The following is a 117,433-nucleotide window of genomic DNA, read 5'->3' as shown; positions in this document are numbered from 1 at the left end:
TGAGCACGCACCCCTTCACCTAGCTGGGAAGGCCGGCCTCTCCTGCTCAGGTGCTAGGGTGGGTGTCCAACCAGCGCCACCTGAGCCTCCAAGCATCACGCAGAGATCCCAGGCCCCAAAACAGGGAGTGGTGATGAGACCGACTCCGCCCACCCTTTTAAGCTAGGGCGGGGCTGGCACAAGTGAAACTGCCCAGGCTGGGAGTTTGGCTTTCGGACTCCTCCACCCTCCCCTTTCTACCCACCTCTGCGCTTCCCACCTCACCCCTCCGGCAGTCCCCTGCCCTCCGCCTCGTCGAGGTTCCTTCCACAGAAATTCACCACGTACATTTGGTCCTCATCTGCTCCTTTTCCACTAGTTTGCTTATAACTAGATTCCCCTCCCGCATCCCCCGCCCTCTGGCTGACCAGGGATGGAACCCGTTCCCCCTGCAGTGAAGGGCGGAGTCCTAACCACTGGAGCACCAGGGAATTCCCACCCCTCATCTGCTCCTAAAACCCTATTCCAGAAGCAACCTGTTGGTGGTGAAGGTCATTTTCTCCTCACTTCTCCAAGGGCTGTCCATGGACTTAGACCCCTCACTCTGGAATTCTCCGTTTTTAAGTTCCCAGTTACCCTGTTGGTAAAATAAAACGTATTCCTTCTGGAAGAGGGAAACGGAGCAAGAAAGCGACACAGCGAGGGAACTTGCCTTAGCATTTCCTCGAATTCTTAGGGGAAACCAATATTAATTGAGTACCATGCTCATTTCAGATGAAGGAGCGAGTTCAGAAAGTTTGATTTGCCCAAGTTTGTCCAACTAGCAAATAGTGGAGGTGGAATTTGAAACTAGGCTGACTTCAAATGCCAACCAGGTGGCATTTGAAGTCAGGCAGTCTGACTTGCAAGTTCAGTGCTTAGGCCTTAGCAATCACCCTCGTTAAGGAGATGAGACAAGGGCTTATGTCAAATGACGTTTCCAAGCCCAACACATGAGGAAATTCAGCCAGGCAACAAGTATATCAGCCTATAGGTTGTTGCTGTATTCACTTCTCCCTTCCTCCAAACGGCTTTGTTCCCTTTATCGGTAGTATTGAATATGCTGTTTACTAAAGACCATTTAACAGTTCTTCATAGACAGAGTATAAGTTATAAATAAAAAGGAGGGCTTCCCTGGTGGCGCAGTGGTTGAGAGTCCGCCTGCTGATGCAGGGGACACGGGTTCGTGCCCCGGTCTGGGAGGATCCCACATGCCACGGAACGGCTGGGCCCGTGAGCCATGGCCACTGAGCCTGCGCATCCGGAGCCTGTGCTGCGCAACGGGAGAGGCCACAACGGTGAAAGGCCCGTGTACCGCAATAAATAAATAAATACATAAATAAATAATAAATAAAAAGGAGTAGCAGGTCCTGGACTAAATTTCAGGGTTTCTTAATTCAAATCTGAGACTTTTTCAGTTAGGACACATGGGCTTCTACTAACACCTGCATAAATATGAACAAAACTGTAAATGAAACCTGTATCCCACTGGTATAATGGCAGTCCTGATACAATGTTGTAACTTGATGTGAGCCACCCCAGTGCAGTCAGCATCCTCTAAGAAAACGTCTTTAGCCTCTGTCCTTCATTTTATGTGGAACGGCACCTATTAGGAACCAAATGAGAATAATAGCCAATACTTATGTTTTAGAAACATTTAGTGTGTGCTAAATGACTTGTCTGCATTAAATCTCATTTAACCCTTACTGCAATATAATGGACACGGTTATTCTGCAATTTACAAGCAATAATCCTGCTACACTATCCTCACTAGCAACTGACTTTAAAATAAAATATGATTATGACGGTCCTGGTGTGGACCAAGGAAACCTCGGGTTATACGTGAGGCACCACTTCCTGGAGTATCGATATTACTTGATGGTAATTTAAAACTTTTCCCCAAAGTTCTTAACAGAAATTTATTATGAATGCAAAACTCACATGGATTTTGTCTTTTAAGCTAAAATCTCTTAAGCTTTAAGAGATTAAAAAAAAGAGGGCTGCCTGGAAGTGGAGTGGAAGGCATCCTGGGGCCATGTTCTTCCGTCTCGGTGAATCCCTTTCGGTAGGAAAGTTTGAGGAGCAAACCAACAAGCGCACAAAATACTGTGGGGAGAAAACAAGTATTTAACGTCTCCTTTTTAAAGTTAATTAATTAATTAAATTTTGGCTGCGTTGTGTCTTCGTTGCTGCTCACGGGCTTTCTCTACGTGTGGCGAGCGGGGGCTGCTCTTTGATGGGGTGCGCGGGCTTCTCACTGTGGTGGCTTCTCTTGTTGTGGAGCACGGGCTCTAGGTGCACGGGCTTCAGTAGTTGTGGCACGCGGGCTCAGTAGCTGTGGCTCGCAGCCTCTAGAGCTCAGGCTCCGTAGTTGTGGTGCACGGGCTTAGTTGCTCCGCGGCATGTGGGATCTTCCCGGACCAAGGGCTCGAACCCGCGTCCCCTGCCTTGGCAGGCGGATTCTTAACCACTGCGCCACCAGGGAAGTCCTAATGTCTCCTTTTACTTGTTTATTTTTAAAAAGCCCTATTGTCCCTCATACACCGTATATATGATCTGTATTTAAGCCAATTAGAATGGCAATTTTGCCCTCAGAAATAATATATTTTTGAATGTGAAATATTAAAACTCTCTTGTAGAAGATGGGTTGAGATAGATTCTGGGGAACATCTTGCTCATTCCTTCCTTTGTATGTTGCTGTGTCCTATACACCACATATTCACATATGTCATTTAAAATTTTCTACCCCACAAGAAAAGTAAACATAGGTGAAATTAATTCTAATTTATTTTATTTGACCCAATACATGCAGAATATTATTCCAACAAGTAATCACTATCAAACAATTACAAAGTTACTTTATATATATATATAATTTTCATACTAAGTCTTCAAAATCCGGTGTGTATTTGACACTCTCAGTCCAGACTAGCACCACTGCAAAAACTTAACCGTCACATGTGGCCCGTGTATACCACGTGGAAAGTGCAGCTCAAGAACGATCACAGGCTTCATCTCCCCAATGTCATCGTTTCACAGATGAGGAAACTGAGGCCCAGAAAGATGAAGTGAGCGTCACAAGTTAATAACAGGCCAGATTTCCAGTCTAAGGCTCTTTAGGAGTCTTTTTGTGTGTGGTTGATATTCTTTGCTTCAAGTATGTGTCTAATTTTAAAGTAAAACGAACAACTCCTGATTAAATGAATTACAACTTCGAGGAAATGTTATTGAGGAGCTCTTTCTTCAGGAGCTCTTGCAAAGGATTAAACATCAACCACCAAACATGCACCTGCTGTCATAAGGATCCATTCATTTAATCCTTTAAGGAGAAGGTAAAGACATGAACTTGACTAGTCTTATGCCTCCTGTGCAATCAATAGTCCACGGGCCATTCCTGCAGCTCGCAGGACATTAATGATAAGAACTTAGGCAAATATCTCCCTCCAGAGGAGCAAAAATTATTGCAGGACAAGGAACAGAATTCCCATCGTTAAATTCAAATGGCACATGGTAAAGAAAATAAAATTGCCTTATGAGACTATGATACAGGTAAAAAGCAAACCTGGCCTGTGGGATATAACTGGCACCTTAAACCCACTTATTGTATTTTAATAAACAAACTGTTTTAAGAGATGTAATTCTAACCTGGTCCTTTGGCCTCTGAAGGGCCTTTTCTAAATCATTGATATGCTACTTTTTTTTTCACTCTGTCAGTTGCTTTATTAATTTTATATAAAGCCAGAAATCATAATCAGAAATAGATAACACACAATGTGCAGAATCCATGAGAAAAACTTCTTTGAGCACGAAATTTGAGGCCTTTGGGCATCCTGATAAAACCACAGCACTTTGTTTAGCAATACCCAGGACTCCGGTAAAACACAATTTTTCTTTTTTTTTTTTTAACAATAAATAGCTGTTATTTATTTGCCCTCACACGTGCTTTCTTTATTTTTCATCCTGTATTCCTCTTCAAGCCTTCATCTGAGACCCCTTTCCTTCTCTCTGAAAGTTTTTTTTTGTTTTTTCATGCCATGCCTCGCAGCTTACGGGCTGTTAGCTCCCCGACCAGGGATTAAACCCGGGCCCTGGCAGAGAAAGCGCTGAGTCCCAACCACTGGATGGCCAGGGAAGTCCCAAAAATACCTATTGGCAACTCCTTTCAATAAGAGTCATCTGTGCTACACGGTTTTTTTTTTTATTTTTTATACTTATTTTTGGCTGCATTGAGTCTTCGTTGCTGCGCGTGGGCTTTTCTCTAGTTGTGGTGAACGGGGGCTACTTTTTGTTGCGGTGCGCGGGCTTCTCATTGCAGTGGCTTCTCCCATTGCGGAGCATGGGCTCCAGGCACGCGGGCTTCAGTAGTTGTGGTATACAGGCTCAGTAGTTGTGGCTCGTGGGCTCCAGAGCACAGGCTCAGCAGTTGGGCACACGGGCTTAGTTGCTCTGCGGCATGTGGGATCCTCCTGGACCAGGGCTCGAACCCGTGTCTCCTGCATTGGCAGGCGGATTCTTAACCACTGAGCCACCAGGGAAGTCCATGCTACGCGTTTTAAAATAATAGAATTGTAAAGGAGAAATTTGATGGCTATCTGGTCCAATTCCCGCAATCCACAGACGAGAAATCTTCCCCCAATGGCAGGTGCCTTATCCATTCCTGCAACTTGCCCTGGCTAGCCTTGACCACGCTCATGTGCCCGGCAGCAGGAGGGAGGCTCCCAACATCACCGCCAATATTGGTATCATTTACTGAAAAACCACGTTGGGCCAGACCAAGCACCTACTGACAATCCTGCCCACCCCTGGGGCTGGGGTCCTGTTTTATGCCCTGTTGATTGTGCTTCACTGTGGGAGTTGGTCAGCTTCTCAAGGAAGCAGAGGCCTAGTTCAAACTCAGAACCATCCCTTGAGGAGGAGGTCAAGATCGTGGAGTAGGAAGTGGAGCCCACCTCCCCCCACAAATACATCAAAAATACATCTGTTGGGGCTTCCCTGGTGGCGCAGTGGTTGAGAGTCCGCCTGCCGATGCAGGGGACACGGGTTCGTGCCCCGGTCCAGGAAGATCCCACATGCCGCGGAGCGGCTGGGCCCGTGAGCCATGGCCGCTGAGCCTGCGCGTCTGGAGCCTGTGCTCCGCAACGGGAGAGGCCACGACAGTGAGAGGCCCGCGTACCGCAAAAAAAAAAAAAAAAAAAAAAAAATCTGTATCTGGAACAGTTCTCACAGACCACCACCAGAACCATCTCTTAAGATCAACTTGTTTTCAGAACTTTCAGTCCGTATTTGGGAAGAGTTGGGAAAATGCGTGACTATAAGGCTAGGCTCCTATCAGGTCTCCCATTCTCCTACGTTATGGTGATTTGGGATTGAAGAACTCATCAGTCAATGCACTGTTGCCCAAGCACTTTGGATGACAGTCAAATGGTCTCACGTGGTCAAAGTCAAGACAACAATCCAGTTTAAAATGCACCCGTTCCACTGGCTGGAGAGCTGCGCTGATGCCGAGGGTCTGAGGACAGAAGGCTGTGCAGAGGCAGCGCTGTAGCGCCCAGGCGTAGATTGGTCACCTTACAGTGGGCGCCCCTGGTCACTGAAGGGAGGGCTAGAGGGCACAAGTCAATGCACATCAACCCCTAGTCTTCATTTTTATCATCATGGGGTGGTGGTGGTGTGTGTATCCAATTGATGTCACAGCTCCACCTTTAAGAAACACAACGTATTATTCCCTTAAATATTTATTGAGCATTTACGGTATTTTAGACACAATTCTAGGTGCTGGGATACAAGACTGAACAAAGATAAAAATCCCTGCCCCTGTGGAGCTTACATTCTAGGAAGAGGTTGGGAGGTGAGGGAAGACACACAATACGTATGAGAAAACTCAGCATGTAAGTACAGGCAGAGCTGGGACATACCGTGGGCTTGGCTACAGACCACCAAATAAAGCGAGTAGCGCAATAAAGCAAGTCACATGGATTTTTTGTTTCCCAGTGCATAAAAAAGTGATGTTTACACTAGACTGTAGTCTATAAGTGTGCAATAGCATTGTGTCTAAAAAAAGTGATTAAACAATCCTTTATTGCTAAAAGAAGTTAACCATCATCTGAGTTGTCAGCGAGATGTAATCTTTTTGCTGGTGGAGGGTTTCAGAGATTTTGAGAACTATCAAAATATGTAACACAGAGTCATAAAGTGAGCAAAGGCTGTTGGAAAAATGGCCCAGACAGACGTGATCAACAGAGGGTTGCCACAGACCTTCAATTTGTAAAAACCGCAATTACCTGTGAAGCGCAATAAAACGAGGTCTACCTGTAAGTTAGTTAGAGGAGCTTTAGAAAAACTATGCAAAGCAAAGGTAGTAAGGTGTGTAGGGGCCTTAGATAAGGGGGCAGACTGCAAATCCAGACAGAGTGGTTAGGACAGGTCACTGAGAAGGTGACATATGTTAAAACAAGGGTCAGGCTTGGCAGCACTAAAACTTCTGTCAGCATTTGTTCAATATACAAGTTCTCAAACTGCCTTCACATTCAAGTGACATTTCAAGTGACATTGCCGAGCTGGGCCAGTACCAGAAGCCATCACAGTTCTACCTAGACCTACTTCTTTGGCCCAGATGATTAAACCTTGATGCCTGGGCAAAAAAAGTTACTTAAGAATAATGGGCTTCCCTGGTGGCGCAGTGGTTGAGAGTCCGCCTGCCGATGCAGGGGGCGTGGGTTCGTGCCCCGGTCCGGGAGGATCCCACGTGCCGCGGAGCGGCTGGGCCCGTGAGCCATGGCCGCTGAGCCTGCACGTCCGGAGCCTGTGCTCCGCAACGGGAGAGGCCGCAGGAGTGAGAGGCCCGCGTACCGCAAAAAAAAAAAAAAAGTTTAAAAGAATAACGAGTAAAATAAAAATATAGATACTTGTGTAATACAGAACTACTATGTGACAAGCCCTGTTTTAAGTACTTAATATATTTACTTTGACTCAGTAAAAAAAAAAAAACACCTTCTTTTCTTACAGAAATTGTTACAGAGAGAGCAGTATAATAAATCCCTACACAGCCATTCCTCTGCTTTAGCAACTACTGACCTCCTGCTCGTTCTGCTTCATCTACCACTTTCCTTTAGGAGTCGGTCAAGGATGGAGAATTTTGAAACAGTCGCAGGCTTTCTACCCATCTCACCCATAAAGGCTTCAGTCCATACTCTGAGAGAACCACTTGTAAATACAACACCGCTATCACATCCAGTAAAATGAACAATCCCTTACTACCATCTAACACCTCCTCCATTTTTAGTTTTCCCTATCTGTCTAAAAAGAAAGCCCCAAACAGTCCATCTTTTTACAGTGGGTTTGATCTAATCAGGGTCCAAGTGAAATCCGCAGCATTGGGAAATATGTCTCTTAGATCTCTTTACCATAGCTCTCCCTCTTTTTTTTGCCCCTTATTCTGAATTCGGTTGACTATATTCTCCCAGCATCATTTATCCTGTTCCTGTGAGCTGTATACTTTGTAAACTGCTGATTACAGCTGGCGGCCACATGGGTTGAGGTTCAACGTTTCTGTTTCTGGGGGGAGGCAAGATACTTTCTAGGTTCTGTGAACCTCTTTTCACATCACTGCAGGAACACCGAGGGGTCGGACTGTTCCATCTTGAATGACGGAGTCCAGGTTCACCAGCCTGATCCAGCCCTTGCCAAGCTCCCCGTAGCTCTCCTGTGTCCTTCACAGTAACTCCACGAGGCAGGCACTACTCTTTATCTCCACGTGCTTGTGGCATCTGCCTACTTAACGGGGTCAGGTCCTCAGACCCAGAAGCATCCAACCCCACAACGGGGCTTTTCCTACTCTTCTCCATCCTGAAACACTCCCCCCAGTGCCGTCTGGAACCCACGTGGGGTCAGACACCAGCAAGAAGCCTCGCATCCTCAACGTCTTCTCTGAGGGTTCCCCTCTCCTTGCCCCATTTAAACCCTGGCTCTCCGGAGGGCACTGACGTCGTCCGACACCACTCACCTCCCCACTACATTACAGGCGTCCGCGTCACCTCTCTCCCAGCCCACTGAAGATTCAGGCATGTCACTCACTGACACTCTAAAACTAGGCCCTGTCCTAACACAGATGGTCCTTCCAAAACCCTGGCCTCAGTTCCTTGACCTAAACCTCTGATGCTCCCCTATGCAGCCACTCACGCCCACGGCTGTAGCGCAGATGCTACCCTCAAGGGCAACGCACATGCGTACTTTAAACAGCCCATCCTCTGCCTGCCCGCCTCTCCAGCTGCTGCGCTGGGACCCCAAGGACCCACCACTTTTTCACTGACAAGCTTAGGACTCCAAGGCAGCTATGCAGAAAATGTGTAAAGGTTAAAATTTCACCCCGAGATGATTAAGTTGCTCGGCCTTAAAATTATTAAGGTGCGTTGATAAGAGGGGTAGAAAGCTCTCAGAGAGCTAGAAATAGCTGTGCTCACACACGGATGATGCCCTTGCCATTCTGGGAAAAAAGGAGAGAGAAAGGATTTTGTGGGTGTGTGGCTATTCCAGGCGGTACGAGGGCCACCTCCTCACGACCGCGGCCTGCCAGCAGTCAAAGCAGGATGTGGAGTGACACAGAAAATGAAGGAAAGCCAAAAAGCAAAAATTCCGCGAGTTCAAGTCTTCATTCTCTAAGTTCAAGCCCAGAGGTTCCCACAGCACCACCAACCGTGACTAAGATCTCTGGAGAACACAGACCCAAGAAAGATACCTTTTCCTTCGGAAACTAGCTTAAATGATTTCAGACACAACACTATGATTTCCCCTGGAGCACTAATAAAAGCCCTGATGTCCAAGGTAACACAAACCCAAAGAATATGGAAGTTAAAAACCCCAACCAAGGGCTTCCCTGGGGGCGCAGTGGTTGAGAGTCCACCTGCCGATGCAAGGGACACGGGTTCGTGCCCCGGTCCGGGAGGATCCCACATGCCGCAGAGCGGCTGGGCCCGTGAGCCATGGCCGCTGAGCCTGCGCGTCCGGAGCCTGTGCTCCGCAACGGGAGAGGCCGCAACAGTGAGAGGCCCGTGTACTGCAAAACAAACAAACAAAACAAAACAGAACTCCAACCAAAATGGATTAGGAATGTAATAACCTAATCCAATTCAAGAGACAGAACATGGAGAGCTCTTGTTTTATGATCACCAAAGGTTGAAAATCTTAGCCATTTGATGTGGTCACAGGAAATCTTCACAGGAGACCATACATACCTTGACCATACCAGCAGACCATACCTGCTGATTCATGCGACCCTTTCATCATCAAAAAGTAAACCCCAGAAGTCAAAGTCAAGCTCTGAATGAATGTTCCTGGTCTTTACTTATATGTGTATAAACAACTAAGAATTAGAAAATCTGTCAAGCTCTTGAAAACCAAAAGGATTTTTAGAAATGTCAACATTCAGAGCCCATGGCATTTGAGATGTCCTTCAAGGGAATTTTTACCAGCTTCTAGAAGAACATCTTCATCTCTTCATTTTGAGCGAAAAGGTGAATGACATCATAGCCACAAAACAGGATAGGCCTGCAACCAAGAAACAAGCTGCTTGCACAGAATTCAGCAGAAACCCATGAAAAGGAGAGCTCTTCTCCAACAAGTCTTAGTACCAAACTACAAAGTTCTTCAACCGATTGAGTCCATCTTCATCAAGGAGTAGAGAAAGCTAAAGAAAAAGTGATGTCAGCCCCAAATGTGGATTCGCATTTGATCAGACTTGGCAGCCAGCTGCCACTGTGCCCACCTCTTCACTCCGAGGCCAGGCTCAAATGCTGGAGCTCCTGGGCCAGGGAAAGTTCTGTTCCTAAACTGCTTCATCAAAGGAAGAATAAGTAGAGCCGCAGACGAAATAGCTGTGATTTTGTGCTTCAACGAAATCAACCAGATTCCTCACAGTAAACTTTCAGAAACACCTGCATTTTTGAAGGGATTAGAAAATCAACGAAATAGGACAGAAAACCAGATACATCAACAACCGACAAAATGATGTCCCAGCCTTTGGATCAAGAGACCCCAAAGCTCATCTCTCCAAATGGAAAGTCACTGCACAACCAATAATCCAGGGACACTAAAACCTGTCAAGTGCTCAAAATTCTATTGCAGTTAAAGCCAGAAAGTAGCCCTGTTAAGTTTGCCTACAAAGAGGCTCCTTCCTCCAGACCTCCTGGCAAGAAACAAACAAGGGAAACGGTTTCAGACCAGTTTGGCAAGAATGCTACCAGTGGTTCCCACTCAGCCACAGCTACAGCCCAGAATCCAGACGGGGAAACAGCCACATGAGCAAGCTGCCAGAAAAAGGCTCCTCAAATCAGAATCCCCCCCAGTCCCAAATCCCGGCACGTCACAAGCCACTTCCTCCCGGCAGCAGGTAATGAGTGTCCGTCCTACCGACACCACTTTTGCCCAGAGAAACTGAATCCAAGCCTAGTGATTGCATTCGATTCACCAAAGATGGCACTGCGGAGCCCGACCACCTGATTCAAACACGCCTGGCTGGAGGTAAGACCCAACCCATGAGAGAACCGGGGGGTCCTGAAGATGAATCCCCCAGGGTGTACTGGATTGCTCAGCCTCCTTTTTCGTTTTCTCTTTGGTTGTGGTAACTGTAGAATATTTTACAGGACATACAATTGTGTTTCACTGAAATTATACTTCATATTTTGAACTTGTTTCAAGTCAGGAAGAGAGGCTATTATGAACGTAATAAATTTGACTTAAAACTTTAAAAGCTCAATTGACCCTGCCACCTCTTCAATAACCCACAGATTCTCAAACAAGCAGGTGCAAGCTTCAGTTTAAGGGAAACTAGGTTTATCTATGGAAATTGCCTTTGAGTCAAGGACTAAAATCAGCATTTCTCACAGCACATCCAATTCACCATGCCTGCTTTACCTAGAATCCAACCGCTTCTCTCCATGTCTACTGCTACCATCCTGGACCGAGCCTCCGTCACCTGTCGCGTGGGTACCACAGTACATACCCAGCCACCTGCCCATCCCCACCCATCTCCTAGTCCATTTTCCCTGGAAGCCACAGGGATCGCGACCCTTTCAAAACAGAAGTCAGATTACACCATTCCTCTGCTCAAAACCTTCCAGGCGCATACCACCACCTGATCTAAGCTGCTACTTCCCCCCCATGGTTATGATGCTCTAGCTCCCTGTTTCTGGAACATTTCAGACACACTTCCGCCTCGGGGCCTTTGCACTTGCTGTTTGCTTTGCCTGGAATGCTCTTCTCTCCCGATATGCACATGACTCACATCCTTCAAGTATTTGCCCAAATATGGCCTCTCAGCGTGGCCTGTTTTAAACCTGCACTCTCCCACCGCCCCAGGCATTCTCTTCTCTACATTATTTCTTCCCCTCCCCCGGAATATATTACCTGCTGATAGACTATTTTTTACTTATTTTGTTTAATGCCTCGTCTTCCTATTAAAACGCAAACCAGCTGAAGGTAGTAACTTTTGTCTGCTTTATCCAGTAGGCCCGCCCCTCCCTCAATAACCCACTGACTCTCAAACAAGCAGGTGCAAGCTTCGGTTTAAGGGAAACTAGGTTTATCTATGGAAATTGCTTTTGATTTACTGCTGTATCCCTCGCACCTAAAATACTCAAATATTTGATGAATGAATGAACAGACCTCATAGTTGAATGTGAAATAGCTTATAAACTAGGAGGTCCTAGCTCAAAAAAGAATATGAAAGATGAAGAGTAACTTATTGTAAATAATCATCAATACACATAGAACAAAGTTGTGATGAACGATTATATCAACAACTGAATTCTCTAAATCAGTGAAACCCCCTTTTATAGAAACCGTGGCCTTGTAATCAAATGATTTCAGATGGGTCTTTGGCACGTTACAAACAAAGCAAAAACAATTTGCCCAAGTTTGTCCAAAGTGCCTTTACGTAACTGCTCAATACATTTAAACAGTTACGATGCTTCAAAAACCAAACTGCAGGAGAAAATATATACAAAAGTAAAATTGTATAAAGTTCTTCATTAAAATAGTAGCTTCAACAGTCCTCTATCAATACCATAAAGAGCTAGGGACTAGACCTAGACACTAGAGCTTAGAGCTTTTTACATAATTACATGAAAACATGTGAATCCGTCCACGAGGACACTGCAGTAATAACCATTCAGTTAAAATCAATAACCCATCCTCCAGATGCAGCTCAGAGAGCAGGTGATGGGAAATCACTGTATATCATACAGTTCTGGTTCTATTTGCCCCTTTTCGTCTTGGCTGTCTTCTCCTTTCTTTTTTTCACATGTTTAGGAACTTTGTTTTTTCTTTTCTCTCTCTGGGCTTCCTTGACCATCTTTTTTCTTTCCTGTAAAAACAAAAACAAAAAGTAAAAATATTTGCAAATTTAATTCATTCTGAGTATTCATGTTATTACAACTAAATTTTTTTAACAAATTAATTAATTAATTTATTTATTTTTGGCTGTGTTGGGTCTTTGTTGCTGCGTGCGGGCTTTCTCCAGTTGTGGTGAGCGGGGGCTACTCTTCATTGCGGTGTGCGGGCTTCTCACTGCAGTGGCTTCTCTTGTTGCAGAGCACGGGCTCTAGGTGCGTGGGCTCCAGGAGCTGTGGCACGTGGACTCTAGAGCACAGGCTCAGTAGTTGTGGCGCACGGGCTTAGCTGCTCTGCAGCATGTGGGATCTTCGCGGACCAGGGCTCGAACCCGTGTCCCCTGCATTGGCGCAGGCGGATTCTTAACCACTGTGCCACCAGGGAAGCCCCAGAACTAAATTTTAAAATACATGTAAAAAGATAAAAAGTGAGCATCACAGAAAAAAAATTGAAAATGATAATGGTTTCGTGGTAGAATTTGGGATGAAAATTATCTTTAAGATTTCTTAATAGAAATTTGAAGATAGCCAAAGAGAACGTGTGCTAGGGAGTTGGGTATGTCTCTCAGAAGTCTTGGAACCCTCACTCTATATAAGGTTTAAAGGATCAGGCTAAGACTAAAGAGTAAGTTAGCCATCACGGATTGTTTCATCAGTAGCATCTCTTATGTCCGCGGCCAGGAGTGGAAGAAACAGAGATTCTGGAAACAGGGAGCTGGGCTGTAACGCCCCTGAAATGGTTTTTTGGTATTTCACCATGGGGCAACTCCAGCATCATTTGTTCTTCAAGTGCATGACAATCACTTTTCATCAATGCACTGAAACTAGTGTGCCCTCTCTCTAGGCAGTGCCCAAGGAGCTCTTAGTAGAAGCCCAATCTCTAGCTGATGTTACCACCAAAAGCAAAGTTCATGCTTGGGAACTAAAACGTCAGGTGGAGGGACTTACTGACCAATGTGTTCAGCAACTATGATCCAGATATCTGAGCAGAGAGCCTTGAGGGGCTGTGCTGTCGTACCAACAAACAAGGGAATCTAAGTTTGTGGCTAACCTTTTTATCAACTTCAAGGTCAGCGGTGGGCTTTCTGGAGCAGGCGTTGTCTCCCTGGTCTTCAGAGTCTGTGTCAGAACACTGAGAGCTTCTGGCATCTTCTGAATCAGAACACGTCTTTTCCTTAACTTGACTTTCCTTAATTTGATTTTCTAGGAGTGCAGGGACCTTGAAGATATCAGAGGACCATGTTATTCTAAACCAGTCAGTTATCTATTGGTATTAAATGTGTTAAGGCCAAAAATCAGATTTCAGCCTTACAGACAGACTTTGAAAAATAACATCCTGTATTGAAACATCAAAACAATGGAATCAACGTCAGGGAGGACGCCTCAAGGAGCCGTTCCCGGACGGCTCAAGGACGTACCCAAACACAGGGACTGGGGCTTCACTGGGTGACCTAGATCAACAACAGGACCGCTCCACTTCCTGCAGGAAATCAGGAGGGTCGAGCCGGGATTTGGAAAGAGGCGAAAATACACATAGAAGTGAAAAGTGAAGTTACTTGGATAACTTCACAGTGGATTTCCTACCAATTAAATTTCATTTAACACTTGTTAATCCAATCAAGAGGGAACACAATATTTAAACAAGAGAAACATTCATTTTTCCCCTGAAATTTAGCAATTTTTTAAATAATTAATTAATTAAATTTTTGGCCACGTTGGGTCTTTGTCGCGGTGCACGGACTTCTTATTGCACTGGCTTCTCTTGTTGTACAGCACAGGCTCTAGGCGCAGAGGCTTCAGTAGTTGTGGCGTGTGGGCTCAGTAGTTGTGGCTCGCGGGCTCTAGAGCGCAGGCTCAGTAGTTGTGGTGCACGGGCTTAGCTGCTCCGTGGCATGTGGGATCTTCGCGGACCAGGGCTCGAACCCATGTCCCCTGAATTGGCAGGCGGATTCTTAACCACTGCGCCACCGGAGAAGTCCAAATTGAGCAGTTTTTAAAGCAGGAGGAAGCATTTTTAAAACCACGAGGTTTTCTTTTCATAATGAAAAAAACAGATCTTTAAAAGGCGATTGTGCAGAAAGGCTTTCCAGCCAGTTATAGCACAATCTTCCTGCTCTAGAATTCAAAGCACACCTACCCCATCACACCTGCTGCATAAAACCCAGAATTCTCCCAGTCCAATTCTTCCCACAGAAAAAACACACTCAATTTTCAGAATGTAAACCGTGATCCTTCATATTCAAGCCTTTCATTAAGAATATTAAAAGAAGTGGGACTTCCCTGGTGGCCCAGTGATTAAGAATCCGCCTTCCAATGCAGGGGACGTGGGTTCAATCCCTGGTCGGGGAACTAAGATCACACATGCCGCGGAGCAACTAAGCCCGCGCGCCACAACTGCTGAGTTCACGTGCCTCAACTAGAGAGCCCACATGCTGCAAACTACAGAGCCCACACTCCCTGGAGCCCACGCCACAACAAAAGACCCCACATGCTGCAACTAAGACCTGACGCGGCCAAATCAATCAATCAATCGACTATTTTTTTTAAAAAAAAGAATATTAAAAGAAGTACGAACTACCTTTATTATTGCTTAAATAAGAATCAATTCCTGCCGTTTGAAAATGTAAGACAAAACAAAGTGAGTTTAAGAAAAAAACACTACAGGAATCTGTACTGTGAGACAGCATGACTAGCCCTTCAACAGCCTGTGTGCTGGGATGAGACCAGATCTCACTGTTGCTTTAAGCTGGTTGTGGAAACATCAACAAGCACATGGTTATTCGTTAATAACTTCACAAATGAAGAACAGGATACAAAAAGAATCGATGCCTCAGCTACAATAACAGAGCAATTCAGGGGCAGAATGAAGAATAAACCACGCATTTCCACATTTCAGTTTCATGGTTAAGAAGAATGAACATAAAAAGGGCATTGCTGAAAATGCCCATGGACTTTGAAAGCATCTGTACTAGTAACATTACGCCACTGTTAATTCAATAACACCTGACATGAAATTTTATATCCTTTGAAAGAGTTTTCAAGTAAATGAACAGTAACACATGTTCTGCATACCTTCTGAACTCCTGACAAATCCTTCTTCAGTCCCGTGACAGTTTGGTATAGAATCTTGAAACCAAAAAGAAAAAAACAAGAATCAACATAAAACTGGACACGGAAGTACACTGCAATACTAAGAAAGAACACTGTGGCCTAAATGATACCTTGTGTGATTGTAAAAAGGTGCCTAACATTTATCTCATGGGACACAGAGAGTGTGTAGCATGGGTGTGGTTCTCACCCACAGGCACAGCAGGCGTCAGCAGACTCTGGCCCACAGGCCAAATCTGACCTGCGGCCTGGTGGTTTTTAAGGATAAACAGTTGCAATCAATTTGATGATAGAAAGCCCTAACTCTGAATCTCAGCTAAATGTAATGTTTTCTCCTCTCCCCCAAATAACTCTATTCTTCTCTCATTAGTAGACCTGTATCATGAAAAGTTGTGTGTTTTCAATTATTATTAAAGTATTTTTAATTTCATCAAAACTTTGGGGGACGTTTTTTCTCTCTTGTTATATAACAACCCACATAATAGCCTCAGTCTCGCTTCTTGGCCTGCGAAGCCTTAAATATTTACTATCTGGCCCTTAAGCAGAAAAAAATTTTCCAGACTCTGAAACACATATGTTAGTGGAGCTAGTATAATAACCATTTATAGCCTAGACTTCTACACAAATCTTCCTTTTCTTGCAATTATAGTCTGTTGGACTCATTCAAGTGTGTCCTTTCCTTTCACAAAGACCAGGGGATTGATCCCCTTTACAAGCAGTGTGCGCAGAGGGTTTGCTAATGTGAAGGGAGTGAGCCGTCGCACAGGCGTAGAGGCCGACACTCAAGACGGCGGGTCTGGGCCGGCAGCTTCCGCGGCGAGCTGACTTGCTGAAGACAAACCAGCGACTCACGTTGTCCTGCTGGGCGTTCATGGCCATGTCCTCTTCCTTCAGTTTCATCATTATATCCACATCCCTCTCATAGTTCTTCACTTCATTCAAGGTTCTAGGGATGTAAGCTCGCTTAAACACCTAACGGACGCAGAGGGAAAGTACAATGGAGACTCATTCACGTGCTTCTCCCGCGCACTCAGCGTCCTCACCCCATCAGGTCCCAGAGGAACTCATCACCATCGTCACCCTCAGCTCTGATATACGGTAACCCTTAGAATAACCCTTCTCTCCCCTCGTCTGTATTCCATGGAGCCTTTCTGATGGGAGAGAAAGGAGCTGCCGTGAGCAAGCGCCCCCTGGCTATGCCTAACAGAGGAAGGGGCTCTTTCATGCGAGCATCGTCTACCCTGCGCCACAGCTGACGTGTACGGGGTATCTTATACTCACCCATCACACCACACACGACAGCGGTGAGAATTATTGTTATTTTGTAAAAGCCTACTATGGATCACCTTCACAAAAAAATATACTGACTCCCAAGATTTTAAAAAAGTCTTCCTTTTTACCAAACACGAGTCTTTAAAATCTACAGTGTTACTGAAAGCAACATTTAAATCACTTCAAAATTCCCATTAGCGGGCTTCCCTGGTGGCGCAGTGGTTGAGAGTCCGCCTGCCGATGCAGGGGACGCGGGTTCGTGCCCCGGTCAGGGAAGATCCCACATGCCGCGGAGCGGCTGGGCCCGTGGGCCATGGCCGCTGAGCCTGCGCGTCCGGAGCCTGTGCTCCACAGCGGGAGAGGCCACAGCAGTGAGAGGCCCGCGTACCGGGAAAAAAAAAAAAAAAAAAAATTCACATTAGCAAACTAAAACAGGCTCTTCCTTCTTGAATCACGTCCTCCAAGGGGTTCTGTAAAAATGTTCTCCATGCAGAACGAGGGGCTAACAGGTCACTGAGTGGAAGGATGTAATGGGATGTAAGTTACACAAGCTCGTGCAGCTGAATCGTGTAACGTGTTATGTCTCAATGAAATATCATCATTTAAAAAAACTGCTTATCTATTAAAATTAAGATCATGCCCCAGCAATATAAAAAAAAAGACCTCAAGACACAAGTGTTTCCTAAGTCAGTAAACAGATGATACATCTTACCTCTTCATCCACATGATCTTGGCTGGACCTTTCCTCCTTGGTCCTTTGAGATGCTATTTCCATGGCCTTGGAAAGAAAACAAAAATCACTTTCCTTTACATTCAACCCACATCCATTCCCCAATTTTAGTGGAAAGCTGTTCTAGCCTCTCTGGGTACAGCCCTTCACCCTGCGTATCCTCCAGTAGTACAGGTTAGCTCTCCATGGTAGAACTCACCAAAAAGGCTGTCATCGAACCCAGAGGTTAACAGTATAAATCAAACTCGTCTAGCCTCAGGGCATCCCTAGACTCTTCCTCAAGAGTAATACTGTTTTGACTAATTTTTAAACGATTAACAAAAATATTTATTAAAGGAAAACTGACACCGAAAGAAAGAACCCTTCCTCAATTCTTGAGCTGTCCATGAAGGGGATCACAGAGGAGCGGGAGGGTCCGCTCACCTTCAGTCCACGGCTCTAACGCCGCCGCACGACAGAGCCCCAAAGAAAGCTCTTTGAGCAAACGATGACTGACACTAAGAAGGTGACAAAGATTCTATAGATTCTTTTGGCTTGTAAAACTTAAGATTTGTTCTCTAACCTATTTAGAATACACAGAGGAAAGCAAACAACAGTGGTACTAGAGTTTTTTAAGTTCACACATTAAAATTAGTGCTAAAGAGTTTAAGAAGGGGGCTTCCCTGGTGGCGCAGTGGTTGAGAATCTGCCTGCCAATGCAGGGGACACGGGTTCGAGCCCTGGTCTGGGAAGATCCCACATGCCGTGGAGCAACTAGGCCTGTGAGCCACAACTACTGAGCCTGCGCGTCTGGAGCCTATGCTCGAGGCCGCGGTGGTGAGAGGCCTGCGCATCGCGATGAAGAGTGGCCCTCGCTTGCCGCAACTAGAGAAAGCCCTCGCACAGAAACGAAGACCCAACACAGTCAAAAATACAATAGTAAATAAATAATAAATAAATTTTTAAAAATTATATAAAAAGAAAGTTATGTTTAAAAAAAAAGAGTTTAAGAATAAAAGTGATGTGATATTTACTTATTCAATTAACGTGATTATTTCCTCTGTGCCAGGTACTGAGTAGCTACCAGTGATACAGAGTAAAATCTTGTCCCTTAGGAGTTCACAGCCTAGCAGAGGGTGACAAAATTAAAAAGAACTTCATGTGATAAGAAGGATACAGTGTGACTACGTCCGTTACAGAGTTAGATAATATAGAAAATATACCTATGGAAACAATGAGCTCTGCCTGATTTCTCCTCGAGAGCTTTCTGAATTGAGCTTTGAAGTTCCCTAGGCAGAGCAAGACGAGCAAAGGTAGAAATGGGAAGGCGTTCCAGGGAAAGGGGAGAGTGTGAAAAGGTGGGAAGAACCTGAACACCTGTTCAGGGGCCATGTGTTCAGTATTCTACGATTGAGAGGCAACAAAAGCAAAAACAGATAAGCTGGACGTCAAAACTAAAAACCTCTGTGCATCCAAGGGTGTGGTCAACAGAGTGAAAAGGCAGCCCATGAAACGGCAAAAAACATCTGCAAATCATATATCAGACAAGGGGTTAATAATCTCCTAAATATATAAAGAACTTCTATAATTCAACAACAAAAAAACCAATCTAATTAAAAAATGGGCAGACCTGAATAGACATTTCTCCAAAGACATACAAATGGCCAACAAGCACATGAAAAGATGCTCAACATCACTAATCATTAGGAAAATGTCAATCAAAATTGCAAGACCCCACCTCCCACCCATCAGCTACTCAAAAAACAAAACAAAAAATAAAACCAGAAAATAACGAGTGTTGGTGAGGATGTAAGAACGTGGAGAAACTGGAACCCAGGCAGCCTGCTGGTGACAGTGTAAAATGGTGCAGCCACTAGGGAAAACGGTGTGGCGGTTCCTCAAAAACTAAAAGTAGAACGACCATATTACCCAGCAATCCCCCTTGCAGGTATACACCCAAAAGAACTGAAAGCAGGGTCTTGAAGAGGTATTTGCACACCCATGTTCACAGCAGCGTTATTCACAACAGCCAAAATGTGGACGCAACCCAAGTACACATCAAGGGATGAACAGATAAACAAAATGTGGTCTATACACACAATGGAAGATTATTCAACCTTCGAAAGGAAGGAAATGCGGCGTCATGCTACACCACGGATGAACCTTCAGGGCATTACGCTCAGTGAAATAAGTCAGCCAAAAAAAGACAAATACCGTATGATTCCACTTATACGAGGTACCTAGAGTAGGTGTCGTACACATAAAGCAGAAGGGGCTTGGGAAGGGGAGGGACTGCGAGTCAGTGTTTAACGGGGACAGAATTTGTTTTACAAGATGCAAAAAGTTCCATGGATGGATGGTGGTAATGGACACACAACAGTGTACTTAATGCCACTGAACCACACACTTAAAAATGGTTAAAATGGTAAATTTTACGCTGTGTATATTTTACCACAATTTTAAAAGTTCTGTGATGCAAAAAGGCCTCTGAGAAACAAGGGAAAGGAATTAATGACCCAAAGCTAACAGGTTTCTTACTATACATTCACAAAGTTGACAGCCTGTGTATCTTGCTGATGGTTAAAGTCAAGAAACCTGGCTTTACCATCGGCTTTTTACTACAGCTTGATTCCCCATCTGTGAAATCAGGAGACAGTCTCTGGAAGCTGTCATGATGAATAAAAGTCATGCCTAATAGCCCTGAGTCCCTCAGAAGTGCAATCACTACCGCTTTTGTCTGTTCCTCCCATCCTGGCCCCACCTCACCTTTGCCAGATACGCGTCCACGTTCTCGTTTGTAACTGATGGATCCGTGACGAATTCAAAGAGCTCTCGCACAGTCATCACGGCGACCCCGTGCTTCAGAAAGAAACCTGTCACGGGAAGACATTCGTGAGAGCTTTGCGAGGGAAGAGGTTGTTAATCCAACCCCTTCATAGAAAAACAAAGAGATAAAAATACCCCATGACCCACACTGGTGTCAGTATCACTGCAGCAAACGATTTAGTGCCAAGATTCTCTATCAACGGTTTACCAGAGTGAAAAGCACCGGCGCAAACAAGTTGGGAGACAATCCCAGTGTCCTCACCGTTGACGTTGGCGCAGTCCTTCCTCAAGAACTCCAAGGCGTGCGGGTGGTCATGCTCCACGGACTGAGAAACGTCAATGATGCACACGCCTCCACCCTGGTACCTGCGGGCCAGGTGCGCCGGGGGTGAGCTGCACGCTGCCTCCAGGCTGGCATGAGGGCCGGGCACGCGGGGCTAGGGCGCACCACGGCTCGCCCACACTCTCGTTTAAACATTTCTACTTTAGTAGCAATGGAAATAACTAATAAAATGAATGAGGTGGGTAAGAAGAGCCACTTTGACTAACAAGAGATGAAAACTGAGAAAATTTCCCAAGTCCTTTAGCTCTGCTAACGATCAGAGTGGTCAATTCTGTGACTAAGGCCACCAAAGGCAGGGAACACATCCTATCCTGTGACCCTGTGGAAGCCAACTCTACAACTGGGGAATTTAGCAGGACTCCTTGGACGGGGATTTAGTTCATTTCCCCAAAGGACACGAGGTGACTGCTGGGAGGTGCGCGTGGGCCACACACTCACAGCATGTTGAATTCACTGAGATCCGCGTGCACGAGCCTGGCGTCCTGGTACATTCTCCTCATGTACTCGATCACCTGCACATACAACTCCCGAGCCTTGGATTCTGATAACTGGACGTTTTTCAAGAGCGGCGCTGGCCTTGAACAAAAATAAAGTGAACTCAGATAAACGGACCCAGAACAAGATTTCCTGCTTCCTAACATTGTTACCCGTTCTTTTCTTCTACCAATCATCACTGAACAATGTGCTTCGCTCCAGAGATACGGTTCTATCAATAAAAAGCTGTCCACAAACAGATGCTTTTCCAGCTGACTGTATGAGACATTCCCCAAAAAACAAGGTGAGCTTTGTTATTCTGAAGCATTTTGGGACTTAAAAACAGTAGAACAAATTAGTGACTCTATGCACTAATAGAGTGGGAAAGATTCATTAAAAATATTACAAGACGCAAGGAGCTATTTAAATGGGAAATATTCACATGTTGGATAATTCAAAGCACTTAAAAATACAGTTCTGGGCGTGTAATTATTAGGCCTGCTACACACTCACATGTCGTCTTTGCCAATGAAACTCATGACGAGAACATGACTTCGCAGCAGGATAGGTTCTGGGCACGGGATCTCTGCTGTGTTTAGCCTGTGATATGAAAACAGATAAACGAAAAGCTGAAACAAGTCATCTAAAGCACCTAATCTAAAACAACTTACAACAGCTGCAGTGCACAAGACTAGCAGTGCCGTGAGGAAACAGCACCCAGGCCTCCCGTGATTTTAAGCGGCACCGTTACGCGTCACCAAGGATGGCAAAACACCAGCAATTCAACTAGGACATCCCATAGCCTCCATGGCATAGTTCGATGCCAGAGATGTCAAACTGTGAAGAAACGGGCGCCCCAGAACCGACGAAATACAGCAGATACGTCTGCAATTATCTTTTGAGTTGATCAGTGTCAACAATGATGAATAAAAATAGTGAACTCATAGCCAGTCGCAAACTGAGCATAAGGAGATTTCAGAAGGACTTCCAAAACAAGTGACCTTTGCTGAATACTGCTACAATATCCAGCGTATGGCACCTATGTATAGCATATATAAAAGGTAAAAGATATTTGAAAGGGAGAAAAAAACCTTCCAATTTAAAACTTCAATTGAGGAAACTTGATCTCAGTTGCCTTTACTTGATACAAAGGTGCCAATGCAAACAAAGAATACAGAAATGTGTCCAAAATGGGACTGAAGAAGAGGAAACTACGATAAAGAGCTTAGGGCCTAACAAAATTGCCTAAAACTCCAACACCTATAAAAAAAAAATGACACGTTATTCTCACCACCTGATTGTGTCACTTCCCTGCTTCAAATCCTGTAACGGCTCTTTATCATCCTCAGTATAAATTCTAAACCTTTTCACACGGCTCCCAAGGCTTTTCACGTGACCCAGCCTTGCAGAATAAATGTAAGTCGGGGCACAATTCTCCTGTAATGGGTTCGTAAAACAGGAGAGAGAAGGTAGCTCCTATTCGCTTGGAAATGCGTTTCCTCTGCTCACCTCTGCAGATCTAACGGAGCTCTGCGAGACCCTATCTTTGGACAGAACCACACCAGGACCTGCTGGGAGGAAAGCTCTGAGGCTGACATGCAGACACAGCACAGACACACACACCCCGGACAGTCACCTGATTAAGTTCCTCATTTCCTTTTCTGCCCACGTTTTCACCATTTTTCTGGGGTTGCCTTTACAGTAGCCATGACGAAACCTTGAATGAGAAAGATATTTGCTATTTCAATCATTCCATTATTCTAGTTTTTATTTTTAGGATACAGAAATCAAGTCACCTGGGGAAGAAAAAAAAGAACCCTGCGCTCACCTGAATTCCCCACTGACATACTTATCCCGGTCTTTGAACACCAAAATAGAAGTTTTATAAATTTTGATTGCTCTGCTCTCTCCGTTTGCTGTGCGAGCGTGATATACATTAGCCTATTTTGAGTCAAAAACAAAGAAACTTAAGTTTGTGTTAAATAACTATACGTAGTATTTTACTTTTGCAATCTATCTGAGTCTATCCTCAAAGGTTAAAAAAAAAAAAAGTCAAGTGAACTGAAATTCTGTGCATAAGGAACACCATCCTCTTTTGAATATGTGAATTAAAATATAAAACATCACACCAAAAGGTACAGTAAGTATACCTCCAACTTACATGTATAGTAAAGGCCAATTTAAACACACGTGAGACAGACACAGAAAACAAACTTACGGTTACCAAAGGGGAAAGGTGGGGAAGAGGGGGATAAATTAGGAATTTGGGATTAACAGATACACACTACTATATATAAAACAGATAACCAACAAGGACCTACTGTAGAGCACAGGGAACTCTACTCGATATTTTTAATACCCTATATGGGAAAAGAAACTGAAAAAGTATAAATATAAAAATATATATAAATATATGTGTGTGTATGTGTATATATATAACTGAATCACTCTGCTGTACACCTGAAACTAGGACAACACTGAAAATCAACTATACTTCAATAAAAAATAAATTAATTGAAAAAATAGGTCTTCAAATTAAATAAATAAATATACACATACATACATACATACACGTGAGAAGTGGTTTCAAACATTTTTGTATTTCAAGTACGTGGAAAATATCTGAAGACATTCTTACATCTCATGATTTATAAAGTGAATTTTACTGAGAACTGCTTCCCACAGAATGAGTTGCTAATAGAAAAGCAGCATGCCATATATAAAGAAAACAATGAGAAGGACATTTCTTGGCTAACAGAAACTAGACCATGACCCCCTGTCCCAGCAGTAACCGTCTGACCATCTGAACTCACTGCTGGGCACACCTGGATGGACTCCATGACGCAGGACCAAAGTCCTTACATGCACAACTTCCTACCCGGCCATAAACATTAATAAAGCCATTTAAAAAAATTTTTTATTGGAATATAGTTGATTTACAATGTTGTGTTAGTTTCTACTGTACAGCAAATTGATTCAGTTATACATATATCCACTCTTTTTTAGATTCTTTTCCCATATAGGCCATTACAGAGTATTGAGTAGAGTTCCCTGTGCTGTACAGCAGGTCCTTATTAGTCATCTATTTTATAGAGCACGTAATAAAGCCGTTTCTAAGAAATGGCGCTAATTAAACTATCCTGGCTTGTATATGGGGTTTTTGTTTTTTCTTTTCTTTTTAAAGGCACGATTTATTTACTAAGTGCCCTAGTTTCACCTGGTATCTGAAATCAGAAAACTAACATGGACGCATCAGGCATCCCAAGAATGGCTCACCTCTTTCCCTGTGCTAATGCAGCCGTTGATCTCCGATATGATTCCTCTCATCAGCATCTTGAACAATATCATTCGTGTTCTGGGATCCAACACCTAAAAAGAAACGCAAGAAATACAAAGGTCAGAGAGTACCAAATATTTCTCACTGAAGCGCTAGACAAGAGACTGAAGAGCAAAGGCACTATGCAATCCTGCTCGACTAAAGAAGAGTCACTATTGCGGTGCTTTTGTTCACTCTCGTTTTTAGTGAATGAAATGTGAGGTGAGACCAAAGGAACCAGAGACAAGAAGCCAGCAAGTTCATTCAGTCATGCAATCAAAGGCTACCAAGTCCAAGAGAAGCTGAAACTGACTCTAGACCAATGCTAGCTAACAGAAATACAATCAAACCAGAGGAAATTGTCTTTTCCAGTCGTCGGGAAACAGGTTAAATTAATCTGAATAGATTTTTATCTAACTCAATACATCTGAAACATTATCATTTCAATATGTCATCAATATAACAAGTTATTAGGAAGAGAGTTAACACTCTGTTTTTTACACAAACCCTTCAAAACCTGGTGTGCGTGTGCATCTCTAGCACATTGCAAGTCATGCTAGCCGCACCACACAAGCTCCATGGCGGCTGCACTGGATAAGAAGCTTTAAAGCGGCAACCAGCATCCTACAGTTCACAAGTCAAATCAGCCACAGCCTGTTTTTCTATAGCCTGAAAGCTGAAAATGGTTTTTAATTTTAAAAATATTTATTAAAGGGACTTCCCTGGTGACACAGTGGTTAAGAATCTGCTTACCAATGCAGGGGACACAGTTCAAGTCCTGGTCTGGGAAGATCCCACATCTAAACCCGGGAGCCACAACTACTGAGCCCGCGTGCCACAGCTACTGAAGCCCTGGCGCCTGGAGCCTGTGCTCCACAACAAAGAGAAGCCCCTGCAATGAAAAGTGGTCCCTGCGCACCGCAACTAGAGAAAGCCCACGCGCAGCAACGAAGACCCAACGCAGCCAAAAATAAATAAGTAAAAAAATATATATATTATTAAAAAAATTGTAGTCCACAATGCCTAAAGTATTTATTATTTAGCCCTTTAAAGAAAGAGTTCGCAGACCCCTGCTAGAGATGAGTAGATCAGGGAAAGGCTCTCCTTCAAAGTCAGAGCAGTCAATCTTGAGTACAAAGGACCCTCAAATTCTCTTTAACAAATGGAAGGCAACGAATTTAAAGCCTGAAGCTGTTCACACAGGAAACTAAGGCAGCTGCACATTTACATGCAATTCCCAGGGTGCAGACAGCCCTCCAGCTCCAGGCAGGGGACAGTGAAAGTGGCCCGAACTAACTATAGTTCAGGGCCTACCCTTCAACGAGGTGGCTGTGGACGCACAAGAAACCTAAGGTTAACAGAAACAAAACAACCTTGTAAGACTGGAGGACTAACAGCAAACTACAACCACGGCAACTGGAGCAGAATGAAAGGAAAGTGCGTAAAGAGGCAGTAACTGCCGCTGCTCCTCTGCGCGCGGGTAGACAGAGGGCAAGTAAGCTGGGTGAGCGGGAAATCTGTGCAGAGACCTGGGCTTCTGCAAGATCGCGGGGGAGCCAGGCGAGAGGCCCAAATAGCTAAAAACAAAATAGGGGAAGAGACACAGGAGAGGCAAGTCAACTTACAAATATAGATTTTTAAAAGACAGTTTAAGACTCAAGATATACGCTCTTGTTCAAAATTAATTTCCCAAGAGAAAAAGGATTTCAGGGTCTTTGAAAATGAAAGCTGCCTCCTCTCTCTGAGTTGGACCACACTTCGTTCTCAGTCACAAAATACACAAAATAACTAAATCAGAGGAAAACAAAGACACAGATCCCAGACCTGACCTGCTCCTGCCAGACTGAGGGTGGAATTCCTCATTTGCACAAATGGGTTGGAGCTCAGGTTGGGTGTGACTCCCTTGGGATGGAGGTGGAGAGAATGCGTGCTTGTGTCTTAAACCAAGAACCTGTAGGGCGAAGAGGCTACTATTCGAAACGTGTTTGTGCATATATGTACGGGTCGGGGAGCGTGGTAGGCAGCAGAAGCAACGTTCTGACCTCTTTTATCACTCTCTTCACAACCAAAATCTGGGCCAATCCTAATACCCAATTACAACCCTCTACATGTGGGAAAATCAGGGGCTGATTTTTCCCCATTCGTGAATAAAGAATAAAACAAGCGTAACTTCTAAACCAAGTAAGGGATTCTAATTGAAAATGTGAAGGCATTATCTGTCTACCCCCCTCTCTCTCACATACACACGCTTTGTGGGTGATACCTGACTCACCACCTGGAAAGGCTCACAAAATCCCTGCAGACCTTGTTTAAGACAAAAGAAAAGATTTCTGGTCTTATAGTCAATTCTGCTTCCCCCCAGAAGATGAAAGCATGCGTGGTGGCTTCATAGGACCACAGAAGGGGGGCATGATTCTAATTTATCTATGAATAGTCCTATTAGAAATAAAGCAAAATGTAGCTCTCTAATCTCAAACAAGGAGCAATTTTACATAGAAGCAGTTCTAGGTGACATTAGCATTAAGCAAGAAGGATGAAAGCAAATTACAACTCAAAGACAGAAGAAATGCTACTTTAAAATAAGAGCTTGCAACACTTTCAACTGTACCTGTTCTACAGTTGCTCTGTCCGACTTATCTTTGATGCGATACCTAAGGCAGAACCAAAAAAACAGAAGTGACATTCAAAATTCAGAGAAGCCAAAACCAAAAGTTTCTAAATGTACATCGTTCCATGAAATTCCTAAGCAGGTAGTTCCTTCAATAACACGCTTCACGACCTCATCATAGTTTCATCACTTTGTGAAACTTCATTTCCCCTTAATAAGCAATTCCGTTCCCTAGGGCAAAAGGAGCGTATCTGCAATAAGAAAAAAAAAACGCCATCCATGTTTCAGAAGCATTAAATAAGTAGAGCAGTGGGATAAAGCGAACCATGTCGGAAAAAAGAAAACATCAAGTCTGTAACTACTGTCCTTAGACCTTTAATGATTCTATTAGTATAGAATTAAAGTCATATACAAGGCTTTCTCTTCAGAGTCCTTTTCTACAAAGACACAAGTTTTTATCATTTCAGGACAGTTACTGCATTAAAACGCAGGCTCTGATGGCTTCGGCTCACACCAAGTGACTCAATTCACAGACTAACCTAAACTATTAACAAAGATTCAAACAGACACTTGAATGAAATAGGAAATGCTGTTTCTCAAAAAGCTGGTATCCCTTGGGCATAACAATAAACTAGAAGAAAACTGGTTTTTAAGTTCAGTTCTAACACTGTCATTTATATGATCTTAGTGTCACTTTCTATAATATATTGTTAACGCCTTACAGCCATGAGCAATAGGAGGTTAGCCAGATCTTAAACATTTGGCTTTGGGAACAGAGTTGTAAATGAAAACCGTTCTCTGTTGTATCACTATTTAGTTTTAAATCTGCCCTTACGTTTTAAAAAATATTCCATGGAAGGGAACAATTCTTAATTAGTTCTAAAAAGGGAACATTTTTATACTCTAACATTCTAGTTCAAACTGTAACGTACAAATACTGTTCCCCTCCTGAGAGCACATTTGTGAATTTCACAAGATTATAGTTTTAGCACAGATTTCTTAAGAAAACTCATTTAATATTTTCAACCTACAAAGGCATAGGATACCCTCATTTAAACTTAAAAAAATAAAAAAAAAGAATTGGTTCAGGTACACAAAGGAACATCCTTTGCAAAAGAATTATGACAAAGATGCTACTACTTTGTCTAGAATTAGTTCCTACCAGCCAGGTTTTGTTTCATTTATTTATTTATTTTATATACTTGAAATATTACTTACATATCTGCTTCCTTTTGTCTAAACTTTCCCGTGACTTTGTTTATGACAGAATCAGTAACGTTTAGTTTTTCTAAAAAAAACAAAAAAAACCCACAACATAAACAACATGTAAGACAAAAGTTTCTGACTAGCATACTTTCCGCCTTCTCCATTTTCTAAATATTTTATTATACATAGTATCTATTGTAGTAATGAAAAAAGTGTTTAATGTTTTTAAGGGCAAGCGCTAAGCTGTGCTTCCTTACTATCAAGAGCTGTCACTTTCATCACCACAGCCGTCATTTCTGAGCCATAAAAATCTAGATCCAGAAATCTCTCAAAACTACTTTACCTGCGTACGTTGAATTTCAGACATTTTTTAATGTTTTGTACGACTAACATAGATAATATAACTGCCTGTATTCCAAGTTAATTCTAAAAATGTCAGTTTCATTTCAAATTACGGGCCTATGATAGGCAAGATGAGATATGAGAGATGCTGTACCAGGTCTGTAATAGTCAGCGTCTACGAGAGAAAGATGACCCTGCATTTCCCAAGTGGCTTCAAATCCACATTCTGATTCCTTGCTTTCAATAGCTCTCACTAAATGATTAACGCCACACAAAAAGTTTCAAGTAAAACAAAACGTAATTATACCTAGTGTTTTCAACATCCTACTACGAGATAATCTTACTACAAAATCTAATACAAAACAGACAATAACTTGAATGGGTATCTGTAACTTCGTATTTCTACAACAGGAGAGAAAACACAACTAAAAATGTATAAGTTAGTCTTTCCTTGAAGCCATGTTTTTAAATGACTAAGTTTTTAATTTTCTCTAAGCATTGGTATTTAGTCAGTAACACAGAATATATCCATTGCCTAATCTAATAAAATTTTATAACACTTTGTGGTTTTTGAAGAATTTTCTCATAGCCCAGTGAGGAAATGTATCTTAAAAACTCACCTAGATTAATTTTATTCTCAAATTTCCGTAAGATCTTGTCTGATGGAGTAGACATTTTGGCTGAATTGTAACTGGGAGTCTGTCGATTTGCCTGGAAGAAATGAGTTCCAGAGACTAAAGCTCTAATTATAAGTACAAGCCTAAGGTTCATAACGTTTTCTCCCTTAGTATTAATTAGTTAATTAATTTATGGCTGCGTTGGGTCTTTGTTGCTGCATGGCGGCTTTCTCTAGTTGCGGCGAGCAGGGCTACTCTTCGTTGCAGTGCGTGGACTCATTGTGGTGGCTTCTCTTGTTGCGGAGCACAGGCTCTAGGCACGCAGGCTTCAGTAGTTGTGGCACGTGAGCTCAGTAGTTGTGGGTTCTAGAGCACAGGCTCAGTAGTTGTGGCGCATGGGCATGTGGGATCTTCCCTGACCAGGGATCAAACCCAGATCCCCTGAATTGGCAGATGGATTCTTAACCACTGCACCACCAAGGAAGTCCCATAGTTAACTATTAAAGTATCAATACTTAGGGGAGTACCATAAGGGAAGGGAAGGATCAATCAAATTTGCCCAAGAAGTTTTTTAAAAAGGCATTTGAGGGTTTCCCTGGTGGCACAGTGGTTAAGAATCCACCTGCCAACGCAGGAGAGACAAGGGTTCGAGCCCTGGTCCAGGAAGATCCCACATGCCGCGGAGCAACTCAGCCTGTGCGCCACAACTACTGAGCCTGCGCTCTAGAGCCTACGAGCCACAACCACTGAAGTCCGTGCGCCTAGAGCCCATGCTCTGCAATGAGAAGCCACAGAAATAAGCCCGCACACCACAACGAAGAGTAGCCCCCGCTCGCCGCAACTAGAGAAAAGACCGCGTGTAGCAACGAAGACCCAATGCAGCCAAAAATAAATAAAGTAAATAAAAAAAATTATTTTTTTAAAAAAGCCATTTGAAATAGGACAAAGTCACTGGCTAAAATAAAGTCTATATAATCTGCATTTTTGCTTTTGTTTCTAACCTCTCTACAACATATTTTTCATTATTATAAATAACAAATTAAAATTAAACGCATTTTTCTAATTTGACTGGTTTCTAGATTTAAAATGTGAGAATGTTCATTTACCCCCAAGTGTATAATAAAGAGCTAAGACCAACGTTAAACTGGTTCCAGGAATTTCATTTTGGGCTTAGTGTCTCAAGAGAGGGAAAGATTAAGTACAAGGCTTAGCACTTAGACTGGTGCAATGCACAAACTGAAGTAATGGGAAAAAAAGGGAAGAGAGGGGAGACAATATCCAGAACCTGTAAATAAGAGAACAGAGGTTAAAAGGGCCTGTCATTGGGCTTCCCTGGTGGCGCAGTGGTTGAGAGTCCGCCTGCCGATGCAGGGGATACGGGTTCGTGCCCCGGTCCGGGAAGATCCCACATGCCGCGGAGCGGCTGGGCCCGTGAGCCATGGCCGCTGAACCTGCGCGTCCGGAGCCTGTGCTCCGCAACGGGAGAGGCCACAACAGTGAGAGGCCCGTGTACCACAAAAAAAAAAAAAGGGGCCTGTCACAAGGACTGATTCAATCCTGGTATCTAAGCGTGAACTTGGAGGCTGAGTAGTTTCTTATTTACAGGGAACTTAAAAATTGTTTTCTATTAAATATAACTTAAAATAATACATGTTCACAGTAGAAACCACAGGTAAATTTTTAATTACCTATAAGCCCAGTGCCCAAAGATTAACAGTTAACATTTAAGCATATATATTTTTCCCCCTAGCTTTATTAAAAGAAATTCCACTCTATGTTGAAATTGCTCAGTCTCACCAATGAATCAGTGAAGGAGTTGCCAAAGCAATACCGCATGTAAGTGTGAAATTTCTTTGGTTATTCAAGAACGTATGCATTCTAGGCCACGATATAGCTGTTTTAATTTTCAAAGAAATAGTTCTGCTTCCCCCCACTCCCTATCTTCATGCTCCAGGAACCTTTATGTTCCAGGAAGATGCACCGTCTGGACCCTCTGGTTCTGCACACTCCCAACACTTAGTCCTTGCAGTTTGAGGGGCAGGCTCTATGCGGCTTGGTAACCTGCATTCTGCACTTGGTAGAAGATGGCAGATCGGGAACATTTCTCCATGTCATTAAGACAGTTTTCCATGGCAACAGACTTTATGGCTACATAATATCTCGCTGCGTGAACCAGTCCCACTGGAAACGACGAATCAAGGTCGTTTCCAACATTCCTCTGCCAGAAACAACAATCCAGGATCATTCTTGTAACTAAGTCTTGGGACCCTCCTAGAAGAACTGCTGAGTCAAAGCACTTACTCTATTAAGCTTTTATCACGCACCAATTTATCCTCCAAATAACTGTACCCATTTATTTGACCATCAATTACATATTTTGTGTCTCTGTCAGTTCATAAGTGAAAGAAAAAAATCTCTACATACTCTCTGCTTTTCTTTAATTACTAATTAAGCTGAACTTTTTCTCTGTTTCCTAACCATTTGTAGTAATCTGCCTTTTTGTGTCTTTTCCCAGGCAGATTTTTAGGTTCATTATCTTATGACAATTTAAATAACTTTTTAAATTTACTGATTATAGAACAAATGTACATCATTATCAGAAATATGGAAAGGATGAAGAATGAAAACCAGTAAAGGCTAGGGCTATGGTGCAATATAACCTGGTGAAAACCTTTCAGTTACTCAATTCTAGAACCACAAAAAGGCCTTTTAAAAAAGAAGACATAGGGCTTCCCTGGTGGCGCAGTGGTTGAGAGTCCGCCTGCTGATGCAGGGAGCACGGGTTCGTGCCCCAGTCCGGGAAGATCCCACGTGCCGCGGAGCGGCTGGGCCCGTGAGCCATGGCCGCTGAGCCTGCGCGTCCGGAGCCCGTGCTCCACAACGGGAGAGGCCACAACAGGGAGAGGCCCGTGTACCGCAAAAAAAAAAAAAGAGAAGACATAAGCAAACAATGCAAAGATGTACAGGATGGTTCATCAGATACCTGCAGGTTACTCCCTCCACCTGAGGCTGAGCACCTGACCAGTTTTCCAAATCCATCATCGTAGTCCCAGTCATCATCGTCGTCATAATCCTCCTCTTCCTCCCTTTCCATCTCACCTTCACCCATCTTCTCATCCACGTTATTCTGAAGGTCTTCAAACAGAATATCACCTTCCTCTTTGACAGTCTTCAAGTCAATGTTTTCACTGGAAATAACAATGTTTTGGCATGTTTACACATACTCTAATTGGACTTGCATATGTATTTATTTATGATATAGTAGGCTACACCTATACCAATAAATCTAAAAGGTTCCCTTACAACATCTCCCAATAAACTCAAACGTAACACCAAGTTCTCCTGTTTCTCAGGTTTCTGTTCCAGCTGTTCACTTATTCTCCAGGTCCTACCACGGAAGAAGTACATAAGGTGGTTAAATCCACCCCTGCCTTAATGAAGTTAGAATTTATATTATTATCTTCTCTGCTGAATGAACTAACTCTGATGTGTACACCTGACCTGAACTTCAGGAAAAACCATTCACAGAGCTGCTTTAAGAGGGGGTGGGGGTAACTTTCTGACCAAACTTGGGAATAAGTCGAAAGCCTTATTTCAAGCCTTACCTTGAACTCAATTATCATTCTGCAACAAAAGGAGCCGTATCAAGACTTGTGTTACACAAAGAACTTCAAATCACCCTTGCTCATGAAGGGAAGGACGGTGAAGAGAAGCAGCACAAATGAGAGAAGAAAGCTGGGTATAATTAAAGAGGAGAAGCGGAGACTGACAAACCCAGAGAACTGGCCCAGAGTAAAGGGAGCACAACTAACAGGGTCTTTTTATGCCACGTGAGAATTCAGACGAGTGTTACTGTATCTTCTTAGTTTTTCAAGAGAAGCCAGATCTCTGGGTTTTTGGGTAAAATCTCCCACTTACCTGGTATATTCAATTTGAACAAACCACTGTGCACACCAAACACAACATGTCTGCAGGTCAGACTCCAGAGGCAGTAGTACCAGTTTTGAGCCCTCAGGTGGAGAACGAGTACAGAAACCACATAAAACACATGATGATATGCCCTACCAGATTAAACACAGGCAGACAGTGGTTTAAGTAAATTCAGATGATTGATCCTGACTCATTAACTAGCCATGGCTTAGAGGGCTCCAAATCTCCACGGATATGGGTGGGAAGAGAACAAATAATCAGTAAACCCCTGTTGTTGACTAGGATTTCATAAACACAATCCAGAAGTCGATCCTTCAATTGCCAATAACCTAGAGCAGCATGATAAAGCTATACCTTCATTTGTACCACGGCTTCCCCCCCTCGGCTGGACAATCCCTTGTTGAGGGCGGTTGTCCTGTGCCTCAAGGATGTTCAGCAGCATCTCTGGTCCCTGCCTTCCAGACGCCACCAGCGCACCCCCCCCCCCCCCCGCCCCGCCAGCTATGACAAACGAAAATGTCTCCAGAGTCCCAGGAGTGGGCAAAATCCGCCGGTTTCTACCTTCACAGTGTCTAGTGTACACTCATGACCGTTAACTACTCACCAGCCACACTGGCTGTGTTTCTTCTGCCCACTTAACTTAGTTCCTAAGGTCTTCTGTACGCTCATCTGAAAACGTAGTTCTGGATGCCCTTCTCATTTCTTTGGCTAAATCCTACGTATCCTTCCAGTATTGACCTGCTATCTTTGCTCAGGAAAGTCTGCCCTGTTCTTTACCCACTTCTCCTTTGTACTACTTACCTAAATCTAATACAAATAATTTGTCTAATTATTCGATATGCTTCCCCTGGTAGAGTGCAAGTTCTGTGTCATTCAGGGGAGTATTTACCAAGGTATCACGATCCACTAACAAGAGATCTGACAGGGCTTCCCTGGTGGCGCAGTGGTTGAGAATCTGCCTGCTAATGCAGGGGACACGGGTTCGAGCCCTGGTCTGGGAGGCTCCCACATGCCGCGGAGCAACTAGGACCGTGAGCCACAAGTACTGAGCCTGCGCGTCTGGAGCCTGTGCTCCCCAGCAAGAGAGGCCACGATAGTGAGAGGCCCACGCACCACGATGAAGAGTAGCCCCCACTTGCCACAATTAGAGAAAGCCCTCGCACAGAAACGAAGACCCAACCTTGCAAAAATAAATTAATTAATAACAATAATAAAAAAGAATAAGGTCTTTGAATGCAGAGAATGTGCTTTAAAAAAAAAGATCTGACGCACAGAAAGTGATCAATCTATATTTACTGAAATTAATAAAATCTATGTGTAGTGAATCCTTACTATAAAGTAAAAACCATTTTCTTGGAATTCCAAGATGAACTCTATGTTTCATTTTGCTTTCAAGTAGGAGTTATCCTTAATTCCTTTTGCCTCTCACTTCACATCTAACCTACCGTTACACCCTGTCCCTTCGCCCTCCAAAACATCCCTAGCTTGATCCCATCATCTTTGAACTCAATTACCTGAGTACTTTTGAACTGTGTCCACCTTTGCCCTCCAAAACCATCTCCTCCAGAGCGGAATGATTCCTTTAAATCATACATCAGGTGATGTCACTGCCCTGCTAAAAGCCCTCCTGTGGCTTTCTGTAAGACCTAGAATAATATCTCAAAACCTTACCATCACTTGTAACGCTCTTCATGCTCTGGCCCCTTCTCACTTCTGTATCATTACCAACCAATCTCAACTACATGCACTGTGCTCTAGGCACAATGGCTTCTAGATCTTCCTTTCACAGCCAAAAGGGATCCCACCGTAGGGCCTCTGCACCTGCTGTCCCCTGTCCTGAATTGCTGTTCCTGCTGCTCTTCCTGAGTCCGTTAGATCTGGACTATTTATTTATTCATTCACTCATTTTGGCTGCACCGGGTCTCGGTTGCTGCACGAGGGATCTTTGTTGCTGCGCGCAGGATCGTTAGTTGCAGCATGCAGGATCTAGTTCCCTGACCAGGGATCCAACCCAGGTCCCCTGCATTGGGAGCTCGGAGTCTTAACCGCTGGACCACCAAGTAAGTCCCCAGATTTGGACTTAACCCTTCCCTTACAACAAAGCCACTACTTAGGTCTATCAACTGATTTTAATTGTTTGCATAGTAAATATGTCATCTGGGTTTTTTTAAAAAAAAAAAATCTCTATGTACCTAATGGTGTGCCCTCCCTCCCAAGTAGAAGGCAGAACTCAATAGCAGCAGGGCTTTGGTTTGTCTTGTTCATCGCTATCTTTAGCGCCGAAGACAGAAATAGGCACACGATAGGTGCTCCAATATTTTTTGAACGCTAAATGTAGTTAAAGCTCAAACACCTGTTACCCAATCGCTCTCTCCAACTCTGCCTCTCAGCGATGCTAACAATCTGGGAACCCTGGACTCTCCGGACAGACAAGCGGCTTTCATTAACTCTGCCGGCACCTGAACAGAAAGACCTGGCTGGGATGGAGAAAGCAGCAAAAAGCTGTGAAAAGAGCCCCGAGTGATGAATTACCAGTCTCCCTCCAAACCACAAACAAGCGTCAACTCCCCAAAGGGACCGCGGCGGCGGAAGAGCGAGCACCGTGCGCACAGCGTCGGTGTACTCACGGCTGCCTACCTGTCCGAGGAGTCGGCGTCGTCAAACTGCCCCGGAACCACCCGACTCATCAGCAGCCGCCGGTAGTCCATGACGGAAGCGCGCCGAGCCTCAGCGCCACCAGCAGCCGCTCGCCCTGCGTCGGGGCAGGAACGGCACAGGGACGGTTTTATCCGCCGATCCAACGGCCTCTGCGCGTGACGTCCGCCTAGCAAACCGCTCAGAAGCCCCCGCGCCCAAAGCGCGCGCCACGTGCGGGAGATGGAATTCCAAGCCTAGCAACCGAGCCACCCGGACAGGAAGCCCCGCCCCGAACGGAATTCGTCTTCCCACCAGAAGCCCCGCCCCCGCGCCGGGCTGAGCGCCGGAAGTTCACGTCCCGCAGGACGCGAGAGGGACCCGAGGTGTGTGGGCAGTTCGTGTTCCCGTCGTTCCCCGCCGAGGCTGGGCTGACTGTTCCTTCCGGAGCTTTTCGAGTCTGCTCCCCGCTTTGTGTCCTCCCTTGGAAGGAGTCGTCAGCTAGCCCGGGGCTGCTGGACGTGGGGGTCTCACACCGAGTAACCTCGCAGCTCTGCGCATGGAAACTTCGAGAGGGTCAGAGGGCGCGGGAGCCGGGCGGGCGCCGTTGCGGCCGCGAGGGGAGGGAGCGGCCGGGCCGACGTCACACTGGGACGTTCCAGCGCTGCCGCATCCCCGCTGCGAAGTGTGAAAAGCCGTGCGTGGGCAAGATTGAAAGCGTTCTTCCCCCTCCTTCGTTACCCAGTACGGAGGGAGGCCGCCCGAAATCCTTACTGTGCAGCCGAGCAACTATGGTCCCTGGAAGTGAGCACACTTGTGCGACCTGAAAAGTTTGTTGCGTTGTTGTGAGGTGAAAATAAGACAGTTGCTTTTCAGAAGTTTAAAATTTGACATACGACTGAAAATTTAAGGCAAAAAAAAAAAACATTTGAGAATTTTTGCCAGTACCCCCAGTGACACCTCTTTTAACACCCATTCTAAAACAGCTTAGGAGTGTCTCTGGAATATCTGTCCAAACATTGGAACAAGTTTTTCGTTGTTGTTGTTTTTCAGTCTGGCATAAATCGGGTCAGGACAGAATGAAAGATGAAAAAAGGAAGCCTAACTTAAAAAAAAAAAAAGAAATTGGTAGATTATGCCGTATGAACAAGGTTGTAAGAGTGTTATCATTGGGAGTTCTAGGTTTGCAAACAAAAAATTTTGAAGGAATAAGGCCCTGGCGGTTTTTTTGTATTTGGAAAACAAAAGAAGGATGTTTCAGACCCCCTTCACCACAGCCCAGGCAGTATTTATGTATTTGGAAGACAGAGGAAAAGGCAAGCATCAAGTCTGGCCTCTCACCAATCCTGCCCAGCCGGCTTGGCTCCCTGACTTTTTTTATATTGATCCTTAAGCAAATGATGACAGGTTTGAAAAAGTTAAACCTCGGTGAATTACTTACTAATTTGGTAATTCAATAAAATACCCCAGGGGAGTGGTTAAGTGGCTGCAGATTGAAAAGTTTTAATAGAAATAAATCATTTAAGTGCAGGATTTATTCGATATATTCTCTGAACAACACTGGTTGGTTTGCTGTAGGGGATATTGAAAGACCGTAAATGGGCTCCTCCTGAGGTCTATATAGTATGTGAGTGCAGGCACTAACACCCTTGAAAGAATGGTGAAGACTAAAACAGTCAACAAATAGGTGCTGACTTGTGAGATGGAAGTTTAGACTAAAGACGTTGTAGGAATTTAAAAACTGGGTGAATGGGTAGATAGGAAAGTTTTAGGAGGGAGAAGCACTTACCAGGGCAGACTACTGAGATGGTAAGGAGCGTGATCTATTTGCAGGGAAGGAAGCCTGATCTGACTTGAGCAGAGGAGGACTGGAGAGGTAATGTGGGTTCAGGCTATGGAAGACCTAGGAAGTCAAGCAGAAGAATCTGGACTCTGTGTTTGGACCTGTTTTCTACTCCCATCCCCTGACGGACCTGAGGAGGTCATGAGAATATGGACCAGTATGATGCCGTAGGGAGGGAAAGAAAGCATGGGTTATGAAGAACGTTTTTTAAAGGAGAATTGGACAGGACTTGGTAACTGAGTAGCCCATGGGTGATGAGGTAGAAGGATGCCAAAGATGTCTCCTGGTTTTCAAACCCAAGTGCCTGAGAGAATAAGTGTGGCATAGGGAAGGGAGGGAAAACTGATGTTCAGTGTTGGATTTGACTTGATAATGAGGTATTAGAATAGAAAGTATCAGGTAAGTAGAAATACAGTGTTTTGTGGACCCTGATAGGTCTCGATAATATTTTGTAAATATCTTTTGATTAATTGAGAGATCCCTTCACCTTCTGGGTCCCAAACCTTTTAGGGAATCACTGGATGGTAGCCACACATACTGACTTCTTTTTGTCCAAATTAGTATTTATTACCATGCAAAGTTATCATGACTTTGTAACATACTCAGACTAATTTTATATTTTTCCAATGACTTCACAAATGATATTTTAAAATTTAGGGTAGTGAACTTTGTTGCCTTCTTAATATGAGGAGGGAAACGGAAAACAGCTTTTTGTTTGTATATCTTTGTTGCTGTGCGCGGGCTTTCTCTAGTTGTGGCAAGCGGGGGCTACTCTTCGTTGCGGTGCGCACACTTCTCATTGCGGTGGCTTCTCTTGTTGCGGAGCACGGGCTCTAGGCACGGGCTTAGTAGTTGTGGCACATGGGCTCAGTAGTTGTGGCTTGCAGGCTGTAGAGCTCAGGCTCAGTAGTTTTGGCACATGGGCTTAGTTGCTCCGCGGCATGTGGGACCTTCCCAGACCAGGGTTCAAACCTGTGTCTCCTGCATTGGCAGGCGGATTCTTAACCACTGCGCCACCAGGGAACCCCCCAAAATTCTTAAATTAGTGTACAAGGAAATGTGTATAAAGATGTTTACTGCAGTGCTGTTTTTAATAGAAAAATTAGAAACAAATATCTAACAGAAAGGGAATAAAGTGTAATCCTTTAGAATGAACTAGATCTACATGTATTTACATGGCTAAGTCTGAAAAGCAAAAATTTAAGTGAAATAGACATTTATATGGATATATATAAAATATGTTATTTATATAAAAATTTAAAACAAAATAATGGTGTATATACCCACAATTTGCCCAGGGTGCTGCAGGATATTTTGAAATTTGAAGAAAACAGTGATACTGGACATCTGTTGGACCCCACAAGCTACTAGCTTAAGATAGTTCACTATTTCAGTATAAAAACCATACTATAATCCTTTCTATACTGCCTTGTTTGCAAAGATGGGTTTTTGGAGGTTGCTGTGATAGAAAGCAAATACTTCCTGAAAATCAATGTGAAGTCGGAAGTGAGGGTTGGATTCCAGCTTAATTCCAAGGTTTGAGACATTGTGCTGTGCTTAGTCGTGTACCCAACTAGCAGGCAAGTTTGGTTGTTTAAGAATGAAATAAAATATTTTTCTCTTTCAGCTTATGTGTATTTTTAAACAGCTACTAAGTTGTTAGGAAAAATAGTTAAGTTGTTTGAGCTTAACTACTTAATAAATGGAACTGTTAAGTATTTCTTTTGGTCTAGGGGTGCTGTGAAAAAATTACAGACTTTAAGGTGTCACAAAATGAGAAAGTCTGGGAACTTGATATGTGTTATTTAGGGTACTTAAATGAGTAGTAAAATTAGAAAAATGTGGATGGGAAGAATTAATACTTACCAGCTTCAGTATAGTAGTTCTCTCGGGGGAGGGGAAAAGGAGGGAATTTAGGTAGAAGGGAAGGGTCATTTATTAATTTTGTAACACTTCTTTCCATTTTGTCTTTATTTGCTTCTGATTTTTTAAAATGTATTAAATCTGGGTAATTTGTCATATTGAGAAACAGTATAGCATAGCATTTAGAAATAGTATTCTGGAATCCCAGATGCACTGCTTACCAGCTCTGTGACCTTAGGCAAGTGACTTAACATCTCTTATGTTTCAGTTTTCTTATCTGTAAAACAGGGGTAATAACAGTACCTAGCTCATGAGATTGTTGTGAGATTAAATGAGTTTATGTGTGTTTGCTATTATACTATGTGCTGTGTGTTTGTATTGTTTTGAAACATTTTAAAATTACAGTACAATGAAAGAATTTTGAAGATGCCTTGGAATTTGTTGCAATGGTATTTGACAAGAATGATATATAACAAGCTTTTTTGTAGCAGTCCCTTGATGACTTTTTCCTCCACGTAAAAAAGTTTTGTTGTATCCGCTAGCACAAATACATTCAATGAAAAAGGTTGAAATATATATAATTCATAAAAGCCTCCAACAGTTGATTTCATAAATGTAAATGTAACTGTTAAGTCATAAATTTCAGGTCAGCTAATTCTTATTTTCATCTTTCTCTTTCTAATGAGATGTCAACATTGGAAATTACTCACAGAATGTACTGACTCAGCCAGTTGACACCAGCATTTCTTCCTTCAGACAATTTGAACCCCTTTGCAAATTTCATCAGCCAGAAGCATTTAATAATGAAATGGTAACATTTCAAAATCTGACAGAAGGCTTATCTTATACAGAGGAGCCAGAATTCCAACGTCATGTGTATAATTATGCAGAAGACACCAATATACAGGAAGATTCATTTAAGGAAGAAAATCCAAAGGGAACTAGCACTTCCACAAATAAAGATCAACTTGTTCTTAAGTGTGTCAGACAACCTCCTAGAAGGCCACCTCTAATCCACTGCAGTGGAGAGATGCTGAAATTCATGGAAATGTCACTGGCTAATAGTACTGCCATGGAATCTTCACTCAACCCTAGTCAACCTCAAGTCTTCTTGTGTGAGGAAAATTTACACAGTGATGTTGAACAAGCACTTTATAAGGAGAATAGCTTTAACCTGCTTGATCTGAGAGTTAATTATAAAACAGAGGAGGTAAGATTTTTAATGGTTAGTACAGCCTGTAGGGTATTAAAGGATGTGTTTTTAAAAAACAAACAAAAAACACTGTATGTAATCTGAGATTTTTGTAAGTAGTGCTAAATCATCTGATCAGCATGAGGGACATTGCTTCTCTGGGGAAAATGCCTTCTGAGATCTTACTCAATTTAGAAACAATTTTTTCTAATAAAATCAAGTACATACTTGGGGATTAGTTCTACCAAATGATAATTTCTTTGAGGGTCAGGGCTCTGTCTTACTTATCCTTTTATGCACCCTAGCATCTGCATGATGCCTTGCATATACTAAGCTTTTATATTTGGTGAATCATATTGATTGGAACTCAGAGTTTACAGTAAGGAAAAGGTTAGAAGAGGAAGAAGTACCGAGGTATTAATTAAATTATTTGACAAGAAAAGTTTATGGTTTTTCTATCATGTGGGATTTCTACTGACAAGCAAAAAATGTTTATCTTTCTACAAAAGTGAAAACATTAATTTGTCTTTGAATTGTTGATTCTGGGTATGTAGTATCCTAGGAGCACTGAAGATGCCAACAGTATAAAGTCTATGTACGCTCTGAATAAAAAAATAAAAAATTTAAGGATTTGTGTGGGCAAATAGATAACAGTCCAAGAATAGCATAACCAGTGCCTCATTGTTGTGAGTTTGGTGAGAAGGCTATGGCTGTTGTGTATCATTTACAAGTACAAGCAGGCTTTTTGTTCATTTATTTGGAAGGAGCATTTAAAAGAGAACTTTATTTACCTGTTTTGAGTTCTAGAAAAGAACATTTTAAAAAGCAGTTTAATTAGGGTTTTTCAAGATTGTTCCTTCCTATTTCCCATTGCATTTAGCCATTCAGTCAGTCAATAAAAACTTTCAGGCATCTATCATGTCTTAGGCCCTGTGCTATGTGTTGGTTATAAAATGGCTGAAAAAGAAAACCCAAACCAAAAGGATGTGGGTTTTGTCCTCGTGAAAAGAACACCCTAGTAGAGGAGATAGACTTAAATAATCACATAAGTAAATGTAAACCTTCAACTGTGGTAAGTGCTGTGAATAAAAGTTACATATAAATTGTATATAATGTTATATAAAATTACATATAAACTTGCAACTATGATAGGTGCTATGACTAAAAGTAAGATGGGAGTCTTCCTGTCCTGGTCGGGGAGTTTGGGTAGGGCTTCCCTGAAGTGTAGTGGTAATTGAGCTCAGCTCTGAAGGATGAGTGGGAGTAGTTAGGTAACAGTGGGTGGGAGAGCATTCCATGCAGAAGTAACAACAAGTGCAAAAACCCTGTGGCTGCAGGGAGCATGGTACCTTCATTCATGGATCTGAAGGAAGCTTAATGTTGCTGGGTTGGAGGGGGAAGAGGGATGTTGTTGATGAGGATGGAAAGGTAACATGGATTAGATATCAAGGTCAATATCAGGACCTTGTAGGCCTCAGTAAGGATAGTTGTCTTTATCTCAGAACAATGAAAAAAACACTAAATATAAGGTTCCAGTATCCCTAAATTCTAGAAAGTTATTTAGCCCACCCCTTCAGAGATCTTTTACTGGGTTGTTACGTCATGTTCATTTCAGTGTTTTCTTACTACAACTTACTGTCCTTTTTTAAACCCCCCAAACTGTATTGTAGGCAGAAAGTCAATAATGAGGTATGTTCGTCTGACTTTCTAATGTTCACAGGAGTCATAGCATAGTGAGGTAATGGTTTAATGAGGAATAAAAAAGTCTTTATTCAAAAGAGGCCTCACAAGAGAGTGTCGTCCACATCATGGTGGATTGAGCCCTTCAATCTACAACTAGTAAAACATCCACAACTCAACAAACATGCATCTGCTGAACATACCAGGGTGCTGGAGAATTCCACGCAGCTGTACATCTAAAGGAGGGTGGACTGGAATGCATAGAGGAGGCAGAACCGGGGGAACAGTGGAGGTGGTGCCTGCAATCCTGGTCCCCCAGCCATGGTGGCTGAGCCCACGGCCTCAGAGAACCCAGTAGCAGCAGGAGAGGCGGCACACGTGACTCAAGCCTGGCCACAGTAGCACTAGCCAACCATAGGTGACTAGGCAGCAGTGGCAGTGGGGCCCACAACCTCATCTCTCCAGCTGCAGAAGCACCCATAACTCTGCCCCCCCAAATCCAGCCCGCAATGGCAGCACCCACGAACTTGACAACACCAGGCACGACAGGGTGCCCATGATCCCCACTGTCTTCCCCTCCCCCCGTGTTGGCAGAGCCTGCGACTCAGGGGATCTTGGATGTGGCAGAAGCGCCCACCACCGTCCCAGTGCCCCAGCAGCAGCAGCAGCAGCAAGGCACCAACCACCCTAGAGGCACAAGCAGCAATAGCAAGGGCACCTGTCAGAGGCCATGGAGGGTGGAAAGTGCCAGCTCTCAAATGTAACCAGAGGTAGCACAGGTAAGAGAAACCAAAAACTTGTGTTATGTATGCCACCTGCTGGAAAACAAAAGAAAGACCTCTAATTGCTAACCTATTGAATCATTAGAATCAAGAGAGGGAAAAAAACTTTATCTAAAGAAGAAAGGTATTTGCTACTTCAGATGCACTGGCAGAGGAGCAACTCATCAAGCACCAAGGAAGAGAAGAGCCACAGTAACACTGTATCGCAAAAAGAAAATGATAATTCTTCAGAAACCAAACTTAAAGTCATGGCATATTGAGATCTAACTGATAGAGAATTCAAAATAGCTGTCATAAAGAAACCCAAGGAGCTATGAGAAAATCAGGCAGTTCAATGAGCTAAGGAATCAAATTAATTAACAGAAGGAATATTTTACCAGAATATTGAAACTCTAAAAAAGAATCAAATTCTGGAGCTGAAGGACTTAATAAACAAGATGAAGAATGCATTAGAAAGCCTTGGAAATAGAGCAGACCCTATGGAAGACAGGATTAGTGAGCTTGAGGATAGAAATCTAGAAATGATACAGGTAGAAAAAGAGAGTTAGTCTTTAAAAAATAAGGAAATTCTATGAGATCTATACAACTCTTTCAGGAGGGACAACAGTAGGGTAATGGGTTATCCCAGAAGAAGAAGAGTTGAAGAAGGGAGCAGGGAGTTTACCTAAAGAAAGAATAGCTGAGTGACTACCCTGATGGTTCAGTGGTTAAGACTCTGACCTTCCACTGCAGGGGACATGGGTTTGATCCCTGCTCAGGGAACTAAGATCCCACATGCTGTTCAGGGCGGTCAAAAAATAAATTAAAAAAAATATATATATATACCCGTGGGCCTTTTCCCTTTGGGAAAAGGCACAGGGGGGAGAAAGATGGCGGCTACACAGGTACTTACTTTATTACTGTTCTTTAAACTCCAGTGTTTTGTGCATGCTTCTGTATATAAGGTATATGTCACAATAAAACAAAAATAAGTGGAAAAAAAATAAGATGATGTCTTCAAGTGAATAGGAAGTTCAAAGAACACTTCAAGTTAATTTTCTTTACCTGGCTTAATTTTCTTGGAGATAAAATAAAGATTTTTCAGTTTTCAAAATATTAATCATGACCAAATTGTGATGACAACAGAGATTTATAATTGGAGCATGACTCTTTGAATTTTTGCTCATTTTAATTCTAAAATTAACTGCTATAAAGAGCCCTGTTGGAATAAAGATTTTTTCAGAAAAAAATAAAAATAAAGATTACTGAAACCAACAGCATATCAGGGATGTAAAAAGATTAAGGTTTAAAAAATAATAATAATAGCTGAGAATTTTCCAAGCCTGAGGAAGGAATTGTACATACAAATCCATGAAGCCAAGAGAACATCTAATCACCTCATTGCAAAAAGGTCTTCTCTAAGACACATTATATTAAAACTGTCAAAAGTCAATGACAAAGAGGTACTAAATACAATGTGATACCCTGGATTGGATCTTGGAACGGAAAAAGGACATTAGTGGGAAAACTGGTAAAATCTAGAGTTTAGTTAATAGCAATGCATTTGTGTTGTTTTGTTTTAATTTTAACAATGTGCCATGGTATATAAGATGTTAACATTAAGGGAAACTAATACAAATTTTATCAAAAATACAAAAAAAAAGAGTCAATGGCAAAGAATTTTAAAGGCAACTAGGGAAAAAAGGATGGTTACCTACAAAGGAACCCCCACTAGGCTCTCAGCAGATTTTTCAGCTGAAACTCTATAGGCCAGGAGGGAGTGGAATAACATACTCAAAATACTGAAAGATTAAAAACTGTCAGCCAAAAATACTTTATCCAGCAAAGTTATTATTCACATATGAAGGAGAAATAAAGGGTTTCTCAGACAAAAGCTGAAGGAGTTCATCAACACTAGACGTGCTTTACAAGAGATGTTGAAAGGAGCTCTTATGCCAAAAACAAAAAGGAAAAGTACACAAAATTTCGAGTAAGGTGATAAATAGAATCAGAAAATTGCAACTCTGTGTTAGAATAGATTGTTAACACTGTAATATAGCAGAAATATCAAGGGAGAAAAAAAGCAGAAAAAATAACGATACCTACTTCAATTTGGTAACAGACTCACAACATAAATAAGGATAATTTGAGACAACAAAAACAAGAGGGGAAGAGGAAAAGGACAGAACCTGTATAGGCAAATGAAGATAAGATGCCATCAGCAGAAAAAAGACTGTCTTATCTATGAGATGTTTTATACAAACCTCATGGTAACCACAAAACATAAATCTAGAGCAAATACATGAAACATAAAAAAGAGGAACATCATAGAAAACCACCAAAAAAAAAATAGACAAAAACACAAAAAAGAAACAGTGGAGATAGAGAGCAATCAGAAAACAAAAGATAAAATGGCAGTACCAAGTCCTCATCTGTCAATAATCATCCTAAAAGTAAATGGATTTAATTCACCAATCAAAAGACATAGAGTGTTTGGATGGATTAAAAGACAAGACCCTCCTCCCACAAAAAATGTATATATGAAAAACAAGACCCAACTATATACTCCCTCCAGGAGACTCACCTCAGCTTTAAAGATAAACAGGCTCAAAATGAAGGGATGGAAGATGATACTCCAAGCAAATGGGAGCTAAAAGAAAGTGTATCTATATTCATATCTGACAAAATAGACTCCAAGCCAAAAAAGGTAACAAGAGACAAAGATGGACATATAAAAATAATAAAGGGGACAATTCATGAAGAAGATGTAACATTTATTAATAGGTATGCACCTAACATAGGAGCACCAAAATATATAAAGCAATTATTAATGGACCTAAGGGAGAAATTGACAGCAACGCAATAATAGTAGGGGACTTTAACACCCACTTACACCAATGGATAGATCATCCAGACAGAAAGTCAACAAAGGAACATCAGCCTTAAATGAAACATTAGACCAGAGGTATTTGATAAATTTGTACAGAACATGCTGTCTAAATGCAACAAAGTACACATTCTCAAGTGCACATGAAGTTTTAGCAAGGATACACCATATGTTGGTACAAAGAAAGTCTCAATAAATGGAAGATTGAAATCATATCGAGCACAATGGTATAAAACTAGGAATCAACTAGGAGAAGAAAGCTGGAAAAATCACAGATAATGTTCATGACTGAACAACATGCTATGAACAACTATTGGGTCAATGAAGAAATCAACAGAGAAATAAAAAGTTACCTGAAGACAAATGAAGATAAAAATACTACATATAGGGATGCAGCTCTTAAAAGAAGTTTATAGCAATGCAGGCCTACCTCAAGACAAAAGAAAAATCTCAGGGAATTCCCTGGCGGTCCAGTGTTTAGGACTCCATGCTTTCATTGCAGAGGGCATGGGTTTGATCTCGGGTTCAATCTCTGGTTCGGGAACTAAGATCCCACAAGCTGCACGGTGCAGCCAAAAAAAGAAAGAAAGAAAAAAGCCCTCAAACAATCCAAACTTACACGTAAAGGAACAAGAAAAAGAAGAACAAACAAAGCCCAAAGTCTGTAGAAGGAAAAAAATAATAAAGATCAGAGTGGAAGTAAATGAAATAGACTAAAAAGACAATGGAAAAGATCAATGAAACTAAGAGCTGGTTCTTTGAAAAGATAAACAAAATTGACAAACCTTTAGCTAGACTCACTAAGAAAAAAAGAGAGAGCACTCTGCTAAATAAAATCAGAAACAAAAGAGACTATTAACAGCAGATATCACAGAAATACAAATGATTATAAGAGAATACTAAGAACAGCTATACATCAGCAACCTAGGAGACATGGACAAATCCTTAGAATCATACAACCTTCGAAGACGAATCAAGAAGAAATAGAAGGACTTCCCTGGTGGTACAGTGGTTGGGAGTCCGCCTGCCAATGCAGGGGACATGGGTTTGATACCTGGTCTGGGAGGGTCCCACATGCTGTGGAGCATCTAAGCTATGAGCCACAGTGCTGAGCCTGCACTCTGGAGCCCGCGATTCACAACTGCTGAGCCTGCATGCCACAACTACTGAAGCCCGCACACCTAGAGCCCAAGCTTTGCAACAGGAGAAGCCACTGCAGTGAGGGGCCCGCACACCGCAGCAAAGAGTGGCCCCTGCTCGCCGCCCCTAGAGAAAGCCTGTGTGCAGCAACGAAGACCCAATGCAGCCAAAAAATAATAAAAATAAATAAATTTTTAAAAAAGGAACTAGAAAATCTGAATAGACAAATCACTAGTAAAGAGATTGAAACAGTAATCAAAACCTTCCCCCCCAAAAAAGTTCAGGACCAGGTGGCTTCACTGATATATTCTATTAAACATTCAAAGAAGATTTAATACCTATTCTTCTCAAACTCTTCAAAAAACTTGAAGAGGAGAGAACATTTCTTAACTCAATCTATGAGGCCAACATTACTCTGATAACAAAGTCAGACAAAGACAGCACACAGAAAAAGAAATTGCAAGCCAATATTTTTGATGAACATAGATGCAAAAATCCTCAACAAAATATTAGCAAACCAAATACAACAATACAGGAAAAGAATCATACACCATGATCAAGTGGGATTTATTCCAGGGATGCAAGGATGGTTCAACATCTGCAAATCAATCAATGGGATACATCACATTAGCAAAATGGAGGATAAAAACTGTATGATCATCTCAATAGATGCAGACAAGCATTTAACAACATTCAACCCCCACTTATGATAAAAACTCTCAATAAAATTACTATAGAAGGAACATACCTCAATATAATAAAAGCTATATAAACCCACAGCTAACATCATACTCAAATTTGAAAACCTGAAAGCTATCCCCCTAAAATCAGGAACAAGATGAGAATGCACACTCTTGCCACTCTTATTCAACATAATATTGGAAATCCTAGCCAGAGCAATTAGGCAAGAAAAAGAAACGAAAAGCATTCAAATTGGAAAGGAAGAAGTAAAACTCTCACTATTTGCAAATTACATGATTTTATAGATAGAAAATTCTAAAGACTTCACAAAAAAACCTGTCAAATAATAAATGAATACAGTTGCAGGGTACAAAACCAACATACAAAAATCTGTGGTGTACCTATATATGCTAACAATCAGCTAGCAGAAAGGGAAATTAAGAAAATCTCATTTACAATTGCAACAAAAAGATTAACTACCTAGGAATAAATTTAACCAAGGAGGTGAAAGATCTGTACACTGAAAACTATGACATTGTTGAAAAAGACTGAAGAAGACATAAATGGAAAGATGCTCCATGCTAATAGAGTAGAAAAATTAACATTTACCTAGAACAATCTACATATTCAATGCCTATTATTCAGTCCCTATCAAATATTCAGTCCCTATTAAATCCCAAGGATATTTATACAGAAATAGATCAAACAATTCTAAAATTTATGTGGAATCCCAAAAGACCCCAAAGAAACAAAGCAATCCTAAGAAAAAAGAACAAAGGTAGAGGTATCACACTCCCAGATTTCAAACTATATTACAAAGCTATAGTAATCAAAACAGCATGATATTGGCAGAAAAATAGTTACATAGATCAATGGAACAGAGCCCAGAAATAAACCCACACATGTATGGACAATTAATTTATAACAAAGGAGTGAAGAATGTACAATAGAGAAACAATAGTCTCTTCAATAAATGGTGTTGGGGGCTTCCCTGGTGGCGCAGTGGTTGAGAGTCCACCTGCCAATGCAGGGGACACGGGTTCATGCCCCGGTCCGGGAAGATCCCACATGCCGCAGAGTGGCTGGGCCAGTGAGCCATGGCCACTGAGCCTGCGTGTCCAGAGCCTGTGCTCCACAATGGGAGAGGCCACAACAGTGAGAGGCCTGCATACCGCAAAAAAATAAAAATAAAAATAAATGGTGTTGGGAAAACTGAATGGCCACATGCAAAAAAAAAGAAAAAAAAGAAAAAAAGAAACCACTATGTCACACCATACACAAAACTCAAAATGCATTAAAGACTTGAATGTTAAACCTGAAACCATAAAACTTGTAGAACAAATCATAGGCAGTATACTCCTTGACATTGGCCTTAGCAATATCTTTCTGGATATGTGTCCTCAGGCAAGGGAAACAAAAGCAAAAACAAACAAATGGGACCTCATCAAACTAAAAAGCTTTTGCACAGTGAAGGAAACTATCCACAAAATACAAAGACAACCTGACGAATGGGAGAAGATATTTGCAAATCATATATCCAATAAGGGGTTAATATGCAAAATATATACAGAGCTCATACAACTCAACAACAAAAAAATCCAATTAAAAAATGGGCAGAGAAGCTGAATAGACATTTTTCCAAAGAAGATGTGCAGGTGGCCAACAGGCACATGAAAAGATGCTCAACATTGTTAATTGTTAGAGAAATGCAAATCAAAACCACAACAAGGTTATCACCTCACACCAGTCAGAATGGCCATCATCAAAAAGTCTACAAATAATAAATGCTGGAGAGATATGGCCCAGCAATCCCACCACTGGGCATATACCCAGAGAAAACCATAATTCAAAAAGACACATGCACCCCAATGGTCATTGCAGCACTATTTACAATAGCAAGGTCATGGAAGCAACCTAAATGCCCATCGACAGACGAATGGATAAAGAAGATATGGTACATAGATACAATGGAATATTACTCAGCCATAAAAAGGAACGAAACTGGGTCATTTGTAGAGATGTGGATGGATCTAGAGACTGTCATACAGAGTGAAGTAAGTCAGAAAGAGAAAAACAAATATCGTATATTAACGCACATATGTGGAACCTAGAAAAATAGTACAGGTGAACTGGTTTGCAGGGCAGAAATTGAGACACAGATGTAGAGAGCAAACATATGGACACCAAGGGGGAAAGTGGTGGGGGTGGGGTGGTGGGATGAACTGGGTGATTGGGATTGACATGTATACACTGATGTGCATAAAATGGATGACTAATAAGAACCTGCTGTACAAAAAAATAAATAAAATTCAAAAAACAAATGCTGGAGAGGATGTGGAGAAAAGGGAACCCTCCTATACTGTTGGTGGGAATGTAAATTGGTGCAGCCACTATGGAAAACAGTATGAAGATTCCTCAAAAATAAAGAATAAAACTACCATACGGTCCAGCTAGTCCACTTCTGGGTATTTACCCAAAGAATACGAAAACACTAATTTGAAAAGAGATATGCACCCCTATGTTCATCACAGCATTATTTACAATAACCAAGATATGGAAGCAACCTAAGTGCCTGTGAATGGATGAATGGATAAAGAGAATGTTTTATATGTTTACAATAGAATATTACTGTCATATAAACAAGATGAAATCTTGCCATGTGCAGCAACATGGATGGGTGGATCTTGAGGGTGTTATGCTAAGTGAAGTAAGTCAGATGGGGAAAGACAAATATATGATTTCACTCATACATGGAAAAAACTCAAAATAAATGAACAGAATAAGTGAAATGGATAAAGGGGATGAACTGTATGGTGATGAATGGAAACTAAATATTTGGTGGTGAGTATGCTGTAGGGTATACAGAAGTAGAAATATAATGTTGTACACATGAAACGTACATAATGTTATAAACCAGTGTTACCTCAATAGAAAATAAACTTTTAAAAAAGACTTTGCAGACTAAGGTGATGGACCAATCTGTTTTAATTCACTTGAAGTCAAAGAAAGTTATATGTATTCAGAAAAGTTTGTGTCATAGAAAATGGTGAGAGTACCCAAGTTTAATTTTTCCTCTGTAAAAGTAAGTGTAATATATATCTCTATCATATACCTACTGTTTGTGCTCTGCTGTGCTGTTAGGTGCTGTACATACATTCAGCAATCAATACTTAAGTATTTTTGTTAATTAGACATCAGTATTGGAAGTAGATGTTGTCATTGTTATTTTAGAACAGAGAATACCAAACTAGGGATCTTGGATTCAAGGCCAGACCTCAAAGCTCATGACCTTTCTACTCTTTCATACTTATTTTATTTACTATAATTTACAGATTGCACGTTCTTCAAAAGGAATACAGAATTCTACGGATATTCCTGAGATGTCAGTCAGGCACCAAAAGGAAGTCGCAGTGGAGGGGAGGGAGAGTCCAGAGATTGTCTCAACTTGGTCTCCGACAGGCATTTCTTGGAGTGGTGGAGCATCTTGGGAGGACTGCATGACACCCGACAGAGAGCAGAGCTTGGAAAGCTCACAGCCTCTGGAAGAGGACATGGCTTTAAACGAAGTCCTACGAAAATTAAAGCATACTAACAAAGAGCAGCAAACTCTGATCCAAGACCTACAGCGTCGTAACATGTATTTAGAGAAGAAGGTTGAAGAACTGCAGAAGAAGACAACTAAAGAGCACGTGTTCGTGGACATCATCAATAAGCTAAAGGAGAATGTTGAAGAATTAATTGAAGACAAATACAGAGTAATGCTAGAGAAGAATGATACACAGAAGACATTGCAGAATTTGCATGAGATTTTAGTTAACACCCAAAAACATCTTCAGGAATCCAGGAATGAAAAGGAAACCTTACAGCTAGAGTTTAAGAAGATCAAGGGCAATTATGTTAGTCTACGGGAAAGGTACATGACTGAAATGCAACAAAAAAATAAAGCTGCAAATCAGTGCATGGAGATGGACAGAGCCTTAAGCAAGAAAGAAGAAGAGGTAGAGAGGCTGCAGCAACTCAAAGGAGAACTGGAAAAGGCCACCACTTCTGCTCTGGACTTGTTGAAAAAGGAAAAAGAGACCCGAGAACAAGAGTTCCTGTCTTTACAGGAGGAATTTCAGAAACGTGAAAAGGAAAACCTGGATGAAAGACAGAAACTGAAATCTAGACTTGAGAAATTGGTCGCTCAAGTTCAAAATTTGCAGTTCATATCCGACAATGAAAAGGCTAAGAATACAGAACTCCAGCAGCAGATCAACAAAGTGAAAAATGAAAACTCAAAACTTCAGCAGCAGGTTGCAAGGAGTGAGGAGCAAAATTATGTTCTTCAATGTGAGACAGCTCAACGCAAGGAGAACTTAGAGGAAGGAACAGAGTCAGATATGGCAAAGGTATTATCACAAATTCAGAATCTCTAATGCAGAATTTCAGGAGTTTCTAGTAGTCTTCTGATGCATGTTTGGGCATGGCCCATATACAAATTTGTTGGTAGAGAGTCATTAACAAAAAAGAGAGAAAGGAAAATGCACCACAGGTTTGGAGAAGTTTCTTTGGTTCTTGGGTACTCACATTAAACAACAGCCATTCTTGGCTTCTTGTGATTATTTTGGTAGTGGTGAAAATTAATGTGGGAATTTTGTGGGTTCCTATGACCAATCATCCGGAGCATCCTTTGAGAAAAGAATTTTCTAAGTGGGGGTCGCAGTCTTTTCATACCACATCTACCTATTCAACAAACTAAATAATTCAATTGAATATTTGGTTTACAAGGTAAAACAAACCTGTATTGTATCACATAGTAATTTTGTAACGTTATAAACATTTTTATTGAGATGTAGTTGACATATAACATTATATTAGTTTCAGGTATACAACATAAAGATTTGATATTTGTATAGCAAAATGATCATCATGATATATCTACTTAACATTCATTAAAAACGACATGAGAGCCTCATATCAATGTGTCCGGAAAGGCTGTAATTTTGTATTTGCAGTTCAAATGGCTTTTTTGGCAGACAGCCTAGAAGCATGGCCTGGTAGTGATAATCTTCACAAGCCAGAGCATATCTGTTCTATTTCAGTTTTGTAGGCCTGCCTTAAAGTATTTATAGTATGCAATCTTATTAACTCTGACTACTTAGAAAGAAGGCTAATCTAAACTACAAAAATGTATGTTTATTTTTATATTTGTCGTAATAACTTAGGCTGAGCTGAGCTGTTGCTTGAAGATGTCCTTAGGGGACTCTCTTTCATGAATCTGTAATCAGTATAAGTATTGCTTGCAAGTAAATAATTCTATTATTTTTAATGACTCAGAAAAATATTGTTCTCTTACTAAAAAATTCTCTCTGTGATCTTTTCTCCAGAAAGAAGGAAGGACTATCTAAGCCAGTGTGGTTCTCAAACTTTAGCATTCATCAGCATCAGCTGTGAAAATGCAGATTGCTGGGGTCCACCCAGATTTTCTGATTCAGTAGGTGTGCAGTGGGGCTTGAGAATGTGCATTTCTAAGAAGATTCTGGATCTCACTGATGCTTCTGGTCCAGGGATCACACTTTGAGAACCACTAACCTAAACAAAGATGACCTTTAGTTTAGCTGTTAGTCAAATCATGGCAAGTTTTGAATTAGTAAATGCTGAGTAAATTACTGTAACTGTGCAGAAGTTTATCCAGTATACAATTTTTTTCTTGAGCTTTCTTCTTTAAAAAGCAATGAAGTTCCTTGTTCTATCTTGACTAATCAATTTCTTTACTCTGCTTTTAGTTTTGCTTTTCATTACCTTTAGGTCCATTTTCCCAAAGTGTGTTCTGGGAGTATCTTTGAGGTCAAAAGCATTTTCATGGTAATAAGTACGAAGACATTAATGCCTTTTTCACTCTCATTCTTTCACAAGTGTACAGTGGAGTTTTCCAGAAGCTATGTGACATGTGGTGGTGTAATTGCTTTTCAGGGCTGATGGAATGTGGGAAGCACATATGAGAATCCAGCTATCATCTATTAAGCTAGCATTAAAAATATTTGCAAAAAGTGTAAACACTGCCACTCTTTTCACTAATTTTTCATTTTGGAAAATGTGCCAACTTTGTATTAAATTGTTACTTACATTGACACATAATAGATTTATTGTTATTTGAATTAGTAAACAAATATTTTTGAATGTTCTCAGTTGTAATTTCAATACAATAAATATTGATATAACTGATAAATATAAATATTGTAATTTCTAATACAATAAGTATTGATAGTTATAACCTAGTAAACAAAAAGTTTTGGGGATCCTCATTAATTTTTAAGAGTATGAAGGCATCCTGAGAATCAAAAAGTTTGAGAACCACTGCTCTGAGTTTTTAAGAGTAGTATTTTATTCAGCATTTTACCTAAAAAGTAATCCAGATTCTTTGTCTTTATTGTGACAAATCTGAATTGTGTACATGTAGGATGCAAAGATGATACATTCTAATTTGTTCCTGAATCACTCACCTTGTGAAGGAGAGAGCCCGAATCCCCCAGACGTGAAGAGAACTTCACAGCTGACTTCCAAAATTCGCAGTCTTCTGGCTCTGATGGTACGACTTCTCATGTGCCAGGTAATTATAAAAAATCATATTTTTTACTGGGAGAAGAAATATCAAGGTTGGACAATTAAGTTGTGAAAGAAAAAAAATGGAAGTAAAAATACAGATCTTTAAACCAACCAATCAGCCCTTCCTTCTTCCCACTGCTTCTTTCTTCAACACCTAATTCCCACAAATCTATAGTAAGATAATATGATAAGATTAAAAAAATAAAAACTTGAGGCAAAACCCTTCCCTCAGTGCTTTCCACATTTCAGGAAAACTTCCTCAGAGTAATAGTCTTGTGCTTCAGGGCAGCCTGTGATGAGAGATTGTTCACACAAATGAGCTGTTTACCCGATCTAAAAATACAGCTTTGGGGCAGGGGTCGGGCAGTGCAGAGCTGTGTACGTTAATTAGTAGAATGAAAAATGAAGTTAGTGTCTGGTGAATTCAAGGCATGGCTTCACCACCTCACTGCTGTGTGACCTGGCCAAGTAAGTTTTCGTTTTTCATCCTTAGTTGAAATGATATTTGCTGCTGCGCTGGGAGGTTGCAAACACTACATTTGAATGAGAGAACCTTTTAAGGGCATATATGATGCTTGATAGCTTCTCAGTTATTGAGCTGTCTTTCTTCCTCTTCCCTCTGATCACTGTACATTTCTTTGAGCTTCAGTGCACTCCTCTGAGCCAAAATTTGGGGACATGAGTTTGCGATGTTCCTGATCCAACACAACCTTTTTTCCTACTTTCTTTTAGCTAAAATTTGCTGCACACTAGCATTTATTGAATGCTGGAAACCAAGCTAAGCATTTTTAGCAGTGATCACAAAGTGGTGGCCCATAGACTGCATCCACCTGAAGTTTTGTCTTTAATATTTGAATTTGAATATGGCACAAACTCTTTGCTGTAACCTTTTCCACCCCACCTTGCCCCTTCAGACATCTGCTTTCTTATCATATTTGCTTGGCTTTTCTCGTCTCACTGGAGGCTGCTGTTCTTTCTCAGGCTTATTTGCTGGCTGCTGCTTCTCTACAAGACCTCTCAGTCAGGGAGTGAGTCATCAGCCCTCTTCTTAGTAGATCTCATCCCAGGCCAAACAAATATCTGTTTGCTTAAGCCTTCAAGATCAGAGACTCGATATGTCAGATGCCCTCTGCCTAATGCAGGGTAAGCCCTTACCAGGCACTCAAAAACTATTTGCTGACTTCCCAACCTGTCCTTGGAGGCATTTAAGTTGAGTCTGCTTTTCATGGGTTATCTCATTCAAGTCTTACACCATTTTTTACATTATCAGACTTTTCTTTTTCTAACACGGAAAAACAAACCAAGGCTCTGAATTATTGAGTTTCTTGTCCAAAGTCGAGTGGTTAAGTGACAGAACTCAGATGGTTAAGTGACAGACAGCTCAGATACAAACCCAAGTAGTCTGACTGTAATGCATGCACTTTTGACCCTTAGGTTATATTGGTACAAGTATCTTCATTCTTGTGGAATGTGGGTGCCACTGAAATATCTAGAGTTTCAGTATTGTTGAGGATGTCTGATTGTTCTGGTGTCAGGTATAACAATTTGTCTAAAATTTGGATTTGTAAACTGACTAGGCTAAGAGCAGATGTATGTATAAGTATATAAGCATGTGTAGTTACTAACTTCCCAGTGATTATACTAATTTGTCCCAATAACAATTTACATACAAGTGTGAATCTATATGAATTCTTTCCACATTAACTCTTTATTAGATGGCTTATGATGAGTAATTGAAGAATTGAGTTCAATATGATTTTATCTCCTTTTGTTTAGCCACTTATTTTGGAAGGGAGATTTATTTCATTTGTGTTCTTTCCTTCCTCCTTTTAGCTTTACTGATAACTTTTTAATATAGCTTCTCAAAATGTTACCCTTAGGACATCACCAATCCCGATGCCAGACATTTCAAAGAGAGTGAGAAAGTTAATGATATCATGCTACAAAAATTGAAGAGTTTTCATCTTAAAAAGAAAAAATTAGATAAAGAGGTACTGTATGTATTCTTCATTCTAAAAATTGTATCATTTTTAGTGAAAAAAAGACAAGAAAAAGGTCATGTAAAAGTATAAAGAGGCTCCTAAAATTTTGGATTTTTTTAAAAGAATTATTTTTGGGGACAAGATTAGCTTTACTTTGGCCCTCACTAAGGAGATACACTGTTCAACATTTGACTTGTTTTATAACATAAGTATGTATTAGAAAATCTCATTCATCTACCAAAAAACTGGTATGATTATTTTTTCACTTTTGTATGGTACTACTGATTCCTGAAGAAGAGAGTATTTTGACATTTCTATAGTGATTACAAACTTTATCACTTGGAATATTGAATACATTGAAAACAAATTTTATTTCTCAAGTGGGACAAAGGTAAGGGAAGAGGCTCTTGGAATTTCTTCAATCATTCTTTTCTTGATGTAGTGGTGCAGAGATGGAGAGAGAGAATGAAGAGAGTCAGTTATACAGAGAAAGTGGTAACAGGACGTGAAGGTGTGTGCTTTTAATCTGAAAGGAATACAGAAGTGACTAATTTATCTGGCTGAAGGAATAAAAATGTATTTAAATCTGGGATTCAATTTCAGTGCTGCATTATCAGGAAATGACTTCTCTGAACTGAGGTGGCTAGAAAATTTGTTGCAGGTATTCTGCGGAATCTCTGTCTCTTAGCTAACCTCTAGAGAAAAGGACTAAGGAATAAACAGACATGCAAAGAAATTACTGGCCTCCACTTCTTAAACTAGTCTTCAGAAATAAGCCCAGTTGAGGATTCGAGCAGGATGTTACAAAAATACCATTTCAGATATTTATGTTCTCTTGGTAAATTTCTGTGTCATTCCTGTAATACTGGCAGATGAAATAATATGATGCGTGTAATTTGATTCAGTGAAGGGAGTTGCAGGGAGGAGGAAGTGGCTGGGGTATTAACGATACAAGGCTGACCGTTAACTGTTAGTAGTTGAAACTGGATAATAGTTACATGGGCGTCCATTAAAGTTTTTCCTCTTTTTTGGAAAGTGTTCATAGTAAAAAAAATATATATATTCTGTGCAGCCTTCACTAATATTTGGAGGAGTTAGAATATTGAATGTTACGATTTATTGTTATTACATGGAACAAACAAATGAACAAAGAAGAAATGACTATAAATTGCATCTAGAAAAAGTTGGCTAACTTTTTTTCTTTAAAGAAGAATTTTAATAGCCTGGCTGTAAAAACAATTGAATATTAGGATAAGCTCTCTGGAGATCCCAAGCCCACACTCAGGTTTAATGGTTTACTGGACTCACAGGACTCAGCACATAGTTGTTCTCACAGCTATGATGTGTTATTACCGTGAGAGGATACAGAGCAAAATCAGTAAAGGGAAAAAGCACGTAGGGCGAAGTCCAGAGGAAACCAGATCCAAGCTTCCAAGAGTCCTTTCCCAGTGAGTCACACAGGGTGCACTTCCCTTTTGCCAGCAGTGACCTGTGCAGCATGCGTGAACTGTTCCCGGGGATGCTTATTGGAGACTGAGTGTCCAGGGTTTTGATTGGAGGCTGGTTGGGTAGGTGCCCTCTGCCTGCCACGTACCAAAATTCCAGACCCTCCCGAAGGACAGGGGTGTTCAGCATAAATGTTCTTTGTACAAATAGGTTAGGCACAGTGAGCCTTCATATCAGGAAATGATGGAAACCCTCCCACAATCCAAGTTCCTAGATGCCAGTCAGAGGGCAGTCTGGCGAGCAGGCCTTTCTAAGGACAGCAGTCTCAGGCCTGCTGTGTGAACTCTCTGCTACACAAGAGCTTTAAAAACAAGACACCTTTGGAGACCAGGGATTGGACTGTGCATGGTTTGGTGACTTTATTATAAATGTTACGGAATGTAGTTTTATTTCCTCTCCTCTGAAATAGAAAATGCTTTTTTCCTTAGCTACTGAAACATAAAGACAGAATCACAGCTTTCAGAGAGTTAATTGCTAATGAAAAATCATTTCAAGATCAGGTTACAGAGGTGAGTTAAACATTCACTATGTACTGTCTTTAACATACAAAAATACAATTTTAGATACTTAACATTGAAGTCATTCTGACTCCAAGTTCTACACATCTGTTATTGAAACCACTGGAGATCTCTCTGATGGTTAAACTAATAACATATTCATTGTCAAATGTTCCAAGGAGTGTGAACATACTGGAAGTGAGTACAAATATGTTTCATCTCAGGTTACAGACTTGGATTCAAATGAAGCCAAGAATGTCGGAGAGGTACCTGTCTTACTGGGAGCCAAACTGGATCAGTACCACAACCTAAATGAAGAGCTTGATTTCTTGGTAAGAAACACCTTTCGTTGCTTTGCTAGCATTTTTATATACAACACCATTTTATTAACAAGTTCAGGAAATTATCAACCTTCAAAAATTTTGCTCATTGAAATGGTCACACACTGGCATAGTAGCAGCATTATTCACCCACAAAAATATACAATTGAAGTTTGCATTTTCAGGTTTTGAAATTTTAAATATTGTCCCACCTGATTTCTGTTTAATCAGATTTTTTTTCTTTCAAAATGCAGAAATTTTCAAATATGTGCAGTTTTTCATAGTGGATGGGGCACATTTATATTGTTGCATATGCTACCACTAGTCTTACAGCAATCATGATTAAGGGATGTGCTTTGGAAAATGGCACTCATACTTTAGATGGCATCTAAAGATAAAGGCATCACAAGGAAAATGGTAATTATGTGAGGGGATGGAGGTGTTAGCTAAGCTATAGTGGTAATCATTTTGCAATATATAAGTGTATCAAATCAACACGTTGTATACCTTAAACTTACACAGTGTTATATCAACTATATCTCAATAAAGCTGGAAAATTTAAGATAAAGGCAGATAAAACAGGAAAAATACATGGGAAGAACATAAAAATATCTTGGTATCTAGAGAGTTACAGCCCATTTGGATCCCACCTTAATTAAAAAGTGGTTAACATAATTTATTTTTTAATGGAGAAGTCTATTATCATATTTCTGAATTATTAAAAATCAGGGAATTCCCTGGCAGACCAGTGGTTGGCACTCAGGGCTTTCACTGCCGAGGACTCAGGTTCAGTCTCTGGTCGGGGAACGAAGATCCTGCGAGCCGAGCAGTCTGGCAAACTAAATAAATAAATAATTAAAATTAATTAATAATTAATGATAAATTAATTAAAATCGGCATTCTGTACTAAATTCATTACATACCCATTCATCTTTAAGAGAGAAAAAAAAGTCCAACGTGGTGAGGGCTTAAAGGTTTCTTCTTTTCTAATTTGTTCATTTTTTTCATTAAATACGTAATTGTTGACTTCCCACAGAAAGGTTAAGCAGGGCTAGTCACTATGAAGATAGAAAGATAAATCAAACATGAGCCCTGGGCTTCCCTGGTGGCGCAGTGGTTGGGAATCCGCCTGCCAATGCAGGGGACACGGGTTCGAACCCTGGTCCGGGAAGATCCCATGTGCCACGGAGCAACTAAGCCCTTGCGCCACAGCTGCTGAGCCTGCGTTCTAGAGCCCGTGAGTCACAACTGCTGAGCCTGCGCGCTAGAGCCCGTGAGCCACAACTACTGAAGCCCACGCGCCTAGAGCCCGTGCTCCGCAGCAAGAGAAGCCACCTCAATGAAGAGTAGCCCCTGCTCACAACAAGTAGAGAAAGCCCACGCACAGCAAAGAAGACCCAATGCAGCCAAAAATAAATAAAATAAATTTATTAAAAAAAAAAACATGAGTCCTGCTTCCAAGGAATCTAGAAAAGTAGATGCAATACATAGGTAATTATTTACGAGGACTAAAGGGAACATTTTTTAAAAAGAGATATACAGTGACAAGCATCCAACGGAGGAGATCAGAGGAGGAACCGATGGCGTCCTGGTGGGAGAAGCACAGAGGACGGTGACCGGACTGTTAGTGGGCGGATGAGAGGAGGGCATGCAGTAAGCTCTGGCTCCATCACCAGTTTCAGTGCTTCAGGCATAAAAAGGATGGGAGTGGACCTTGATCTTCCCCGGGTGGGAAGCTGGAGTGAGGAAAAGGACACAAACGGAAGCGCTCAGACACACTGTGTCGCTTTTAACATGTGCTGCAGACTTTCTTGTACAAACCGTATCTCAGAGAAACCAAATAATTGATGAGGGAGAGGTCTTCATGGAAGAATGTAAGCTATTAAAAGCAAGAGAAGACACACCTGCAGAAAATTACATTTTGCATCCCTGAATAAAATAAGGAATCCAGGCAATTACAATGGCTGCCAAAACCTGTAAGTTCAAGGCTCATAGGAACCCGTTAATGACCAACACCAGAGCTCCCTCGTCTGCCTCAACCGCACGAAAGGTGAGACATGCCACTGACGGGATGCAGGAGGGAACGGGGCACTGCGCGTGAGGTGTTCTCACCTGAACCGCCTGTTCTTAAAGCAAGCTTCTAGACCACACGACCAGCTGACAGGATAAAGAACCGTATTAAGTTGACCATGATAAAAATCCAGAACGTGAGAAATTCTAACCCATAACAATTGGCACAAGGAAGGGGAGGGAGAAGAGCGGAAGAGCTGTTCTAGACTCAGAGGTTAGAGACTTGAGACAAATCAAGCAGACGCATCGTGTGTAGATCCTGGCTTGAACACACCCACTTCACAAAGGTATTCGTGAGGTAGCAGCAGAAAACCGCTAATGCAGGGGACACATTTTAATAGATGTGACAGTGGTATCATTGTGTTTTTAAAAGCCCTTGTCTGTTAGTGATACATACTGAGAAGTGTTTATGAGTGAACTGACATGATGGCTAGCTTTGCTTTAAAATACTCCAAGAAATTTAAAAGGTCAGAGAGTGAGAGTGGGGGGTGGGAAGTTGGAGACGGATGAAAAAATACTGGAAAAATGTCGATAATTGTTGAAGTTACATGGAGGTTCGTCATACTACTCTCTCTACTTTTGTATGTGTTCTGGAATTTTCCAAAGTAAAAAGGGCTTTAGTTTTGTTCTTTGGTTTTGAAATGCCGAAGTGTGCTCTAGAAGGCTCGCTCCTCATTCTCCAAGGAACTCTAGGCCAGGAAGACTGGGTCTGCCAGAGTTAACTTTGGTGGCTTGCACCTCCTCTCATGCTTTCTCAGGTACTGCTCCTGTGGTCCTTCTGACCCCTTGCCTTTGGTTCTTCTTCACAATTCTGATCTTGTTGGCTGTTCCAGGAACCTCCTGACCTCCTCCATCCTGAGGCAGGACCCCAGCTTTGCCTTCCTGCTGGCTCTAGCCAGCTGGATGTTTAACTTTCAAGTGCAAACTGTCTCCTGGTCCTGTAAGGCCTTGGTAAGGTACACCAAAGGCAGGTATTTGGTCAGAGGGAAGAGGCAAGAGTCCAGTTAACACTACTGACATTCCGGGTTCAAGGGGGCTAATAAGATTGACCCCTCAAGTTCCTCCTAGATCCCATCTTCTGTAAAATAGGAACCTTTTTATAAAAATAAGATATTCTTTTTTAATTTTTATTTTATATTGGACTATAGTTGATTAACAATGTGTTAGTTTCAGGTGAACAGCAAAGTGATTCAGTTATACATATACACGTAAAAAATAAGATATTCTTTAACCAGTATTATAGAAGATATCCTTTAACCATTATTGTAGGATAGTTGAAGATTAAAAACTAAAATACTATCCTAAAATATACCACTTCACTATAACACTCGATATATTACATAAAACATTTACCTAATTTGGACTTCCCTGGTGGTGCAGTGGTTAAGAATTTGCATGCCAATGCAGGGGACATGGGTTCGAGCCCTGGTCTGGGAAGATCCCATGTGCTGTGGAGCAATTAAGCCCATGTGCCACAGCTACTGAGCCCATGCACCTAGAGCCTGTGCTCTGCAGCAAGAGAAGCCACTGCAACAAGGGAAACCACCACAACGAGAAGCCCCTGCTCACCACAACTGGAGAAAGCCCATGCACTGCAACTAGAGAAAGCCTGCGCGCAGCAACGAAGACCCAACGCAGCCAAATAAATATATTTTTTTAAAAAAGCTATTCTCTAACCAGTATTATAGAAGATATCCTTTAACCATTATTGTAGAATAGTTGAAGATTAAAAACTAAAATACTGGCTTCCCTGGTGGCGCATTGGTTGAGAATCCGCCTGCCGATGCAGGGGACGTGGGTTCGTGCCCCGGTCTGGGAAGATCCCACATGCCACGGAGCAGCTGGGCCCGTGAGCCATGGCCAGTGAGCCTGCGCATCTGGAGCCTGTGCTCCGCAATGGGAGAGGCCACAACAGTGAGAGGCCCGCGTACCGAAAAAAAAAAAAAAAAACTAAAATACTATCCTAACATATACCACTTCGCTTTAGCACTATATATATTACATAAAACACTTACCTAGTTTGGGCTTCCCTGGTGGTGCAGTGGTTAAGAATCCACCTGCCAATGCAAAGGACACGGGTTCAAGCCCTGGTCCGGGAAGATCCCACATGCCGCAGAGCAACTAAGCCTGTGCGTCAAAACTACTGAGCCTGTGCTCTGTAGCCTGTGAGCTGCAACTGCTGAGCCCGTGTGCCACAACTACTGAAGCCCACGGACCTAGAGCCTGTGAACCACAGCAAAGAGTAGCCTCTGCTCACCGCAACTAGAGAAAGCCCGCACGCAGCAATGAAGACCCAGCACAGCCAAAAGCAAAAAACAAAAAACCCATTTACCTAATTTATTATTTTGGTAGCCTTTGAAATTACAAGTTTGTTAACTTAAAAAGAAATACTCAGGGCTTCCCTGGTGGCGCAGTGGTTGAGAGTCTGCCTGCCGATGCAGGGGATACGGGTTCGTGCCCCGGTCCGGGAAGATCCCACATGCCGCGGAGCAGCTGGGCCCGTGAGCCATGGCCGCTGGGCCTGCACGTCCGGAGCCTGTGCTCCGCAACGGGAGAGGCCACAACAGTGAGAGGCCCGCATAGTGCAAAAAAAAAAAAAAAAAAAAAAAGAAATACTCAGAAGGAAGCTTCATATATATATATATATAATTATTTTTATTTTCATGCTATGTTCTATAGCCATAAAAGTAAGAAAACAACAATTATGTAAAGCAGAAAATTACTACTCTAGGAAAATATTTCTAAGTATTCCAAAAGAAAATAACTGTAGTCCCTTGTCTCATGATCCCTCTGAACTATGAACCATACCTGTCAGCTCCTGGATTTGGGCACAGTATTACCTTGAGTGTACTTTACATTGGTGTTACTGACCAATCTCCTGAGGAAGGGTCTGGGTTCACTAGGATTCAGGTCATACAGGTGAGAGGGCTGTCCCACCAGGTGGAACCCCAGCTCCTTGGTTTCCAGAGAAGATGTCAACCTTACCACCTATTTCCTTGTTTTCCCAAGTTCCCTGGGCATTCCTCTGATGCTCTGACCCTATTCCTCACCTTCCTGGTTCTGATTTCCCTAAATCCTATTCTAAAGCCAGTGCAAGAAACAATATTTGCACTGCAGACCCTTTTCAGAGGATATAATCTCAATCTATCTGCCGACCAGCTCTTAGGAGGAGCGTGTGTAAGGACTCCTGTATCTCTGAAGGGTTATGTGTGCCATCCTGTCATTCCTCTAGCAGTAACCCACAGTAAAAACACATTTTACATCTTGATCAGATACCTATATGCCCACACACAGAAGTAACACCAGTTTCATATTCTATCATGTTCTATTCCATTTTCTGTGTGCGTGTTGTTTATATATTCATTTCATTACTTATCGAGTCACAACCTGGATCATGTTTGTTACCAGAAAGCTGCTGCTTGGAACACGCTATCTTGGCCCTCACAGAATTGCTTTTACTGAGTTGTGTTTTGGTGTTTTATGCCCTCAACAGTCCTAGGAAACATCTTTTTCCATTTGTTCTAAAAAGATTGCTGCTTCCCTTAGTGCCACTTGGATGAGAGCGTCCTTTGAGACTTCAGGCATACTAGGAAAAGCTTTTCTTAGAAACAGGTGTGTTTTCATCGCATGAAAATGAAAATCATGTAACTGACCAGGTTCCTGTTTGCTTTGGCTACCAGGAAGTTTAGTTCCAAAAGCATGGTGCTGTAGCTCGGTGCTTAACTGGCTTCATATCCGTCTGTTGTTCTTTATCTGTTCCGTACATTCTGGTTTAATTGGTTTTTTTTTTTTTTTTTTTTTTTTTTGCGGTACGCATGCCTCTCACTGCTGTGGCCTCTCCCGTTGCGGAGCACAGGCTCTGGACGCGCAGGCCCAGCGGCCATGGCTCACGGGCCCAGCCACTCCGTGGCATACGGGATCTTCCCGGACCGGGGCATGAACCCGTGTACCCTGCATCGGCAGGCGGACTCTCAACCACTGCGCCACCAGGGAAGCCCTGTTTATTTTTAATTTATATTTTATTGCATATATTCAATCTCAAAACCTTTGTGTAAAGAATTGGGGAATCAATCAATCAGCCAGCCTTCAGATATCCCAGTCTCCAGGACTGTTAATAATGATGACTGATGCATTGCTGTCATGGTATTATTTCTACCTTGACACACTTTTTCTTTTCTTTTCTTTTAATTAGAGTAAAATTGCTTTACAATGTTGTGTTAGTTTCTGCTGTACAGTGAAGCGAATCAGCTATATGTATACATGTATCCCCTCCCTCTTGGACTTCCCTCCCCACCCCATCCCACCCATCTAGGTCATCACGGAGCACCAAGCTGAGCTCCCTGTGCTATACAGTAGGTTCCCCCTAGCTACCCTGACACACTTTCTCTGTGAGTTGACACTAGCAGAGTGTAAGACAAGCAAAAGCCTCTTAGGAAACCTGGAATCATGAACTAGGTAGAGCCAGATACCCTGACTGTATAGGCCAGGCTGTTGTACCTCAGGTCACAGCAGCCCTCAGTGCCCCTCTCAGGGGTGTGATAGGCACAGTGATGGCCTCCCAAGATGTCCATGCCCTATTCTGGGAACATGCAAAAGAGACTTTGCATCCCTTAATGAAACAAGGAAGCTAGCAATTACGACTAAAGGGACGTTGTAGGCACGATGAAATCAAGGACCTTTAGGTGTGAAGATAGACTATCAGGATGTGCCCAGTCTAATCACAACTATCCTTAAAAGTGGAGAAATCTTCCCAGCAATGTCACAGAGAGACGTAGCATTGCTGGCTTTGAAGACAGGGAGGGACCCAAGCTGAAGAAATGTGTGCAGCCTTTGGAAGCTGGAAAGTCTCCCCTAAAGCCTCAGAAAGGGACCAGCCCTGCCGACACTTTGACTTTAGCAGAGTGAGACACCTGTCAGACTTCTAAGCAACAGAACTATAAGGTAATAAATGTGCATTGTTTTAAGCCACTGAGTTTGTGATCATTTGTTATAGCAGCAGCAGGAAACTAATACATGATACGCTGACCTCATTTTCTTTAGTGATTTGGATTTCAGTGTCCCATAATATATTGGGGCAAGTCCATATATTATCAACATGGAACTATGTCCACAAATCTATAATACGGGGGACCACAGAGGGGACCCAACCTAAGAACTCCTCCTCTACAGGAATTCACATCTGGGCAGCCCGCCTGGACCCAGCAGACCTCCTCCCAAACCAGCAGCCACTGCTCTGCTGCCTCTCAGTGCCTCCTGTTCTCACAGTGCAGGGGGGCAGCTTTCCAAGAGGACTTCCTCCACTACGGTCAAGTGCATGTTGCTTTGGGCAGGGCCAGGCATGGTGCTCTTCCTCCACCAAACTCCACCCTGCCCTTGGAACCCGCTTCTCCTAGATGACTGACAAGGCCCATCTCAACTTCTGTGGGTCTGCATCTGCACTACGGCCCCGGCACTCATGGGCAGACCCCTCAGGAAAGGGGACCGGGGGGCTGGGAGAGAGTGCTGCCACACCTGCTCTCATCCCTCAGGCACCCCAGGGTTGGAGGAGGTCTTGTTAGACCTTGTTTATTAAAAAGTGCCTTTTTTTGTTAATAGATCTTTATTGGAGTACAATTGCTTCACAATACTGTGTTAGTTTCTGTTGTACACCGAAGTGAATCAGCCATATGCATACATATGTCCCCATATCCTCCCTCCCACCCTCCCTATCCCACCCCTCTAGGCAATCGCAAAGCACTCGGCTGGTCTTCCTGTGCTATATGGCTGCTTCCCACTAGCTATTTTACATTCGGTGGTGTATATATGTCAATGCTACTCTCACTTTGCCCCAGCTTCCCCCTCCCACCCCGTGTCTTCAAGTCCATTCTCTATGTCTACATTAAAAAGTGCCTTTTGATATGCTTTCAGAAAAATGTTTTAGAATTTTCCAGTGATTTGATTTTAATAGCCTGTCTTCCAAAACTTTTCTATTTTGAAATACTTTTTTTAACTTTAAAATAAGGAGCTCTTAATGAAAAGACAAGTCATGGACTGTGAGAAAATATTTGCAAATCACAGATCTGATAAAGGACTTGTATCTAGAATATATAAAGACTCCTTGAAAACAAACAACCAAATTTTTTAAATGGGCAAAAAGGTTTTAACAGACACTTCACTAAGAAGATACATGGATGGCAAATGAGCCCATGAAAAGAAACTCAGCATCATTAAGAGGCAAATTAAAACCACAGTGAATACCACTACACACCTGTTAGAATGTCTGTTAAAAAGACTGGCCATACCAAGGATTGGTGAGAATACAGAGCAACTGAAGGTCTCATCCACTGCTGGTGGGAATGTAAAATGCTACAGCCACTTCGGAAAATGTTTTGGTGGTTTCTTAAAAAGTTAAACATGTACTTAACCATCATTCTACTCCTAGGTGTTTTATTTACCCAAGAGAAATGAAAGCCTATGTTTATACAAATGTTCCTAGCTGCTGTATTTATAATAGCCAAAAACTGAAGGCAACTCAAATGTCTATCAACAGATAAATGGATAAACAAATTGTGGTACATCCATACACTGAAATACTACTCAGTAATGAAAAAGGGGTGAGTTGGAGATTGGTTCAAGATGGCGGAGTAGAAGGATGTGCCCTCACTCCCTCTTGCGAGAGCACCGGAATCACAACTAACTGCCGAACAGTCATCAACAGGAAGACACTGGAACTCACCAAAAAAGATACGCGACATCCAAAAACAAAGGAGAAGCTGCAATGAGATGGTACGAGGGGCGCAATCACAAGAAAAATCCTAAAACTTCTGGGTGGGTGACTCACAAACTGGAGAACACTTATATACCACAGAAGTCCATCCACTGGAGTGAAGGTTCTGAGCCCCACGTCAGGCTTCCCAACCTGGGGGTCCAGCAACGGGAGGAGGAATTCCTAGAAAATCAGACATTGAAGGCTAGCGGGATTTGATTGCAGGACTTCGACAGGACTGGGGGAAACAGAGAGTCCACTCTTGGAGGGCACACACAAAGTCGTGTGTGCATCGGGACCCAGGGGAAGGAGCAGTGAACCCAGGGGAGACTGAACCAGACCTACCTGCTAGTGTTGGAAGGTCTCCTGCAGAGGTGGGGGGTGACTGTAGCTCACTATGGGGACAAGGACACTGGCAGCAGAAATTCTGGGAAGTACTCCTTGGCGTGAGCCCTCCCAGAGTCCGCCATTAGCCCAGCCAAAGAGCCAGGTAGTGTCCAGTGCTGGGTCACCTCAGGCCAAACAACCAACAGGGAGGGAACACAGCCCCACCCATCAGCAAACAAGCAGATTAAAGTTTTACTGAGCTCTGCCCACCAGAGCAACACCCAACTCTACTCATCACCAGTCCTTCCCATCAGGAAGCTTGCACAAACCTCTTAGATAGCCTTATCCACCAGAGGGCAGACAGCAGAAGCAAGGAGAACTACAATTCTGCAGCCTGTGGAACGAAAACCACATTCACAGAAAGATAGACAAAATGAAAAGGCAGAGAACTTTCTACCAGATGAAGGAACAAGATTAACCCCCCAGAAAAACAACTAAATGAAGTGGAGATAGGCAACCTTCCAGAAAAAGAATTCACAATAATGATAGTGAAGATGATCCAGGACATCGGAAAAAGAATGGAGGCAAAGGTCGAGAAGATGCAAGAAATGTTTAACAAAGACCTAGAAAAATTAAAGAACAAAGACCTAGAAGAATTAAAGAACAAACAAACAGAGATTAACAATACAATAACTGAAATGAAAAATGCACTAGCAGGAATCAGTAGCAGAATAACTGAGGCAGAAGAATGGATAAGTGACCTGGAAGACAAAATGGTGGAATTCACAGCCGTGAAACAGAATAAAGAAAAAAGAATGAACAACAAGAACATTTGCATTATAGGGGTCCCAGAAGGAGAGGAGAGATAGAAAGGACCTAAGAAAATATTTGAAGAGATTATAGTCAAAAACTTCCCTAAGATGGAAAAGGAAATATCCACCCAAGTCCAGGAAGTGCAGAGAGTCCCAGGCAGGATAAACCCAAGGAGAAACACACTGAGACACATAGTAATCAAATTGACAAAAATTAAAGACAAAGAAAAATTATTGAAAGCAACAAGGGAAAAATGACAAATCACATACAAGGGAACTCCCATAAGGTTAACAGCTGATTTCTCAGCAGAAACTCTACAGGCCAGAAGGAAGTGGCACGATATATTTAAAGTGATGAAAGGGAAGAACCTAAAACCAAGATTACTCTACCAGTCAAGGATCTCATTCAGATTCGACAGAGAAATCAAAAGCTTTACAGACAAGCAAAAGCTAGGAGAATTCAGCACCACCAAACCAGCTCTACAACAAATGCTAAAGGAACCTCTCTAAGTGGGAAACACAAGAGAAGAAAAAGACCTACAAAAAACAAACCCATAACAATTAAGAAAATGGTAATAGGAACATACATATCAATAATTACCTTAAATATGAATGGACTAAGTGCTCCAACCAAAAGGCACACGTGTGCTGAATGGATACAAAAACAAGACCCATGTGCATGCTGTCAACAAGAGACCAACTTCAGACCTAGGGACACATACAGACTGAAAGTGAGGGGATGGAAAAAGATATTCCATGCAAGTGGAAATCAAAGGAAAGCTGGAGTAGCAATACTCATATCAGATAAAATAAACTATAAAATAAAGAATATTACAAGAGACAAGGAAGGACACTACATAATGGTCAAGGGATCAATCCAAGAAGAAGATATAACAATTATAAGTATATATGCACCCAACATAGGAGCACCTCAATACATAAGGCAACTGCTAACAGCTATAAAAGAGGAAATCGACAGTAACAAAATAATAGTGGGGGACTTTAACAACTCACACCAATGGACAGATCATCCAAACAAAATTAATAAGGAAACACAAGCTTTAAATGACACAATAGACCAGAGAGATTTAATTGATATTTATAAGACATTCCATCCCAAAACAGCAGATTACACTTTCTTCTCAAGTGTGCATGGAACATTCTCCAGGATAGATCACATCTTGGGTCATAAATCAAGCCTTGATAAATTTAAGAAAATTGAAATCATATCAAGCATCTTTTCTGACCACGAGGCTATGAGACTTGAAATCAATTACAGGGAAAAAAATGTAAAAAACACAAACACGTGGAGGGTAAACAATACATTACTAAATAACCAAGAGATCACTGAAGAAATCAAGGAGGAAATCAAAAAATACCTAGAGAAAAATTACAATGAAAACATGACTATCCAAAACCTATGGGATGCAGCAAAAGCAGTTCTAAGAGGGAAGTTTATAGCAATACAAGCCTACCTCAAGAAACAAGAAAAATCTCAAATAAAGAATCTAACCTTACACAGAAAGGAACTAGAGAAAGAAGAACAAACAAAACCCAAAGTTAGTAGAAGGAAAGAAATCATAAAGAGAGCAGAAATAAATGAAAAGGAAACAAAACAGTAGCAAAGATCAATAAAACTAAAAGCTGGTTCTTTGAGAAGATAAACAAAATTGATAAAACTTTAGCCAGGCTCATGAAGAAAAAGAGGGAGAGGACCCAAGCCAATAAAATTAGAAATGAAAAAGGAGAAGTTACAATGGACACCACAAAAGTACAAAGCATCATTGACTACTATAAGCAACTCTATGCCAATAAAATGGACAACCTGGAAGAAATGGACAAATTCTTAGAAAGGTATAAGTTTCCAAGACTGAACCAGGAAGAAATAGAAAATATGAACAGACCAATCACAAGTAATGAAATTGAAACTGTGATTAAAAATCTTCCAACAAACAAAAGTCCAGGACCAGATGGCCTCACAGGTGAATTCTATCAAACATTTAGAGAAGAGCTAACACCTATCCTTCTCAAATTCTTCCAAAAAATTGCAGAGGAAGGAACACTCCCAAACTCATTCTATGAGGCCACCATCCCCCTGATACCAAAACCACACAAAGGTACTACAAAAAAAGAAAATTACAGACCAATATCACTGATGAATATAGATGCAAAATCTTCAACAAAATACTAGCAAACCGAATCCAACAACACATTAAAAGGATCATACACCATGATCAAGTGGGGTTTGTCCCAGGAATGCAAGGATTCTTCAATATACGCAAATCAATCAATGTGATATACCGTATTAAAAAATTGAAGAAGAAAAACCATATGATCATCTCAGTAGATGCAGAAAAAGCTTTTGACAAAATTCAACACTCATTTATGATTAATACCCTCCAGAAAGTAAGCATAAAGGGAACTTACCTCAACATAATAAAGGCCATGACAACCCACAGCCAACATTGTCCTCAATGGTGAAAAACTGAAACTATTTCCTCTAAGATCAGGAACAAGACAAGGTTGCCCACTCTCACCACTCTTATTCAGCATAATTTTGGAAGTCCTAGCCGTGGTAATCAGAGAAGAAAAAGAAATAAAAGGAATACAAATTAGAAAAGAAGAAGCTAACTGTCACTGTTAGCAGATGACATGATACTATACATAGAGAATCCTAAAGATGCCACCAGAAAACTACTAGAGCTAATCAATGAATTTGGTAAAGTAGCAGGATACAAAATTAATATACAGAAATCTCTTGCATTCCTATACACTAACAACAAAATATCAGAAGGAGAAATGAAGGAAAGAATCCCATTCACAATTGCAGCAAAAAGAATAAAATACCTAGGAATAAACCTACCTAAGGAGGTAAAAGACCTGTATTCAGAAAAGTATAAGACACTGATGAAAGAAATCAAAGATGACACAAACAGATGGAGAAATATACCATATTCTTGGATTGGAAGAATCATATTGTGAAGATGACTATACTACCCAAGGCAATCTACAGATTCAACGCAATCCCTATCAATTTACCAGTGGCATTTTTTACAGAACTAGAACAAAAAATCTTAGAATGTGGATGGAGACACAAAAGACCCCAAATAGCCAAAGCAGTCTTGAGGGAAAAAAACGGAGCTGGAGGAATCAGACTCCCTGACTTCAGACTATACCACAAAGCTACAGTAATCAAGACAATATGGTACTGGCACAAAAACAGAATCATAGATCAATGGAACAAGATAGAAGCCCAGAGATAAACGCATGCACCTATGGTCAACTAATCTATAATAAAGGAGGCAAGGATATACAATGGAGAAAAGACAGTCTCTTCAATAAGTGGTGCTGGGAAAACTGGAGAGCTACATGTAAAAGAATGAAATTAGAACACTGCCTAACACCATACACAAAACTTAACTCAAAATGGATTAGAGGGCTTCCCTGGTGGCGCAGTGGTTGGGAGTCTGCCTGCCGATGCAGGGGACACGGGTTCGTGCCCCGGTCCGGGAAGATCCCACATGCCGCGGAGCGGCTGGGCCCGTGAGCCATGGCCGCTGAGCCTGCGCGTCCGGAGCCTGTGCTCCGCAAGAGGAGAGGCCACAGCAGTGAGAGGCCCGCGTAACGCAAAAAAAAAAAAAAAAAAAAAAAAAATGGATTAGAGACCTAAATGTAAGACCGGACACTATAAAACTCTTAGAGGAAAACATAGGAAGAACATTCTTTGACATAAATCACAGCAAGATCTTTTTTGATCCACCTCCCAGAGTAATGGAAGTAAAAACAAAAATAAACAAATGGGACCTAACGAAACTTAAAAGCTTTTGCAAAGCAAAGGAAACTAGAAAGAAGACGAAAAGACAACCCTCAGAATGGGAGAAAATATTTGCAAATGAATCAATGGACAAAGGATTAACCTCCAAAATATATAAATGGCTCATGCAGCTCAATATTAAAAAAAAAACCAACCCAATCAGAAAATGGGCAGAAGACCTGAATAGACATTTCTCCAAAGAAAACATACAGATGGCCAAGAAGCACATGAAAAGCTGCTCAACATCACTAATTATTAGAGAAATGCAAATCAGAACTACAATGAGCTATCACCTCACGCCAGTGAGAATAGGCATAATCAGAAAATCTACAAACAACAAATGCTGCAGAGGGTGTGGAGAAAAGGGAACCCTCCTGCACTGTTGGTGGGAATGTAAATTGATACAACCACTATGGAGAACAGTATGGAGATTCCTTAAAAAACTAAAAATAGAACTACTATACGACCCAGCAATCTCACTACTGGGCATATACCCAGAGAAAACCATAATTCAAAAAGACACATGCACCCCAATGGTCATTGCAGCACTGTTTACAATAGCCAAGTCATGGAAGCAACCTAAATGCCCATTGACAGACGAATGGATAAAGAAGATGTGGTGCATGTATACAATGGAATATTACTCAGCCATAAAAAGTAACGAAACTGGGTCATTTGTAGAGACATGGATGGATCTAGAGACTGTCATACAGAGTGAAGTAAGTCAGAAAGAGAAAAACAAATATATATTAATGCATGTATGTGGAACCTAGAAAAATGGTACGGATGAACCAGTTTGCAGGGCAGAAATAGAAACACACATGTAGAGAACAAACATAGGGACAGCAAGGGGGGAAAGTGGCGCGGGGTGGTGGTGGTGGGATGAACTGGGAGTTTGGGATTGACATGTATACACTAATATGTATAAAATAGAAAACTAATAACCTGCTGTATAAAAAAATAAAAAATGATAAAAAAGAAAAAAGAAAAGAAAGAAGAAGGCGTGAGTTACTGATACATGTGCAGCTAGATGAATCTCAAAATAATTATGCTGACTGAAAAGAGCCAGATAAGAGTAAATACCCCTTGGTCCAGTTACATAAAATTCTAGAAAATACAGAGTAATCAGTCACGACAGAAAGCAGATGGGTGTTTGCCTGGGGCCGGCATAGAGTATGCGAGTGAGGGAAGGACAGACAGGCAGGAGGGAGGGGTATCTAGAGGCAAGAGGAAACTGTGGTGGCGGAGGGTGGGGGTGGGGCGGGTGGATATGTTCATTATGTTGATTGCGGTGATGGTTTCACAGTTGTATTCATAGATAAAAACATATCAAACTGTACACTTTATAAATATATGCAGTTTATTGTATGACAGTTATGCTCTTAAAATGGTTAAACCCTATACTCTTTAGCAGAAACTTAAAATTTTGGATTACTTTTCACTGTAATCCCCCAAACTGGCTTTTATGGAGCAATTCTTTTATCGCTAAAATAAACAATCTTTAAGAACTCCTTTGCCCTTATTTCTTTAATCTGAGGCTAGCAAATTTTTAAAAATCAATCTGAGGGGGCTTCTCAGGTGGCGCAGTGGTTGAGAGTCCACCTGCCGATGCAGGGGACACGGGTTCGTGCCCCGGTCTGGGAAGATACCACATGCCGCGGAGCGGCTGGGCCCGTGAGCCATGGCCGCTGAGCCTGCGCGTCCGGAGCCTGTGCTCCGCAGCGGGAGAGGCCACAACAGTGAGAGGCGCGCGTACGGCAAAAAAAAAAAAAAATCAATCTGAGGACTTAAAAGGGTTATTACTTTGATCTTGAAAGCCAGTAAAGAAATTCAGGATGTGCCATTAAGTCTGTAATTAAAAGAAACAACAACAACCAAACAAAAAACCAACAGAAGTGAGAAGGAATTCCATGTTGCTTCAGTAAGCTGCCATGAGGTATGTATGTAAAGCTGAGAGAGGAGCCCCACCCTCCAGGATGCCGTGAGGAGATGCAAAGGAATGGAATGGGAAAAGCCCAATGCTAATAGTTGATAAGTAGAGATTTTAGTCTTTTCTACTTCTAGACACGTCCTTTAAAAAATCTTTTAAATTCTCTTCACCTTGGGTCTGTTAAACTGAGGTGACATCTATACTCCCTACCTTAAATAATGTGTGTTGTCAGAGGACTGGGACCCCTGATTTGATATTGTCCCCATTAATACATTTATGTAAAGAGAAAGAACAAGAAAGCTGCTGTGTCTGCAGCAAATTTGTTTTGCCATTGCTTCCTCCAGGGTATCTCACTACAGACACGTAAGCATATGTAAATAAGAATATTTAAATAAGCAGTAGAAGACTGATGGCCATTATCATTGTTATTTAACGGGAACATTTCTGTCCTTTTCTACAATTGCTTTGAAAATTAAGGTAACTGTTCAGGGACTTGTGAATACCTTTTCCTGATAATTAATCCTAGATGTCACTTTTAGAAATACAGTTTTTAAATTGTTAAAAATTTTTTTGCAAATAAAAATTGGACCATAAGTCAGAATGTGACATACATTGAGCAGAACCTTAAAAAAAAACACCTCTCATTTATGGATATTTGAGAATATTTATCAAACCTGAAAATGCATCATCAAGCCCAACATCAGTGCTTTGCTTCAGAGAGAATCAAATATGTCTACATTGTTTATATCTGGAAAGAAGGTAATGAAAATTTGCGGCTAGTAAGTATTTGTATTCACTAACAGGCGTTTAATTATTTGCAAAGCTGTTTCATGGTATTAAATTGTAGAAAAGCTGAAACATCGTTTTAATTTCTGCTCATCAGTTCTAAGTGCAATCAAACTAGGACCTGGTTCATAGCATCTCTTGATTCACCTATGGTACAAATTAGGTTAAGAGAATATTGGGATAAAGTATAGCTCACTGTTCTGATTTGTTCTTAGCATCCACACGTGGTTTCCATGGAAGTTTCCAGGTTAGTATTTTTACCGGTGTTTCTCCATAGATTGCAAAATTGGGAAATCTTCTAGAGTTAAAAGAAGACCACCGCAACAGACTCATTGAAGAAAATGACAAGTATCAAAGACATTTAGGCAACTTAATAAATAAGGTACAAATTTTCTTACATAAATATTTGTCTTTTTAAAACGGTGAAATATTAAAACGGTAGAATTTTGGTGCTAAAAAGGATCTGAGGGATGATGTAATACATTTGTATTGATTCCTTTCACTTCATAATGACCTTCCATTAGCCTTTTAGCTGAAAGCTAGCAAAGCACATTGTGTGTATCTGTCCTTGTGCTGTCAGCATTTTCAGGTCTTAGTATTGCTACTTCATTTTGAGGGTCACTCTAAATCTTGCCAACATAGTGTTATAGTTTACCTTTTAAAAACCGCATTAACTGTAACCAAGTGGGCTGTAACCCTGGGTTGGTACATACGCTACATGTGTGGGTCATAGCTGACTTGCTACAGTTGTCCGTTTGTTGACACTTCACTTTTTCTGCACGATGAACAGGCACATTACAATTCTATTTGTGTTCATGTTCCTGATTTCAAAATGTAAGGAAGATGTTCTGCCTATTGTAAACCTTTCATTCATGGGAGTCATATAATTGAACTTGTACAGATTCTTAAAAAGCAAAATTAAATAAGTATCCTAGAATTTATCACAGGATAATTGTTTTAGCTAATGTTTTTCAAGGTTACATCATGCGAAGAAGTTATCGAATGTGCTGACCGAAGGCTCATGATACCGAACTCCCAGATTGCACAGTAAGTTGAAAACACTTAATTTTTTTAACTTTGTAAACGTTTGCTGATATTTCGCTCTCTGGCTTGCTAAGTTCATTTTTCAGACTCCTAGAAAGAGGAAAATGTGCTGTTTTGTAAGTCAAGACCATTCATTCTTCAATGATATGTTTAGTGTGCCGAATGTCTGGACTACTTGAACAACCAGAATTTCATCTTCCTTTCTCAGAACTCCCTTTGACTTGGGGGGAGGGGGGCGAGGTTAAGAAATTACAGAGGGCATCCCTAGTGGCGCAGTGGTTGAGAGTCCGCCTGCCGATGCAGGGGATACAGGTTCGTGCCCTGGTCCGGGAAGATCCCACATGCCGTGGAGCGGCTGGGCCCGTGAGCCATGGCCGCTGGGCCTGCGCGTCCAGAGCCTGTGCTCCGCAACGGGAGAGGCCACAACAGTGAGAGGCCCGCGTACCGCAAAAAAAAAAAAAAGAAATTACAGAGAAACATCCAAGAATTTTAGAGGATATTTCCATAGTATTCAAGTAAAGTAACATTGCTGTGCTTAGAATTTATTCACAAAAGTTTTTGAATGCAGCCCCAAATGAATCATATCAAGTACCAAATAAACTTTCTCATTAGAATGAGATTCAGGAACTGCCCTGGTGACGCAGTGGTTAAGGATCTGCCTGCCAATGCAGGGGACACGAGTTCGATCACTGGTCCGGGAAGATCCCACATGCCGCAGAGCAACTAAGCCCATGTGCCACAACTAGTGAGCCTACGCTCTAGAGCCCGTGAGTCACAACTACTGAGCCCGCATGCTGCAACTACTGAAGCTCGTGGGATTAGAGCCCATGCTCCGCAACAAGAGAAGCCACTGCAACTAGAGAAAGCCCGCGCACAGCAGCGAAGACCCAACGCAGACAAAAAAAAAATAATAATAATAATTTGAGTTGCTTGGAAAGAATTCCAGATTCCCATAAAGCAAGATGGATGGATGATGTATAGAGAACTAGACCACCATGAAATTTATCTACTCAAATCCTCCAATAAAACTAGCAAAATGTTAGCCTAGAAAAGTTCATTTTAGTCATAAAATTCAGTTGTTTCTTCTTTCAGTTTAGAAGAGAGAAATAAACATTTGGAAGATTTAATTAGAAGGCCCAGAGAGAGCACCAGAAAACCAAGGTAAGTTGTTTCTTTTTCTAAATAATAATGTCTTTAACTTTAGAATATATGCATAATAATGTTATACATTTAAAAAAAAACCTTTTCCTTATCTCAGTTTAAAATAAATTATATAAAAGTGCTTGGTATTTTGCCTAGCATAAAATAGTTTCTTTGATAGATGCTTTTTGTAGGACCTGAATGGGAAAGCCTGGTTACCTGCTCTCATGGAACTTATGATTATCTCTAAGAAAAATACTATACAGATTATGAGCTAAGATTTTGTCTACAATAAAACAGCTTACCCTGATGTAAATATATAGCAGACCAGATCTTATGATCAGATTTTCTTACACTAATGTGAAATCTTATGATCTGTTATTTTAGAAGACTCTCAACTCTCAGTATTTGATGCTACAAGATATATGCACAAACCCTATGGAGTTGGCTCAGACCATAGTAGGATGTTAAAGTGGGACTCTTCCTGAGCTACTTCTTAAGATGCTAATTAAATATTTATCAATTCCCAAAACGAGAGTGAGTTTGCCCGATGTGCAGAGGTTCTGAGGGAAATTTCAAAGAATCTTTTTCATGACCCATATCCCTTGACCAGATCCAGTATATGAAACGTCTGGAGTGTGGGGAAAATTGCAGAAGAGATTTCTTTGACTCTGTCGTGTCATGAGCTCCCGTCACCCCCAAGTCATCCTACCTCTTTTACCTAAAGCCTTGTTAGGGGGTCTCTGGGAGATCACCTAAAGAACTTTGAAATGTGTTTCCTAAACACATTTAGGAAAGGGAGGATCAGTGACGGAGAAAATTAAAGCAAGGTGTGGCAGGCAGCACGACACAGGGGCTGAGTTGGGTGGCCTGTTCTCCCTGATTGTCGTCAGGACAAAGAATGTATGTGACAGTTTCTTAAGAACCACGCAGGTGAGATCTGAGTCATCTTGGGCTTGGCTGAAGGCTGCCTTGTGGGATGCCAGCAGCAAGAAGGGGAAAGGGAGCAGCACATTCTTAGGGGCTGGTGCAGCAGTATCAGATGACCACCGGAAGAGAGGTGCCTCAGCCTGGGCCCAGGGAACCGTAGGGCAGGGGTCCCTGGCAGCGGCAAGCTCCCAGAGAAAGAATCAGCCAATCCCGGAGACTGCGAAGCCACCCAGCCAAGTAAAAATGTCTTATTGCTTTACTTCTCCGCCCTCCTTCTGCAAAGGGAGGAGGTGGGGAGTGAAGAGGGTGCAGAAATTGACCTTCAGGGGCAGGTGGTGTCCACCAACTACAAGCAGTAGCTTAGGGAGAGGAATGAGTTCTCCTGAGTGAAGATTAAAGGATCGATTCGTATTTAAGACTGGGCATCGAACTGAGCTGTGCTGAATTCTTCACAGTGAGAAGGAACATGACAAGGAGCAAGGTTGGTTGAGTTTCATCTTCCTTGGTTTGGTTGCCAGCTGGCAGAATTACCTTAGAGCAAAAAAAATCACTGGGCCTGCTGCATATTCAGCCAACAGCAAAGGGGAGGAGCTGCCCTGAGTGAAAAAAGGCTAAAGTAGGGACTTCCCTGGCTGTCCAGTGGTTAAGACTCTGAGCTCCCACTGCAGGGTGTGTGGGTTTGGTCCCTGGTTGGGGAACTAAGATCCCGCATGCCAGGGATCCCACGTGCCATGTGGTGTGGCCAAAAAAAAACACCCCCAAAAATAAAAAAAAAGGCTAAAGTGGGGAGCAGACATGAAAGTTGCGTTTTCATTATATCGTGGGTCATGTTTGTTCCGAATACCATTTGCAAACAGAACTATGTTTTGAAAATCAAAAGCCTTTAGAAGGTTTACACTATTATTTGCAAAGTGATAGTTTAACTATGATTTTCTCCCTAATATGAAAGAGTATGATCTGATGCCTGGCATATTACAGATGCTCAGTAATCGCTAGTTTAAACTGAATGTGAATCTTCTCTGAGTTGATGAAAGAAACTGTGGAATATTTTTTTCTGGAATTATTTTACAATAAGAAAATTTGCTTCTAAATTCACACATTTTACTAGTTCAGATATTTGTTTACTTATACTTGGCCTATCTTCACAGTAGATTGGAGGCCCATTTATATAGATTTAGAGTGGCCTTGAAGCAAAGGTGTGAGGTGGAGTGGAAGAGCTCTCAGGCCCTTTCTAGCTGAGAAGACCGTTTCTTAGAGAACTTCAGGCTTGCATCAGCCTTCAGCCCCGCACCATCCATGAGCCTCCCCTTGACCGCTGGGCCTCAGGCAATTCAGCATGCAAACACGCTTTAGACCACCTCTGCATCGTCTCAGAATTCTGGTGCTGCTTTTGCCAGTTGTCTTCAGAAGTGGAAACAGTGAGAAACAGGGAGAGAAAAGTGAGCACTTTAATAGTCACATGTCTTGTTTGGGCCTCTAGTTCCTTTTTTTTGTCCTCTAGTTCTTTATCACTTCAAGGAGATTCATTAGGTTTTCAAGTCGTAGCCAGAATCTTATCCTAAGTAAATCAGGGAGAATGTTAAAACGTAACAAGGCTGAGGCTCAGTATTTTTATGTAATTGCAGTTGAGAATGATCCGTATTCTACATACTGAGGAGCTTTATCTTAATCTTTTAGGGTCTCTTAGTTCTATCGCAAATGACAATTTCTCTTTGAAAAATGAGGAAAAGAAAAATTTTAAATAATGGCATCCTTGTTCACTATGTTGCTATTTTAGTCCTCACCCCCCCCAGTTGTTTGATTGTTTTACATTATTCTCCTTCTGTTTCCCGCAGACTGAGAAGGCATCCGAAGCCCGTGACCGTGGTAGATCATACTGATGATCATTATAAAGAATGCTGTATTCCTATGTAATTGTCAAATTACACAAAATTAAAGATGAGTTCCTAAAGTTATGCTTCAGTCATGTTCAGCTTAGCTTTCCCCTCTGCCCTCAGATGAGGGCCTCTTTTGCCTCTGATTGTAGTTGGTTCTGTAATTGGGAGCCTTAATTTCATCCCCACAGCTCCTGCTTCATGTCAAGGCCTCATCGTTTTCATCTGGCCTGTCACAGTCATCTCCTTACTCGTGGCTCTGCCCCCAGTTCTGCTCCACCCTCCACAGAGTAGACAGAGTGACTGTTCAGAAACAAAATCTGGTTATACTCCCCCGCTACGTGAGACCCTTCAGTGCTTCCCAGTTGCATTCAGAATCAAATGCAACTCCTCAGCTGGCATCCAGGTCCTCTGTGGCCTAGCCCTTGCCTTCCTATACAGGCTTCTCGGTCACTGCTTCCTCCTCATCATACACCCCAACCACATCTAACACTTGCAATGTTTTGCACGTGCCGTGTTACCTTTGTGCCTGCTGGCTGCTGCCCGGGTAGCTCCCCCACCTGGAATGCTCGCTCTCAAGTCCTTTTCTCCCTGTTACTTCAGTTCCCGCCTCACAGACATCTGCCAGCTGGAGCTCCGTCTGCTCCACGAAGCCTTTCCCACCCAGGTGGAGCAGACTTGCTTCCTCCCATGTGTCCTCATTGTACCCTCTGATAAAATAGCACCTATGGTATGTCATTACAGTTCTCTGCTTGCACGTCCCCTGACCTCACTAGAACTCTTCTAGTGCAGGAATTCTCATATTCATTGTGGCATGCCCCAAGCACCTACCCCATAATCGGTACTAGATAGGAGTCAAATATTAGACAGACTCGGGACCCAGGCCCAATGCTATCCTTGCTGGAGTAATTCCTAGTAGAAGGTACACCTGCTGCCGCCCTGTCCCACGCCAGGCCATGGGTATGGGTTCACGAATACCATGGCCCATTTGTGACACAGCTTTGCAGAAGAGGGGGTACAGTCAAAGGGCCTGTCTCTATCTGTCCCACTGAGACCCAGCTGTTGTAATAGTTGAGTTATGAGGACACCTTAATACTACCAATTCTTAGTTATGCTGTGCTGCTGAGTCACTTCATGAATTGTTCAGATCCTTGCTTCTGTTCCTTCTTCATTCTGCCAGCTGGCAGCCAAACCAAGGAAGATGAAACTCAGCCAACCTTGCTCCTTGTCATGTTCCTTAATAGGAAAAAGGTTGAAACAAACAAAAATATTGATTAAAATATAGTATTAGTATTATCTGTGGAGTTTATCTGTAGGTTTTCCTTGTGCCCCTTTTCCATATGTAGTCGAGAACTCGCTGCTTATGGAATAGGAATTCCATATGTAATCAAGAGTCAGCTCTTCTGTCCCTGAATGTCTTTCCTGAAAACTGAAGAAACAATTTTTTCCTTTCATTTTTATATGCCAGACATCTTAGAAGGAAATAGAAATGATTTAGATTAAACAGGACTGAAGAGTAACAATTAATCATTTTTGTTAACCACTCCAGGAGCAGAGTCATTACTAAGTGTAGCACCCAGATCCGTCCATACAAGTGATGCGTTAAAAGCTGTGTAAGTGGTGAAATTTTACATTCCAAAAAATGTGATTACTATTCTTCTAATTTCTTCCTGTGAACAATCAAACATATTCTAACATAACATAAACAAGTGAATGCAGTGGCTTCTTTTCCAAATATCTCTCAATTTTCATTCTCACAGAATACCACTCTTGTATTGCCAGGCCTTTAGTAACATATGAAAATTTCCTGTGTCTCACCCCAACTCTTTTTTCCTCTCTGGGCAGGCAGGCTCTTCCTACTAACAACCAAATTTAAAAAGACACGAACACTGAAATCCCTTGGAATTAAAACCCAGATGAAAGGAGGTTTTGCCCTTATAACTTCCACCTTAACGTAGTTTTGAGGAATTAGTTCTGAGTTTAAACAAAGGAACCAGAGATAGCTAATTTTGTAAGATGTATCAGAAAAATGAATGTACATAACATATTGTCCTTTTGATAAATCCCAGAGCCAGGATGAAAGTATAATTATTGAATCAAGATATACCTTGAATGGAAGGGAAGAAATTATTCTATCTCACTGAAATTAGTTTTGCACTTAAATTAGTCAGGTAAGTGCAAGAGGGAAATATTGGAGAATCTATATCTGGCCCCAAAGGAAGTGCTGAATAAGTAAAAGCTATTACTATTGATGTTATTTTTGTTGAGGAATTCTATAAGATACATTTTATTATGAATTTTGAAGCAAAATTTGTTAATTTCTCTAATTCAAAAAGTTGCGATACGGTTTAAGACAAACCATGAGAAATGCACAGTAAGTTGCAGCTATAATAGTGTTTCATTTGAAAAATTAAGCCCTGAGAGCTTTGGAAGTGATTCAGGTTTTAAAAAGAGACATTATTATTAGTTTCATGGAATTCTCTAGGGGAAGTTAAGATATGATAGGAGAAAGACAAACATTAAGATGGTTAATGCGGGGGGAATTCCCTGGTGTTCCAGTTGTTAAAAATCCACCGTCCAATGCAGGGGACGCGGGTTCGATCCCTGGTTGGGGAACTAAGATCCTACATGCCGCGGGGCAACTAAGCCTACGCGCCACAACTAGAGAGAAGCCCGCGTACCACAATGAAGAGTCCGTGTCCCGCAACGAAGGATCCCACATACCGCAATGAAGATCCTGCGTGCTGTATCTAAGACCTGACACAGCCCCCACGCCAGAAACAAACAAACAAAAAAGATGGATAATGCAGCGTCTGGAATCTGCACACGAACATGGTGAAATCGTTGGGCTGGAAGGATTAACACAGTTTGTCCGCAAGCAGGGCTGTGTGCATAAGTGCTACATTTGCCAGGTGCGCTATTAGACATTTATGATCTTTTACCTACAAGTTGTCTCACAGTGAACGTACCTCCTTTGGCCCACAGCTCAAGGATGCAGCATCTAAGTCAGTGCTTCTTGGAATAAACATTTAGTGACGTTCAATAAGCCATGTGACAGCCTCTGTGTTAGAGGCCAAAGGTACAACGAAAAACCAGGCAGAGATCGCCAAGGACCATGTAGTCTAGTGGGGGATATAGATAAGAGACTCTTTCCTAGATTGGTGCATGGGTCTGACTGTCGGGGGTGCTCTAGAAGCATAGACGAAATGGCCCTGGACTAGGGGAGAAAACCTCAGGGCAGATTTACAGAAATAATGACACCTGAGCCAGATCTTCATCACTGACTGGGTGTTCCCCGGGTAGATAGAAGGGGAAGCTCTTCCCACACAGCACAGAGGCCTGAGGTATCCTGTGATACTCCCTGAACCACAAGTAAAATCTAAAACCCATGTTCTTCACATGGCGGGAGATGAAGGTGATCGTGAATTGTCTCATGTGCTTTGTGAAGAAGTGCGAACTTTGTCCTGAGAAGCTCTGAAGGCTTTTAAGTGGAGAAATGATGGGGTCCATTATGCATTTTGAGGGAATTCCCTGGCAGTCCGGTGGTTAGGATTCCAAGTTTTCACTGCCAGGGGCCTGGGTTCCATCCCTGGTCAGAGAACTGAGATCCTGCAAGCCACGTGGCCAAAAAAAAAAAAAAATTATGGGACTTCCCTGGTAGCGCAATGGTTGAGAATCTGCCTGCCAACGCAGGGGACACGGGTTCGAGCCCTGGTCCGGGAAGATCCTACATGCCGCGGAGCAACTAAGCCTGTGCGCCACAACTACTGAGCCCATGTGTCACACCTACTGAAGCCCACGCACCTAGAGCCCGTGCTCCACAACGAGAAGCCACCACAATGAGAAGCCTACACACCACAATGAAGAGTAGCCCCCGCTCGCCGCAACTAGAGAAAGCCCGCGTGCAGCAACGAAGACCCAACGCAGCCAAAATAAATAAATAAAATTTTTAAAATTATGCGTCTTGAAAGATCACCCTAATAGTGATATAAAGGGTAGGTAGATGGTGGGTGATGCTAGAATCAAAAGTACCAGATAAGATACTGCTACAGTGCTCCATGCAAGAAAAACCGAGGCCAGAAACTAAAATAGTGACAGAGGAAATAATGAGGAAGTTATGGATGCACAGTGATTTCAAAGGCAAAGTGAAAAGGACAGGTAACTGTTAGCTATGGGGGTGAAGGGCAAGGAGTCTGAGAGTGAAGGGGGAGAGGTCTAGGAAGCCTGGCACGGGTCTGGGTGGTCGTCTTCACAGAGGTAGAGAACACAGGAGGGACCACTAGTTTGCAGGAAAGATAGGATGAGGGTGAGGTTGCTGTGAAACACCCGGGACATACTTAATAAGCAGTTAAATATATGCTGAGAAGGATCCAGTAGTCAGGGAGGTTCTGAAGACGAGGAGAGAAGGGTCATTGATGACCAAGGTCTCAGAGGCGGAAAGAGGGCCTCGGGTCCCCAGAACAGCATAGGCTCAGACACCCCTCCCTCTGAGACTGGAGGTTAGGAAGGCAGCTCTGAGCTGTGTACGGTGTTGGAGACCCCGGCGGAAAGCTTGGCCCTCTTCCTGCAGGAGGAGGCTGGCGTGGCGGGAGAGGCAAGGGTCTGAAATAGCTGCAGCCCCTGCTCTCAGGGAGCAGAGCGTGGGCTCTTGCCACGGGGTACTAGGAGGAGGTGCAGTTTCCTCTCCACCTCACCGTTCCTCTATTTTTATCCACTTTCTTCTCCTCCCGCCTTGTTCCTTGTTTCCCTGACTATGACCCATTGCATCTTCTTGAGGACTTGCTCCATTGATCATTCTTACTCTCTCACACCTTTAATTTACAACTCTTTGTTGAATTCTTACCCTAGCCTTAAAAAAATCCTTCCTGCAACCCTCTTTTCCTCTAAAGCTATCATGTCTTATCTTAACCAAGTCTTTATTGAATTTGTTACAATATCACTTCTGTTTTAAGTTTTGGTTTTATGGCCCGGAGTCTTGTGGGATCTTAGCTCCCCGACCAGGGATCCAACCGGCACCCACTGCCCTGGAAGGTGAGTCCCAACCACTGAACCGCCAGGGAAGTCCTGTGATTCATAGTGTTTCTGATAAATATTTTTCAATATTGCTGGTCTCAACTTGCTGCTCTCATTTTTAAAGGCTGCATGATATTTCATTATATATAATTGAAATAACTTATTGACTTATATTTTGTGGACAGGGTTTCCAGTTCTTACTGGTAGCCCAGAAGTCACTGCCTTACATGCTTTGGCCCCAAATTACGTGCATTTGCCTTTGCCCACGTGGTTTCCTTGTCCTAGAATGCCCTTTCCTGCCCCAACTAAACTCTCTTCTCCACCTCCACCACCGAGCTCCTCATATTTGAAACATGTGCATCTTCCAAGGCTTAATCGAAATGTCACCTTCATCCTTATCTGAAAGTAACACGTATCTCTTCTATCTGTGGCTTTCTAAGGGTTCTTAGCACGTTCTTCCCTAAATTATAGCTCGTGGGTGATATCAGGCCGCAGCACAAAGAGCACTCGACACGGAATCATAAGACTTAGGTTCCAGGGCTTCCCTGGTGGTTCAGTGGTTGAGTCCACCTGACAAAGCAGGGGACACGGGTGTGAGCCCTGGTCCGGGAAGATCCCACATGCCACGGAGCGACTGGGCCTATGCACCACAACAACAGAGCCTGCGCTGTAGAGCCCGCGCGCCACAACTACTGAGTCTGCGTGCTACAACTACTGAAGCCCATGTGCCACAACTACTGAAGCCCGTGTGCCTAGACCCCGTGCTCTGCAACAGAAGCAATTGCAGTGAAAAGCCCGCGCACCGCAACGAAGAGTAGTCCCCGCTCCCCGCAACTAGAGAAAGCCCACGCACAGCAACGAAGACCCAACGCAGCAAAAAATAAAATTAAAAAAAAAAAATGACTTAGTTTCCAGGCTCCTCCATGCTAGCTGCTGTGAGAACTGAGTTCATTGTCACAGCATTTTAAGAAGGATTACAGGACTGCGCTTATATCAATGTCAAAACGTCAGTATTTTGTACATTATGTCTACAGTTAAAAGACTGTAACATTTGCCTGTGTAAATATAACTTTTGGGACGAGTGAGTGAGAGGTAAGCTGTGAAACTGGACAGGGGTCTTCCCGTATTTCGGAAGCGCAAGCTTGCAACAGCAACTAGAATACACGTTTAAGAAATCCTAGCGAGCACGCTATGGTGGAAACTCGACGGTTCTGTAGCACAGTTGGGGATTCCTATAGGACCAAGGTCAAATATGTTACGAGAAGAGAATTTTCAAGATTTCACAGCACAGCTACCCCGCTGATGGGTTCCGCTTCAGTTTGGACTAGAGGAATTGAACATCCCTAATCGAAGACCTTGGCGCTGGAAGAATAGTGTTTCGGGAAACTCTGTTTTCTCCCTCCTGTGTTCCTACTCTCACTCCCCGGCCACATTCACAACACCTCTGACGCGGGAGTGTGCTGGGTTTTCCCCCACAAGCTATTCTCTGAGACACCAGCTGGGGGTCCCACAATGTAACTCAGTCCGGACACTACCTGAAGGTAGCATCAGATCCCACAAGACTGCTCCCGCCCACTTCAGATGCCAATGGCAAGTCCTGGTCGTCACCTGTGCCTCTTAATAGATCAGCTGTAAATCAGAGGCTCCCATGACCCCTTCCTCCGAGTCCATTAATTTGCTAGAGCAGCTCACAGAGCTCAGGGAAACACAGACATTTAACAGTTTATTAAAGGATACAGATGAACAGCCAGATAAAGAGAGACATAAGGCGAGGTCTGGGAGGGTCCTGAGGACAGGATCTTCTGTCCCCCTGGAGTTGGGGTGTGTCCCCCTTCCAGTACTTGGATTCTGTTCACCAACCTAGAAGCCCCCTGAATCCTGTACTTTGAGAATTTCTACGGAGGCTTCCTGACATCATCATGATTAAGCATTAACTTCATTTCCAGCCTCTCCACCCTCTCTGGAGAATGGAGGGTGGGGATGAAATTTCCTTCCAGTGAGGTGGAAGGAAAACCAGGAGAGTATGTTGTCCTCCAGCCTCGAGAAACAGGTGTTAAAAAAGGGGGTGGAGGGACTTCCCTGGTGGTCCAGGGGATAAGACTCCGTGCTCCCAATTCAAGGGGCCCAGGTTCGATCTCTGGTCAGGGAATTAAATCCCGCATGCACACCGCAACTAAGATCCTGCATGCTGCAACTAAGACCCGATGCAGCCAAAATAAATAAATAAATATTTAAAAAAAAAACTTTTAAAAGTGGGGAGGGAGGCTCAGATGAGGACTTTCGGATTCAGCAAGATGAGATGTTAGTGCAGTGGTGAAAATAACAGCCCAGTGGAATAAGCGGAGAAGAAAATCGAGAGGTGAGATAGGAAAGTTTTACTGTGTCTGAGGCAGACAAGCGAGGCTGTTGCTGAGGGTACCAGAGGCCACGGAGAATTTTTTTTTTTTTACTTTTTGGCCGCACCGCCAAGCATGTGCGATCTTAGTTCCCCAAACAGAAATTGAACCCACGCCCCCTGCAGTGGGAGCGCTGAGTCTTAACTGCTGGACCGCCAGGGAAGTCCCAGAATTTTGTTTTTTAAGATGGGCAATATTACAGTATATTTGTATGTGGACGGGAGCGATGAATCGGAGTAGAAATTCATGAGGTAGAGGAGAGATGGCTATTTTCAAAATCACACGGTTTTGAGCAGGAGATGAGATCCAAACCACAAATGACGGCTGACCTTTGATAGGCCCATATAAGTTTTTTCTTGGAACGGGAAGGAGGGCAGAGCATGAGTGCACAGTTGGAGGAAAGCGGTGAATGTGATTTTGTCTGTTCTTTTCCGGGAAATACGAGCTGAGCAAGGGTGGGCAGGGGAGTCTGTGAGTCGTGAAGGAAGAGGACCAGGTTGGGGACAGTCTCCCCTCCCACACCCCCATAGTATTCCTTTTACATAAAGATCACAAAAGAATTTTTTACTTTCAGAAGTAAAGTACAAAAACCATAACTCTTTTTTTAGCCCTTGCTAGGTGAAAGAACACAGTAGTCTTTGCTGGCATATAATAAACACAACTTTTTTTTTTTGCTTGACAGTTTTTCATTTCTTATTAGGTTTACAAATGAAGTTAGATTGCAAATTTGTGGGGAAAGAGGTAACTTATAACAAATTCAACAGATATTTTCTGAGTTACCACTGGTGTCAGGCACTGTTCTATAACATTGACTAAAGGCACAAAGGTCCCTGAAGTGTGACAGACAGGAGATGTAATAAACTATATATTGTGTTAGAAGATAAAAAGTGCTATAAAAAAGAGACTAGAGAGTACAAGGGAGGGGCTGGGGGTTGTAATTTTAAACTGGGAATGAGGGTGAGCCTCATTGAGGAGGTGACTGTTGAGCAAAGGTTTAAGGACATGAGGAAGTTCCTTAGCTACTGGGTTACCTGAGGGAACACCCAGAACAAAAACTGGGGCTTCATAGACACATTTGCTAATGATGCTGAGGGAAATCTTAAGAAATTCAAGGAAAAGAAAGCTCTGCTCTTACAAATTCCAAGGAAGTAAAATGACAGAAGTGGAGAATCAAGTGTGGGTTTGCCTGAGCTGTAAGAATGAGAATAACCGGGATGTAGTATATTTCTGGAAAACACAGATCTACAAGGAGATAGATGCAGAGGTGAGAGAGAAAAAACATGGAGAGGGGCAGCAAGGGGGAGAGCTCTGGGTGGGCACCCAGGGAACGCTGCTCATTACAGGGAGAATGGAGATCACAGTAGTGCAGAGTTTGTGGGCACCAAGATCAGGGCTACCGCTTTTGATTTTTGTACTAATTGGACAGTCGCACAGGTCTCTCTCTGTTTTCTGTTCGTACGTTTTCATTTTCACATCAGTCCCGTCCTGAGCAGGCACACTTTGTTCCTGTTGCCCCTTTAGTGGCTGGCTGTCTAAAATTCAAGTCCCAAGTAAAATCTATTAGTAATCATTTAATAATAAAACTGGAGTGGAAGTCCCAGTTTAAGCCTAAACTGGATTATCCTCATATGTTCAGGCTCTATCTAAACATGTTCTGAGAACTGAAGAGACAGGCCTACTAGGAATCTCTTTAACATAAGGAATGAGGATCTTCTCTGCCAGAAACTAGCCCTCTGAAGGGAAGAGGGAGACAGCCCTGGTCCAGTGAAAGAGAGAAGAGGTGATTCTGAGTGTACAGCATGATTACATGTATATATCTCCTACTGCAGTCCACAGCAGATTCTTCCCGGTGCTGGGAGACAGCAGCAAGTTAAATAGTAGGACGTATTTTTCAAAAAAACCCTGTCAGGCATCAGGAGCTCAGAGCAGGTCTGATTTGAAACTCATGGAAAAGAAAGTGCCTCAAAGTTGGGGAGGGAGAGTCTTCCCACGCCTGTAGAGAACTCAGCAAGGTTCAGCCACATCAAAGTGGTGTGCGCAGTCGTGATGTCTTTTCGCACAGAGTGGCAGCTTTGGTAGCCATGCGCAAGCGTGGAGGCAGCAGTTATAGTGGGAGGAGCCTTCTCAGGGAGCCCCTCCCCTTCTGCCAGGTGCGTTAGGAGGAGCAGCCCTGGCGGCACTGGTGGAGCGGAGCTGAATTGGTTCAGACCAGCACTGTCAGGTTTAGCAGACAGAATTAGATGGTGCCTGCAGCAGCCACAAGCTACCTTTCCAGGGGCCCCGGGGCAAGGAGGCCTTGAGCAGAGCCAGTGCAGGAGTAGAGCAGCAGAGGTCCTAGACCAGTGGAGCACGCAGTCTGGAATCAGACTGCCAGGTTCAAATCTTGCATGTGTCATAGACTAGCTTTTAAGCCTTGGGGAAGTTACAAAACTTTGTGTCTCAGTTTTCTTCCCAGTAAATAATACCCAGCTCATAAGGATTTTCAGAGATTAAATGACAGGAATTGGCAATAGTAAGCACACCATGTGTTAGCTTATTTGTTTCATCATTCGTATGACATCTCACGCTGGTCTAGCGCAACAGTACCTGGAATTCACATTGTTTAATTGCATGACATACCAGATTACTGGCAGCAACCCGAAATGCACACTAGATGAGAAGGAAAGTGTCCAGCCATTGCCGCCCCCATTCTGTGGTTCCTAAATGCTTACTCTGTTCCAGGCCCTGTTCTAGGTGACTTATAGCTCTGGAATGTCAGGTAAGAAGTTAAGAACTGTCACTGTTTAACTGTGGGTGAGGGTGTCTGCAGAGGGGGGACAAGAGTTTCCACTGTATATTTTTTATGCTTTGGGTTTTTTTTTCTTTAACTGTTATATATATTCCAAAACATATGCTTGCTTTTCAGTGCCACACACTGGCAGTTCATGCTCTTTATAAGGCCACTATTTAAAATTACACGAAGACTTTATTGCGCCGGTCACCCGGCGGATCGTCATTCAAATAAAGTGACCACTAACGACGCTAATTAATTGGAAGGGAGGGACGGAGGGCGGGGCGAGCAGCAAACCGCAGGTCACCAGCCCGCGACTGTGACTGAGGCGGACTCTCGCGGGAATCTCAGAGGCCCTAGCAACCGGCCACGTGACTCCCGGGGCCGCCCAGCTTCCCCAGGCTCCGAGCCCAGCAGCCACGTTGGCGGCGTTTCTCTGCCAGGGAGGGGGAGTGGCGAAGGCCGTGCGTGGTACGTGCCCCGCTCCTCCCCGCCCGAAGCCCGGATGAGGAGTAACGCCATTACCGCCGGAGCTGCCGAGAGTCGTTGCGGACGGGGACTGGACGCCGGAGCGGCCGCGCCATGAAGCCCTTCTCCCGCCTGCTGCTGCTTCTCCTGCTGGTGTTACCCGCCACTCTTTTGCTCCGAGGCCGCCCTGGAGGTGAGGCGAGGGGAGTGGGTGGCGGGGCTCGGGCGGGTGGGTGGGAGACGCCGCGACCGCAGGTTTGAAGCTGGAGGCGGCGGCGGCGGCGGCGGCGGCGGCGGCGGCGGCGGCGGCGGCGGCGGCGGCGGCGGCTCCGGCTCCTGGGTCCGGCGTCCGCCTCGCCGGCCTCTCTCCGCGGCCCCCGACCCCTGGCTCGCAGGGCGGCCCCCAGCGCGCCAGAGCCTGCCTGGCCCCCGCCTCCTGCACGCGAGCGCTGGACTCTGCCGGCGAGCTTGCTCGGGGGCGGCGGGCGGCGGGCGGCTTGCGGCTCGGGCTCGCGCCTGCAGCCGCGGCCTCGGCCGGAGCGAGGAACGAGGGCCGGCGGACAGGCTGTGCCCGAGCGCGCTGCGGCCCCTGGCGCTCCAGCGGCCGCCGCTCCACCCCGTCCCCGCCCCTCGGCGCTGGGCTGACGTGTCTGTAGCGTCCGCGCCAGGAGTTCTCCATTCATTTGCTGAAAGCCTTGTTTTCTGCTAGCCTGAACTCTGAGCCGTGCTGCTGGTCCTCTCCCCGATTATCAGCACATCCCTCTGTGGTCCCAGGTGTGTTGATTTCCCCAGAACTCACCCGCCTGTCTAGCCTTGCTCCCAGGCGGGCTGAAGAATCCCTGGGCATGTCCGGTACTTGAGCCCCCCTTTTGCTCTCCTTTTTTTGTAATTATTTTTCCCGTTTTGTTTTGTGGAAGCATCGCATTGTCCTGAAAAAAATGTAGTCTCCTTCGAACTGTACGTGTTTTTTTTTTTTTTTGCGGTACGCGGGCCTCTCACCGCTGGCCTCTCCCGTCGCGGAGCACAGGCTCCGGACGCGCAGGCTCAGCGGCCATGGCTCACAGGCCCAGCCGCTCCGCGGCATGTGGGATCTTCCCGGACCGGGGCACGAACCCGCGTCCCCTGCATTGGCAGGCGGACTCTCAACCACTGCGCCACCAGGGAAGCTCAAGCTGTACGTGTTTTATCTAGGTTTATTCCAACAGTTAACCTGGTGTGAGAATAGATAGCAGGACGTCAGAAATGTGGAAACTTGGCTTCTTACCCTGGTTCTATCGTGAACTTCCATTTTCTCCTCTGTGGAATTCAGTCTGACTAAATGATCGCTAGAGTTCCTTTTATTCTGTAACTTTAAGCAAGCTGTGTGGCAAAATGAACGATAGTGACAGGTATCCACGAGTTCTTTTGCAAAGAAAAGTGAACTGACTGGCTTCTGTTTAACGGATAGAAAACCAAGTGGGAGAATTAACCAAAACCGTTAATTCATTTGCAGGTTTAAATAGGAATGCTTTTCCTTTAGGAGTTGCTTGCTGGTCGATGTTTTCATTTTCTTTAAGAAAATTTGGTAATCGTACTTGTCTAGAATCTAAAGTATATTTTTTCAGGCTTTCTTTTCTTAAGAAACATCAGTATCTAACTGGGTATCTTTGAACACTTTTTGTGCAGAATGGCCTGTCTTTCAAAAGATGTTTTCTCTTAATTTTTCCAATGTAAAAGTGTAAGTTTTTTTTTAGGCACAAAATTGTTACTGGTTAGCATTAAAACATTGTTTTATAAATGTAGGGTGAAAGCCATTGTATATATTGAGAAGTCTTGAAATTTAACTGAGTACAACTTTATTATGTCAGTTGTAGGTATTCTTACCGGTTTTACAAAATGATTTGTAAATTATAAATGCACTGTTTAGTCTGTTCAGCCAGCAGCTGAAGCTGATTTTCAGTTCATAAAGTGTGGTTCAGTGTTCTTTAATATTTGGCATAAGTCTTAACGGGCAGTAAGAACTCAAGGAAGTGGGAAAGACTTAAAATGCAGTCCCCTTAGTATATACTGTTTCTCCTGAGTATTACAGCATGTGCACGTGCTTCCTTTCCCATGTTTTTTTTCCCTCTGCGTAATTGCCACATCATCATTCTTTCTGAGAAATGTTGGAAGAGTCACTAGAACTTTGAAATTTCTTTTGAGGGTCTTGCCTGAAATAGATTTAATGTGACATGTACTTTTGCCTATAAAATTATGATGTATAGTTTCTTGGCGTTATAGTTATGCTTACTTTCACTATGATGTTAAGTGTAGGGGAAATAAAAAGTATCTTAAAACATGTTTGAAGTTGTATGCAAAAATAAATGCATGCTTTCTCAGCTCTCAAGCTTGAAATTACCAATATAGTTTTTACTAAACCAAATGTGTTTTATGAGAGCTAGGTTTCACTATGGATGTCATACAGATATTTGTTCCTTGGAATTACATGCTATCGAGTACTAAGAGTTTTGAGCTGTAGTCAACTCTAACAACAGGATTTCTTGCCTAGATATTTAGATTGCTCTTTTCCTTTAGACCTGGATTTTTTTGGTTTGTTTTATGTGGTTAATGATAGATTAAATTCTGGAGTTTCTTACTGTTAAAACAAACTTACTTTCTTTAATGTGCTTAACAGAGTTGCTTGACTTTCTTTATTTGGGCTTTAAGGCATCTTTAGTTTTAGCAGTTCATTTTTCCAGTTGCTTTTTAAAATTAAACAGCATTTCCCACTAAAATTAACGTGCAGTTGGTAAGACGAGCAGTAAGGTAAAATCACATGAATATTCTTAGACACGTTGTAATTTGGCATCACTCGAGTGAGCTGGGAGATTGAGTTATTCCGAGGGAAAATTTTCGTTGCCTATATACCTGAGATTTAGAAACATTGGTATTCCAGGGTAAAGGTTAACTGCCTGTTCTTTATTTTATTGTTAGGCTCATTGGCAGCGGCTCAAGATCTTACAGAAGATGAAGAAACGGTGGAAGATTCTGTAATTGAAGATGAAGATGATGAAGCAGAAGTGGAAGAAGATGAACCCACAGATTTGGTTAGTGCCGTATTTGAGTTAATACATATATATAGTGTATCTATATCTATATGTATTTAGCCCTTATATAGACAAATTTGGTATTAAAATTCTTGCTTTTAGAGGTTTATTACTGGGATCAAAGTGGATTGAATTTGGGAGAATGGGGCCAGTCATTGAGGATGATCCGTAAGTATTTTCTGGCGCAAGGAGGGAGACGTGAAACAAAGAACAGTTCAAGGTGATATGAACGTGAGTCTGTGAGGGTAGCATTCTAGTAGGACCACTGGACCATTTGTTGTTGGGTTTGGGATACAGACTACTTTGCTTTCTGGTCTTGGGCAACTTATCTTTCTGGGTCAGTTTCCTCTTTCTTCTTTTTTTCTTTCATTCAATAAGCAAGTATTTATTGAGTTCCTACTGTGTGCCAGGCACTGTTTTAGATTTCCCTGGTGAACAAACCAGAGATTCTCTGCTCTCATGGAGTTTTATGTTCTTGGGACAGTGTGTATGCATTTTGGTGGCAGGGGGTGAGGAGCGGACAATAAACAATATATAAAGTATGTTCTGTGAAGATTCTGCTTAGAAGGAGGGCTTGGAGAAGATCTCTTAGAACCTAACGCTGAGACTTTTACTATAAAATTATAGTGTGACAGTAAGAATATTGGGCTAGAATCAAGATCATTGTGGCATGCTTCTAGCTATTTTTATTTTCTCTCTTAGACTACTGTAATTTATCCTACATAGAATTGGTTTTTAACCACTTTTAAACTCCAAAATCAGTTCTCTGTGAAATCTTAGCAACAATATTGTCTTTGATATCAGAAGGTGAAGGCCATCAAGTGTGGACTCTGTCGGATTTTCTACATTCTACTTCTGAATATATTATTCACTCATCTTTTCTACATCTCTCCTTTAACAGTGAGTTGTCTTTACTCTCTTCTAAGGCCGGCCCTACCACCACCACCTTCTCCCCATCTGGTCTTGTGAGATCTTGTTTATTATCCTCTTTCTTTCTGTAACTTTAAGCATTGATCCTTCTCGGTGACTTAATTCTGTTAAGCTGCAGATGTGCTCACATCCTCCACTTTGTGTTCCTCCACCTGAAGTTGCTACACGTTTTCTTTTCTTTTTACCAGCACAGTTCTTGAAAGAAGAAATTGTACCACTTTCTCTTCTGCTCATTTCACATTTGTTCTCTAACAGTGCTTGGTCTGGTCCCATGTATCTAGTAAAACTGTTCTTCCTAACTCACCAGTGACCTAACTGCCAAATTCCTGGCCTGGAATTTCCTGGAATTTCCATTCCTCCCCTGTTTGACCTCTTTAGCATTTCCTGAGTACCCCTTCCTTGAGTCCCCTCGTTGACCTCTGTGGCACCCCCATTGGTTCTCTCTGTTCAGCGGCTGCTGCCTGGTCTCTACTACCTTCTCTCCCCCGCTCACTCCCTTAATGTTGATGACACCTGTGGTTTTAACAACCACCGCCTTACATTGATGACTTCCAGATCTCGTTTCTAGCCGCCTACCTTACCGAGCTCCATTCCTCTGTTTCCAGCTCTTTGTGGGATAGCACATCTGGATGTTCCATAAGTACCTCAAATTTTATCTGTCCAAAATGGAATTCAGCATTTACCATCCATCTTACTTCCATAAATTAATTCTGTTTTGATAAGGCTCCGGTGCTTCAAGCTTTTACTTTGTTGCTTTCATTTCTTTTTATTACACAACCTGTTAATCAAATCCTAGGGATGGTTTCTCAAGTATATCCTTTTCTCCTTATTTGACAGCTTATGGTTCCTACCTTCCTGTTTCTGGTCTCTTTTCCTGTTTGTGGGTCTCTTTTCCCAAAAGTAGAAATTCACTAAGTCTTTGTAAATGAAGGTATCATTAAAGATACTTAAAATATAACTTATAATACAATTGAACGAATTGTACAACAGTCACTGAAGAAACGTTTTGAGTGCCTTAAGCATATGAGGTGGGTGTGGAGAATTTTTAAAATGTAAGACGGGCTTTGCTCTTGAGAGGTCTGTATTGGGAGAGAGAGTATTTACATAAATGAAAAGTTAAATGCCAGTAAACAGTGGTGCCCTTAAGCATCTCGATTTATTAAGGGCCTGGACATTTCAAATATATGAGTATCTGTAATTCTCATTGATGCCTGGAGAAATGCTGCACTGGGGTTTAAAATTTTTAGTTAAAATTTGTTGACATTTTTAAACAATTTTTTTTTTTTTTTTTTTGCGGTATGTGGGCATCTCACTGCTGTGGCCTCTCCCGTTGCGGAGCACAGGCTCCAGACGCGCAGGCTCAGCGGCCATGGCTCACGGGCCCAGCTGCTCCGCGGCATGTGGGATCTTCCTGGACCAGGGCACGAACCCGTGTCCCCTGCATTGGCAGGCAGACTCTCAACCACTGCGCCACCGGGGAAGCCCATGGGGCAATTCTTAATTGGGATGGAAAGACCAATAACCAGGCCCTAGCCCTAGCACGGCTCGGCAGAATGTGGATGCGGGACAGAGCCAGCTCTGCCCCGCCCCGTGTTGTCCCTGGCTGCTTTCGTGCTGCCCCCGCAGTTGCATAGTTGCAGCAGGGACCTGTGGTCCCGAAAGCGGAAGACACTTGCTACCTGCGTCCTCAGGCCAGCGCCTCCTTTGGAGTCTCCTTCCCTTCGCCCTTGTCGGGGAGGGGTGGCATGAAAAGTGTGTATGAGACGACTTCTTTTCCCGGAAGGTAGTATTCCTGGCATTTAAACTAAGGGGAAAAGTAAGTACTACCCATTTTAACCAGAAACTAAATGTCCCTTTGAAAAATACTGTTTTTAAACTTCTTTCAAACTTTACAGAAAATTTACCAACCCACAGTCTAGAACCTCGCAGTTCAAAGTGTTATCTAAGTACCAGCTTCATGGGCATTTCCTGGCATGGGCATTTCAGATACATACAGAATCTCAGGCTTTACCCTATACCTGAGCCACAGCTGCAGAATCCCCAGGAGATCAGCGTGCACGTTACTCTTTGAGATGCGCTGCTCTTGAAGTTTTATTTTCACTGATGAGTTACAATGAAATTCATTCCACTACTAATCCCAACACAGCCTTGGAGAAGCAATGTATATATTGTCCCAAATCTAGTGAAGTCATTATTCTTAAATGATGTTGTTTTTCTTCCATAGTAATCTGCTTTTAACATTTTTCTTAGGCTGAAGATAAAGAGGAAGAAGATGTATCTGGTGAACCTGAAGCTTCACCAAGTGCAGATACAACCATCCTGTTTGTGAAAGGAGAAGGTGAGCGGGGAATGTTGGTTGTAATTCAAACACAGGAATTTTATAAATGGCGAGCTCAGTTTTGGGGGGGCGTTAATGATGATTAAGGTCTTTATTTTACAAGTATGGCGTAGACGCATTTGGGGAAAAACCCACTTACATGTATGAATACCCATATCTGTAAGGTAGCGTTTCTGGCATTTAAACTACGGGGAAAAAATAAATACTATCTATTTTAACTAGAAATCAAATGTCCCTTTGAAAGATACTGTTTTTAAAGTTTTTTCAAACTGCCACAGTAAAATAACATTGATATTTTGAGTGTAAACATTAGTGAAATATTATATCTTTACAGTTAGGCCTTGATTAGAGCCTGTGTTGCATTAGAAGAAAATTAACTAATGGCTTATATTTATTGAGAACTATGTGGCAGGCACTGTTTTCAATATTTTGCATGTATTATTCAATCCTAGTAGGAACCCTAAGAGGAGAGTTATTGTTGTTGAACTGAGGTTTAGAGAGGTTACGACTTGAACAGGGTTACTCAGTTAGTAAACAGATTCTGAAGACAGGATTCAGACCCAGATGTGTCTGACCCCAGAACCTGTACTTACTGGATGAAGCAGCTCTGTAGACCACAGGATAATTATCGAAGACTTATTATTTGAGGTTATTCATTCTCTAGGTCTTCTCAAGCTTTCTGTTTTATTCCCACATACATTCTGGCTCTGTGCCTACAGAAAGTATGATTTGAGAGGTTTTTGTTGTTGTTGGTTTTTCCCATTTATTTTTGTAGCTGCCTCCTTGGGTCACGTTTGTTTGCATTTTGACTAACTGCAAATAAGGATTTTGCCTGATGGATTTTTTCTTTGTTATGTTTTAATAGATATTACAGTTTTCAGGTGAACCTCTTAGACTTTGCCTTTCTGTCATTTTTCTCTCCGTTATCTGCACAGATTGCAGATACTGAGTTGGAGGTGAAGGTGACTTCACCAAGACATGTAGCCCCACTGCAAGATAATCTTACTCCTGAAAGTATACAACTCCTTCTTAGACATACAACTCGGAAGTGATCTGGTCTGAAATTGAGGTGCTCAGTTCAACTCTTAAGTTGGAATGCTGCCATGGGGACAAGGGTTTCAGCTTCCACACGAACTCCAAGTTGCTAGTTAGTGGATGGCTGGAGTGCTCTGCTGAAAAGGGTTCTGAAACCAGATCCATGCATAGCAGGAAAGGGTGCCAGAACCCGTTTGTAATGTCTGCTTATTTTGTACCCTGTGAATGTTTTCTAATCTTCCTGTCTCTTCTTTTGTTTCTTAGATTTTCCAGCAAATAACATTGTGAAGTTCCTGGTAGGCTTTACCAACAAGGGTACAGAAGATTTTGTCGTTGAATCTCTAGATGCCTCGTTCCGTTATCCTCAGGACTACCAGTTCTACATCCAGAATTTCACGGCTCTTCCTCTGAACACCGTAGTGCCGCCCCAGAGACAGGCAACTTTTGAGTACTCCTTCATTCCCGCAGAGCCCATGGGTGGCCGGCCCTTTGGTCTAGTCATCAATCTGAACTACAAAGATTTGAACGTAAGGCTCTCTAAACCTTCTTCTTCTTCTTTTGTTTTTTTTAAGTTAAGAATGGATGAGGACAGTTGACATTGTTTAATGAATATTCTTATATTTATTCATTCAGGTGCCTATTTTGTGGTTGAAAATAGGCAGCAGGGAGGCAAAGATAAATTGTACACCTCTGTCTTCAAGTCTATAATCCAGTGGGGCAGATGGTTGTAGACAGACAACATCACAGCATAAGTGATACATACTAGAGACAAGTAAGTGCAGGGGTAGGAAAGTGAAAGTGACTCCAGCTGGATCTTAAAAGGAAAAGGAACAGTGAGCCGCACAGTGGGATCTGCTACTTCTTCAGATGTTAATATATATTAAGTAATTTTTGTACCTCCTTTTGTTGCTTGCATTTTGCCCATTTTACTGCTTCTGTTGGTAAGTTTTAAGGACTTTCTGTGACTATTTTTATGTCATTTTATACACTCATAGAGAAAATGTAACCAAATTATTTTTAGGATGTTAGTAAGGTTTATGGTTTATGAGAACCAAATAGCCTAATATAAGCTCTGCTGTCTTTCTTAGGATATTTTACTATCTTTCTATAGGATACATATATCCAAAGAATGAATGAGAGAAGCCCACTAGAATTTTACTGCTGGGAGTTGACCTCTAGATGCCAACTATCACGTCCTCCTTCAGATAGCAAGCACATGTAAACCATTCCCTGTTGAAAAAGTTTTCTGAGAAGGAAATTTCATCCTCTCTTGGAAGCTTATTCAACCTTTTCATCACCCCAGTATCAACATATTTACATCTGAGTTAAATTTCTCATGCTGCAGTTAAGTTTTCCTTTTGTGTCTTTTTTTAAAACTACTTAGTGGAAAGTGGGAAAGAGTTTTCATCTTTTTTCTTTTTTGGGGGGGGTGGTGCATACTGCACTGCTTGCGGGATCTAAGTTCCCTGACCAGGGGTTGAACCCAGGCCCCTGCAGTGAGAGCGCCGAGTCCTATAACCACTGGACCGCCAGGGAAGTCCCCATCCTTATTTTCAGAACAATGTATTAAGCCTCCTCAACTTTATAGTTTAGTAGCTTGAAGGATTGTGTATTTCATCAAGTTTTCAAGCAGAATTAAACTTAATCCAACAAGCATATATGTAGCTTCAGTTCCATTTTGAATGTTTGTTTCATCTTGGAATTGTCACTAGAGGAATGCTGATTGAAAGATCTTGGAATAAGACTTAAATCGTCATAGTTCAGCAATAAGTGGTGACAGTTTTGAAAAAGTACTACCTCGATGCTTCACACAAAACACAACACAGCTGTGTGTTGTCCCAGTGATTGTCATGTATTTGAAAACTGAAATTGTGTTGAGCTGACAGAATTATTTGGAGACCACCACAGAAAGAGATTTTGATACTGAAAGTCATTAACCCATTTAATATAAACTGATTTCCAATCCGTTGCCGATTTAGAACATGAATTTGACTTTTGTTCAAGTCTAGTTCTTAAAATGATGTTCTCTGGAGCTCCTGTGTGCATGTTCATGGTCTTCCTTTCTCGTTTGGAGGATTACCTACAACAGAAGCCAGGGCTTCTAGCTGAAGAGTGTTCTGTGGGCTCTGTTTCTTTCTGCAAGTTATCCTGTTTTTACTTTACTTCCCTGGTTTCTCACACCTCTCATCCCCGTCAAAGAAAGTGGGGACAACTTTAGCAAAGTTGGAGGCCTTTTTTATTTTTGAGGAGAAAGTAACATAACGTTGAGTCCCTGACATTGAATTGGTGCACTTACGTACGACTCTGTTGAGTCTTACTGACGTTCTAAGTGATGAGAAAGCGGTATGGTATCTGTAGGGTATCTGTAGGGTAACAGTTTTAAGAAATCTTGTAAGCTTTCATTCTTTCAACACATTTCCGATTTTTGTGATTTATTTTTTTAACAGGGCAATGTTTTCCAAGATGCTGTCTTCAATCAAACAGTTACAGTTATTGAGAGAGAAGATGGGCTAGATGGAGAAACGTAAGTGAAGGTCGCAGTGTGTAGGTCTTGGTCTCAGAAGGTAGGGCTTGCTTCCGTCACTGTAGTTTTTAATGGTGAAAGATTAGGTGTAGATTGGGTGGAATCCTGACTACTTAAATTCATACTTTAGATGATTCTTACAACTATTAATACCAAGTTAGGAAAGACAGTTAAAACTAACAAAAAATTGTTTTAGAAAGTTTGCGTTTTGTTCTTCCCGTCTTTAAATTGTTTTCCACCCCGTCCTCTTAAGTTGGTCATCAGCCTCATCTAAGTTGCATGGCTCCAAAATTACTATTGAAAACATAAACCATAAGATTTTATCTTGAAAAATGTGTCCTTTGCGAATGATGAATCATTTTTCACTATGTACTTATGTAGTTCACTAAAAGTAACTTTCAATAAAATTGTGCAAAGTCTAATATTTGAGGAAGACAGCACCTAACGCAGCTGTTTAGCTGAGCTTTGACTATAACAAATTATGGAGTAATTCATTGTAGATCATAGGCCTTTTTTGGGGGGTGGGGACTGACTGTTGTTAAAGGTAAATTTATAAAACTGTTACCTGGATCTACATTTAATTTAAAATATTTTGTTCCTTTTCCCCACAAATTATTTGGAAAAATTATATTTTGTTAGAATTATTGTAATTAACTCATACCTCTTAGGAGTTTAAGCACAATTATAGTTTTAATTAGCTGTGGTATTTTTTATGAACTAAAGCCAGTTTATATTTTCTCTTTTTATATCAGAATCTTTATGTATATGTTCCTTGCTGGTCTTGGGCTTTTGGTGGTGGTTGGCCTTCATCAACTCCTAGAATCTAGAAAGGTAAATATCGATAAACAGCTCTTACAGCCTTACTTCAAAAATGGTTACAGTACTGAGTACAGTCTAGTTATTTGTGGCTTCTTGCTCTCACTGTGGGTTTGTAGTACCTTTTTTTTTTTTTGGCGGTACGCGGGCCTCTCACTGTTGTGGCCTCTCCCGTTGCGGAGCACAGGCTCCGGACGCGCAGGCTCAGTGGCCATGGCTCACGGGCCCAGCAGCTCCGCGGCATGTGGGATCTTCCTGGACTGGGGCACGAACCGTGTCCCCTGCATCGGCAGGCGGACTCTCAACCACTGCGCCACCAGGGGAGCCCTGTTGCACCTTTTTAAAATAAAGCCTGAATGAAGTGAGAGTAGCACGGACATATATACGCTACCGAGCGCAGGGTGGTTGGCTGGTGGGAGGCATCAGCATAGCCCAGGGAGATGGGCTCCGTGCTTTGCGATGACCTGGAGGGTTGGGGGCCCGGGGGGTCGGGGCTGTGTGGGCATGTGGCTGATTCGCTTTGTTGTGCAGCAGAAACTAGCACGCTATTGTGAAGCGGTTGCACTCCAGTGAAGACCTATTTTTAAAAAATAATAACAACGATAAAAAGAAAAGCCTGTTCCCTGGTGGCGCAGTGGTTGAGAGTCCGCCTGCCGATGCAGGGGACGCGGGTTCGTGCCCCGGTCCGGGAGGATCCCACATGCCGTGGAGCGGCTGGGCCCGTGAGCCATGGCCGCTGAGCCTGCGCGTCCGGAGCCTGTGCTCCGCAACGGGAGAGGCCACAACAGTGAGAGGCCCGCGTACCGCAAAAAATAAGTAAATAAATAAAAGCCTGAAGAGGAGACCTTGGGTGTCTGATTTGGATCTGTTTAGACTCTGCTGCCACGTGCACTTGGTGTCCTTTGTCTGCATTCTCCAGGATGATACTTACCTTCTCGCTGTTACGTAACTCTATAGTCTAGATTTTTTATTCCTAAAACTCAGACATTAAATTTCATTCTTCTGTCTATCATACTCTGTCATGGATATGTATTTTATCTATAAGTGATGCAGCTTTATGTATTTGCTTTAATACTCTTGACTATAGGGCTGACTTCTGATTAGCAATTAAATGAGTCTTCATTTGAAAAAGAATGAATGAATTTGGCTGTATTTAAGTCAGAATTCTGTTTCGTGTTAGAGTTGTAGAGTGGCAACATTGAAGCACCTGGTGTAATCATGGTTTCCTGTCTCTGAACATGGTAGCTAATCCTGCCACTGTATCCTCATGTCCCTCTTCTCCCCTACCCTGCCAAAAAAACCAACCCCCAAACAAAATAACCCATACTATTCCTCGCAGTATATAATGTGATTTGTGTCCAATACACTGATGTGAACTAGACCCTAAACAATTGCTGGACATTTTGGTTAATCTTTATTTATTAAGCAGTAAGTCAGGCAATCAAATCTATGTAAAATTAGCAGTAAATGTCATTAATAAATCCTTACTTTTTAAAAGAAAAATACTTAGTGCTTGAATGTTAATTTTCATAACTTCCTTTACCTTGTTTTCATAATAATCAGCATTTTTGCTGTAAGTTTATGTATTAGGTATAAGCCAGTTTTTCAGTTATCTCTGTGTATTCAGAGTCCAGTTTTTGGACTGTAAAATTAATATTCTGTTTCTTATGTAAATAATTAGGTGGGTTTTTTTGTTTTGTTTTGTTTTTTTAAAGAATAGGACCAGTGGAATTGAATCACCTTCTTACTTTCTAGCATTTTGGCTGCAAATACTCAAGGAACAAAGTTTGAGGTTGTTAGCTTAAATGGGATTGTGTGTTTCTGTTTTGTTTTATTTATGCCAGCTGTTTAAGTGTATTTAGCTAATAATGCAGGGATCTGCCTGCATGCAACATTTCAGTAATTATCCCAACTTTTGTTTAATGTGGAAATAAGTTTATTCTTTAAGATTTGATTCCCCAAATGAAAATCATTGTAAAAGTAGAAGTTCTTACTTGGTCTACCAATTGTATAGTAACATATGAAGCTTTATAGCAGAGGAAAAGGCCGTTAGAGACTGAAAATAAGTAATTGTGCAGATTTATTCCTTATTCTTTATAATTGGTGTAGACATGATTTTCCTGTCTCGTTAAAAAAATATTTGAGGAATATGTTTTAGGACTAAAAGAGAACATGTTTATTAATATATTTAAGTGGGTAGCTTGATGGGCGGTTTTAATATTATAGTAAATAATATAATGGAACTCCTTTACAATAATGTTTTTATGTTCTCTTAGCGCAAGAGACCCATACAGAAGGTAGAGACGGGTACCTCGAGTCAGAGTGATGTTGACATGAGCTGGATTCCTCAGGAAACTTTGAATCAGATCAGTAAGTACGCTTACAGGCTCGCCTGGGAAACTTTTCTCTTAAATGGAAATTAAGTATCTTAGATTTGGCAAAAAATGCTTGGTCAACACTCATCTTTTCATGGCTTGTACGAATCTAATATGATGAGCAATGAATGCATCACATTTTTATTCTGTGCACTGTATTTATGCTTTAATTTAGAAATGCTTCCACATCTGCAGTTTGTATACAAGTGTGTGAATTCTCTATATTCCTAACCTTTTTCCTGTCTCTCTTCTTTCCTGTTGCTTCAGTGCAGAGTAGGAGAGGTGAGGCAATTCATCTTTTTAATGGTGTTTGTTGTGGTGTTGGGAGCTGTTGTTTGTGAATACTTTACAGTAAGTTTATTGAATAAGGGAACGGTTTTCTATCACCATATTTATTAGAAAAACTGCCACCTACCCACTCTTTTTGAAAGAATAACCTACAGTACTGCCTGATAGTTTACCTAACGTATATTTCAGTTTTTATTATATATGCAGTTGGTTAAATATTAATCTTTATAGAAGAATATAGATTTTTTTCTCCAGTTGTAATTGGACTTTTTAAAAACATTTACCATAAAAGCAGTACGGCTTCACTGCTTTTTTTAAAACAACTTTTAAAAATTTTATTTATTTATTTATTTTTGGCTGCGTTGGGTCTTCGTTGCTGCACGTGGGCTTTCTCTAGTTGCAGGGAGCTGCTGCACGTGGGCTTTCTCTAGTTGCAGTGAGCGGGGGCTACTCTTCGTTGTGGTGCTTGGGCTTCTCATTGCAGTGGCTTCTCTTGTTGTGGAGCACGGGCTCTAGGCGCACGGGCTTCAGTAGTTGTGCCCCAGGGGCTTACTTGCTCTGCGGCATGTGGGATCTTCCTGGACCAGGGCTCAAACCCGTGTCCCCTGCATTGGCAGGTGCATTCTTTTTTTGTGGTACGCGGGCCTCTCACTGTTGTGGCCTCTCCCGCCGTGGAGCACAGGCTCCGGACACGCAGGCCCAGTAGCTATGGCTCACGGGCCCAGCCGCTCCGCGGCATGTGGGATCTTCCAGGACCGGGGCACGAACCAGTGTCCCCTGCATCGGCAGGCGGACTCTCAACCACTGCGCCACCAGGGAAGCCCTGGCAGGTGCATTCTTAACCACTGCGCCACCAGGAGGTCCTGTCCTTTTTTTGGGGCGGTGAGGGGAAGAAAAAAAGTTCAGAGATAACCTCCTGGCTCCACGAGTCCCATTTTCCATAAATAATTGGTACTTACGTGTTAGTCTAAGTGTTTTCTATACGTGTACCAGCTCATATGTCTGTTGTGTCTGTGTGTGTTTACACAGATGGCATCATGTGACACACAGTTCTACAACCTGAGTTCTTGTGCCTTGGATGTCTTTTTTTGATAATTATATATTTACCTTATTCTTTTTAATAACTACATAGTATTCTTTTACAATTCTTTTATATAAATGTGTCAGAATTAAGCCTACTCTATATTGAAGGATGTTTGTTATTTCCAGTTTTTTGCTCTTAAGATTAATACTCTAATGAATATTCTTAATATATAAAATTACGGGCTAATTTAAAAAATTAAGATGTAATTGACATATAACATTAGTTTTGCATGCACAACATAATGATTTGATATTTGTATAAAATGTGAAACGATTACCACATCATCTAGCCAACAGCACCCCACACAGTTACAAATTTTATTTTTCTTGTGATGAGAACTCTTAAGATCTGTTCTCTTAGCAACTTTCAGATATACAGTACAGTGTTGTTAACTATAATCACCATGTTGTATATTAAATACTTGTGACTTATAACTTAGAAGTTATAAGTTTTGACCCCCTACTCCTACTTTGCCCACTCTCCTACCCGGGATAATTTTTTAAAAATTAATTAATTTATTTTTGGCTGCGTTGGGTCTTTGTTGCTGTGTGCGGGCTTTCTCTAGTTGTGGCGAGCGGGGGCTACTCTTCATTGCGGTGCGCGGGCTTCTCATTGCGGTGGCTTCTCTTGTTGGGGAGCACAGGCTCTAGGCACATGGGCTTCAGTAGTTGTGGCTCGTGGGCTCTAGAGCGCAGGCTCAGTAGTTGTGGCGCACGGGCTTAGCTGCTACGTGGCATGTGGGATCTTCCTGGAACAGGGCTGGAAACCGTGTCCCCTGCACTGGCAGGCGGATTCTTAACCACTGCACCACCAGGGAAGTCCCTAGGATAATTTCTTAAAAGTAGCAGAGCTAGGTCTAAGATTATGCACATTGTAATTTTTATGGAAAGTGTTCCATTTCCTTCCCGAAAGGTGGTGCCGACTTACATTCTCAGTAATGTGTAATATTGCCCGTTTCTCCTCCCCTCTTACTAGTCACTCTCACGTGTTAAGTATAATAAAATGCTTTAATCTGCCAGCATGTCACAGAATGGCATCTCATCTGCAGTTACAGTGAGGAATGAGGTTTGGCTTCTCTATGCTTATTTGTTGGCTACTTATTGTTTCTTTTCCTGTGAATTGGCTGTTCAAGTTCTTCTCAGGTTTATAAATTGACTTGTCTTTCTATGTTGAAATGCAAGTGCAGTCTGGTAGGTGCTTTAGTAAGAGCACAGGAGGGGCCTTCTCCAGGTAGGAGAGTAGGGAGATCATTCACAGAAGGGGTTGACATTGGCCAGTTCTCGAGTTCTGTGAGGGGGCGTCTTTTTTATGTGCTCTGCTACAGCCTTCTGACTTTCCTTCTAGCCAAACGGCAGCCATCGGATACCTTAAAGCAGAGAAATAACAAATTCATGTTTTTTGAAAAAAATTATGTGATAGTCTCATGGAGGCTGGCTAACAGGTGGGAGCTAGTGGACCCAGGGGTACCAGCCAGGTGATTTCAGCCAAGCATATGAGGACCCATTAGGGCCTAAGCTAAGGCAGAAGTGAAGGGGAATAAAAGGGAAGAGAAAGGTATTTCAGAAGTGGAGCTGGTTGGGGTTTCAGTGGCATTTTGGTAGTTGCAGGAAGGGAGGAGTCAGGGTGCTCTGAGTTTGGGCAGCTGGTTGGAAGATGGTCCCATTAACAGCAGGGACTCTAGGAGGAGGAGTGTCTGTGCACAAGGAGAGAGGGGTGTGCGCTGGATGTGCTGGGTGCGATGTGCTGGGTGCGAGGAGCCCGTGCAACCCCAGTGAGCGTGTGGAAGCGCGTTCGGAGCACAGGCGGGCCAGGATGCGGAGACACTGGCACAGAGCCTAGGCGACAGCTGAGGGTCTCTGCAAGGACAGGCTTCCCACACCAACCGGCATTCCGTGTGGCGGGAAATGGAATTGGGCGGAAGTGTAGACCATGGCCTCTACAGTGCAGCAGGATTGCTTGTGTAGACTGGAAGATTGGCTTCATAGTATCTTTCTCCCTGACCTGTTATTCATGAACTTAAAAGCTGAGAATTATTACACTTACAGAGCAAAATTCCAATCATGTATAACTGTACTTTCATTCAGTAAGTATTACCTACAGTGTCATAACACTATGCTAGGTTCTGAGTGGTATGTTAAAAAGAAGCTAAGAATATATATGTATTACTGTTTTTCAGAGTTTACATTTCTGCTTGAGGAAAAGCACATATGTGAAATAGTATGTGATTATGTGCTAGAATGAATAATGTGGACAACTTAAAAGTTAGGAAAGGGGGATCATATTTAGAGTCAAAGGAAGTCTTGTTGAAGGAGAGAATATCACGTGTGTTGGGTGATGAGTCTCGTTCGGAGTGTAAAGGAAGAAGGGTGGTTTGAAACAATTTGAGCCCATTGCTAAGAAGTTTTTTCTTGTATGTTTTGCATTTCAGAGTAGGGTGCTTCAACTTCCCTGAGGTCTTTTAACTGTAAGTGACAGGTTAGCTGATTTTAATAGAAAAATTATAGGATCTTCGCTAAATGCTGTTTCATATGTGTACATAGGGAAACCTTCATCAGAAGCTGTAACTATGAAGTCTTCTGTGTAATGGGACTTTAACTCAGGGATCTGTTAGAAAACTGTGACATGTATCTCATTAAGTAAAAAGAAGTCCATCTGAAAGTTATTTATATAATATTTCCCCACAGGTGAGGTAGGAAATTAGATTATGCAGTCCGAGAAAGTGGAAAGGGACCAGTTTAACTTTCTGCTAACATCTTGCCTTTCTCTTTTCTAATATGAAAAAAGTTGCAGTGAGTTACCATTTTACTACAATTTAGTCTTTTTTTAAATGGGCAGGGAGGCATTTTCCGATCCGCCCCATTTATTCAATATGAGACATCATGTTTAAGGTTTTCTGTTTTTTTTTTTTTTTTAAGTTTTTTAGGGTTTTGGGGGGGTCAGAAGGAGGTGGTTTCCTTTGATGACTGAGAGCACCATTATACACATTTCGTTGTTCTTTGCTGAAATGAAATGCCACTTTCTAGGCTGTTGAGGCATTTGGAGCCATTTTCCCCAAAGCTGCATGACTCTAGGCTGCTGTCTGTCTGTCTCGTTTGTCTGCTGCTTAACTCTGATGAGCTAGACATGTGGGAGGGGAAGGTTTTAGACTCACTGTTAAGGTAAGTTGGATCGGCTGTCTTCCTGATGGAGTGAAATCCATGTGTGTTGGACGAACAGGCTTTGCAGGTTCTCCGAGGCTCTTTTTTGTGTATTCCTGTATTTAAAACCCTGCTGCAGGGGGTTGACATTGTTGGGAGTCAGTAATGACCATTTCACATCCATAGTAACAGCTGTGTCCACACAGGTGGCTGTTAGATTGTGAAGCATTTTTTGAAAAAAAAAAAAAAGATTATTCAGCTGCTGCTTGTATTTAAAAATTATTTAGGAGTAGAAGACGCAGTAATTCGTAGGCGAACCTTTCTGGAAATTTGATGAAAGTTGTAGGCTTTCTTTGTCAGAACAGTGCTTCTTTGCTCAGCTTTAGGCACTGGAGCCCCCAAAACACATCATTACCAACCTACTTAATAAAGCGCTGAGGCCAGCTCTCACGTGATAGTACAGTCATTATTCTTAAGCAGTTTTTAAAACAGAATTTTTAGCTTCTAAATATTCTTTGTAAACATTTACTGTGTATTTTAAGCTGGAAAAGTAATTGTAATGTGTAACTTATTCCGCAAGGAACTTACATTCCTAATAGGTTAGGTGCTCCTAGAAAATATGAAAAAGACAATGGTCAGAGAGAAGACAGTCTTTCACTTTTTTTTAAAGAAACTTCTAGATGACTCCTTACTGGATAGAAGTGGAAGAAACTCACCACCAGTTTATTTTTTGCTTAATAGACCACACTAAGACTCTAATATAAGAGAAAAAAGTAAAAAGATACTGCTTATGTGTGTAGGATGCTTTTAATATTGATGTACTGTATAATTTCTTTTAACCTGCTGCTCATTTCAGGTAAATTTATGAAATTACCAAAAATTATGCAAACTACGTGGCGCTCGCTGCCTTTATAAATATTAAGTCTTTAATTTAATTTGTAACCAATATAAAATTTTTATGCTATTTGTAAAGAGTTTACTTATGCATGTATCACGTATAAACATGCTGAGCTGTAGAATTCAGGAAGATTTTGTATGGTAGCTTCAACATCACAGTGATCAAGATTAGATCTTTTCCCACCCTAATTGCAAAAAGATTTAATTGACATATAATGAATGACACATTAGTTCCAGGTATACAACATAATGATAGATAACTTGTACACATTGGAGAGTGGTCACCATGGTAAGTCATCATCTGTCACCATACAGAGTTACCAAAAATATTTTTGTGTGTGATGAGAACTTCTAAGATTTACTTAGCAGCTTACAAGTATGTAGAGTTTCATTTTGAGTTACCTCTTAAAGGATTATTTTAAAAGGTTAGTGAAAAAACCTATGCTAGGTAAGAGGCATTTATTATTAGATGGTCTTCTTGCATGTGTGTCGTTTTCTTAATGGTAAAGTTGAAGGAAAATGCTTTTGAATTGAACACATACATGACAGCCAGGCAAATCAGAACCTTCTCTTTTCTTCCAGATAAAGCTTCACCCAGAAGGCTGCCCCGGAAACGGGCACAGAAGAGATCGGTGGGATCTGATGAGTAAATGTTCTTTGTGCAACAATTCGGTCTTTACTTAACCCGCCCTAATGTTTTTCGGCCTGATGGGAATTAGTGCAGAGAAGCCATATCACCACAGAAGGCAACTACTACTTATGTGTGGACTGAGCAATCAGAGTCTGTGGCGGTAACATTGCTGAAAATGCACTGCATTTATTTTTCTAAAGTAACAAATTTGGTTTTTTTAAAACCATTAAAATCTGTGTGAGTGTGTGTGTATGTATGTGAGCAGTTGGTCTTACCAGAATCACTGTTGAACTGTCTGAAGCATGCCTTTAGAATACTAACTATAATGCTATTGTCTCTTCCTTTTGGACATTTTCTGGCATTTCCCCCCAAAACTCAGCATTTGCCCGGTATGACTGCAGACGTCCTGCCCTGGACTGTTTTTAAAGAAAACAATGTTTCTCCTTTAGAAAAGCGCAAGTCCCGCTTGATGGCGCAAATCTGCATGTTGTCGCTGTTCTACAGCTAGTGTTCTAAAGGCGCGAGCCGGCCAGCTGCTTTTTAGCCGTAGAACTGTTTGGTATTTTGCTGCTGTTTACTGTAATGCGCACCTTCCCAAATAAGGTCAAGGAATTTGGGGATCTCTAGCACCAAAATTGTGAAACATGAAAATTCTGGTTTTGATATATAAAACCAATGGTTTTGATGTATAAAACCAACTTCACTCTCTTTTTTTTATAAGAAAAAAGGTAACATGTGGAAACTGAGTTGTCCACTGTTCTATTTCTGACCCAAGAGATAAAGCTCTGGGATTTTTAGACCACTCTGTTTGTTTTTTTAAGAGAGCATTTTTCTCTCCTTAATAGAAGCATCTTGCTTTAGAAGAGTTGCCTTGGTCTACAGACTAAGCAAACTTCCAACTAATCCTAAACCTGTTAAAGCGTTGGATAACTTTTAATGGTTAACAGTTGTTAACCGATTGTTTTTTATCTAATCTTTGGGGTATTTTGGTTGTTGATTTTTTTTCAAGTTAATCTGAAGAACTCCAAATTTTTAAGCACTTAAGATATCAGAACCAAAATTAATTGGGCTTCATAAAATCCCTCTTAGTTGCCCTTGCCCTAGGTAGTAAATTAAGTTTGGCGTTACTGTCAGGCTGGATAAGCAGCAGAGTAAAACAGTACGCACACACCCAAGGCTTCGCCCTCTGTCTTCAAGTCATATTCTCCCACATACATTTTGTAAGGGAATGGTAAATGAAATTTTAGTAGCTGTGTAATTCCTGATCTGTCTTCATTATAATGAACTGATCCCTCTTTGCTATAATCCCCACCTGCACCCACTCCCACACAAAAAACAATGAAGCAACACAAGTGAAAAACCTTTCCAAGTTGCTTAAGTCCTCATCTGAGCCAAAGACAATGACAATAAAAACAAGTTACTGTAGTGCTTTCCTGGTGGCACAGTGGTTGAGAGTCCGCCTGCCGATGCAGGGGACACGGGTCTGTGCCCCGGTCCGGAAGGATCCCACATGCCGCGGAGCGGCTGGGCCCGTGAGCCGTGACCGCTGAGCCTGCGCGTCCGGAGCCTGCGCTCCGCAGCAGGAGAGGCCACACCAGTGAGAGGCCCGCGTACCGCAAAAAAAAAAAAAAAAAAAAGTCACTGTAAAGCTGTTAACCGCTTTGCAAGTAGGGCTAAGGTGTCAAATTAACTATATTGGCAATGCTAAGCTAAAGAAGCTTTCTATACCTGTAATATAAAGTGTTTTGAGTTTTTAATTGGGCTGTATGATCAGTAGTTTATTTTGGAAAGCTCTGTGAGCTCTAAGAAACTGCATGGTTTTTATTTGATGTAATATAGGAGACCCTCCACCTTCTCAAGGAATATTGATATATTTCAAAACATTTTTGTGAATGTCCAAATTTGTGAAATTACTAGGACATAATGAAGTAAGGTGTAATCAAAAAATTTAAATGACCTCTGCAGAGCATTTTATTGAATTCCTGGTGATACTTAGGCAATGGGAAAGCCACGCTGAGTTACAAGTGCCAGGCCTTCTGACTCCTGAGTAATCTGCCTTACCTGCACTAGACCTTCCTACCTGAGGTTCCAATTAGCGCACGGAAATTATCTGTCATGTTTATTTTTTAGCACAGATTGGGAACACTAAATTCTTGAGTCCTCAGATGCCAGGGGTCTCTGTAGTGTCAGTGTTTAACAGAAACTAACTCCATAATGAATGGAATTCAATTCCACACATGGTTTGTTCAAGCACACTTACTTAATAAGTAGCCTGTTTTTTAAATGTCTTTTTTAAATGTAAATATTTGAAGTTTTTATTTGTTTTGATATATTAATTTGCTACACCAACTATGGTTTCAGAATTCATCTTCTGAACAACTTGGTTCCAGAGTCTGTAAAATGAACTGAGAATCTTGTGTATTAAACCTGTCACTGGGACGTGTGAGAATAGTGTGTTCATAAAGCATGGATCTCACCTTGGTTGTGCAGCTGTATCATTCATTCCATGGTCTTACGTAGTAAGTGACTTGTAAGACTGTTCCTGCCCCCTTGAAGAGGGAAATGGTACCTCCAAGGTAGAAGCCTGAGGAAAACAGAAATCAGAAGGAAAGGATCATTGGCTTGACTCTAGTGAAGTTTTTCATTTTAAATAAGCTTCAGAAAATAGTGACTTTGATAGGAGGAAAAGGCAAATTTAGATCTTAAAAAAAAAAAAAATTTAAAAAGCCACTGACCTGAAGGTGTATTTGCAGTTCATGAGCCTGCAAGTGTGTTTTGGCTCTATTGGGAAGAAGCAGACGGTGGTGGTGTGATGTTGAAGCCTCTCCTTAATGACTGGTGCTATTTTGGAGGCACAGGAGTACACAAATGCCACAGTATGTGAGGCCCTTATATAGCAGTCATCTTTCGTGGTACGATGATATCCATACCCTTGGGATGAAGGAAAATCTTTTTGGCTATAGAGCATTTAAATAACGTAATTTGTTTTTTAACCAATGAAGTTGGCAGTACACATCACTTCTGCAAGATTTTGATAAATTACACCGTTGCATTTGAAGACATTTCCAGATACACTTGAAGTAATTTACCACAGTTTTGGATGGCATCATTTATAAGCTGTAAAATGAATAAATTTGCTCTAATTTTATTAAATAAAATCTTACTTTTCTTTGAACTAGTATCTCCAGCTTAGTGAAGAGCAACCCGATACATAAACAAGACCCTGGTTATTCAAGTGAATGGAATGTAGGTTCTGTTGTCAGGCTCATCTGTGTAAGATCATCATCCTTAGAAGAGAAAAGGAGGGAAGAACAAAACTTGGGGACTGAACATCTCAATAATTTCTTCAGGACTCTTACTCCTTTTTCATGTCCACAAAAGGCTGGACTTATATAGTAGTTAATTATATAACCTGAAGTTTTAGAGTTTTTTTTCTTTGAGATTTTGGAATCATAAAGGAATATGATCAGGGTTTGGGTACCATTTAGCTGCTTTTTAATTTTCTTTAAGGCAGTAGGAAAGGAACTCATTTATTAAACATCAGCCCTGTAATGTGTTCCATTGGGCCTTTCCATTTATCATCTCATAAACCTTCACAACAACCCACTGAGAGAAGGTGATACTGTTCATTTTATACACGTGGGAAAACCCGAAACCTCTGAGTTTAAGAAGCTTGTGCGAGGTTTCGTACTGACTGGATTCAGACCCGTCTTACTCTGGATCTTAAACATTCTCTTCCCTGCACCAGGTTTAAGATGGAGACTTTATAAAACCAGGCATTCGGGCAGCTTAAACAAATACTTGATTTTCTAGAATCCAGCAACTAGCAAGTTCAAATAACCTCATGGTTATTTCAAAATCATGGTTAAAAACATTTTCTTCAAGGTGGCTTTTCTAGTTTTGATTGAATTTTCAAGGACTGAAGGACTCACCTTCGTGTTAGAGGTGAGAGTGATGAGCTCCCTGTTCTTGGGCCACACACACAGGGGGATGGAGCTGGGAAGCGGGTTAGGTATCTGTCGAGTCTTCCTGTTCAGACAGCGGTTTCCCTCCCTCAGTAGGGCACAGTGGAGCATTGAAAAGGAAACCTAGCATCACCTGGAGAACACAGGAAGGACAGCCCTTATTTAAAGTTCAGAAATCACAGCCAGAGATGATTTGGCTGGGCCCTTCTTGATCCCCTGCTGCCCCTCACGTAGGTTTCTGTTACGGTACCTGTGAACGATTGATCACCTCATCCCGTCTCGTTGGCCTGTCTGCTGGGCCGTGATCTTTGTCTTGCTGGCCTTTTGTCCCCGGCTTCTAGTTCACAGCCCTCACGTGGAAACCTAACACAAGGGTTTGAAGAAGACAAGAAAACGTGGGCCAGTGTTTACTGGCCGTCTTCCAGAGGACTGGACTCCTGATAACCCAGTATCTACTGTTGGCAGTTCTGTGAGGTTGAACAGAGAGAGCTGGGGTCGTGTGTGGTGTGCCGGCCTGGGGATCAGGACGAAGTCGGCCCCGGCCGGGAACCAGTGGTGACGGTGAGAAGGCAGCTCATCTCTGGCGTCTCGGGGTGTTTTTCACATTGAGAAATACCTGGAAGTCCCAGTTTGATTCGTACCTTTGCCTAATACAACGTTAAGTGATTTTTCTCCTTAAATCTAGTTTACTTAGCAAAAAGAAATAGGACTGAGGTGTCGAATGGACTCGTGTCGGTCTGCTTGGGTTCAAATCCCAGCTCCCTCTTCTGAGTTGGAGGCACTGGGCTTCAGCCTGGGGTGCCTGACCCCCGGGGTTACCAGGTGCCGAGGACACGGCCTGGCATGTGGGTGAGCGATGCCACAAACGCCGTGTCGCAGGAGCGGCCTGTGAAGCGCGCAAGGCAGGTGCGGGTAGTGCCTTTTGGGCTTCGTTGTGGAGTGATGGTTAAACTCGACCGAATAGAAGAGTGAAACAGTATTCGTCTTTAATGAAGAAGTAAACGCCGTAAGATGGACATGTAAGGGGGCAGCTCTAATAACGGGTCTACTAACGAGCCAGCGTCACGGGGCTGCCCGGGCGTCAGAGCCTGCACACGCAGCTCCCCGAACACCTGGGGAGGCTGCACACGTTCCAGTGATGCCATCGCCCGCCGTTCAGAAAACATTTAGGAAACGCCTCTCAGCATTTCTTACAGCCTCAGACTGAGCCACCCCAAGATAATCGGTCTTGACGTGTTTTCAGAAACCCATTGGTCCGATCATGCATCCGAATCACATTTGTCAAACAGGTGCTCGAGCTCTAAAAGCACGTTACGGAGGAGCGTGAGGACGTGCTAGTGGGCAGCGGCGCTCGGGGAGCAGATGCGCGTCAGGGCGCCGCGCCTCCGCTTCGCACGCCTTGTTCATCCGCCCGGCCCGCCGGCTCCGGCCCGGATCCCGCAGATGCGCTGCGCCGCGGGGGACGCACAAGGTACCTTACCGGGTTCTGGTCGCGCCACGTAGGATTTGCTTGGTAGTTCCTCTCTGAGGTAGGTTCCTTCGGTGGAAGTCAGGGTACCTGTCAAGCGTATACGGGAACGCCCGGCCGCCGGCTCCAGTCTCCCGAGTACGCGCCGCCATCGCCCGCGGGGCGGGGTCCTCGGCGCCCCGGAGAGCGGGCAGCAGGCTTGCGGCCCCTGCGGCGCCGGGCACTTGAGTGTCAGAGTTGCAGTACTTTCCGGTCTTGCGTGACTTCCTCATCCTGTTCACGACCGAGTGACCGTCTCACAGTTAAAGCACCGCTACGTTTTTAAAATGTGCCCCTGCGAGGGGTGGCCTCTGTCCCCACGGAGTGGAAGCTTGACCCGGAGCAGCTGAGGCTGCCGTCCTGAAGCTGCAGGGCGCACGGTGGCGCGAGGGTGGCTCCAGTGGGGGACCTGCCTTCGTCGCATTCCTCCCGGACAGCACACCTGGTGGCGCCTGAAGACTCTCCTTTCAGGGACCAGCGGCGAGAGGTTGTGGCCGCCCCGCTGTGTCTGTGCCTCGAGGGCTTTCCTGCGCCCGCTGCCCGGGGCGCCTCCGTTCCTGGCACCAAGTCCCGTCTGCAGCTCCTCGGGAGACTCCCGGCGTGGCCTCCGTCCCCTCGTCCCGGCTTCTGTCCTCCCGTGCCCCTGGGCGGAGACCTTTCCGTCCAGAGTCCGGCGTGTCCTCTTGCCCCTCTGGCTGTTCCGGTTCCGGTCCTCCTGGGCTTCGGGCTTCCCCTTCACTGGGCCTTCAGTCTTCTAACTGCTTTTCAACCCAGCTTCTGCCCCAAAGGCCTCTCCTGGGATCTCCGTTCCCTCCTCGCCAGCCTGTGCATGTCCGCTCCCCGGCCTTGACCTGTGCGTCTAGCTCCTGGACGCCGGCCCTTGGATTCCCCCTGCCCTTCTAACTACCTGTGATTCACTTTCACTTAAATGTTTTACTGTAACCCCAAACCGACAAGGCACAGATACGTTTATTTCCTCCATGAATCTCTCAGTCTGACTTCTTGTCCTTCTTCAGTAACATGACTCCTGTTTATCCAACATTAAATCTTCAAGAGGCCCACCAGGTACATTGATTTGCCCTTAAGTATTTAATACATTCTTACTAATTCACCTCTGCTATGAATTAAATTAGATTTCAGTTCTCTCCATTTCAAAATCTTAACAACTTAAGAACTTTAAAGAAGTCCGAATCTATTCAGTATAGGCAAAAATACCGCTGGTTCAAAAGACTCCCTTCTTTTTACATTTCCTACTGCACTGCAAGAGGTCTTGGGTGTTTGCTATTTTAATTCTAGCGGGCAGTGTATTTTAGTCAGGCTGTTTATGACAAAACGTTCTTCTGCAGTGTGGGTTTTATCTGGTGACTGTGAGAAAGTTATCTGGCCACCTTTAGGACTGACTAGTTAATGAAACATTTGAGAAAAGTTCCTGCTCAGTGAGTTATCTGGAAATCACAGTTTTTCCAGTTTGGTAAACCCAAGAACACCCTTTTTTCTTGGTTATTTCCATTGGTCCAACCTACTGCCTAAACTCGTCTTCAAACGCATCTTTTTTTTAAAAAAATTAATTTATTTTTGGCTGCGTTGGGTCTTCGTTGCTGTGCGTGGGCTTTCTTTTTAGTTGCGGTGAGCGGCGGCTACTCTTCATTGCTGTGTGCGGGCCTCTCACTGCGGTGGCCTCTCTCGTCTTGGAGCACCGGCTCTAGGTGCACGGGCTCTAGAGCGCAGGCTCAGTAGCTGTGGCGCACGGGCTTAGCTGCTCCACGGCACGTGGGATCTTCCTGAACCAGGGCTCAAACCCGTGTCCCCGCATTGGCAGGCGGATTCCTAACCACTGCGCCGCCAGGGAAGCCCCTAAACGCATCTCTTTATTTGCATATCCCTAATTAAGGCTGATCTTGAAAGGATTTGCGTTCAATACAAAATGATTTGTAAAGTACCAGTGCGTTTTACTGCTAGGTCTTCGTCTTTGCGAAGCACAAAGTGCATCTAAAAT

The 117,433-nt window shown here is 42.4% G+C and overlaps 3 protein-coding genes across 16 annotated transcripts; 2 read left to right on the top strand and 1 right to left on the bottom strand.

The window, feature by feature from the left end:
- Positions 1-9,325: 9,325 nt before the first annotated feature.
- On the bottom strand, positions 9,326-35,924 carry RIOK1 (RIO kinase 1). Of its 3 annotated transcripts, none has more exons than XM_079934416.1 (17): positions 35,790-35,924; positions 32,322-32,410; positions 29,226-29,316; positions 28,276-28,345; positions 27,058-27,100; positions 24,410-24,502; positions 22,962-23,074; positions 22,770-22,850; positions 21,647-21,733; positions 21,098-21,235; positions 20,579-20,682; positions 20,257-20,363; positions 17,494-17,559; positions 16,362-16,481; positions 15,474-15,527; positions 13,453-13,620; positions 9,326-12,376 (listed from the first exon to the last, which is right to left on the bottom strand). In XM_079934416.1, the coding sequence occupies exons 2-17, from the start codon at positions 32,337-32,339 to the stop codon at positions 12,266-12,268; spliced, it is 1,464 nt and encodes a 487-aa protein (XP_079790542.1). In that variant the 5' UTR covers positions 32,340-32,410; positions 35,790-35,924; the 3' UTR covers positions 9,326-12,265. The 3 variants fall into 3 exon arrangements, with proteins under 3 accessions (XP_079790542.1, XP_079790540.1, XP_079790541.1); XM_079934414.1 differs by having other exon boundaries at positions 32,206-32,410; positions 35,790-35,918; XM_079934415.1 differs by lacking the exon at positions 13,453-13,620 and having other exon boundaries at positions 32,206-32,410; positions 35,790-35,918.
- A 317-nt stretch (positions 35,925-36,241) lies between these two features.
- Positions 36,242-80,477, top strand: CAGE1 (cancer antigen 1). 12 transcript variants are annotated; one of them, XR_013830205.1, is made up of 12 exons: positions 36,540-36,590; positions 40,179-40,702; positions 51,166-52,224; positions 54,276-54,425; positions 56,302-56,412; positions 58,338-58,418; positions 58,631-58,738; positions 75,488-75,592; positions 76,187-76,257; positions 77,347-77,415; positions 77,782-78,805; positions 80,160-80,272. XR_013830205.1 is itself a non-coding variant. In XM_079934410.1 (11 exons), the coding sequence occupies exons 1-11, from the start codon at positions 36,578-36,580 to the stop codon at positions 80,236-80,238; spliced, it is 2,370 nt and encodes a 789-aa protein (XP_079790536.1). In that variant the 5' UTR covers positions 36,374-36,577; the 3' UTR covers positions 80,239-80,477. The 12 variants fall into 12 exon arrangements, 10 of the variants coding, with proteins under 10 accessions (XP_079790538.1, XP_079790536.1, XP_079790530.1 ...); XR_013830206.1 differs by having other exon boundaries at positions 77,782-79,763; XM_079934410.1 differs by lacking the exon at positions 77,782-78,805 and having other exon boundaries at positions 36,374-36,590; positions 80,160-80,477.
- Positions 80,478-90,766: 10,289 nt separating this feature from the next.
- Positions 90,767-113,044, top strand: SSR1 (signal sequence receptor subunit 1). Its single transcript, XM_079933548.1, has 8 exons — positions 90,767-91,038; positions 93,798-93,910; positions 97,091-97,178; positions 98,478-98,740; positions 100,661-100,737; positions 101,490-101,568; positions 103,830-103,923; positions 109,917-113,044. Exons 1-8 carry the CDS (start codon positions 90,960-90,962, stop codon positions 109,982-109,984), a joined length of 861 nt encoding a protein of 286 aa, XP_079789674.1. The 5' UTR covers positions 90,767-90,959; the 3' UTR covers positions 109,985-113,044.
- Positions 113,045-117,433: the final 4,389 nt, after the last annotated feature.

This window comes from Stenella coeruleoalba (assembly GCF_951394435.1).
Source record: "Stenella coeruleoalba genome assembly, chromosome: 10".
Lineage (NCBI taxonomy): Eukaryota > Metazoa > Chordata > Mammalia > Artiodactyla > Delphinidae > Stenella > Stenella coeruleoalba.
The sequence above is the reverse complement of the archived record's forward strand: the minus strand, read 5'-3'. Positions and strand labels throughout refer to the sequence as shown.

Coding starts and splice junctions, on each gene's coding strand:
- CAGE1 (XM_079934410.1), top strand. Junction 54,426..56,301: donor TACGACTTCTCATGTGCCAG/GTAATTATAAAA, acceptor TGTTACCCTTAG/GACATCACCAATCCCGATGC. Junction 56,413..58,337: donor AGAAAAAATTAGATAAAGAG/GTACTGTATGTA, acceptor TTTTTTCCTTAG/CTACTGAAACATAAAGACAG.
- RIOK1 (XM_079934414.1), bottom strand. CDS start 35,860: ATGGACTACCGGCGGCTGCTGATGAGTCGGGTGGTTCCGGGGCAGTTT. Junction 29,317..32,205: donor GTGGAGGGAGTAACCTGCAG/GTATCTGATGAA, acceptor CATTTCTTCCAG/GCAAATCGACAGACTCCCAG. Junction 20,364..20,578: donor GGACTGCGCCAACGTCAACG/GTGAGGACACTG, acceptor TTCCCGTGACAG/GTTTCTTTCTGAAGCACGGG.
- SSR1 (XM_079933548.1), top strand. CDS start 90,960: ATGAAGCCCTTCTCCCGCCTGCTGCTGCTTCTCCTGCTGGTGTTACCC. Junction 91,039..93,797: donor GCTCCGAGGCCGCCCTGGAG/GTGAGGCGAGGG, acceptor TTTTATTGTTAG/GCTCATTGGCAGCGGCTCAA. Junction 98,741..100,660: donor TGAACTACAAAGATTTGAAC/GTAAGGCTCTCT, acceptor TTTTTTTAACAG/GGCAATGTTTTCCAAGATGC.